The sequence below is a fragment of the Gastrolobium bilobum genome, unplaced genomic scaffold (genome assembly GCF_033153095.1).
Source record: "Gastrolobium bilobum isolate Gb01-03AN ecotype WA unplaced genomic scaffold, APGP_CSIRO_Gbil_v1 utg3268, whole genome shotgun sequence".
Classification (NCBI taxonomy): Eukaryota; Viridiplantae; Streptophyta; class Magnoliopsida; order Fabales; family Fabaceae; genus Gastrolobium; species Gastrolobium bilobum.
This window is the reverse complement of record NW_026899992.1, coordinates 923,850-1,057,860: the sequence shown is the minus strand read 5'-3', so window position 1 is coordinate 1,057,860 and position 134,011 is coordinate 923,850. Positions and strand designations below refer to the sequence as shown.

General features: G+C 35.1%; 17 protein-coding genes, 1 non-coding gene and 1 pseudogene across 21 annotated transcripts; 10 read left to right on the top strand and 9 right to left on the bottom strand.

The window, feature by feature from the left end:
* Window positions 1-5,540: 5,540 nt before the first annotated feature.
* On the top strand, window positions 5,541-9,711 carry LOC133294702 (vesicle-associated protein 2-2-like). Of its 2 annotated transcripts, none has more exons than XM_061493445.1 (8): window positions 5,541-5,823; window positions 5,927-5,997; window positions 6,085-6,166; window positions 6,589-6,704; window positions 6,802-6,972; window positions 7,366-7,890; window positions 8,636-8,713; window positions 9,255-9,711. In XM_061493445.1, the coding sequence occupies exons 1-8, from the start codon at window positions 5,772-5,774 to the stop codon at window positions 9,363-9,365; spliced, it is 1,206 nt and encodes a 401-aa protein (XP_061349429.1). In that variant the 5' UTR covers window positions 5,541-5,771; the 3' UTR covers window positions 9,366-9,711. The 2 variants fall into 2 exon arrangements, with proteins under 2 accessions (XP_061349429.1, XP_061349430.1); XM_061493446.1 differs by having other exon boundaries at window positions 8,821-9,711.
* A 3,580-nt stretch (window positions 9,712-13,291) lies between these two features.
* LOC133294743 (bifunctional 3-dehydroquinate dehydratase/shikimate dehydrogenase, chloroplastic-like) lies at window positions 13,292-17,114 on the top strand. Its single transcript, XM_061493487.1, has 12 exons — window positions 13,292-13,330; window positions 13,439-13,495; window positions 13,668-13,900; window positions 14,001-14,106; window positions 14,619-14,837; window positions 15,088-15,434; window positions 15,686-15,749; window positions 15,834-15,942; window positions 16,035-16,175; window positions 16,269-16,417; window positions 16,813-16,975; window positions 17,071-17,114. Exons 1-12 carry the CDS (start codon window positions 13,292-13,294, stop codon window positions 17,112-17,114), a joined length of 1,671 nt encoding a protein of 556 aa, XP_061349471.1.
* A 2,487-nt stretch (window positions 17,115-19,601) lies between these two features.
* On the bottom strand, window positions 19,602-22,446 carry LOC133294767 (cyclin-L1-1-like; annotated as a pseudogene).
* A 5,665-nt stretch (window positions 22,447-28,111) lies between these two features.
* LOC133294686 (gibberellin receptor GID1C) lies at window positions 28,112-30,691 on the top strand. Of its 2 annotated transcripts, XM_061493414.1 has the most exons (3): window positions 28,112-28,422; window positions 28,991-30,025; window positions 30,186-30,691. In XM_061493414.1, the coding sequence occupies exons 1-2, from the start codon at window positions 28,384-28,386 to the stop codon at window positions 29,978-29,980; spliced, it is 1,029 nt and encodes a 342-aa protein (XP_061349398.1). In that variant the 5' UTR covers window positions 28,112-28,383; the 3' UTR covers window positions 29,981-30,025; window positions 30,186-30,691. The 2 variants fall into 2 exon arrangements, with proteins under 2 accessions (XP_061349398.1, XP_061349397.1); XM_061493413.1 differs by having other exon boundaries at window positions 28,991-30,691.
* Window positions 30,692-31,457: 766 nt separating this feature from the next.
* LOC133294704 (uncharacterized) lies at window positions 31,458-33,677 on the bottom strand. The gene has a single exon (XM_061493448.1). It carries the CDS (start codon window positions 33,543-33,545, stop codon window positions 31,845-31,847), a length of 1,701 nt encoding a protein of 566 aa, XP_061349432.1. The 5' UTR covers window positions 33,546-33,677; the 3' UTR covers window positions 31,458-31,844.
* A 2,384-nt stretch (window positions 33,678-36,061) lies between these two features.
* Window positions 36,062-37,491, bottom strand: LOC133294754 (histidine-containing phosphotransfer protein 1-like). Its single transcript, XM_061493503.1, has 6 exons — window positions 37,407-37,491; window positions 37,110-37,240; window positions 36,949-37,017; window positions 36,462-36,533; window positions 36,231-36,303; window positions 36,062-36,149 (listed from the first exon to the last, which is right to left on the bottom strand). Exons 1-6 carry the CDS (start codon window positions 37,467-37,469, stop codon window positions 36,105-36,107), a joined length of 453 nt encoding a protein of 150 aa, XP_061349487.1. The 5' UTR covers window positions 37,470-37,491; the 3' UTR covers window positions 36,062-36,104.
* A 9,016-nt stretch (window positions 37,492-46,507) lies between these two features.
* LOC133294695 (autophagy-related protein 18h-like) lies at window positions 46,508-53,073 on the bottom strand. The gene is made up of 9 exons (XM_061493428.1): window positions 52,687-53,073; window positions 51,557-52,000; window positions 50,807-51,247; window positions 50,243-50,488; window positions 48,864-49,658; window positions 48,591-48,766; window positions 47,729-47,859; window positions 47,203-47,517; window positions 46,508-47,001 (listed from the first exon to the last, which is right to left on the bottom strand). The coding sequence occupies exons 1-9, from the start codon at window positions 52,849-52,851 to the stop codon at window positions 46,997-46,999; spliced, it is 2,718 nt and encodes a 905-aa protein (XP_061349412.1). The 5' UTR covers window positions 52,852-53,073; the 3' UTR covers window positions 46,508-46,996.
* Window positions 53,074-54,788: 1,715 nt separating this feature from the next.
* On the bottom strand, window positions 54,789-65,276 carry LOC133294742 (receptor-like cytosolic serine/threonine-protein kinase RBK2). Its single transcript, XM_061493486.1, has 10 exons — window positions 65,233-65,276; window positions 64,850-64,956; window positions 64,416-64,763; window positions 63,985-64,236; window positions 63,746-63,903; window positions 63,053-63,132; window positions 62,832-62,967; window positions 62,579-62,728; window positions 54,911-55,066; window positions 54,789-54,821 (listed from the first exon to the last, which is right to left on the bottom strand). Exons 1-10 carry the CDS (start codon window positions 65,274-65,276, stop codon window positions 54,789-54,791), a joined length of 1,464 nt encoding a protein of 487 aa, XP_061349470.1.
* Window positions 65,277-76,347: 11,071 nt separating this feature from the next.
* Window positions 76,348-76,920, top strand: LOC133294741 (protein DMP3). Its single transcript, XM_061493485.1, has one exon. It carries the CDS (start codon window positions 76,348-76,350, stop codon window positions 76,918-76,920), a length of 573 nt encoding a protein of 190 aa, XP_061349469.1.
* Window positions 76,921-82,187: 5,267 nt separating this feature from the next.
* TRNAS-UGA (transfer RNA serine (anticodon UGA)) lies at window positions 82,188-82,269 on the bottom strand. The gene has a single exon. It is a non-coding gene; the product is annotated as a tRNA-Ser (tRNA).
* A 360-nt stretch (window positions 82,270-82,629) lies between these two features.
* LOC133294761 (phosphoglycerate mutase-like protein AT74) lies at window positions 82,630-84,042 on the top strand. Its single transcript, XM_061493511.1, has 2 exons — window positions 82,630-83,207; window positions 83,304-84,042. The coding sequence occupies exons 1-2, from the start codon at window positions 82,769-82,771 to the stop codon at window positions 83,732-83,734; spliced, it is 870 nt and encodes a 289-aa protein (XP_061349495.1). The 5' UTR covers window positions 82,630-82,768; the 3' UTR covers window positions 83,735-84,042.
* Window positions 84,043-86,044: 2,002 nt separating this feature from the next.
* Window positions 86,045-92,063, bottom strand: LOC133294758 (uncharacterized). Of its 2 annotated transcripts, XM_061493507.1 has the most exons (12): window positions 91,892-92,063; window positions 91,696-91,736; window positions 91,432-91,532; window positions 91,252-91,332; window positions 90,535-90,614; window positions 90,136-90,187; window positions 89,260-89,349; window positions 87,842-87,910; window positions 87,602-87,703; window positions 86,901-86,969; window positions 86,730-86,786; window positions 86,045-86,329 (listed from the first exon to the last, which is right to left on the bottom strand). In XM_061493507.1, the coding sequence occupies exons 1-12, from the start codon at window positions 91,966-91,968 to the stop codon at window positions 86,234-86,236; spliced, it is 915 nt and encodes a 304-aa protein (XP_061349491.1). In that variant the 5' UTR covers window positions 91,969-92,063; the 3' UTR covers window positions 86,045-86,233. The 2 variants fall into 2 exon arrangements, with proteins under 2 accessions (XP_061349491.1, XP_061349492.1); XM_061493508.1 differs by lacking the exon at window positions 89,260-89,349.
* A 2,702-nt stretch (window positions 92,064-94,765) lies between these two features.
* LOC133294765 (GDSL esterase/lipase At1g54790-like) lies at window positions 94,766-97,501 on the top strand. Its single transcript, XM_061493518.1, has 5 exons — window positions 94,766-95,000; window positions 95,880-96,083; window positions 96,193-96,359; window positions 96,501-96,771; window positions 97,242-97,501. Exons 1-5 carry the CDS (start codon window positions 94,766-94,768, stop codon window positions 97,499-97,501), a joined length of 1,137 nt encoding a protein of 378 aa, XP_061349502.1.
* Window positions 97,502-102,933: 5,432 nt separating this feature from the next.
* On the top strand, window positions 102,934-107,757 carry LOC133294769 (GDSL esterase/lipase At1g54790-like). The gene is made up of 5 exons (XM_061493521.1): window positions 102,934-103,168; window positions 105,700-105,903; window positions 106,012-106,178; window positions 106,320-106,590; window positions 107,594-107,757. Exons 1-5 carry the CDS (start codon window positions 102,934-102,936, stop codon window positions 107,755-107,757), a joined length of 1,041 nt encoding a protein of 346 aa, XP_061349505.1.
* A 1,060-nt stretch (window positions 107,758-108,817) lies between these two features.
* LOC133294687 (UPF0603 protein At1g54780, chloroplastic) lies at window positions 108,818-111,709 on the bottom strand. Its single transcript, XM_061493415.1, has 3 exons — window positions 111,172-111,709; window positions 110,742-110,934; window positions 108,818-109,264 (listed from the first exon to the last, which is right to left on the bottom strand). The coding sequence occupies exons 1-3, from the start codon at window positions 111,616-111,618 to the stop codon at window positions 109,017-109,019; spliced, it is 888 nt and encodes a 295-aa protein (XP_061349399.1). The 5' UTR covers window positions 111,619-111,709; the 3' UTR covers window positions 108,818-109,016.
* Window positions 111,710-112,355: 646 nt separating this feature from the next.
* On the top strand, window positions 112,356-115,948 carry LOC133294688 (uncharacterized). The gene is made up of 8 exons (XM_061493416.1): window positions 112,356-112,726; window positions 113,056-113,135; window positions 113,233-113,293; window positions 114,079-114,136; window positions 114,518-114,575; window positions 114,881-114,953; window positions 115,173-115,290; window positions 115,764-115,948. The coding sequence occupies exons 1-7, from the start codon at window positions 112,412-112,414 to the stop codon at window positions 115,263-115,265; spliced, it is 738 nt and encodes a 245-aa protein (XP_061349400.1). The 5' UTR covers window positions 112,356-112,411; the 3' UTR covers window positions 115,266-115,290; window positions 115,764-115,948.
* Window positions 115,949-117,647: 1,699 nt separating this feature from the next.
* Window positions 117,648-121,693, top strand: LOC133294768 (sodium/hydrogen exchanger 1-like). Its single transcript, XM_061493520.1, has 14 exons — window positions 117,648-117,893; window positions 118,004-118,122; window positions 118,226-118,323; window positions 118,495-118,554; window positions 118,660-118,706; window positions 118,790-118,984; window positions 119,332-119,378; window positions 119,500-119,566; window positions 119,921-120,021; window positions 120,246-120,347; window positions 120,563-120,701; window positions 120,787-120,849; window positions 120,945-121,028; window positions 121,105-121,693. The coding sequence occupies exons 1-14, from the start codon at window positions 117,720-117,722 to the stop codon at window positions 121,429-121,431; spliced, it is 1,623 nt and encodes a 540-aa protein (XP_061349504.1). The 5' UTR covers window positions 117,648-117,719; the 3' UTR covers window positions 121,432-121,693.
* Window positions 121,694-121,838: 145 nt separating this feature from the next.
* Window positions 121,839-125,641, bottom strand: LOC133294706 (phosphoribosylamine--glycine ligase). Its single transcript, XM_061493450.1, has 4 exons — window positions 125,149-125,641; window positions 124,210-124,580; window positions 123,152-123,682; window positions 121,839-122,513 (listed from the first exon to the last, which is right to left on the bottom strand). Exons 1-4 carry the CDS (start codon window positions 125,417-125,419, stop codon window positions 122,097-122,099), a joined length of 1,590 nt encoding a protein of 529 aa, XP_061349434.1. The 5' UTR covers window positions 125,420-125,641; the 3' UTR covers window positions 121,839-122,096.
* A 480-nt stretch (window positions 125,642-126,121) lies between these two features.
* On the top strand, window positions 126,122-126,713 carry LOC133294740 (uncharacterized protein At4g04775-like). The gene is made up of 2 exons (XM_061493483.1): window positions 126,122-126,286; window positions 126,360-126,713. The coding sequence occupies exons 1-2, from the start codon at window positions 126,122-126,124 to the stop codon at window positions 126,711-126,713; spliced, it is 519 nt and encodes a 172-aa protein (XP_061349467.1).
* Window positions 126,714-134,011: the final 7,298 nt, after the last annotated feature.

Below are 134,011 nucleotides of genomic sequence, written 5' to 3'. Positions count from 1 at the left end.
CTACTTCTTCTCCCTTTTTCTCTGCAAAGATTGATCGGGACATTATTGGTGACAGAATATCCGGAGTATTCTTTGAACCGGCGGGTCACCAGTTTTAGTAAAACTCGGTTGGATCACACCTTGTTAAACTGGTTCACACCGGTTCATTTGCAAGTCCGATCCAATATGCTACCTAGACCAGTCTCATGATCGGTTCATCGGTTTTCGGGTTAAATCGGTCGGTCTGGTTTGGTCCGATTTTTACAACTCTGTATATAATTATATAACATTGGTGCCTGTAGTGCCATTTTACATTCAATGGGGTACTACACGTGCCATCTCCAAAGTGGCCTGGCGTAAAATGCACCCTAAAATAAAATATATAAAATATTGAATAATGCAACACTTAAAGTGTCGCTATGTGTCTAGGGGGCGCTACAAGAGCCATATATATAAATTCGGTTGGCACTGAAAGCCCTAATTTGTGTGAGAAAATGCACTAAAAGCGCCATATTTTATAAAATTGGCGTCATGCCGTGAGAAGGAAAGGCGCCAGTAGCGCTATGGTAATAAAATAATAATAATAGAAGTACAAAGTGGAAGCATTTGAGAGATAAAAGTCTTTGATTTTTATTAGATTTGGATAAGTTTGAGTTACATATTTTTAAGAGAAATCAGCATGTGACTATTATACATCTATAAACACCCCCATCGTGGAAGTGGAGAAATAGAGAAAGGAAACCGAGGAAGAGAAAAAAGTAACAGTGAGAGAGAAAAAACGTGTAACAATGAAGAGAAAAATAAAAGGAACCGAGAGAAAACAAAGAAGAAGTGAGAACAGGGAGAGAGGAAAGAAAAGAAAGGAGAAAAGGAAGAACAAAGTGGGGAAAATAAATTAGGAAAGTAATATTGGGTGAAAACCTCTTTATCTTAATTATATTCTTTTCAATACTATATTTAAAGTTGGTATTCTGATGTTGTTTCTTTAAAAATTGTGAAGGTGTCGTTATTCTAACAACCTATTTCTTTTTCTCTCTTATTTTATTTTATATCCTTGATATTATCCGCTACTCTTTTGATTTTATATTCGAAACTTTGGTGGTTGTGTACTTGTTGGATATACATATATTGATTATAAGAATGATGAGAATCAAGACTATGGAGCTAAAGAATTCTTTTGGTACCAAATAAATATTAACGGAATATATAATCTTTAACTGAATGATTCTGATGTGAGTTGACCCACAAAGATTTGGGATCAGACGGTTATATGGCAAGAGACTCTTTATTTGGCTTGAGCTTCGCCAATCATAACATTTTACATACAGAATCCACAAAGTTTTGGGCGTTCACAAATGTTTGGGCTTTAGTTATTTTAGTTAAAGAATACACATTCTCATTGTATGCAGAACTCACAAAGGTTTGGGCTTTAGTACGTTGTATGTAAAAACTCACAAAGGTTTGGTCTTTAGTAATTTCAAGATTTCATGTTCTTTTATATGATTGACATTTAAGTAATTATTTTCTCATTATAAACATGTTATGTGAGAATGATATTTTTTGCTAGAGGGGCTGTATTGGTTATAATTCGAAAACCATAATATTATTAAAATTTACCTCATGTGTATTTATGTTTATGCTAATATTTTCAGAAAAATAAAGATGCTTAGTATGTGTATTCCTGGAGAGGGACTGAGCACCATGATTAAAGACTTTGGGATCCGTACAGAATTCGGAGTGATTTTGTGTACCTTGAAGTGACTAATAAAGGAAATATTTAATATGGTCCAGGCTCATTTATGATTCAGTGGTCCAAACCAATGAAAAATAGATATTTTCTGACTTGCTTACATGGAAGAGAGAGAAATTATTTTTTTCTCCAAGTAACAGCTTCTCAATGGAAGGAGTAGGTATGCCAGGACTACTATAAATAATCTCACTAATAGAGTAGTAAATTTTCTTTTCAGTTTAAATCATGATGATAATATATATAGTCTATTTCAGATCTAATTGTGAACTTGACTTCTGATGTATAGTTAGTTTTTAAGAGTGTTTTTTTTTGTAATTAAGAGTGTTTTATTATATTTCTTATTCTTTTTTTTTTTGAAAAGCAAACAGGAAACATAAAAACAAAAAAAGAAACTAGGAACACCTCCTAGACCAAACTACTCCTACATAGTCCCTTTCAAGTTTGTCACGACAACCAGAAGGAGGCGAGTCAAACTCTTGTAAAGACCAATCAAAGGAGTAGGCAAAAGAGGCCATCCAATCGGCAACCCCATTCCCTTCCCTATGAATATGGGAAATTCTAACCCTCCAATTCCAATCCAGCATATTCCTTATGCGCAAGACCAAGTTAGAGGCTGGATGATGAGAGCTGCACCCTTCTCTTATGAAAAACTGGGCTACTAAGGAATCACCTTCAAGCCAGACAAAACGGAAACCTTTCCTCCATGCAATCTCAAGCCCAAGGAGACAACCCCAAAGTTCTGCTAACAAAACATTACCACAGCCAAGATTTTTACAAAAGCCAACAAGCCACCTTCCACTAGCATTCCTAAATACACCCCCACAAGCAGAAGCTTCTCCATTATTCATACTTGACCCATCCACATTGAGCTTAACCCAAGGGTCCGAAGGAAAAACCCAAGAAACTAATTTCTCTTTATTCGAGTTAGTCTCAAGACCAGCAACCCGAAGCGTGTTTTCTGACCAAGAAAAATCTTCACCATAGACCATAGCAGCTCTAAAAGTGCCATAAGCAGGAACAGAAGATCCCTGAAAAATTTTCTTATTCCTAGCTTGCCAAATGAAACAGGAAATGATACCAAACAGAAGAGGCCATGATGGCAAATTGGACCAATTACGATCCTCAGAGATATTGGACAACACCCATTGCTGAAGATTAAGAGAGAAAAAATCCTCCCAAGCCTCTCGCTTAACTGCAATCTCCCACACTTTTTTTGCTGCAATACAATCTCTAACCGCATGTAAGGAAGTTTCCGTAAAACAATTGCACAGATGACATATATCTGAACCCGCCATGTGCCGTCTGCAACGCCTTTCACTTGTCAAAATTTTATCTCCTAACAACAGCCAAAGGAACGTACGAATCCGTTCAGGTCCATGCCACTGCCAAACGCGATTCCAAGGTAAATTGGTAGATTCCTCGTTACCCCTGGATATGGCCATATAAGCGGACTTCAGCGAAAAACTCCCATCAGATGTCCTTGTCCACAAAATTCGGTCATGACCATTAACATCCGAAGGAGGAAGGATGTTATTAATACGAGCATTGACGTGATCGGGAAGACTATGCTGGAAAGCCCCCCACATCCAACTTCCGGAGGATGAGACAAGATCAGAGACCATTAGCTGATGATTTATCTGAGAGGGATCAGAAATAGCAGCATAGGATGAGAGTGCACCACAACCCGGAACCCACGGGTCATCCCAAAAATGAGTAGAATTTCCATTACCTAGCAAAATTCTGGAATGCTGTAATATCACAGGCCAAGACGAAACAATTGCTTTCCAAAGAGAGGAGCTATTCCGAGTAGCAGAAATATTAGGAACCAAATCAGACTGAACTTTATACTTGCTCTTTAAAACTCTAGCCCAAAGCGCGTCTGGATTAGAAAGGATCCCATAACCAATTTTCATAATAAAAGCCCTGTTAACTTCCTTCATTTTCCTCAGACCCAGCCCTCCATGATCTTTATCCATGCACAACTGATCCCACGCAACCAGATGAGGACGAGTAGATGCTCTATTGGAACCCCACAAAAACCTCCTAATATGTTTCTCAATATCATTGCAGATTCCGAGAGGAACAACAGAAACTTGCATTGTGTAGGCTGGAATAGCTGAGAGAACAGCTTTCGAAAGTGTAATTCTTCCTGCTAGAGAAAGACTGGTGTGGTTCCAGGCATTAATCCTAGATTGAACTCGATCGAGGATATGACTGAAAGCCGCCCTCCCAACTCTGCGATGATGAAGAGGAATACCCAAATACTTTCCAAGATCCACCGTCCTTGAGAAGCCCAACTCACCACTAAGTTCCTCTGCCAAAATATGATTCACATTGTGGGAGAAGAGAATTTTTGTTTTTTCATGGTTAACCTTTTGCCCAGAAGAAAGACAAAAATCATCTAGCACCTTGGAAATGGTTTGGGCCTGATCAAAGGATGCATCCGCACAAAGAATAAGATCATCCGCAAAAAAGAGGTGAGAAATGGGAGGAGCATTTCTCCTTAACATGATCGGCTTCCAGCACTTTTGCCTAACTGCATGGGAAATGAGATGACCAAGTCGCTCCATACAAAGAATAAATAAATATGGGGACAAAGGGTCACCCTGTCTAAGCCCCCTGGATGGGAAAAACTCCTGAGTTGTAGAACCATTCCAAAGAACATTCATCGAACATTAAAATAAGAATCTTACAGGGGATATTACACCCCGAGACAGGAAGGTGTACCCTGTCTATATCCACTACGTCAGAATCTTATATTCTTTAATTTAAAATAAGAATTAAGAAATAATATAATATCCCCTATATCAGTCGATTATAGGGGATATTACACCCCGAGACAGGAAGGTGTATCCTGCAATTTATCTTTATATACAAGCTTTTGTTTATTGTACACATGAGGAGTCCAAGTCCATAAATATACAAAAAAAGGAATATTGTTTTTAGTTGTGAGATTAATATTATAAAAAATAAATTTTATTTTCTATCTTGATAAAAGTATATCTATCAGAAACATTAATCTATTTAGGTCTTGCAATATTCAGGTTATAGCGCGTTTGGCTTGATGTGGGTGCGCCGAGCCATGCAAAGGAAACGAACAAAACCGGCTCCGTGTCGGTAAAAGCCAATACTACAATACAATCTATTTAAGTCCCTTTCTCTAGCGATGCAACGTGCTTCTCACTAGAAAAAGGTGTAAAAATAGAAATAGAAATATAAACAAAGATATTAAAATAAAATAAAAAAGAGAATTCAGACTTCAGATACTCGAAATATTTATTTACAATATTTGAATAAAAAAACGTTTCTCTTTGTCATTTCCCTTCTTTCTTTTTTCAGCATTAATCGCTCTGCCTTAGAGGACCACGAGATTCACACGCTTATTCTCATTAGTCGCATCCACTTCCATTATGATGGTGCATGAAATAAAAATAAAATTTCCTACTACCATTACCATATACAGATAATTTCATTATTATTATTATTATTTTTTAAAATATTCCAATCGGTTCATTGTTTCGCAACTAATCCGATTCGGAGCGAGTCTAGGATTAAGACTTTAAATCCCTCCCAAAGCTGATACTAGAGAGATTCGAAAACACATGCTCTCACCCCCACCTGCTTAGCTCCCATGCGCCAACTGAACTACTACCATTTACTCCATTATTATTATTTTTTCCCCATCTATCTTTGGACTTTGGGATTCTTCGCTGAAAAGTTCTACCTTGTTTAAACGCTGCCGTTTGTTCTGCTTTCCCACTTATTCGCGTCTGTAAAAGCGACTCATGCTCTATAGTATTATTGCTATGTGGTATGTTCCCGCTGAATTTTCGGACTTCATGTCCATAAAAAGATCTAATGCTTGATTTGTCTTTTTTTCTTTTCTTTTTCGTTTTCCAGAGTACGAGTTCAGTTGAGTTGACTCGTTGAGCTAGGACGACTTGACTCGTTCCCCTCTTCTTCTTCGAATCGAACGACTTCACTCAAACACTGTCGTTTTAGGTGTTGATCTCGATTTCGGATTGATGCCCCAGGAGTAATCATGAACAAAGAGCCGATTCTCGAAATTGAACCCAAGGAGCTCAGATTTACGTGTAAGTGTATTCTAAATACTTGTATGCATGCCGTTGAATCTATTATAACTTGTGTGTGAGTATGATCAATTGACTAATATGTCGCGATTTTTCGCCTTTATAGTTGAATTGATGAAGCAAAGTTCATGCTCAGTTCAGTTGAGTAATAACACCTACCACCGTGTCGCTTTCAAGGTCCTAGCATCTTTATTTTTATCCCTATTCGTTGGTTTAGGTATAGAATGCTGGAGAGGTTAATCTTTTTTGGTATGGCATTTGCAGGTCAAGACGACGTCGCCTAGGAAATATTCAGTGCGACCTAATGTTGGAATTCTCGCCCCAAAATCTACTTGTGAATTCATAGGTATTTCTTCGTATTTTGTGTGTTTGTGATTTTTCTTTTGACACTTGACTTGTTATTCTCTACTTGTAATAAAGTCAGTTTAAAATGAATTTTTTATGATTGGATGGGAAGAGTCAATTATATTTATTGTTCTGATTGGATAATTTTGAGATTAAGTTTAGGCATTGTAGTGGATAATTTATGGATAGACGCTAAAGGGACCTGAATTTCAATTAAATATTTGTACTTCATACTTAACCTAGCCTTGCAGCCAGCAGATTTTCAACGGAAAGGAAATTTTTAAGGAATATCTGTTTTCCAATAACAACAGTTGAAGATGAATCCACACATTTGGGAATTTATTCTAGGATCTCAGTTTTTTTTTTTTTTTTTTTTTTTGCAGATATCTAATCTTTATTGTTTTTTACTTTTGCATCAAACAGTTACAATGCAAGCTCCACGGGTAGCACCTGAAGATATGGTGTGCAAGGACAAGTTCTTAATCCAGAGCACATTGGTTACTGTTGAAACAAACAGTGAAGATGTTACTTCGAGCTTGGTATGGATATTCATTAGGCTGTGATTTTGTACTCTGGCAGCTTTTGTTATTAATTTCTATTTTTTAATATATATGTCTCTGTTTTTGTTAATTGCAGTTTGCCAAAGATGGAAGCAGATATATTGAAGAAAATAAGCTGAAGGTGGTCCTAATTAGCCAACCTGATTCACCAGAACTCTCTTCTATTAATGGAGACTTAAAGAATGGGCTTGATCACGAAGAATTTCGGATATATAGTAAAGATGAAATCCAATCCCCAGACCCCATGGTTAGAGAAAACTTCACTGATGTTTGGGTCTAAATTCTTTTCTTTCCTCCACCTCTTTCTCTTCCATAGATATTTCAAATCCCTGAGAAATATAATGGAATTTCTTACATATTTTTAGGGTTTGTCGGTTATTATTTGTGGATTGCTATTTTCATAATTTGATTAGTACATTGTTATGGAGTTGCAGACCTGTCTTCAGCTTCCCTGTTTCCTTGAGTACCCTTGGGAAGGCATTCTTTGAACACATTTTGAATTCCCCTTCTTTTTGGCTTTGTCATCTTAGCTGATGTTGTTAATCTTTGTGCATGTGTGTGGATGTCAATTTCACAAGTTCAAGTCATACTTATTAAATATGCCATTCAAATGTTTTATTCTGTTCCTGTAATATGTTAGGTTCCTAGAAATTCAGGATTTAACATGTTTCACGAGGTATTAAAGCTTGAAGAGGATATGGAGTTGAAGCCAGAACATGTTATGGGCCTGAATGCTATGAAGCACGTGGAGGAGCAAAAAGAAGAACCAGGGTTAAAAGTGTCAAAAGATGAGGTGTTGAATACAGTAAAGGATGTGGAGGAACTTGAGCCACGAAAAAAATTAGAGTTAAAAGTTTCAAAAGATCTGGATTTGAACACAGAAGAGAATTCAGAGGAACCGAAGCCAGAAAAAGAAGCAGAGTTAAAAATGTTAAAAGATCTGGATTTGAACACGGTAAATAATGTAGAGGAACTGAAGACAGAAAAAGTTGCATTAAAAGTTCCAAAAGATCTGGAGTTGAGAACAGTAAAGAATGTTGAGGAATTGAAGCAAGAAAAAGAAGCAGAGTTAAGAGTTTCAAGGGGTACAGATGAGCTGAAATTAATGGAAGCTATTGAAGAGATGAAGTTAAAACTAGATGGACTTGAGTCAAAACTAAATGAGGTTAGGCATTCCACCATTCTGCTGTGAAATTTGTTATCTGCTTGCATATGTGACATGCTTCGTATCAAGTTGCATGTTGAAGAAAATCTCTATGTCAACTTTTCCTGCAATCAGATCTAGAGTTTGGTTGTTAATGCCTTGTATTAGCACTCTTTTTGGGTTTAAATTATCATTTGAGAGGTTTGAAATGTTATTTAGACCCTTTCCAGCTTATTGTAGTGTTTATTGTTACATTTGTTTAAATTATATGGCTTCACAGACTTTTGCGTGATTGTGATAAGGAATGAACATGTTTGATCCTTATGTACATCATTCTCCCCTTCCCTTCATTTGATTATATGGCATTCACATGATTGGAGATCCACTGCACCATGTTTGACAAAATATAAGTTGGAATTAGAAAAGCCTCAGAGGAGACAGCAAAGACTGGTCTTTTACTTGTCTCTTTGGATGTATGGCATGTAATGTGTGTGTTCTGTGGCATGCGCATGATTAAGGCCCACAATATAGTATAACTGTATTAACAGGCTTCAGACTTGATTAGTTGAAAGCTCCTGACATTCCTATGTGCTCAATCATATGTGAAAATATTTCATTTTAATGCGAATGTTATAACATTGGCGATGAAGCAATGGAGCATATGGGTTTCCACATATTAGAATGGGGCAGATGTTGGTCACAGTGGTTCTTGAGTTGTATGCTAGTCTGTATTTATTTAACGATCAAGTTTCTGCTTCCCTTGCAGTCTGGAGTAACAATATCAAAGTTAACAGAGGAGAGGAGGCTAAGCAATCAAGAGGCAAAAATCTTGCAAGACAAATTAGTAAGCCTGTGAATTACTGTATAGTTCTAAGATAATGTTTTTGCTTCTTTTAATCTTGTGATAATCCCTGAGATGGTATGCTTAATGCAAATTGTCTATCATTCTAGAAATTAAAGACTTAAAGTACAATCAATATAAATGGTACCACAGAGGGGGGTCAGGTATCTGGTCTTTCTAGTATTTGCTTTGTATTTATTTTTTATAAGATAGTCATTAGTTGTTCTAGAGTGTGTGAACTAATAATTGTTATATGACCGCAGGAGAAGAGAAAGGGGAGGGGAGGTTTGGGGTAATCATTTTGATATTGGATTGCAAAGTCGAGAAAGTGTTCATCAAAATTGTAATTTAGATTGGCAATTTCACTTTTTGCTTGTTGGAAGTCGGTACAGATATTACATGCTACTACATAATTCTTCGCCATATACTTGCTTGAACTTGTGCAATTTTCTATGTTTCCTCTTTTTGGGTGTCTCCTTTTCATCGTGTAAATTTGAGTGGACTTCATTTCTTAAACTAAGGCTGGCTTGTATTGTATTTGCAGGAAACTCTTATTAATAAAGGTCCAAAAAAAGTTCAAGTTGGGTTCCCGCTACTATATGTCTGTATGGTGGCACTTATATGTGTTTTCTTGGGATACCATTTACACTCTTGATGCATGGGTGATCGATCATCTGCAGGAAGCTACTGACGTTGTGAATTGCTTCAAGTTTGTTAATAGCAGAAGTTTAGGCAAAAATCCACTTTTGAAATGTAATAGGGGATATCTATACTTGAGGATCACTGATGTTCGATCTGATCTCTGTAGCCAATAATCATGCACGTCCCCACTTTTGTATATGCAAAATTACCCACTTGTAAAGGTACAAATAATATGAGATATATAGAAGTCAGGTAGATGACTTCTGTGATTAGTTGAAAACTAGAACTGTTGTGTATGATAGTTGAGATTGTTCTTTTCTCTGTGAACTCAACTTTGATCAGTGTATAACTGGAGTGGTGGCATGAGTCAATGTTGAGAAAAAAATAATTGCACTTATTTTTGGATTTTTTATTTTTTTTTAATCATTTTAAGGGACATGACTTTGTGTCAATTTAGATGAAACAATGCAGTTTTAGTGCATAATTGGTAAATTTTTATATTTTATTTTTCCATTTTCTTTCTATTTTTAGAGGAGAAAGAATATAAAAAATTATTAATTATACATTAAAATAATATGGTTTTATCTAAAATGACATAAAGTTGTGTTTTTTAGAATGATAAATATTTTTTCTTTTATTTTATTTTTAAAAGCTGGCAAAATATCCCTGAAGTCGGGATTTTCCCTGGAATTGTCTCATTTTGAATTTGAATTCCGGGAATAAAAAAAATTAAATACTCGTATAATTTACTTTAGCATTGTATTTCAACTTTTTTATTTTTTTTTATTTTTTTTTACTGGTGATAGGAATTCGTAAAAAAAATAAAAGATTTTTTTTTTAAGAGAATTGTTATTATTATGCACTGTGGTTGAGAAATTTATTTATTTTAAAATAAATTGAAATTTATCTAAAAAATAATAATAAAATTTAAAGTGCAAAAAATAAATAAGATTTTAATATCTAAAATCTTTTATATAAGGCCGCTCCGTAGGTAACTTAATCAGCAATTGAGCCAAAAAAATTTAAGAAGCAAACGGAAAAGGAAATTTGTGGTGAAAAGGAGTGCCGCGTTTGGTTTTATTCCAATTAATGGTACCATTTCTCGTGAGAGGGGGAGGTTGTAATTATTAGGAGGAAGATATTCGAGAAGGAGAAAATTTTAAAAAAATTGACGGAAGAGATTACTTTTACTTTTATTCAATATTCTTTTTTTTGTTTTTTGAATTGATATTGAATGGTGGAAAATATATTTATCTATACTAATGACACCTCCTTAACTTAATGGTTAGGATTATATCAACACATTTCTTGTCTAAAGGTTGCAAATGCTTTCTAGAATTTACCATAATCTCATAATCTAAATTTTAATTATGGTAGATGAAACAAATTTCTAGAACTCTCATGTAATAGTCTAGAATAAACTATTTTATTTTTTGGTGAAAGAATAAACTATTTTAGAAATTGGGTTATACAATTCCTAAATATATTTGGATCAAATAACTACCAAGCACGAAGTGCAATTGGTCCAAAACGAATTTATTATCCGATTTGTTGGTAAATTTATTGGTGCGACTTAAAAATATGTTGTAAGTACTAGATATCTAGTGACAATATTTGTTAATTTACAATAACTTCAAACAATATTGATTGTCATCCACATATGGACATCAAAATTGAGGTTAGCTTGGCCGTGTTTCTATGTCTATATCAACTAAAGTGTCTCAGTTAGCTGGTTTTGCTTTCGAAAATAAAGTTCTAGGTATATCCATTAGACACTGAACTTGAGTCACTATTGGAGGCATATGTATCGGCATGCCCTTGATTTTAGCACCATTTATTTAATTGGCCTCTATCTGGAATGCACGATGCTGTCATATATTGGCATAACGGTGAAGCATTTTTCATTCTAGTTAACTATGAGAAACTACTATCATAATAGTAGTATGCTGACTCCTTTCGTTTGTGTCGAAGATGTGGTTCTTTCTGCTTGATGTGAACTAATATGTATTTGTTTGTAACTGAAAGTTGCCTAGTTTGCATTGTTTGTTCTATTTATTCTTGTTAGAAAATAATATAAATCATTAAAAAATTCTTATTTAACAACTTAAATTTTTGGGATGAATTGATTTTTATAATTCTCCTTTCGTACATCATTGAGCTGGTTCATTTGTTGTCCGCATAAAAACTTGATTAGGTCACGATTGTACTACTAGCTGAAGTGGAAACTTTAGCCCATTATTGTTATTATTGTTTTTGGTAATGTCCACTCCAGCCCATTATTTTTCGAAAAGAAGGAAAGATGATGCAAAATTGGAATGCACAAGGCAAGCAAATAATTTAGTGCTCACGTGACTATCCGCCTTCAACAAACTGTGGACATGAATTTCCAGTGGCCAAAGCAAGAATTTCCAGTGTGTTTTGGAAATGAGAGTCCCACTTGTTAAGTTCATTCTTTTTTAAAAAAGTTAAAATAAACATCACTAACCGTATACCAAAAACAAGAATACCACTAGAATTGTATGCAAGGGCTAGAAAATACTTAGTCATAGTTTGAACATCAAAGCACTATCTAACAGTCATCCTCGAAAGTTTAGTCAGAACAGATAGCAGAGATAGCGTGTGTGTGTGTATATATATATATATATATATATATATATATATATATATGTATAGGGCAGGATATTCTTACAACAGTGTAAGAGTTAGAAGTCTTACATATGATCCTGACCCATATATATATATATATATATTAGGGCAGGATATTCTTACAACAGTGTAAGAATTAGAAATCTTACACCAAATCTGAATCATTGATTTACTTGAATCTAACGGTTCAAATATCTAATAAATTAGAACCATTAGATAGAAATAGGATCAACGATCAAGATTAAGAGTGTAACTTACACTGGTGTAAAATGATTCTGACCACATATATATATATATATATATATATTTCTCAAGTAGCTTGATATTTTATCTCCGTTCATCCAAAATTACGTTGTTTTGTTTATTTATTTTCTTATATTATTTGATTTATTTTTAAATGGTTATGATTCCCTATTTCTTTCTCTTCCTTTATCATAATTGATTTATCTTTATGCGGTTATGATTTAGTAGCAGGAGATAAAGTTATCTCAAAAAATTTGAGAAATGATAAGCTTATATATATATTGAAAAAATATTTCTCAAGTCACTTGAGATAATTTTATCTTTGGCCATCCCAAAACTACATTATTTTGGGTGTTAGAAGAATTAATGAAGAATATTTTCATAAAATTCATATATAAATAAATAAACAAAAATACCAAAACACACCACAAACATAGGGACAAGTGTCACGCTTGGACAAAAAAATTACCAGACTGTCACGCCAATAGTAAATTTTGCCAAAATACCACGCGGCGTAATTCGCTACACAGTATAGCGAATTATGCATGCAAGTAATGAGCTACACAGTATAGCAAAATATGTCACGTCAGAAAGCAGAGAACCAAAAATGCCACATGTCAAATTTTGAGAAATTCGCTACATAGGGTAGCGAATTTCTCAAAATTTGACATGTGACATTTTTGGTTCTGACGTGGCATATTTCGCTACACTGTGTAGCGAATTATGCCGCGTGGCATTTTGGCAAAATTTACTATTGACGTGGCAGTCTGATAATTTTTTGTCCAAACGTGACAAAATGATCACTGTTCCCACAAACATATGGGTTCCCTTAAATTTTTTTAAGAGAAAAAAAATTCATTGGACCCACATATTTATTGTGTGTAAAAAAAAATTATTTAAAACTACACACACAAATATAACGTTGATGATACCCCACCAACTATTTCCCATTTTCCCATTTTCCTAGACAAACACGTTTTATCTTAATTTTATTTTCTCTGCAGCATAGCTAGCTCGTACTCTTTCATCCTCAACTCCTTTCCGCTAGAAATGACTATCAGCAGCGTTGTTTTTCCAACTCTGTTTCTTGTTTTCTTTCCTTAGATAACATGTTTGGTTCCTGGGAAAAAAAAAAAAAAAAAACAGAATATTGCACATACTAATTTGACTATTTTGAATTTAAAAAATGCATTGCAGATAAAAGGATGGGTGAAATCATTGCGTGAAATAGTTCATGACTACTTGAAGGATCATGTAACTGATATAGTCTCATGTTCTTTTATGTTCATGCATCTTAGTTAGCTCCCATAGCATGTCAACTTAGAAAGTTCTAATAGGATTTTCTTTTATTCTGAAGCTTTTGCTCTTCTCACATTACTATATATATATATATCTTAACAAACAATAACATGCTTTGCTAATCCAGAGGGCTACCGCGGATCTTGGAGTTCAAGGTGGAGGCAGAAGAAACTCAACATTAATTTGTGCTCCAATCATAGCAAACTCAGTGGAACAAATGGTGTCTCAGATAAGCAAGGCAAAAGAATTAGGTGCCGACCTAGTGGAGGCTCGGTTGGACTTCTTGAAGAACTTCAATCCTTCACAACATCTTCAAACCATAATAGAAAACCGTCCTTTGCCCATTTTAATCACTTACAGGTAAATAATTCCACAATATCAATATGTGTTCATCATTACTGCTTTAAGTTTTCTTTAGAATCCATATATGTGAGTGTGTGTTTTGATCCTTTCGTTTCAGACCTATATGGGAAGGAGGGAAGTATAATGGAGATGAAAACAAGAGACAATCTGCTCTACGTCTAGCCATTGAATTGGGATCTGAGTTTGTTGACATTGAGTTAAAGGTAATCTTAAGTAACTGGCATACCGTATACCTGGCATGCAAAAGATGGCAATAAATGTAATTATATTATATATACACATTTTTTTTTTTTACCAATTAAAAATGGGATAGGTTATTCTATTTATATATATATTTTTTTTTCTGACTATCACTTTTCAATATAATTATATCAGAATCTTAATAGAAAAGAGAGATGATAAATTTAATTGATACTCTGATATTAAAGAGTGGTAAACAAAAATAAACAAAAAAAAAGATAAAATAACTTATCCTAATAAAAATAGTTAGGGGCGAACATCAAAGTTCTAATAATAATATTTATGTTAGGGGCAGGTTATATGTAAAATTTTTGTTTACAAACTCTTACAAACTATATTAAGTACGACAGGTCCTACTTTAATCATGCAGTGTGTGACCGGTCGTACGTAGTGTAATTTACATAAAAAGTCTGTTTAACGGATACTATCCCTTTATGTTATATATACATATTCTTTCTTATATTGTCTATTGAAGGTAGCTCATGACTTTTACAAGTCCATTGGAGGGAAGAAGCCAGACAATGTGAAGATCATTGTCTCTTCACACAACTTCGAAAATACTCCCTCTGTGGAGGAGATAGGTAATCTTGCTGCAAGAATTCAGGCTTCTGGGGCTGATGTAGTGAAGGTTGCAACCACTGCATTGGACATCACAGACTCTGCACGTGTTTTTCAAGTCCTTGTGCATTCTCAGGTAATTAGTTAGCACTTAGCACGGATCAACACAATTTGGTTGTTCAATGTGTTTTGCTCTACATTAACATTAGTTTTCTTTCCTGTTTCTTTAATGAAAGACAAGTAGTCACATCAAATATTATCAATTATTATAGAGCATACATACATACTATCTTCAATCAGTATCTTATGACTTGTACAGTTATGGGTTCAAAAATTTCGGCAGAATGTAAATGACATGCTGAGTTTAATAAAATGAATAATTGTAGGTCCCAATGATAGGAATTGCAATGGGTGAGAAGGGATTTATGTCACGTGTACTCTGTGCAAAGTTTGGAGGATTTCTCACGTTTGGTTCAATTGAGGCTGGAGCTATATCAGCTCCTGGGCAACCAACTATTAAAGACTTGTTGGATTTATACAATTTTAGACAGATTGGGGTTGCCACCAAAGTACATGGTGTTATAGGAAATCCTGTTGGTCATAGCAAAAGTCCTCATCTTTATAATGCAGCTTTCAAGGCTGTGGGATTTGATGGAGTTTACTTGCCTTTGTTGGTTGATAATGTCTCAGATTTTCTCAACACTTACTCATCTCCAGATTTTGTTGGATACAGGTATAGTAACATCCTCGTAGAATCTTCCTTTGTGTAACATATATTTATAGTTGAATTGAATGCCCTCTTCAGTTTTTCTATATTTTTCTTAAAATGTGGTGTTGACCCATTTGGGCATTCTTCATATATAGACTTAAGGGCAGGATTTTAAGATATATATATATATATATATATATATATATATGTATATATATATATTTGATTTTGTGGAGTCATGCAATTACAATAACTCTTTTTTCTTTATATAACAGTTATACGATTCCTCACAAGGAGGATGGACTTAGATGCTGTGATGAGGTCGATCCAATTGCCAAGGTATTTAGCCTGAAAACCTCTGTCCCATCTTTTTATTTTTATCATTTGAAATTAATATAGCTTCCTAATCAAACATTTTTGCAGGCAATAGGAGCTATCAGTTGCATGATTAAGAGGCCACACGATGGAAAACTAATAGGTTATAACGTTGACTATCTTGGGGCCATTGCAGCTATTGAGGAAGGAATACTAGGTTTCGTTGTTTTCTTTGCGGCTATTGAGAAAAGACTATACGAGGTTTTTATTTATTTATTTAAAGGCTTCTTTCATTACCACTCTATGCAGGTTTAAACGGAAGATCTATATCTGGTTCACCTTTATATGGTAAACTGTTTGTCGTTATGGGAGCTGGTGGGGCAGGAAAAGCACTAGCTTACGGTGGAAAAGAAAAGGGTGCAAGAGTAGTTGTTGCCAATCGTACTTATGGTGAGAAAATCTTGTTTGGTTTAGTTTGATTATTATTTCTAGTGAGGAATGATGATGCATGCATGATCTGTTTCTTTTCTTTTTGACTATCAGCCAAAGCCAAAGAACTTGCTAGTAAAGTTGAAGGAGAGGCTATTACTCTATCTGAATTAGAGAACTTCCACCCACAAGAAGGGATGATTCTCGCAAATACTACATCTGTTGGAATGAAACCGAACATTGATGAGACACCCTTACCAAAGGTTTGGAGTTAGTGTTCCATGTTCTGTTATCAACTTTTATTGATGTAAAAGGTCTATCTATATTTAGAAGTGGCAAAGTGGGCGGCTCGCTCTGTCCCGCCATTAACCTGCCAAAAAAATGAGTTACCCCGCTCTGCCCCGTTTGGCGGGTTGACCTACTAGCTCTAGTCTATTTTACACTGACCCGCCTCGGTCCGCTTATGCCCGTCATCAACCCGCTAAAAAATGAGCTCGGCCCGCCCCGCTCCGCTTTTAAGATGGGTTGAAAAACTCAGTCACTCCTGTCCCGTTTGGCGGGTTAGCCCGCCGAGCCGAGTCCGTTTTGCCGGCTCTAGATATTCATCGTCAAAATATTCTAAGATGTCACGTCACTTCCTGTTTTTATGTTTTAACAGGAAGCCCTGAAACACTATTCATTGGTGTTTGATGCCATTTACACACCAAAATTGACAAGACTCCTTCGAGAAGCACAAGAAGCTGGAGCAGCCATAGTCTATGGTACAGAAATGTTCATCAATCAAGCATTCGTGCAGTTTCAAAAGTTCACAAAGTTGCCAGGTTAGACAAAAAGAAAATAACATCAATTTTTGTACTTTTCTTTTTTCGCACTCCCACCATCTACTGAAATTCACTTCATATATTTCCTGTCACAGCACCGAGACAACTAATTAGGGATGTGCTGGGAAGAAATACATGAGAATAGGTTCCCATTAGACTGCAGCTGTGTTTATTTTTATTTTCTTTTAAGGTTTGGTGCGCAGTGTTTGTCGATATTCCCAAGAGACACCTGTGTTTGTAAGTATATATTACCTATAAATTTAAGCAGCTGACTTGGCTCCCCTCAAATTTATTAAAGGAGAAAATGAGGCACGTGTGAATTTTTTATTATGAATTTATGCACATTTCTCTGTTGATTGTATTATTATTATTTTATTGGTTAGAGCTTTGTGTGAATGCGGGCAATGCATTATGGGTTTGTGTCCATTTGATATGGACAAATAATACGGGTTCAAAATATAATTAGAAGCCCACTTTCATGATGGATCAAATCCAAAAATATCCTTAACACGTAAGAAACATAATCCAATTACCGAATGGCATAAATAAGCTTCTAGCTAAGCTTCAACCATGTATCCCACCATGAGGTATATCTAGCAATCACAAATAAGATGTAAAGCCCACACAAATCAACCAATCAAAAGATGTATCAACAAAATCATCATATAAAGGCGGTTAGCTGAATTTGCAAGTTGGTCATGTCGTACGCTATAAATACAGGGGTAAAGATCTAGGAATATTCATCTTTCTCATATAAAGAATACTTATTCACTCAAATACTTGAACGTCATAGTGCCTTATAAATATCGACTTCCTTTAGTTCCATCCAAATTATCCAAACTTGTGTCATACTATCTTCACATCGAATTCCCTCATATAAGATGACTGGTAATGAAAGGGAAGGTGTTCCAAGTGGAACTTTTTAACTTGATCCTGCAGCTCTGCATGTTAATCTGTTGAAGGTTGGTGATTGTGGTGATGTGAAGATGGAGAATGGAATGTTAAACACTGGAGTGGAATAGGTGATGGCTAATGAGAGTACTGACAAAGCAATCCTTGGAAGATTACCAAGGGGACAGAAAAAGTATGGATAATGGTAAAGAAACATGAGGGATTGTCGCTGTATGTTAGGCTAATGAGGGGGTAAAAACACCAAAGAAACATGAAAAAAAAGTGGACAACTGGTTTCCTCATTGTATTTTGATTTATTACATTCCTTGAAGGTGATGTATTCTCTTGTGGGTGTCTTTTTTTTTTGGATACAGAGGAAAAGAAAAAACACAACAACTAACTAAGCATTGTGGGTATCTTTTTAATCTAACACACCTTCTCTGATCATCTTCTGACTTGACGTTCCTTAATTGTGTCTACTCATTATAGTTTCATGATTTGCCATTGGGGATGACCTCGTTACCCAAGTTCATTTGCCCCCTGGGGTATCGTTCTCTTGATAGAAGGTGACTTTGTCACAAAGAGTGACTTGATTTATTATTGGCTTAAAGGGTTGGTTTTTTTTATAGTTTCTTCAACCGTCAACAGCAGAAAACTAATCCTTTCGAGACATACAGATCACCGAAGTGAGTCAGAAATTGAACCCCTATCAACATGTTTAAATGGCCCAACTATCTACTAACTGTACCGGATTTTTTTTTACTGCCTAGAAAAATGTGCTTTTAAAAAAAAAGTTACCTAATATTTTGTCAAGTAAATCCAACAATTAAATAATAACGAATTAATAGGCCACGTACATTTTATTTATTTTTTATTTTGCTTCAAATCACATATTTTGGAAAATTGGAATGCTACCTTGGAATAAAAGTAAAAAACAGATATGAAAGAAGTCATATGTAATTTTTAAACTCTTTCTTCATAAGATTCAACTACCATTACACCCATTCAGTTAGTTCAATTTAAATAATTACTTAATTGGGCATGAATTACATAATATTTTTTGTCAAATCAACCATTGGTTAGTAAAACGTTATCTTGTACGTATTCTACTTATTTATGACGAGGAAAAGAAAAGATTAATCGTATTAACAAAATATTTTGGCTTAATAGAAAATTTATGCTGATGTTTATGAGGGGGGATATTCTTACTACCAAAAATATCCACTACCAACCTACTACCTCCACAATTACCATTGGATCAAAGAGAGAGAATGTTTAAAAGTTTTTGAAGAAAGAGAAAATGTTGATCCAATGGTGATTATGGAGGTAGTGGGTTGGTAGTGAATTTTTCTAGTAGTAAGAATATCCCCACTCGATGTTTATTACTTAATGAGTATGCACTTATAAATTATTCCTAAATCATAATAACAAATAAAGAAAAATATTATAAACTAAACCAGTTAACATACATAAATTTATTTCTATAGCTTTTATCCACTATCATACCAGAAGGGATACAGTCAGGGATAATTGTTAGTTGAAATATGAATGACAAGCTTGAATGTGATGGTGAATGCAACTAATACAACAAGGCATTCCTATTGTTTATAATTTTAACAACACTTGCCCTAACAGGTAGTAGTACATGATTATAGATCAGAAGTTATGCAATTCTCAATTACTTGGCGAACTATGGACAAAATTGCGGTAGACCTTGAAAGCTCTTTTAGTAATGTCAATAATGTCTATGTCGATCTTTCTCCCTTGACGAGTAAGAGGAACCGGGGTAGTCACGATCTGAAATCAAAATGTGTTAGAAGAGGGAATACCGAAAGGAAAACAATGCCAAACTCATGAATTCAGATTCATACCACGCGATGAATGGTGTTTTAATTTCTCTGAATGTCCTGCATCCAACAGAAAAACTTAATTTCATCCAAAATACCCAACGAAAAAAAATTACCAGACAATAAATATATAAAAATACCTGAATCTTTTGCTCTTTCCCTGGAACGGTGAACCAGATCCTTGAGTTTGTCCCTCTCAGCTTCCTCTCGTTCACGTTCTTTGTCAGAATCCCTCCCACGATCCCGATCCCTGGATTTTGTTCTGTCCCTGTCCCTATCCCTGTCTCTGTCCCTATCCTTATCCTTGTCCCTGTCCCTGCGTGTCTCCCCACTGGCATCCCTTTTACGGTCAGACTTGGACATCATCGTGAGTTCATCTCTTGCCTCTCCCTCGGCAGCCATGCCTTTGGATTCATCATCAGACTTCTTGGAATCTTTCAGCTTATCAGTGGCTAGCTTTACCAATGCACCCTTGCCACCAATGGATTCAACATTAGCTTCCCCAGGAATGCCCTTTGGGGCTGATGTCTCAGTATCAGCTTGGGGGCTACTTTGTGGAACATCCTACAAATTAGAAATGATTTCAGGCATGTCAAATCGAAACCATATAGTTGATTGCTAATAATACAGGTTTACAAAAGCAAACATTTGTCTTATAACAGTCCACTGTGTTGATATTGCATTGCATCTCTAGGGCAAGTTTAAAATAAATTGGGGAAAATTGGCCATCACACTCGATGTTGACTGATGCTTTGATTCCAAAGATTTGTTGGAGAATGTAAACAATCCAAATCTTATAGTTGATTGCCAACAATACAGGTTTACAAAAGCAAACATTTATCTTATAACAGCCAATTCTGTGCTGATATTGCATCCCTAAGGCAAGTACAAAATAAATAGGGGAAAATAGGACATCACCTTTGGTGTTGACTGATGCTTTGATTCCAATGATTTGTTGGAGAATGTAAATGAGTCCCCGTCCTTGCAGACTGGTATATATTGCGCCTTTGGAAGGCTATAAAGGTGAGCCAGAACCCTGCAGACTTCATCAATCCCAGACTTCTCTGCATCAAATGCCTTCCACCATGGTGGGTTCTCAGGAAGGGGTAGTTGAAACCTACGAGCAGCATCATATACAATACAACTCCACAAGCCACAACCTCACTCTTAAATCGAACACACAATGTAGTGCGCAAACTGCATCAAGAAGAGAGTTAGTGAAGCATATAACTATAAAACAACAAGCATTTAGCTCAACTGAAAGACGTTGAATACAAGCCATAACCAAAAATACTAGCACATTGCAGTACGGCAATTGGATGAGTAAATAGATTTTTTACTCCATTGCGGATTATGCTTTGGTTTGGATCAAAAGTATGTCACACATGATTTACAAAAGTTCAACAGGTCCAACAACATAATAAGGTAGATACCCTTTAAAACATCTATCCATTTAACAACAAGCACAAGATGAACAGGTTCAACAATTTAATAAGAATCTCAAAACTTTATACGATATTACCGTCATATTTTCAGCCAAATCTTCTGCCTAGACAGTACAATATTCTTTAAAACATCTATTCATATTTATAGTAACTTCTGTTTTCATTTTACACTGCACAAATTAAATCCTCTAAGAATATAATTACAACACTAGGTTGTTCAAAAAGCTGTCATGGACAACTTTGTCAAGATTTTGTTCTTCTACTTCATTAAATGTGTTATGAGGATTACTACATCTCTTTAAATTGTTTACTTAATCCAAGCAAACCTTCCAATGTTTAAAAGAATAGAAAATACAGTCTAATTCAAGAATCTTGTGAGTAGTAAATCGTGGTGTACAATGTGGAGTGGAACATATGTACATGTGTAGACATACAACAACGACATAATAATAATATCTGCAATTATGTACCTGTCATTAGCCAGATTCCAAGCTTCTTGCCTCAATTCTGGCCTCAATTCTGGAGCTGTTTCAAGTGTAGCAAGGTAATTTGATATAAATTTATGAGGATGTTCAACATGGAAAATGAATCCCATCTCTTTCAAAATATGTCTCTCTGTTCTGCTCAACTCCATTTTCAAATCAAAATATTTCTGTTCATGAAAAAAGAAAACAAAAACATTCAAAAAACTAAAATTTATTGAAAGATTGTACTCAAGGCATAAAGAAAGGGAGAGTGACCTTGGAATACAAGTCTAAATGCTCCATGGGCAAGTTCTCCCTCCTGCATTCCATCCTGTGAAAAACAATGATTACTTGTCTGGCTTTTCTAGGGTTTTCCTCTAGTTTCGAAGCAAGCCATACCCAGCTTGTAGCAACTTTCTGCAAAAAGAGATGCTTTGAGGATTTTGATTCATGAAGAAAAGAGACAGTAAGAGGAGCAAACAATACATATAACAAAAAGAAAAATGACCTTGACATTGAACCGTGCAAATGACTTCTTACAATAGAAAAGATGAAACAGAACCTGCCCAGTGGCCATGACCGCTTGTGGTCTGCCAGACAATTAAGGTAACAATCTGAACCGAACGTACAAAGATTAAAATGAAAAATAATAATAATATGAAAAAAGGATACAAACGAAGTAAGATGCCACTTTCTTGGATGAGATCACAGCCATAGATTCTAAGTGTGGTCTTGGTGGCTTCATCTATGCCATCTTTTCTAGAGGGTGAATTTGTTAGCTGCTCGTCTGTGAGGTAGAACGTGTCAATTGCTGTGTGGATCATCCCTTTTATCCTTTATCCTAAAACAATCATGCATGAAATTTCAAAAGAAAAAGCAGAGGAACTAGGAACTTTGTTTGCAAAAAATAATCGTAATCAAAATAAATTAAAATCAGCCTTCTTTGTGGAAGAGAATGATTTTAATTATTCTATTGTGATGCACCTCGAAGTAGTTAATCAATAATCAAAATAACTGAATTAAAAAAAGAAGAAAAAAAAACAAAACATAACAAAACAAAATAAAATTTCATATGGCTCCACCAAATGTCAAACGCGAAATTCTCCACTACACAGATTCTGAATTGTAGGGTATTTGCAAAGGAAAATGGCTAAACAAGAAGAACCTCAATGGCAGAGGAATTATCAGACTCAATATCGTGCCAAAGCTTCTAAAAGAGCTCGTGGCTGCGGTAACGGGAACCCGGAAGAGGAGTATGGTCAATGAGAGCGGAGAAGGGGCCCACACACATCAACAGACCAGAGATGTAAAGAACCGGCAGCACGAAGAAGTACCAGACACTCCGCCGTGCCATGATCCCGGCGGCTTAGCTTCCTAGGCTGCTCCTCGTCTCCGACAACGCTTTGGCGTGGCACATCCGCCTGCGGCAACGCGAAATTCATGGCGGCGGGCTTGGCGAGCTGCTGCTTCCGCCTCCGCCGGGTTAACTTGCGTGGCCGTTACCGTTTTAGACGTGCGTTTTGGATTTCATCGCAAGGCTCCACTGTATCTGCAGTGCGGAGCAGAGTCGAGTACAGAAAATGCACACAAACCAAGGTGTAGTTTATATATACTCATTTCGTAAACAAAATGAAATTTAGTGATAATACCCAGGTAAGGTATCCAAAAGATGGAAACATAGTAGACACAAAAATTGGTATTCCCCCGGATCCCAAAATACACGAGATTGAACACCCAGTTCTACAAAATTTGAGCGACAAAGAGAATGCAATACCATAAACATAAAGGGGAACATAATTCCAAATAGTATAAGTATTTAAACATCAAAAGGAATATCCAGGGCGTACCTTTTGTTTGTTCCCCAATTACCCAAACAAAACTAGGAAGAGGAACTGTTATATAGTTGAATGCATTAAAAAAATTCAGAGATGGAACGCATAGTGATTGTCAATAAACGAAGAAACCCTAACATACGGAGGCAGTGGCGGACCTACCTATGCGCCAATGTCCGCAAGTGCGGACATAAACTTCTTGAAGAATTTTTTTTACAAAATTGACGAAGAAGAATGGGGGAAGAAGAAACGAAGAAGAAGAAGAAATGACGGCGGCTTACAAACTCTTTAGTGTATAGAAATGTTAATGAGAATATTAGGGATGATAAATGAGGAACTATCAGCCTCAATTGCACTTGTTCAAGACAGGATCATCCATTATTATGGATTCAAAGTTTCACATAAAAATGCATGGTATGCATAGCAGAAATCAATTGCAATGATCTATGGTGATTAAGAGGAATCCTATGCATTTTTGCCCAGGTGGGGTGAATATATGCTTCGCTTTTCACCAAGTTGTGTTTATCACCTTCAAACAAACGATTATTTTGTAACTCATCGACAAATTCCTGGAAAATGCGTATTTCATTGCATTTTATGGACATCTAGATAGTATTGCGAGGCTTTCAATTTTTGTAAACCAGTAATTCAGATTTATGTTATTTATTTATATGGCAAGTACAAAGAAAAATTGTTGATTGCCATAACTGAGGATGGAAATAACAAATATTTGCCAGTTGCAATTGCCATCGTTGAGGGCGAGACCTTGGAAGATTGGTCATACTTTCTCGCTAAAATCTGTATGCATGTTACGCAGAGGTCAAATCTATGTCTCATTTCGGCACCAAAGCATACTATTTGCTATGGAGAATCACCTTGGTTGGCAGCCACCGCATGCGGACCACATGTTTTGCCTTCATCATATTGCTAGCAATTTTAATCAAAAGTTCAGAAAAGAAAAATCGAAGAAGGCGGTAATAAATTTATGTATGGTGAACAACTTCTATCTCCAAATATAACATGTATTAATGAATTTTAATTTCCTATATTATTATTTTAACGTAAAAAATTATCGTTGTGTGTAGGTTATACTCATTTTGTGGTGGATTTTGAGATATCCTTGGCAAGGTTTCATGATACCAGTCCTGAAGTTGGAAACTGGAATGATAGCATCCCTAAGGAAAAGACCCTTTGTCTGGATTGACAATCACAGTTGCGGAGGAACCACCTGAAGAAAAAATCAGGATACCCATGGACTTATTAGCCGGGATGCCCTTGGTATTCTCCACTGCAATAATGCCTTTTGCAGCTTTCGCATCACAAATCTTGCGTATTTTTCCCTTCGATTCAAGAGCGAAGGTAGATTCCCCTTGGCTCAAGGTAGCAATGAAGCTGGGTTGACCACTCATATTTGGAACTACAATGTCAAAGTAAATAAAATCACCCATTATAGGCAAAAGAATTCGGCAAATAAATGAAAGGCGTCTAGCTCAGACTACAACGAAATAAATAAAGCATACTCAGTTCTTAATCGAACTCGGCTTGAGACTTAAAAATAAATGAAGCTGGGCTAACATGACTGTGTTGGTTCACGTAGGCAAGTAATGATACAGTCGCGAGACTTTCGGCATAGGAGAGCTCAGTTTCCTCGAGAAGATAGCTCGACGAAGCAAACTCATGATGATCATGCGACCAATAAAAGAGGAAATTCTCCCTCTACTCCTTCAGCTGAAAAAAGAGGAACCCGAGGCATTTCCTAACTTTGGCCACTACTTTGAAGAATTGATCCTTGAAATTTTTAAAATAGTCGTAAAAACATTAAAAAGTTTCCTTAAAGGACGACCATAGATGTTAACCCAACCCTTTCTTTCTGGCGAATCACGCTCGATGCGGTAAGTAAGAACAGAGAAAAAATAGAAGAAAAGTGGAACCGTGTAGGGTAAAGCTAAATAGGCACAAAAACATTCAAAGGCCTTAACAAAACCCCACTCGCTGGGATGAAGCTGACTAGGAGCGATATGGAGATGATTCAACACACCCACTTGAAACTCGGTTAATAGAAATTGAAGACTGATCTTCACGATCAAATCCCGGTAGAAAAAGAAAAAAAAAAGGAAGGCTCATCTGAATTCCTCCCAGAGCAAACTTGATCATTCTGACCAGGAGGAATAATGTCGTAACCTTCCATCTTGCCGACAGAAAGCTCAGAAATGTCTTCCGAACTCATATCGTACAGTGTGGTTAGAACCTCGTAAGTAACCCAAGAATGCTTTACTATCAAATCAGAGGAGGGCAACTCGGAACCCGACTCTGCAGAATGTGACTCTGCTACTAGTTCTGCAGAAGATAACTCTATAAATACTTAGAATAAGGAAAGTCGAGATTAGAAAAATGACATGCATACTTGAATCAAAATAACTACTACTGGACGAGCCGGACGACTCGCCCGATCTCGTAACTGGATGAATCACTTCACCAGGAGATGAATTAAACTTCGAAAAACTGTTATTATGAAAGCAAATCATCAAAGTATACTCAACAAAAGAGTTCAAGCGTTGCTTTACAAGCTTATAACTCAAATAAACATAAGAAAAATAATGGTCAGCCTTAGTTCCCTTGTTGAATTTTTGCGATATCATATTAATAATAGCTGTAGACGAGGTCCCTCCATCCACGAATTGATGGGTAGATGCCTTCAACAGATTTTGTCCCATTGTCCTCTCCGGCAGACTTTCAGGGACATCTGTGGTGGTCAGATTAGCTAACCTTGGTGGAATCCGAACAATTGAATCCGAGGAATGCGGAACTATAGATCTTGGAGAATGGCCACGACCTCGGCTATTAGGGTGATGCGACCTAGATCTTTTGTGCTACCCCCGCTACGATAACCTTGAAGCATCGCTTCTTGTTTCTCCTCTTCCGTCCGATCTATGCCCCAAAACCAATATCTAGGTTCAGGAGAAAGATTTCGAATAAATCTGGCCTTATCTGCCTTCACTCTATCACCACAGCCAAAGATTCATGGACAACTTGAATTACCTTTCCCTCTTATCGTTAGCAGAAACCCAAATGTAACAACTCCCCAAGTATTTCAAAATTTGGGAGGGAAGGAGAGTATGAGCTATTAACCCAGAAATCCAAAGGGTGCCCAAGAACCCAGAACAAAGCGTTGGGTAAGGGATATCAGGAGATTCAGGACTAAAGGCTTTAAACGGTACTGTTATTTCTAAGAAGTAGAGTACCTGGAATACGAAATACAGTATCAAAAATACACAAAGCAAGCTAAAAATTAAAATACATATGAGAATCAATGTTTAAGGATGTGAGAAGGTACATATTTAGGGAATGCTAAGGGCCGTAAAACGTTTTGAACAAAAGAAACGGAGCGATGAGACCTGCAAACTTCAAAGATTCGATGAAGGAAGAAGAAAAACTTCAAGAAAATTTAGTGTAAAGATAAGGAGATGAAAAATGAAAGGGGGGGGGGGTAAAATGAAGTATAACAGTGGAAGGCGCGAAGTGCAAAAGACGTGGGCAAAAAAGTAAATTTGCTATAGATATAATGATTTTTAAATTGATGGGACAAGCGCATTAAATGCGCACGAAGCGTGACGACGACATATGACTGTCTTAGCACGTCCCACCAATTGAAAACACCATATGTAAAGGTGTCATCATCATATAGAAAATATAAAGGCACAATTTTATACCTCGGTTCCAAGATCTTGGGTGGAAGTGAAGTATGATAATATATTACAATGAGTTATTCACCCAACATGTATTCAGGTCAGGGAGTCAGGGTCTAAAGTTTGTTTAAACTCGAATCTAAGAAAGACCAAGCTTCATTTATACATTCGATCGAGTCCCATATGAGGCTAATAATAAATTTGATGAGACAAAGCCAATCATATAGTGTGATGTAACCCGGTAGCCCGGACCCCCAGTTTACCGGGTTGAGGGGCAAATAAATTAATTCTCAATGACAGAATTAGCATTGCCGAAATAAAGCCAAAAGAACAGAAAATTGGCAAAGTTGAAACAAGAAAACTAAGCTGATAATGCAACCAATAGCAGGCAATGAAGACACAGATACTTAGCCAGATTGAGCTATAGCTCGGCACCAATCTGGGATCCTATAGGTATGGAAACCTTATTCTCTTTATTGTTATGCTGTCATTGTGTACACACATCACTCTTTTGGCTAAAGCCATTATTATCAGTACATAATGATTTGCCGTTATTATCAATACACAGTGATCTGCTACACTCAAAAATATCTAATTCATAAATATATGAGAAATCATCTAAATCCAAGATCAACTTAGTAATCTCTTCACTAGACATCCATCTCCACAATAGCTTCCATTTGGTAGCTGACACTTGACACAAATGTTATGCCAAAATTGTGAAGGTGGAATTCCAAACGGGGATGTCTGTCTTGACGTGCCGTCACATCCCATGCCGCATATCAAACTCTCTTTTTTTGTTTCCTCCGTTCCCCGTTCGTTCAAACTTTTCCATTTTCGTGGCACTGATTTTTTATTTTTTTATTACCAAAAAAATAAATAAATTAAAAAAACCAGCAACTGATTCGAAGAGTGAGTGAGATTCACGAGTGGGTCCCACGCAACAGTTTTATCTGGGCCGTTTCCTCACTCTGTGATTGGCCCTTTCCCTTCCCTGCATTCCCTGTCCTGTTCCACTTTAGCATTTTCTACAGTGCGCACCGATTCTTATCCTTCACCACCACTACCACTTCCCACTATCTCTTCCTTTTTTTTCTCTCTCTCTCTGGCACTGAACTGATCTCCAAGGTCTTCGGGTCTTGCGTTACACGATATTGAAGTGGTTGTTTGTTACTTTATGGATTCGTGTCGCTTGCGATTTTGAAAGTTTGTCTTACGGATCTGTAATCAAAAGGATCGTTCTATGGCTGGGAGTAACCAACTTAACCCCAACGACTCTAAGGTACGGAGACTCCATACCGTTACTTGCTATTTTTGGATTTGATTGAATATAATATGTTTTGTTCATGGAAAATTCTAGAACTGTAACCGTGCTGTATTTGATGCTTGCCTTCTTCCAGTTTTGATTACTTGTTGTTTGGTTTTGGGTATAGTATAACCTGTTTTTGTGATTTTTATTCTGTTTGGTATTGCACACGATGACAATAATCCCCTTTGTTTTTATTTTATTTATCGTCATCGTTTTGGGCTTTGAATTTGAATATTTTTGTTTTCATGGAAGAATAGGTCGAACTTCGGTCTGGTCGTGTAATAGTATTGGTTGGATGACTGGATCAATTCCTGGTTCCACCTTAAACAGCTTCCGTTCTTAGGGTTTGGCACTTAATTTGCTGATTTTGGGGTTTAAAATTTACTTCCCGAAAGCTTAAGCTTTCATTTTAGATTTAGTTATAATATTTTATAAATAAATAAAAAAATGCTAATCATCCATTTTTTGTTTTGTTTTTTGTTCTAGGTTTTTCTGATCATGCTCTATTATTATTATTTTTTAAAAATTAAATTTGTTGCAGATGGTGGTTCCACTAAATATGTGGGTTCTGATTTCTAATTTCAAGTTGGCTTACAATCTTCTTCGTCGTCCTGATGGCACTTTCAATCGGGATTTAGCAGAGTTTCTTGATCGGAAAGTTCCAGCAAATGCCAACCATGTGGAGGGAGTGTTCTCTTTTGATGTGATTATTGAGCGCGAAACGAATCTGCTGACACGGATCTATAGGCCTGCTGAGGGAGAAGTGAACATTGTTGACCTTGAGAAGCCTGTAAGCTGTGAGGTTTGTCCTGTCATTGTATTCTTTCATGGTGGAAGCTTTGCACATTCATCGGCTAATAGTGCTATATATGACACGCTATGTCGTCGCCTGGTAGGAATCTGTAAGGCAGTTGTGGTGTCAGTGAATTATAGGCGTGCACCTGAGAACAGGTTTCCTTGTGCATATGATGATGGGTGGACAGCTCTTAAATGGGTTAATTCTAGAACTTGGCTTCAGAGTAGGAAGGACAAGAAAGTTCACATCTACATGGCTGGGGATAGCTCGGGTGGGAACATTGTGCACCATGTTGCCTTGAGAGCTGTGGAATCTGGAATTGAAGTATTGGGGAATATTCTGCTCAACCCATTGTTTGGTGGGGAAGGAAGAACTGAGTCTGAAAAGCGTCTAGATGGAAGATATTTTGTTAGGGTTAAAGATAGAGACTGGTACTGGAGAGCTTTTCTTCCAGAAGGGGAAGATAGGGACCATCCTGCATGTAATCCCTTTGGCCCCAAAGGCCGAAGCCTTGAAGGGATTGCCTTTCCCAAGAGCCTTGTTGTGGTTGCTGGTTTAGACCTTGTTCAGGACTGGCAGTTGGCTTATGCCAAAGGGCTTGAAAAGGCTGGCCAAGATGTGAAATTGCTATTCCTGGAGCAAGCAACGATTGGGTTTTACTTGCTGCCAAATAATGAGCACTTTTCTATTGTCATGGATGAGATAAAACATTTTGTGGGCTCTGACTGTTCATAGGCTTAACTTTTGCTATACATAAGGGGACGTTAGAAGATTGTGTAGGTAATAGGTATTCTTCCACTTCTTAACTTCTTTACATTTTGGCTCCTGTACTGTAGGACTTTGCTCCCGTGATTTGGTACTTCTCTGATATTATTCAATGTGTCATGAGATTGGTGTAATCAGCTTATAGCTGTATGATTTTTCCGGTGCACATCATCAGGAAATTGGGTGTTGCGGATAGGTGAAAGCTTTTTAGGATAAGGGGAGCTATGGCCATGTTTATGGGAACCACCAAAGTTGTGATTACCCAGTCTGACTTACAGCCAAAAAGGAGAGGAAGATATTATTCTATTTCTGGGCTTGACCTTGATGGCCAATCAGTGGGGCTTGGCTTTGTCTGGCAAGTGTTATATATATAACTAATTTTGGAACTCGGATAGGGAAAGTATCAACGATATGTTGGCGCTGTTTGATTATATACGTCTATGCTATCTTCATATAAGTGTTTAAGACTGTTCACCTTTTCTCTATATATCTAATTTTACGTTTTATGTCTTGGGTTGTCCTCGTTTGACGTTGGACAGTCTTCGCAAATGTAAATGTTTTTTATTTTTTATTTTAATTTTTGGTGTAATGTTAGGGCTTGTATTATGTTTGCTTCTGTATGTATTATAGATATTTTTCAAGAGTATTCTTACGCCAGAGGTTGAATTTTTGCTCCAATGTACTCTAACTAATCCGTTTAAAATCGTTTACTGCAAGTGCAACTGATATTTTGACTGTCAATGAGGATAAGTGCTCTCAAACTTCGGTCACCTTAAATGCCTATCGTGAGTAATTTGGAAGTATTGATAGCAGAAGATGCTATAATTGTCTCTTTTGAAAAAGTTAAAAAGCCCAGAGAGACGTGTTGCCACTCAAGCGTCTTTTTTCTGAGTACCCCACAGATACAGGCCCCCGGGGTTTTCATATTTGCACCCGTGGTCCTTGTGTACAGGGAGTAGCATGCTTGAACTTTCCCCAGATATCGCGCAACAGGCACTGCTTCTGGTTTACCTATGCTAAATTGCTAATTTTAAAACACCTCGTACTATTGCCGCTTAAACGTGTTTCTCAGCTTACATCCCGCTTGATGATTTTATCTAATTGAATGCACACTTGTTCTGCAGTTGCACAGTTCTTTGGCAGTGGAAGCGCGAACATAGCAACTTAATTATCCTTCGGGTCACTTTTATGTTAAAAAAAATTTAATTTAGGTGTCCATTTGGTCAATTCTTATGAATCATGATACAAGCATGCATTCAAGATCAAGCAGTAAATATCCCACATATAAATATATAGTTTTTAAATAATAACATTGATATATATATATATTAACAGAATTGAAAGATCTGCAACACCACATAAGTTACATTTACCATTCCGTTCCAATTATATATACCGGTTCTAATTGTTACCACTTAAAAGGGAAAACAAGAATGCCAGAAAATATTTTAGCCACAGTAAAAACTATCAAGAACTTCTATTCAACTGAAAGAGACTGGCCCATTGAATATTCCTGTAATTCCTAATAATAGCATTTCTCTTCGTCGTAAGTGGTCGAACACAGTTGTCGTCTTAGCGAAGTATTATTTCTTACCGCTTGCTATCAATTATCTTGAAACACAGAAATATCACAGATGTTAACACAAAACAGCATATTGTTCTTTCTATGATAAGTAGCTGACATATTTCCTCAAGTTTTTGGCTCAATACGGATTAAAATGTTATTCTCTAACAAAGATCAAGATATATAGCTCAACTATTACATAGTATAAAAGGTAAATCTTGATCCTATTACCAAAGTAACTCTTCCGAGAAGGAAAAAGGACACAACCGTTCAGCGTCCTCTAGCAACATAGGCAGCGATTGCAGCAGCAAAAATTGTAGTTGCAGATGATATCAAAGTCCACAAGCTCTTAGTCTTATGTGCCTTGGCCACAGACTTCTGCAGTGACACAACCTGTTGCTTCATGTCATCCACCATCTCATCCTTACTTTTGAATGCATTCCTTATTGCATCCAGTTCCTTGGCATATGGCTGAATTTCTTCCTCAAGCTTCCTCTCATTGGATACCACAACCTCTGCACCCTCCTTATACTGACACACAAGTGCAGCAGTACTCTTCAACATTGCCAGTGCCCTGTTGGAAAATTCATTCTTAGCTCTCAAATCATCAGACTCTCTTTGAGTCTCCACAAGGCTACCCTGCAATTCATGCACATGGCTTTCCAGCATCTTGTTTTTCTCAGTTAGCTTCTCTTTCTCGCTTCTCATCTGCCCCAACTCAACTGCAGTTTGTTCAATCTTATCCTTCATTCCTGCAACTTGCAACTCCAACTTCTCCACTTTATTTTTCTCCTCATCAAATCCCTTTCTGATGCTATCCTTCTCGAGCATCACTTGATCAACAGAATCTTTATAATGTTCAACTTGAGAGAGTAATTGCTTATTTTTCTCTTCAAACTCCCTGCAGGACTCTTTCAGCTTATCCACAACATCCTTGAGTCGATACACTTCACCTTGCAACTCAACAATTTCATTCTCGCGAATAACTTTGACCTGCTCAATCTCATCTCTCACTCTAATAGTCTCATCAATCTCATGCTGCTTATTCTCCAATTCCTTCTGAACCATATCCAGAACCTTGCTAACACCATCACTTCTCTCAGTTAACATCTGAATACTCTTCTCCATTTCCTTCTTATCTTTCATCAAGGCCCTAATCTCCATTGCCATCTCCTGTTCCTTCTCAACGGCAAGACCAATACTCCCTTCCAGTTGGAGAATCTTTGAACGCATCAAAGCCTCTTCATTGCGCGAATTCTTCAAAGACTCATGGAGTTGCTTCAACTCATTTTCAAGGCCAATGATTTTCAGGACTTGAGATTTGTTAAGCTTCTCAATCTCATTCTTCTCCCTCATGATCCCTTCAGTCTCCACCTTCAGCATCTCAATCACCATAGCTGACTCTTGGGAACTCCTCAAAGCCAAATCCTTATCCTCCTCGAGTTGTCGAATCACTCTTTCTCTCTCCCATCGTTGCTCCAATAACCTCTCACCTTCCAACCTCAGCTTCTCCACCTCATCTCTAACCATTCTCTCTCTGTCCTCAGCCTCCATCAACCGCTTCCCCCCAGCAACGAGCTCGTCCTTTAACTGCTCCCTCTCGTTTTCGAGGCCATTCAGTTCCCCCTTGAGAGCAGCAACCTCGTACCCTCTCTCGTTCCCCTCTCCGACAACCTCGTCGAATCGAAACCCCATTTCCCTCATCCGGGCCTCGAGGAAAGCGAGAAGCACGGCGTTTTCCAGCTCGAGGGCGAGGTTTGTGTCGCCGACGTGGAGCAAGGACTCGAGCTGCTGTCTGCGCTGAGTGGTCTCCGTGAGAAGAACGGAGTTGAGTTTCTTGAGATTCTGAATCTGAACTGAAGGGTCATCCATGGCTTCAGCAGTTGGGTGGTGTTGTTTGAGGTCAAGAGATTGAGGTTGAGATGGATGAGGATGAGGGTGAGGGTGAGGTGTACCTTTCTTTTTGGCCATATTTGAATTGAGAGGATGAAGGTTTTTCTAGGGTTTTTATTTTTTATGGCTAATAGAAATGAATGAGGTTGGTGTTGTGTTGTGTTGGGATAAAATAAACACACACTATAGAGCATAGATGGGAGGTAAAGAGACGAATACTGTGAGTGTGTGTGTAGCTTTTCAAATTCAAATTTTGGGGCCCAAACCCGAATTATTTTTATATTAATAAACCGAAAACGAAACGGAACGATTGGTATGAGTATTTGCTTAGGTTTTGTTGGGCACGTGTGGCTGCAGCTTGAATCTAGAACCTTCTTGCCTTTTCGTTTTCCTAGAAGATCATACACTCCTCTCATGCACATGAATTCGTCTTCTTGGATGATTCACACTTTCATTTTATTTGAATATTGATATAATTATTGTACCAAAAAAATAATATTGATATGATTAATACCTAATAATTTATTTATTTATTTTCTTAAATTATTTATTTACTTATTATTTAAACTACTTTTTTTTTGTTTTACATATGACATTTTCTAAAATTTTTAAAATTTAATCTCTCTCTCTATATATATATATATATATATATATATATATATATATATATATATAATTTTTAAAACTTTATTCTTACGGTATGTTTGTAAGATTTAATAACGTAACGGTAAAATAGCTAATATTCTTATGGTATATTGGGATTAACGTTATAAAATTATTTCCTGTTATCCTAGAATAACATTATTTTGGGTTTAGAATAAAAAAAATAAAGAGTATTTTAGTAAAATATATGTTACATAGAAAAGTAAATTTTTTAAATTATGTTTTATTTTTAAAATGTTATTTTGGAATGACAGGAAATAACTTTATCTCTTATGACACGAAAAACATTTTCTCATAAATTTTATATGAAAATATGTTCCCATGTTTCATAAGACAATTTTGTTCTATGCATACATAAAAAGGGGATGAGACATACTTTTTCTCTTTTTCTTTCTTCTTTCTAGTGAGTCTAATTTATTTATTTTTGTATTGCATGAGACAAGTTTATCTTATACAACATGAGAAAAATATTCCCTAATATAAAATCATGTATAAATCTAAAAATATAAAATTTACTACATCCGTGACACTTAATTTTAAATTAATAAATAGTATTATAAATATAACTAATAATAAGGACTAAATTAAAAATAATGATTCATATAAAAAATAAACTGAAAGTATTTTTGTAAGAAGTAAAATAAAAATAAAGGTCATGTATAAAAAATATATTTTACCCTTGTATATTTGTTCGAATTGTTTTAGATTAGAAAATAAAATATAACTCCGATCTCCAACCAATTTTGTTTCATTGACCAGAAATCAACAAATAACAAAAGCTTTAAAATTATGTATATATAAAAAAAGGGAAGGATATTGTGACAACCAAGTTATGTTACTATCAAGTGATTACCAATCAATCTCACCGTTAGATCGATTATATTGATCCAACGGTTATATTTATTTCCATCTTTGTATGGTCATGATTCTCCATGTTTAAAGTGAAGGCATTAAATATGGAAAATCATAACCATACAAAGGTGAAAATAAATATAAAGTATTAAATTTGAAGAATCATGACCATACAAAGATAGAAATAAATATAACCGTTGGATCAACATAATCGATCTAACGGTGAGATTGATTAGTAATCACTTGATAGTAACACAACTTGGTTCTCACAGTATCCTTTAAAAAAAAAAAGCTTTAAAATCAGAATCGTTTCAATGTTATTAATCAATTTCACATAATTTTCTCCTTGGAGTGAACGGATACGTGCCACTGCCATAAAGTTAATTTAAAATCTGAATCGTTTCAATGTTAAAATTAGCAAATCACAAACTTCTTGTTCTGAATTTTGAAAGCATAATTAAATTCTTCACTTCTCCATAAAGTTCATGAGTTAGTAAAAGAAAATTCTTCGAGATTGACAACTTCTATGATCAACATTTATTGCATGCACACATGATCTATGAACCTGATTTTTCTTCCTATTTTATTTATTTTTTATCTTTATTTTAGGTGGCTTATACTTATACATGAATCAATCTTCAATCTACATTGCCTATGAAGATAACATGTTTGAAAGAAATCCATGATGCAGCGATTATGGTTGCACCATGGTTTAATTTGAGTCTAAGCCACTGAAGGCCTTCAAATAATTAAAGTTTGCAATATGTTGAAAACAACTTACAGATCGAGCAAATTGATTTTAACCATGTTGGTAGCAAAAGGAATTCTAATGATCCATTAGAGGAAGCATGAAGTTTTAATTTTTAAGCCCCAATATTCACTATCAGGCATATCCCAACCTTGTTGCGAATCATACGGTTCTATGTGTTCTAGACATTATGATCCTAAGAACGCAGAAAAAGGCACAAACTCAAGTGATCTGAAGGAAAATAAAATATATGGAAAACATAATCATAAACAAAGGGAAACATACAAACATAGAAACCGATTGGACATGATTTCTTCCTAGTGTTGTTTGCAAATTGCATTTGCAACAAACTTATATCTCTGCCTCGAATCACACTACCTAGAAACCGATCCTCCTAAGGCCAAAACCTGTTGCTCCATCTACAATCAGATAAGTAAAAAGATGAGAGATTTAAAAGGAGATATAAAAAGCACTAGACAAGATTATCATCATCCCCTTACCTTGAAGAGAGTCTCAAGCTTGCTTTTCACCAAGGAATACTCCACTTTTACTTGTTGCAAGCTTTTAAGACACCTGAATACCAAGCCTTTTTTTTCATATCAGCATTTGGAGATTTTTCTCTTAGGAAAATATATATCAAACCATACACACAACTAGGACATATGATGTTTTGACAAGATTCATAACCATAGGATATAAGAATTTTGATATGGAATTTTCAAGAAGCTTACCCTTCAACATTTTGCTCCTCACAAGAGTTTCGGAAGGAAATGCAGACTGTGTGAACTCTCTGTGCACCAATGCTGCATTTCCCAATAACAACAACCACTTCATCAAAATTATAATAGTTGTAGAAACACCATATACAGATCACCAAGAAGTATTATATTATGTGTGCCAAAAGGTTTCATAAAGCTCCATTCATTAATATTTGTGTCGGTGGGTGTTTTGCAATCTATCTACCCAAACCATGCCTTTGTGTTACGTGATTGACACAGTGACAAGTCCTGTCAATAGTAATTGACAACACTTGTTAAGAATGTGCTATTTTGTGGATACAATTTCACCAACTTAAGAAAGCAAGACCAACATTCCCAAGCTCCCAACAATTTATACAAGTTAACATGCATCTGGGAACTATTTTTAACCCTTTAACTTGTTTGAGTTGGATTCTATATTAGGTTTCAGGCATGGAGAAACTAGTTATGAAGAAATTACCTGGAGCTACTACCCTTCAACTGGTGAACATGAGCATCCAACCTTTTAAAATCAATGTTTGCCTGGCCTCTGATTGAAATGAATCAACATTGAAATTTGAGGTTTGAAAAGAGATTCCCAAAGATATATAATATAAAACAAGGGAATTATTTTGCACTTACAGTGCTTTTGTCAGCTCATTAAGAAGCCTCTCTGCATCTTCAAAAAAGAGAGTTACCACTTCAACCACAAAATCTGGGTTGCTTTCATCTTGAAGTTGCTGAAGCTGGTTAAATTGATCATCTAGAAAGCCCTTTTCAAATAGAACAAGAAAGACATCACCAAAACTAGGCTTAACAGTGAGAGATAGAGAGGGAAAGCAGAAAACAGATGCAGTGAGTAATACAAGAAACATGGTTTATGAGGCTTTCACTTCTACTTCACTGTAATGTATAATGACAATTGTATAGCATGCTTACCTCTTGGAAAAGGGATGCAGTATAATCAAAGAGTTGCCTCTGTAGCTGAACCAAGCCATCCATTATTAGTCTCAAGTTTAACCACTCACTCAAGATCTTAGGTACTCATTTCTTCTGCTGCCGGCTTTATATAATGTCATTTTTGTTCTCAACTGGAACCAACTATCATTTATGTTTTATACTCATTTTTTTAATATGGAAACAGTATTCAAAGTACAGTCACTAAATTCTCCTCATAAAATAAGGAATGAGTCACTTATTATGTTTCTGTTCTTTGATTCCCCATCAACCTATCATTTATGGGCAGCTTAACTTCTAGTAGTTTAGATTAATAGGATCACTTGATCTAAAACTCATTCATCTTTCCATCTTTTTCATTCAGTAATCATTGCCTCCCTCTTATTTTATTTTATTTATTGGAGTGTTTATCTCTTCTGTGTTACATTATTTTCTTGAAATCTAGCTTATTTTCTCTTTTTCTTTTTCTTTCTTTTTTTAATTTCCATTCCTCAACCCAAGGTGGTGACTTGCCCCTTGGGGTAATGGCAATTTTTTCAAAGTTTAGACTTAGGACCTCTCATTCTTGCTAAAAATAAACGTAGCTTGCTATTTTTTGAACTACAAAGTAAAAGCAATAAAGCGAACCTGAAGATATGGATATACACGAAGGTTAAATGGATATTATAAGAGAAATGTTATGTTTATAAAATTTTTGTTTATAAACTCTTATAAATTACATTAAGTATCATTGGTCATACTTCAATTAAGAGTGTATGATCGGTCATACTTAGTGTAATTTGTAAAAAAAAATTGTAAACAGATCCTTATATGACTCTGACTTCGGTTACAAATTGGAGGGATCAATTACGGGGTAATATTTTTTTTCTTGGCAGCACAATCAACTTGCTTCACACCTCAGTATCATTGAAGAGAAGGAAAAATAAAGTTTAGAGGGTATCCTAGATATTTTTGGTGGTTTTTGTCTTTTCCAAACGACACATGAAAATCTAGTAACATAATGAAAATTTAACTTATCTGTGAATTAACACTTATTTGGTAGGATAGATATAGGATTAGACTTGTAGTTATTCCATAGCATATCTAATTTTATCCACCTACTGTCCCTCCCTTCTTTTATCCCTATCACTTTAAGAAATTCTAAAGTATGTTTTTTCTGATCCTAAGAGACTTAATTATATCTTTAATATAAGTTGCTGCTGTTCTCGCATTGGTTGTAAATTCTTATGCTGTCGATTTTTTATTTGATGATATTTTCCATGAAATTCATTAATTCGAAAAGCGACAATTTACCACAGAATATGGCACATGCCCACAATTTTCATTTTTCTCTTTAATGTTAAGGCAGGAAAATGTTGCTCTGTTTAATTTTAGAGTAATGACGGTTCTACAATTACACTTTTTTATAAATTTCTTATATTTATTTTTACGATCAAAATATATTTATCTTACAAAAGTTATATTAATTTTCATAAATAAATTCAATAACTTCAAATAAAATGTACTTTTTTTTCAACTGTGACTTAATTTCAATTAGATATTCATTATTAATAGAAAATATCTAATTTTATTGTGAATCATCACTGAAATTAGTGGTTTGTATTGATTTTAAAATAAGAAAAGTCTTCCTCAATCTAAATTATCATGCACAAAAAACATACTTAATTTTTTTTTTTTTGTTGAAAAAAGGAGTCATTTTTCTTTTACTCGTGAGAAAATTTTATTTATATGAAAGATGTTTAAGATTTAGTTTTGGGGGAAAGATATTGTAACAACCAATTAGTGTTACTACTAATCAATTTCACCGTTAAATTGATATATTGATCCAACAATTATATTTATTTTCATCTTTGTATGATTATGATTCTCCATATTTAATATTTTATATTTATTTTCACATTTGTATGATTATGATTTATCATGTTTAATGTTTTTACATTAAATATGAAGAATCATAACCACACAAATATGAAAATAAATATAACCATTGGATCAACATAATCAATCTAACGATGAAATTAATTGATAATAACATTAGTAATAACACTAGTTGGTTGTTACAATATCCTATCATTTAGTTTGGAGTAAAAAAGATAGACTTAAGCAATTAGGGTGAAACAGTGTGGATGGAGTATCTACTTAAGTACAAAGTACTTAACATTGATTATTCTTCACTTAATTCCTTAAGTTTGCTATCCTCCTAATTGTGGCCGCAATATGTTACAACCTTTTGCGTGTGAAAGTCCAAGTTAAATAATTAGAAAAAGAGTAAATACACAATTTTACCTCTTAAAAATAACTTTTTTTGTGTTTTTAATTTCAAATTTTTAATTGTTCATAAAATAATCTTTGAATTTCTAGAAGTACTAATAAATAAGTTCTTTCGTCATTTTATTTTTAAAATCTGTAATGATTGTAACGTTTCATTTCTGATAAGATTTTTAAAAACTGATAAGATTTTTAAAAACTAATTAGTAAAAGATTAACATTTTGATACGCTCAAAAATTCAGAAATTATTTTATAAATATTGATTTATAAAAAAGAATGACTATGGAAAGCAGACACGTGTGTGAAGCTGAGGTGAGTCCTCGAGCAGGGGGCAATCTTTGAACAGTAAGTATGCACGAGTTGTCCGTTTAAACATCCAACCGGTGGGGTCGCCTAAACATGTTAGGATTAGGAACAAGATTCTGCGTGTTTGGGAGAAGTTTTTGTTAGGATTTTCGATAAATTGAAGTTGGTAATTTTATTTACCAAAGTTTGGTATGAGATTTCTAATTTTTTTTCAAAAATCTATTTTTTCTGAAATTTTATTTTGTCTGTAAATTTTTTTGAAAAGATCATCCAACAATACTACCCAGGAGTGGTATTTTAAGATTTTCATTATAAGAAAAAATTTAACACAACTAAACATAACATCAAGAAAATTAACCTAATATTTTTAGAATATTTTGGCCTATCAAATAACTTTTTAATAATATTCTCAAAAAATTCATTTTTTCATCATATTCCTCGAAATCATGATTCTGACGTAAAAAAGAGTCTCCTCTATCAAATGGCCCCTTAGAGTTAACCTTAGTATATTTTCTTAATTGATTTTTTAATAATTTTTATAATGCTTACTTTTTTTTCTATAACAAGATCCCATAATCTTTGCCCCTTTAAGATTCTAAATCAAGTAATTATATTTTCTTTTATAAGAAATAAAACATTCTCTAAAATTCTTACATTTCAAATTTTAAAATGGTTTTTATAAATCAAAGATAATTTCAAATATGAGAATTTTTTTAAATAATTAAGGATATTATTAAAAAGATCAATTCCAATGATTTTTAACTACAAAATAATAAAATGTTAAATATTTCTCGGATAGAAGAAAACTTTATCACGGGTTTGATATTTCTCATATTGTAAGAGATAAAATTATTGTTACACACACATTAAAGTATGTAGACACATATGAAAGGAAGAGAGAAAAAAAATATGAACCTCTCACACTTCTATATATGTATAAAAGATAATTTTATCTTATATAACATGGAAAACATTAAATTTGTAAATAAATGAAATCCACTTTTTCTTTTCTTTTTCTCTTCTTCTCATAATACCCCATCCACTTGCATATATTCTCTTGTTCAATTTTCTTTTCCAGTGGCAGTAATACATTGAGTTGGGCTAGCTAGGGAGTGCAAAACGATTATTAATTGTGTAATTTCTTCCACAATCAACAAGCCGAAAGTGAGTTTGGCGCTAGTGGAACACAAACTGTATACCTAGATGTTGGTGAATAATTGGAGGTTGAACACTTGGAAGGGACCACCATTGTTTTTGTCTTGATAGGGAACAGCCACCTCTCGAATGCCCAGAGAGTATAAATTAATTTGTAACGACTTATTGCTATTTTGTTTTGCCTTCATATTTTTATCTTTTGGTATGGAACCAATTATTGAGGAGACATGCCTCCCCCTAAATTAGTTGGTTTTTTTTTCCAGCCGAGATCATTGTTATCAAAATTGAGTTTTTACAATAATCAGAAACGTAAATCAGAGAAATAATCCGATCGTAAAGTTTTTATTTCTTACGGTCAAGATACAAAATTATTAATATATGCATGTAAAAAGATTATATAAGTCACTACTCAAAATTCAATAAACAACTTCATATTTAAAAAATATAAATCACGTAACTATATAAGACATAACTTCAAAAACACAAAAAGAGTTTAATAACTCTTACAACCAAGTTCTAAGACATCAAAAGAATAAAGTTTAACAACTCTTAAATTATACCAATTAATTCAAATCAAAGAGATCATCTTGCATCAGTAGTTGCATGTCCTCAACGTATGCTTCTTTTCCTCTTCTAACAAGTTCATTTACAAAACTTGAAATGTATTCGGTTCAATTTTTTTGGTTCAAGTAAAAAGGTAAAAATTTATGTTTTTACTGTTTTTACATGACCTTTTTATCAGTTTTTACTAAGGAGTATTTTTACTTACATTTTTTTTTTTTGATAACATTAAGGGGCGAAGCCCCTTTTACTTACATTTTAACATGTATCACTTTAGTAAAAAAGTAAAAACTTACATTTTATATTTTTACACTAATTTTTAACAACAATAACTCAGGTTGTATAATTTCCTCGTTGGATAGTTCTTTTGTGTCGCAATATATACCACATCTGACAAACCATTTGATAAATCATGTCTAGCTGAGATGCAGGGCCTAAGCAACACCTTAAGGGAGCGTTTGGTAGAGGATAAGTTTTTTTTACTAGGTAAAAAGAATTACTGGGAAATTATAAGAAAGTGAGTTTTCTAGTAAAGTTGGAAAAAAGTTATCTGGTTAGACAAAATATTACCAGATAAATTAATTAAAGTTTTGTAAATCTATGTTGTTTTTTATCCATTTCCCCATCCATCTAAGAATACCACATTAGAGGTGGCATTTCTCCTTTGTGTTTGTCACCCATTTTTGCTCACAATTGATAAATGATGGGCATTCAAGTTTGCTTGCTAAATTTTTAAAAAACTTCAACCAAACGTGGAGAAGACAAAATGCTACTTACAATTGCATAAGTATCTCATGAGAATCCTTGAACCAAACACCCCCTAACTTCTTTTTCTTTTATTGGATTTCTTCCCCGATAATTCCATAGATCTTTTATGTGTTAATTCGGAGTTCAAGGTGAGTCAGAATTAAGATTTTAAACCCCTCCCAAAAATAGTACTGGAGAGGATCAAACATATACTCTTATCCTCACCTGCTCAACTCTCATGCACCAACTGAGTTATTATCATTTGGTACTCCTTAACTTCGATCCCCCAAACCCCATCCATTTATGGGACAACGATCAAAATGCAACATTATTCACAAAAAATTACTTAAATGCCACATATCGGAATTTTTTCTCTCCAAAATATCACGTCACCTAACTTGCTACAACACCTGTCAAGTTAGGTGTGGACACGTGGCAGCAGGTTCATGGCCACGTAAGTCAGTGCAGCGAGATTACGTAGTAGACAACGTGTCAAACTCGCTATGCTACATAGCATGTTACGTGGCAGCTTGGCGTGTTATGTGTCTGACACGTGTCAAACTCGCTATGCTGCGTAGCATGTTACATGTCAGCTTTTCTGACACATGACCATACATGTTGTGCTGCATAACATATTATGTGTAAGTAGCCCAGCAATCCAGCATTTTTGGTTGAATAAATTCACCATTTTCCTTTCCATTTCTTGCATCATTGTGGTCTAATAAATTATAAGATAATTTAAATTATTGAATTTTGTATTTTGAAATAAAATGATTTAAGGAAAATTAATATTGGTTTGAATATTTTAGTTTTAAATAACTATTGTTAAAATAATTTAATGTAGAAGTGTTAATTAATTTAATTTAATTTATATTAAGTTAAATTATTTTTAACTGTTAAGTAATTTAATTTAATTTAAGAGTGTTAATGAATTAAATTAAATTTATGTTTGTTGATTAATTTAGTTTAATTTTGTCTATATTAATTTAAATTATTTTAGAACTGTTAATTAATTACTTTTAGGATTGTTAATTAATTTTATTTAATTTTATTTATGTTAAGTTAAATTTTTTTTGAACTGTAAAGTAATTTAATTCAATTTAGGAGTGTTAATGAATTAAATTAAATTTATATTTTTTAATTAATTTAGTTTAATTTTGTCTATATTAATTTAAAATATTTTATAACTGTTAATTAATTTCATTTAAGTTAGTTTATGTTAAGTTAAATTTTTTTTGAACTATTAAGTAATTTAATTTAGGCGTGTTAATGAATTAAATTAAATTTATGTCTGTTAATTAATTTATTTTACATTAATTTAGATTATTTTAGAACTATTAATTAATTATTTTATGAGTGTTAATTAATTTAATTTAATTTAATTTATGTTAAGTGTAACGCCTGGCAACTTGCAAGGATCAACGACTGTCCCCATACACTAACACGATACTTTTCAGCGTGCTTTGTCCTCACTCGCACACTTTTCGGGAAAACTTCCCAGGAGGTCACCCATCCCAGAATTGCTCCAAGTCAAGCACGCTTAACTATGGAGTTCTTCCGTTCCGGGCTACCGAAAAGTAGATGCATCTTGTTAGTATAGGTAGTACCAATTAATTCTTATAAGTCATTCTCAACTATACCGTCTCATACCAGCACAGTCTCTGGAATCCCTCTCTTTCGGGTGTTGATTCGATTCATTCATGTACCTCAGTTCCTAGAAGCCTGGCAGGAGCCGCTCCTTGTTTGTGCCCTTTTGCACCATGCTCTTTCGCACCAGCGATCACTCCCCGCCCTTGTCAGCGCCCGGGATGTTACATTAAGTAAAAATTGTTTTGAACTGTTAAGTGATTTAATTTAGAAGTGTTAATGAATTAAATTAAATTTATGTTTGTTGATTAATTTAGTTTAATTTACTTATATTAATTTAAATTATTTTAGAACTGTTAATTAAATATTTTTAGGAGTAGTAAATTTATTAAACTAAAAATGCTGGACTATTTGGCTACTCACACATAATATGCTATGCAGCACAATATGTATAGCCACGTGTCAGAAAAGCTGACACGTAACATGCTATGCAGTATAGCGAGTTTGACACGTAACACGTCAAGCTGATAAGTAACATGCTATACAGCATAGCGAGTTTGACATACTGTCTGTCGCGTAATCTCGCTATACTATGCAGCGGCTTACGTGGTCATGAACCAGCTGCCACGTGTCCACACCTTATTCTCCAGGTGTTGTAGCGAGTTAGGTGACATGACATTTTGAAAAAATAAATTTGATCTGTGACATTCAGGTAATTTTTTGTGAATAGTGTAGCATTTTGATCGTTGTGCCTCCATTTCTCCCTCGCCTATTCATTCGAGCTTCGCAAGATGAGTATAATCCGGGAACTCATATCGGAATAAAAAGTAATATTTTTTAATTTTATCTTTTGATAAGTCGTTTTGTGAAAATACACAGACATATCATTTAACACTTTTGTAATTGTGGGGAGATATTTTTACTGTAAAAAAAATTCATTACTAACCACTACTTATTTAATTACCAATGAATCATCATTTTTTATATTTTCTTAAATTTTTCAGCATTCTCTCTCTATTATCCAATGATGATTGAATAGGTAGTGAAGTGATAGTGAATTTTTTTGGTAATAAAAATATACATTCTCTTTGTAATTAGTATTTGGGATTAATGTTTTTCGTGTTGTAGGAGATATTTTTGTTTCCTACAAACACATAAAAGTGTATGGGGCGGCTATGTGAGGAGAAGAGAGAGAAAAAGAAAATATGAGTTCCACATACTTTTATATGTGTGTAATAAAAAAAAATGTATTTTCAACAGTAAGAGAAACATTATCACGTAATTATACGGTTTCTAATTTATATTTTTAATCTACTTGTTCACTATATGGTTCCAAAATGGAGGTCTTCAGATATGCAAATAAGAGGAAGTTGAGTCTATTTTGGATTTTTTTTTTTTTTTCACAAGAAGTTGGTTTTTTCTTGAAGTAAAAGTATTTTTCACTTGATATATGTATTTGGATATAACTTTAAAAAATAAAAAATAAAATGAAATATTTTTTAAGCAAGATTCTCGAGTTTTATAAAATGATTAATATTTCTTATATTGTAAAAGATAAAATTTTTTCCTACACATACATAAAAATATGTGGATCCATATAAAAAGAAGAGAGAGAGAAATATAAATCTCATGCACTCTTATATGTGTATAGAAAATAAAATTATTAATCTCATATGTAAACTCAAGTTCATTGTATACTGTTCGAAATTTTCGAACTTCAGAATTCGGTACTTTTCAAAGTTGATTATGAACGTTCTTTTGTCATTGGGTTAATAATTACAGCCCTTGATTTGTTATGCTTCCCCAGTTCACGTTATTAATGTTATACTTCAAAATATGTTCTAACTTTTTCCCGATCACTATAAAAAGTATAAAGGCTTACGTGAAAAACAACAAAGTGAACATTTAGCCACAATTGGAAAAAATAATAATAAGAAAAAACAACTTACAGGGCTATTTTTGAGTTTAAATTGATTTGCTATTAGTTTTGCACTTTCACTAAACATAAAAATGACAAATCATAGATAATAATAATAAAAAAAAAATGTTATTCGGACCTTGTAAATTACTCGCTTGAAATTAGTTTCCCACTTTTTTTTCCACCTTATAAAGTAACAAGCTATGATTAGCTAAATATAACACCTTACTGGGTGGACTTCTAGATAAACTTCCGCTTACACTTAGATATCCCAAACATGTCACTAGTTCCCTAACTGATATTATTTGGATTAACCTACAATTAGTACTATTTCTTATCACACAAAAATTGTAACACCTTCCCTCGTTTTTTTTTTTTTTTTTGGGAAAGTTAATTGAATTCAAAATTCTATTCTCTTGGATGCCAATATGCTAGTTATACGTATTCTGCTCTCAAGTTATACAGGAGACAAGAATATAATAGGAAATAGCATTATTTTGAAGTCCATACCTTTCAAAATCAAATTACTATTTTCCGATGGACAAATGAATCTCTTGAACCCACCAAGAGCGTCATGAGAAATATAAATAATCCTGCATGAATGAGTACATAAGCGAACAGAATAACAAGCTACTTCATAAGGCATGGTTCCATTCCTTCTTCCTTTCTGTTTCCCTTTCTCTCTCTTCCCTGCCCCCTTTCCGTCTTTTTGATTTGTTCCCTTTCCATCAAAAGCTAGGAACTATGAAAAAATTAATATAATACAAACATAAAAAACCCACCCAATGGCTGCACAAATAATTTGAAGTTATGAATTTCAATATACAACTTTTACATGAAAATTAGAAGGTCAGAAGAATCATTGGAATGGGAAGGAATATTGTGAGTGAAGAACTTTAAATTCCTTGAATCAATGGTCAGCAGCATTTAGCTTGTTGCGAGGAAATCACCTGCATTTGTCAATTAATTCCTTTACACCACCAATTTACAACAATTCGACGAGGGAGGCAAGCATAAAAAAAGCAGTTATCAACCTGCAACACAAACATTTTGTAGTTTTCAGGACAACTATTCAGTTTACCAAAAAAAAAAGGACAACTATTCTCAATACTTTTTGTTTTTTTCATACACATCTTCATGTGCTATACAAAACCACATACATGCACACACCGAAAGCAACCATAACTAAGCTAAATCTAAATGAAACCAAAAGGTTTACTCTTTCAGATTCATACCTTCCTCAGAGAAGTCAAATACATCACCAAGCATGTCATCGTTATCACCATCTCCATCAGATTTCTCCCTGCCACAGGGACTGCTACAACCCACATCAGTAGCAACTTCTGTTGATTCATGACAGTCAACTGATGCTTTACAACAACCCTCTTGAAAAAATTGCTCATAGTCTGGTGAGTCACGAATTGACTCCTCACAAGTAAAATTCATATTCAAATCACAACCACTAAAACTTGAATTGGAACTGTCACTGGCTTTTCCATGTTTTGACGATTTAACCTTTGTAGTTATATTATCAGCAAAATTTGTGGTACCTGCTAAAACATTACGTGTTAACTTTCCAGGCCTAAAAAGAGGTGATCCCAACAGAACTACTTCTCTGTTCTTGCAATTAATCTCATTACTAGAAGAGTCAAAATATAAAGAAAAATATGCTGACAAGCCTTAAAGAATGGTGGAGAACAAAGAGTTACAGAGGTCATCCAAAATATAATAGAAGATTTCACACTGAATTGCTTATCTTACCAGCATCTGCCTTTCCAGCTAACCCATGTAGCATCAACTTAGAATGGGAAATTGCAGCATTTTCTGACAACTTCTCTTCAGTTCCGTGTGAATCAGAAGAAGAGCTAGAGCATCTTCCCAGAACCATACCTCTGGCAGAAAGTTTAGAAGTCGTCAGAATGTGGATGGATAGTTATGCAGATGTTTTTAAATTTATATCACAAGAAAAAAGACGATCAAGCAACCCTCCAAACCTAAACTCAAACAAATACATAATAAAACAGTGCTCCCCTAAAAATCACACTCAATGTCATTGAGCAGTAAACAGAGAAACAAGGATAAGTCAAACTTCAAAATTTAAACCCTCACTACACAACCATCCATACCTAGACTCCATACATCAACCATGTAAATGCAAGATGGAAGTGCACAGGCAAAATAGTATAATAAAAATAGTTCCTCGACACAAAACATGATATCTCAAACTCCCATGACTTCCTAATTATATCATTTAAACTCAAAGCATCTCCATCTAGAACTTAGAGAAGAGCTGCACAATTTGATGATAGATTTAAATTAAACAAAGCTATAGCAAAAAAAGAAGGCAAGTGTAAACTGGAAGCTGCATCTCAACAAGAAATTGCAAGGATGCAAGAAAAACTGAGCAGTAGAAAGTAAGGCCACGTGCAAACCGTAACCTAAAAAATAACCCTTGACAACTCCGAAAGAGGTGGTTCAAATCTATTCATCAGTGCAGAAAATTTGAAAGCCTATTATTTAAATTGAAGGCATTCCCCACATCTGGAATGAAAATTATCTGAATGGATAGTTATTACAAGGCTTCTCTACTGGACCAACAAAAAGGCAGATAAGTGATTATTACCTGTCCCCCCAAGTAGACTGAATTCTACGGAAATGGTTAAAGACGGGCAACAAATCCTTCTGTCTTATTTCCACCTCATTGACGGAAATATTCTCTATTTCAATCTCTCCGCCGGTACTAAGCTCACATAAATTCAGCTCTCCAGCCTCCAAAGGACTCATCACAAAGAAAGACACCTAAAAATTTGAGGGAGAAATAGTTTGACTGAAAGAACATAATCATGTTGAGAAAAGTAACAAGCAGGAGTATTCAGCACAGAAACCAAATTAATACCTCAGACTCCTGCCAGATTGGTATCCTCCCAGAGCTTAACTGTACCTCTGCATTTGAGAAGTGACATTGCTTATTAAGATTTATAACATTATTGTTCCCAGCACTATTATCTTCATAATCTGAACTATCCAAGATAATTTCTGCAGCTTCCAGTCCACCAAGAGTATTCCCCAATATATATACCTCTCTTTCTGGCCAATCATATCTCCTACAGATATCCCACCATTGAACAGGTTCAACCTTCACTCGCAAATCCTCTTCTTGTATTTGCGCTGAAGGAACTGAGGCTGTTCTTGAAGCAGTTTCACTTGACTCTGCCACCAATGATGGTAATAGTTTATATTGAATTAAATGACCAGAAGGGGTGTAAACCAGTAAGTGCTCCATAGCATGAATTTTTGAGTATCCATTGGCTGAATCATGAGGTATAGAACTATGAAAGACCGCAGAAACAGCACCAGATGGAATTGAGACTTTCCTAGCTGCAGAGGAAGCAGCATTACCAACTGTATTGAGCCATCCGACATTACTATTTTTTATTCTGCTAACAACAGAAAGAACAACAGGAGATGGGGGTGCCAGGCAAAGCTGCTGCTGGTTTACTGTGAAATGCGGAGTGAACCACCATGGTAGAGAAAAATTTGGCAAAAGAACAGGCCCTTCTGTGTCCTGATTGTGTATCTTAAGAACTGTCTCACCACCAAAAGGGGCAAGAACAAAAATATGACAAGTTCCCTTGGAGGAAATGATGGCAACCCACTGACTGTAATGGCTAAAACAAATATCTTGTATTACCTGTATAATATGCAAAATGATGAAAAAACCTTAACAACTTGTTAGAGAAATATAAAAAAAATTAATATAACCTCACCCAACAGCTTAAGTTTTTGGGCTGAAATAATTCTTTACATGGTATAAGAGCCGGCATGACTAAGTGGTTATGAGTTCGATCTCCACTGCCCCCATTCCATTAAAATAAATAAATAATTAATATAACCTCACCCATTGGGCTTGATACATCATCCACCCTTCAAGCCCAATAGGCTCTTGTGTGAGGGGATGTGTTAGAGAAATATAAAAACCATTAATGTAGCCTCACCCATCAGCTTAAAGTTTTGAGTTGAAATGGTTCTTTACACAAGTAAATAAACATAAGGATTTAATCTTGATCCCCTACTCTTTGCACTATCATCCAATCATATATTGCCAAATCAATAAAGAAGTTCAACTACCAAAACCACTACCTTGGAAGTTCAATTCTTTTAATAATGGGTCAACACATCATTAGATGATAATGTAAAAAACTTTACACTAACAATTGATCAAATTTAAGCTCCAAACATAAAGGCCTTAACGAAACACTGAGAATAGAAGCATACAGCAGATGTCATGCCACGATGGAGCTTGTAAAGGTGCACATGAGAACAGCTCCAATCACTGCTTTGAGAACTTGATCCATTCCTTGAGCAGGAAGGCATGATTCGAAATATATTAATGTTGTTACCATGAATTGAAGCAGTAACTACAAGTGTCCCACTTGGGTCAAAACATAATGCAGATATAGGACTAGCATGGGCCCTAAATTGTGCCACAACAACTCTAGAAACAAAGTCTTTGACAACAACCTGCAATAGATCAGTAATACTAGTCAACAAGCATATAGAATGATTACTTTCCAGTTTCTACCAACATGAAACAAGTCAAACAACCATTAAAAGAAGGGGGAGGAAAGTGAAGAGACTTCAGCAAAATACTCAGTGCTATTAACTACCTTAGAAAATCCTTCTTCTACGGCTAAGCTGAACCAATAGATGATCTCATGTAAATTGTAATACAGATGCCAATATTACTTTAAGAAAGAAAATATCTAGTTAGCAGTCCAGCACATTGCAAAAGAAAATCAGATTATAACGTGCTAACTTGTCACCAAATAGAATACTCACCACCCCAGCCGTATCTGCTTCTGTAGAATTTGATGTAAATCGACCAACTTTCCTGCTTGAACTTGATGATAGAGGAGAACAGGATCCATCAGGTATAAGATCTTGATAGTATTTAGACAATGTTTTGTACCCCATATCGCTAAGGTTGATCAGCCCAGCAGCCAAGTGCTTGCTAGATTCCATGGCATATCGGGCTACCAGGTTTCCACTGCTGGGTGATGTTGATGGGCTGACAGCAGGAGGAGTAAGACTCTGAGGACTTAAGCAACCTGTGTTTGACACCAATGGGTTATTGGAGGCATAAGCCAACCACCGGGGCCCTACAGCCATAGGACCATAGCCAATATTAACCCCAACCATTCCTTGGCCTCCCAACTGAGGCACAGGGTAAGTGAGTACACTGAATTTATTCTCAAGAGTTAAAGCATCAAAACAGTATATCTGCCAGAAAAATAGAAACAAAGAAAACAAATTAGGCAGGTTCTAGTGATGGCAATATCAAACTAAGTCACTGTATATTATATTACGTTCATTAAAAAAAAGACGCAAGTGATCCATTAGGTGACATGATAAATTATCAGTATCCTGCAACCTTGCAATATGTAAAAATAAATTGGTAAAACCTATCAATAATCTAGCAAAAACCGTATTAAAACTCAATTTCTTCAATAAGGTAACATGAATATTTCCAAATATAAGTGGTAAAAAGAAAATTGAAAAAAAAAAAAAAAAATAGTCTCAAAAACTTACTTGAGTAGCAAGACCCACAGCCACTATTTGAGGACTGCATCTAACCATGTAGACAGTTGAACGGAATCTCAGAGCATGAACATAAGTTTGGGAACTTAGTGAGTAGAATCGAACGGCTGTAGCGGAGCTGGCAATATTTTCAGCTTGAACTTCACTATGTCCATCTCTGACGTTTTGCATTGTACCAGGGATCTTTGATTTATCACATGCAACAACCAAGAGTAAAGGATGTGATGTTCTGAATCCTTCACAGCCCTCCGATTTTGCAGGGACAGGCTGCATCTGTAAAAATGAAACTGGATCATCACGCTTTGAGACAAGTTCCCTGACTTTAGAGGCATCTTCCACATCAAGAACTTGAAAGCCATTGGAATAACCGAGTAAAAGGACATGTTTGAAAGAAGATGTGCCAAGTTCTAGCCTGTCAAAGCAAGCCCAAAGCACCTGCTTGACAAATAAAGAGGTGAATAATTCTGACTCCTTGGTTCATAAATTATAAGTGAACAGCTGACAAGTAATTATAAAGTTTGCCATAGCATTGTGCGGATCAAAATACAAGCCCATTGCTACAAATTGGGGTCAGTAAATTATTTGGTAGTACCACAACACAACCAATGCTTCTTAAGACTGGCACGTATCTAATACTCTATTCTACATTCCTGCTTTAGCATATCCACCTTTGTAAGGAAGAAATCAATATTTTTAATCTAAACATTCCATGCCACTTAACTTTGCCCATACAAAAAAATAACAAGAAATAAAAAAACCGATTGGAATTACGTATGAAAAGAATGGGACATAGTCATGCGGGTTAAGTCCTTACTTAAATCAATCATCCAGTATAAATTTAATTTAATTTAACTTAAATGTTTGAGGCAAAACATAAGAAATAACAATAAGCAGTTCAGGACAGTTTCTCAGCAATAAGAATAGCATTTTCATAAAGGCATTCAGTTATTGTAGCAACCGATCATCAGCAAGTTTTCGCGGAACTAAATTTCCCTCAATGAACAATGATCAAAACTCATACGCATATTTTACTTCTCGTTTCTGAAGAGCATTAACAAATCACAACTTCACAAGGCAACAACTAACAACTTTAGAAGAGTAGCACCCGCACAAAATGCTACCTGGTCTTTGTGGTCGTTTCCTTCGCCGGAGATGGAGGCGGCGACGGAGGCGCCGGCAGAACGGACGCCGGAGGAGGCGGTCTTAAGGCAAGACGATATGAACTTGAAAGAATAAGGAACGAATCCATTTCTCTTGCAACCGTTGTCCTTTCCCTGGTTCTTCATAATAATCAACGAGACGATTTCCTACGGGCCACCGGTGAGTCACCGGGAATTCCGTGCCCGCCGACGAGAGTCGCGGAACGCAGGCGATCGAATATAGCATAAGAATTAGAGGCGTCGGGAATCGCCGTGCACGGCGGCGGAGAGCTCCTTCGTTCGGTGTTTTAGTTGGTGGTTTGAGGAAATTTGACCTTTAACAGAGACGGTTCCCACTTTCTCCCTCTATCTTCCGTTTAGAGTTTAGACACACCGCGACTCTGCCTGTGCTTTGTGCTAATCACAAAGCTAATTTCCCTAATGTCATTTAGATCCCATGACATTTTCAATTATGTCCTCTATGTCCCCTTCACATATTTTCAAACTTCCATTTCCGCTCCCAAATTACCATCAACCCCACGCATATCCTTCTCTCTCTTTTCAATTCACCTTTCAACTCATTATCAAATGACTCACTTAATTATAAAACTAAAATTACTAAATATCAATGAACCCAAAAGTAAAATAATGATAATAAGTGATTTATCCAAGGAATTGGTATGATGGTATGTGATTTGAAGAATTGTTTGGTAGGTGAATTTTATGCTTGGAAGCGAATAATTGGTGGATGAGTGTGGGGGGCAAGTTGGAGATTACACATGGTGGACATTGAATATTGATGGGCACGTGGGTATCGTGTGGGTATTTTGGCATAAAAATTGGGGGGCGTAATCGAGTTATGAGCAAAGTGTAGGGTAGAATTCTGATACGCTAGTATTTAGGGAACGAAAAATAAAAACACAGTCCACACGGCATTTGATTAGGAAACGACAAGCAACGGGAATATCTTAAACTAGATGCCGAACCAAATTAAAATATTTTCTGTTGCCTTTCCAACTTGTACTTCTTTACCCACTTAATAATCATTGAATCGTAATTGTACATAGAGTTACAGTAAACGCTACTTGTGAATCCTTTTTCATTTATTTTTACTTTTCAAAATATTTTGTATAAAAGGAGATTGCGAACGGCAGTGGAAGATTAATTCAATAATTTTTATTGTTAGATAATACGAAAATTTTATTGCTTACATCATCTCAAAATGAAAGAAAAAATTATGATATATGCAGTATATTAAAAATATATATTTTACGAATTTACAAATACTTATTATGATCCGCGTCCTTGCTACCGTTTATAAAACAGGTACCCTTATCCTGACGGGGGCAATTTTGGTGGATTCCTATAGATGTTAGGATTTTTATCATCCCTAGCTATGTTGATGAATATCTACTGAGTAAAATTATCAAGGAAATAACTTATTTATTGTTAATTTTAATTGATATTTAAAATGTTTCTTAATCTTTAACTTTAAGGCTATACTTAAACATTTAATTATGAGTAAATAGAAATAAAATTACCATATTATTATTTAAGTATTTTTTGGTTAGACGTAATAAATTTTTTATTATATAAAATACTCTTTCATTTCATATCCTCCAAGCTGTCCGGAAGAAAAATATAAGTATTAAGATAGAATGGCCTACTTTACATAATACAAACAAATGAAACAATGACAACTAATCTCATGTGATCATTCTATTCCGTTTGATTTCAACTTTTTCCAAAAATCCAAACATAATCTCAAAAAAGTATGTATTTATAAAATAAAAAAATGAAAAACTTAATGCAGGGAAAACAATTTCATCGAAGAGTAAAAATGAAGTCACCCCGTTGTTACTCATCAATACAAACAAATGGGCAGTCAAGAACAAGAAGTTGGATGCTCACTTCTGACAATTTGATAAAAACAAGAGAAACAGCCCTTTTAAAAAACATGAAATAACTGTGTATTAATAAGTAACGCTGCCATCACAGCTACACAAGTAGCTCCATGTAAATTTAGGTAGCCTTCAAAATTTGCAAGTAAAATCTAATGTCGTGCAAATTTGTGAACGCAATAGTCATTTCCATGGACTTCCAAGTTCCAAACCAATCTATATGCATCTTTTTAGCACTAAAAACTAATAACAACATCATAGGTTTTAAATATGATGTGTCCTTAGATCTCAAGAGTAGCCAAGGCAATCTGCCTATGTCGTTTGAGATCTCTTAGATATTTTGTTGAGTTGTATTCTTGCGCATCCAGTAGCTCTTCTGAGTATGTTCTTAGGAGAGGCTTCTTTCGGCGTGCTTTTGCAGATTCCAGGATACAGTCATCTCCTCTTAGCAGTGTTACAACCTGCAGCCATCAAAGAAAAATATGATCAATCTTCTATGAAATTACATGGTTTCTGCAACCTCACTATCTTTCTCTTTTCAGTAGGTTCTTCTCTCTCTCATTCTCTTCCTTCTTGTTAGCATCTCTAAATAGTATGCAACCTAGTCCTTGCCAAACATATGTGTCAAATAAGCTAAGACCTCTAAAATGTAATTCTCGTATATTCATTTACCTCAACAAAGGAGTATATTTATACATCAGTAACAAACTACCTTCTATTTTCCAGCTCATATTAACAGATAGACTAGGAGCCAATATTAACAAAATAATCCCTACAAACAAGCTATACAGTTTCAACAACTCAAACAGCTAAAGAATAATTTAAATTTTATATTTTAAAATCTTCCTTTCAACACTCCCCCTCAAGTTGGTGCATGTATGTCAATCATACCCAACTTGTTGATTGCTGCTTCGAATGCCTTTCCAGACACTGCCTTTGTCAAGACATCTGCTAACTGCTCTTCGGACTTTATATGTGGGACATAAATAATTTTCTGATCTAATTTTTCTTTAATAAAATGTCTATCCACTTCAACATGTTTGGTCCTATCATGTTGGACAGGATTATGGGCAATTTCTATTGTTGCCTTGTTGTCACAATGAAGGGTCATTGGATGCTCATGACTGATTTTCAAGTCCTCCAGCACTCTTTTAACCCATATCAACTCACATACTCCATGTGCCATTCCTCTAAATTCTGCTTCAGCACTGGACCTTGCTACCACCTTTTGTTTCTTGCTTTTCCAAGTTACTAAATTTCCCCCTACAAATGTAAAGTACCCTGAGGTAGACTATCTACTAGATCTGTCCCCTGCCCAGTCAGAGTCTGTATACCCTTCAATGGTGTAATTATTCCCTTTTGAGAACAGTAAGCCTTTACCTGGTGACCCTTTGAGATATCTCAAGATTCTATATACCGCATTCATATGATCTTCACTGGGAGCATGCATGAATCTATTGACTACACTTACTGCATAAGCAATATCCGGTCTTGTATGTGACAAATAAATCAGTCTTCCCACCAATCTCTGATATTTGTTGATATCTGTTTCAATCTGATCCGGATACACTCCTAGTGTATGATTCATCTCAATTGGCGTATCAACCGGTTTGCAAGCAAGCATGCCAGTTTCAGCAAGCAAATCTAAAGTGTATTTCTTTTGTGATAAGGAAATTCCTTTGTTGGATCTAGCAAATTCAATTCCAAGGAAGTACTTCAGATTTCCAAGGTCTTTCATTTCAAATTCAGTCTTAAGATATTTCTCTAATAAATTCATTTCACATTCATCATCCCCTATTAGAATCATATCATCAACATATACTATTAAAACTGTCACCTTCTTCTCTTTGTGTTTGATGAACATAGTGTGATCTGAGTTGCTCTGAGTGTATCCAGACCTCCTCATTGCCATAGTGAACCTTCCAAACCATGCCCTAGGTGATTGCTTAAGGCCATACAGTGCCTTTTTTAGTTTGCAAACCTTGTTATTTTCTGGCAGACTTCCTTTAATTCCAGGTGGTATGTCCATGTAAACCTCATCTTCTAAATCTCCATTCAAGAATGCATTCTTCACATCAAACTGTTTCAAAGGCCAGTCTTTGTTGACTGCAATAGAAAGTAAGATCCGGATTGTGTTTAACTTAGCTACCGGTGCAAAAGTTTCTTGGTAGTCAATCCCATATTTTTGAGTGAACCCCTTAGCAACCAACCGAGCTTTATACTTGTCTATACTCCCATCTGCTCTCAATTTGATTGTAAACACCCATTTACATCCTATGGTTTTCTTTCCCGGTGGTAGATTCACGAGCTCCCATGTGGAGTTTTTTTGTAATGCTTCCATCTCCACATTCATTGCTTCTTTCCATTTTGGGTTGTCCAAAGCCTCCTGCACACAGTTGGGAATAGGTATACTGGACAATAGATCAGTAGTCAAGGCATATGATTCGGATAATCTATGGGTAGACACATAATTATTTATGGGATATCTCACTTTAGACCTGGGGTCAGGTTCATAAAGGGTTTTTGGGATGCCCTTGGTGCATCTTTGTGATTTTCTGGGTTGAGGATTAGAAGGGGACGCAGATGCAGATATATCTGTAGGAGCAGAGTTAGGAATTACCTCTGCATGTGAGCTAAATTGTGGTTCAGAAACCTCCACTGATGAATCCTCGGTTATAGGTGTTTGTGTGGGTGATGTAGCCACTTGTGATGGGTCTGATTCTGCATCAAGGACAGCAGGTAGTGTAGATTCTGTTGCTGGTTCAGCAGGGGCAGCAAGTTCAGCAGGTGAGATATAGGAGAAAAACTCTTCTTCTCCATGATTATGCATATGTTTCTCCCCCTGAGAAGAAGAGGGAGACACTTCCCCTGAGTAGTAAGGGATAGATTCCCTAAAAGAGGCTTCCAAGGTGACATAAATCTTATAATTCACTGGATCAAAACATCTATACCCTTTTTGGGTGTCAGAATAGCCCACAAAAATACACCTATTTGCACATGGATCCAATTTATTTCTTAAAGGCTTAGGGATGTGCACATAGACACTACAACCAAACACACGTGGCTCAAGATTTGAAAGATGAGGGCTGGAAAAAAATGATTGAAGTTTCTGGTAAGGTGTTTGGAAGTCTAAAATGCTAGAAAGTGTTCTGTTTATTAAATAAGCTGCAGAAGTAACAGCCTCCCCCCAGTATGAGCGAGGGACATTCATATCCAAGAGAGAAGCCCTCACAACCTCCAACAAGTGTCGATTTTTCCGCTCAGCTAATCCATTTTGTTGGGGTGTGTATGGGCAGGAAGTTTGATGCCTAATCCCATTAGTTTGGAGGAAGGAAAGGAAAGAGGAATTCAAGTATTCAGTGCCATTATCTGATTGAAGGGTTTGAATTGATGTTTGATACTGTGTGTGAACCATTTGGTAAAATTTTTGGAAGGCAGGAAACACTTCATTTTTGTGTTTCAAAAGAGCTACCCAAGTCATACGGGTACATTCGTCAATGAATGACACATAATAAAGGGATTTAGAGAAAGAAGGAACTTGGGCAGGGCCCCATAAATCAGAATGCACAACTTGAAAAGGAACAACACTTTTATTTATACTTGGAGAAAAGGAAATTCGGTGGCTCTTGGCCAGTTCACAGATGTTGCATTGGAAGACATCTTTATTTAAAGCAATAAATAAACTGGGAAACAACTTCCTAAGATAATTAAAAGAAACATGACCTAGACGCCTATGCCATAGCCAGACAGAATCTTCAGCCTTCTGCGAAGTAGTTGTGGCAGAAACACATTCCAATTGATGTTCACCTTGCGGAGTAGCTTCTAGCACATATAGCTTTCCTTGTTTAACACCATAACCAAGTATCATCTTTGTGGAGATGTCCTGAAATACACATAAAGTTGGCCAAAAAGTGACTGTGCAATTTAAGGTAGCAGTAATTTGACTCACAGACAACAGATTAAATTCGAGGGAAGGGACAATGAGGACAGAATTTAGAGATAGGTTATTGGATAAAAAAATGGAACCTTGACTAGTGATGGGGGAGGTACCACCATTAGCCGTGGAGATCACAGATTGCGAGGAGGGGCCAAAATTGGTGAGCTGACCGGAATCTCGAACCATATGATCTGAGGCTCCTGTGTCTATGATCCAGTTGGATTTCCCAGAAAGTGTGGAGAGGGCTTGTGGCTTACCAAAGATGCTGGCGGAAGCTACATTTGCAGTGGGATTGGGTGCATCGGATCCTCGCCCAATTGTCTTTTTTTTGGGTCGCTTGGTGTAATCCCACCAATCTGGGTAGCCAACTAATTCATAACAGCGTTGTTGAGAGTGGCCCTTCTCACCACAATGAGAGCATACATAAGAAGGTTTCTCTAGTTTGTTGCGATGGGTAGGAGCATGAGGTTCTGGGCGAGGGGAAAGGGTGGTCAGAGCAGAACTCTCAGGATATTTATGGTGCCCCATGGTGAGCCGTTGTTGAGCCTCTCTTCGTACGCATACGTAGGTACCTTCAAGGTCCAATTTTGGATCCTTGCGCAAAATTTCCCCTCTGACCTGATCGAATTCAGAATCTAATCCACTCAAAAAAATATGAACTCAAAGTCGAGTCATTGCAGAGTGCAAATGAAGAACGCCATCAACCGTGTTTGTCTGGGTATGGAGGCGGTGATCAATCTCTTGGAAGATGGAAAGAAGCTCATTGTAATACGTGGACAGAGGGCGACCCATTTGCTTCGTGTGAAAGGAGCATTGGTTAAGCTCGAAGAGACATGTTTCGTCTGAATCGTCGTAGAATGTTCGCTTGGCCGCATCCCAAATTTCTCTTGCAGTGTCGAGTCGAAGAAATCGCTGCATGAGTGGGGGGCTCGTGGAATCAATGAGCCAAGCCTTCACCTTCTTGTTGTCAGTAACCCAAGCAGCATAGCCTGGGTCATCAGTACGCGGTTTGGGAGTTTCACCGGTAAAGAAGCCACCCTTATTGCGGGCACCAATGCGCATATCCAGCAGTTGTGACCAGAGATGGTAGTTGGTTTCATCTAGAACTATGGTGATAGGGAGGGAAGAGTTATCCTGTTGAAGAATTATATTCGGGGAAGAGGAAGGAGGCACCGGCGTGGGAGAAGACGTAATGGGGTTATTAGGGATTTCTGTTTCGTTTTCCATTGAGGAAGAGGGATAAGGGATTTAGGAGGATGATTTTGGGGAAAGTAGGAAGGATACAGACACGTGTATGAGAAGAAGAATATGGGGCGTACGCGTGGAAAGGTGAAAGTGACGTGATGGAGAGAAGGAGAAATAAAGAAGAAAAGAAAATTGGGTGGGCGGTGGGAAAAAATTGTGACCAATATGAGACACAAGGAACAAGATCAGAACACTGCTCTTGATACCATGTCAAATAAGCTAAGACCTCTAAAATGTAATTCTCGTATATTCATTTACCTCAACAGAGGAGTATATTTATACATCAGTAACAAACTACCTTCTATTTTCCAGCTCATATTAACAGATAGACTAGGAGCCAATATTAACAAAATAATCCCTACAAACAAGCTATACAATTTCAACAACTCAAACAGCTAAAGAATATTTTAAATTTTAAATTTTAAAATCTTCCTTTCAACAATATGATTAACGAATTCATCAAACTTAAGTTTTTATCATCTCAAGAGTCGAGCGAAGCAAATAAACTATGGGCAATCATTTTCCCCTTTTAAAGGAAAATTGTTTTCTCCTGCTGGTGACTCATGACATATGGGATCTACAAAATAGTGGAGAAAAAGAAAATTCAAGGTGGGACCCACTTATGCCATGAATCATGAGTCACTAATAAGAGAAAAAATTTCTCCTTTAAAAGAAGAAAATGTTTTCCCATAAACAATAGGTAAGAGAGAAAGGAAGCGCAAAGAACTGAAGCAAGTTAATTAGTGACTATCACCATGTTGACACACTCCATTGAAGGGAAAATCTTCTTTGAAGTTTTCTCTTTGATTGTTACACATAATGCCTGCATAGCTCATTCTCGTCTCAGTGAAATTTACTTCTCGTAGCAATTAAGATTTATCATTATCCCCTTATCCTAGTGGTTTGTTATTAATAGTTATCTTAGGAGTGTTATTAGCTTTTAATTTAAATTAGGATTTCCTTATGCTTGTTGAAGTTGTAATTCTATAAATTATTAGCTCATTAAGCACAAAAAAGAGAAAAGAAGAAAAAAGTAATTCAGGTATCCCTCCTAATGTCTAATATCCTCCCTAATGTTCACTCTCCCCAAAATCTCTTTATACCCAATCTTCTCTCTATCTTTAAAATTTTTGTTCCCTTCATTGGTGCTTTCATATGATCTCATCCTCCTATGGCGGACAACACCCACCATAGGAATCTGAACCAGAACGTGAAGAACACGAAGCAATAACTCCATGCTGCGGAAATAGTGCACGAACAACAATATTGAGTATGCAAAAATCCTATACACAGCTTCTAGAATCTCAGAATCAGCAATTTGCCTTGCTCCAGCAAGACATGGCCTGACTCATAGATCAACAAACGGGATCTCCCAACCACAACACATCAAATGTCGGCGTTTTAAGAGTATGCCCAAATCGAGTTGGGATGTCATCCACAAATCAGCAATGTACACAACAATTAAAAAACAATTATGTTACGATGCGAGAAACATGCCAGATCATTAAGCTCTTGCTCCAAGAATGGATCGAGGAGAATGAAGAAATTGCAGCCATCAAAATTCAAAAGGCATTTTGTGGATATCCATTGAAACGAGCTGTTACAAAAAAGGTGTTCCTGGACAATCTCAGAGTGCTGTCTCCAAAAGCAATGGACCAGCCACTGGTTACCTGATCTGATAATAATATTAACCTCATCTAGGGATTTGAAGATATGCATTTAGTGAATAAAGGATTTCCTGATGTGATGGATAATTTTGAAATTGGATTTCATTCGGGTGTTCTGGTTTGCATGCCCAATGAAAAATTTGGAAGAACATTTAAGGATGACAATACTCTCAATAGGTTCTTAGCATGGCGGCAGCCCATGCAGCTCCGCTTGAAACCTACCCAATGTGTGTTGAAGACACAACGATTTGCCTTTGATCCTGGTGGAGGCACATCTCAACCTCGAGGAAGAGGTTGTTTTGAAGGGCAATTGAATGTAGCAATCAAGATTAATCATTATCCCCTTATCCTAGTTGTTTGTTATTAGATTAGTTTATCATTATCTTAGTTGTTTAATTTATTTTATTAGTGGTTATCTTATGAGTGTTATTAGTTTTAAATTCAAATTAGGATTTCCTAATCTTTGTTGAAGTTGTAATTCTATAAATTGTTAGCTGATTGAGCATACAAAAAAGAAGAAGAAAATAATTCAAGTCTCTTTTTTAATGTCTCAATATTCTCTCCTTAATAATCTTCCCCCAATTTCTCTATCTTTCTTATTTCATTATGATGAATCTTGATTGCTCTATCCTACCTATTAATTTTACCATCAACACCTTTCAAGAAAGAAGTATAGAACAAAAACAACCATATAACCACCAGATACTTGACTATGTGAATCATGATTTTCCATAATTTTCTGAAGAAATTGAAAATTTTGTGAAATGGATTAAGTTGTAAATTTTCATTCCGTGTGGACAACTTATCAAAGAATTGGTTTAGCAAATATACAATACAAGTTTATAAAGATTAAAGAGCCACATTTTTTCTAATGAAAGAACGTGAGCATAATTGGTAAAAAATAGAGATATGGCTCCAAATTTCTCAGTTGGCTGCATTCATAATTCTTTTCAGACTCTACTATCTTGTCAGTTAGCCTAACAAAAATGGTGGTGTCACGTTAGCTATCAGGAAAAATACACAGTTCAGTAACTGAAAACATCTTAGTTTCCTATGATTGTAATGCCATGTGAAATTTCATGAATGAACTAGTGTGCAAATTATTTAGCTCATTGTGTACTTGCCTGACTCATGCGGGGCCGTATTAGAGGAGACTGCTCAACACACATTGATGCAGTCAAAACAACACGACCCATCTGTTCTCGGTCATAATTATCCTCAAGAGAAGGATCAATGAGGTCCTTGATATGATTAGCTTCAAGCAAAGGTTTTGCCTACAATACGTAAGAAATCACAAAGTGCTGAGGCCTCTCATGTAGTGACACTTAGATAAATGTAATGTAATATACTATACCACTTTTTAGGAAAATGATTTACCCATATGACAACACTCTTCTGCAAATGATCCAAAGCCTTACGCCCAGTTATGATCTCCAAAAGTAGGACCCCAAAAGAATAAACATCAGTTTTCTCGTCTACTATGCCATGCATGCAATATTCAGGAGCAAAATACCTGCCAATCAAGTAATTTGGGGAATATATTAAATCATGAGAACCTAAAAAATTCAAGCGTTTGTTGTATCTTTTTATAGGCATACCCAAATGTGCCTTCAAATTTTGATACATTATGGTGAGTCCATTGTTCTGGTAACCACTTTGCAAGCCCAAAATCACAAATCTGGAGAAAATTTCAATTAATAAGGAAGTGATAAATCAGAAGAAAGATTGCATGAAAATTATACCCTACTAACAGGGGATACGAAAAGCCTTAAAAGATATTGTCTGTAGCTTAGCTGATTTACAAGCAAAACATGTATTAACAAGGTATGAAAGAGAACGTTTAGCACAAAACACGACACAGCTTAGTTTATCTATTATGCCTTAGCAAAGATGAAAGATTTTCGGGGAGTAAGAATTATATTCAAAATGCTAAATCGGACAAAGATATACAAAAACAGCAGCTTGATGGTGTTTCTATGTAAGAGACTCTTTATGATACTGTCCATGGAACTCTCAACGGATAAAGCATAGCCATCCAAAGAGTCATTAGTCCCACAACTCAGTCACATGGTTCAAGCCAACCAAAGAAAATATTCTTGTAAATTGTATTTCAGGTGGCCAATATCTCAGAGATGGGCTCATAAATATCACAAAATTAGCAGAAATGTGCATGCTAATCTGTATATATAGCACACAACCACAGAATACGATCATGGAGCCTATGTTTCATGTATCAAAGTAATACTTCAAATAAATTCTATCATTCTCTCTAATGAAGCTTAGTAAAAAACCTGAGGCTCAAAATTCTCGGTGAGCAGAATATTCTCTGCCTTAATATCTCTATGAATTATTCGTCTGTGACAATTCTCATGCAGATAAAGGAGACCTTCAGCTATTCCCAGAGCAATTTTATACCTTTTACTCCAATCTAATTTGTTTTTATCTGGACCTGGAATTCATCATGAGAGAATTAGCAGTAAATACATTTAAAATTTAAAGAGCAAGTTTTCACATACAACTAAGTACAAACCATGAAGAAGAGATCCTAAACTTCCCAGTGGAGATAGCTGAAAGACAAGCTGCATTTCCCTTTCTACACAACATCCAATAAGCTTGGCAGTATTAGGATGGTCAACATGAGCAATAACACCTAGCTCAGTTAGAAAGCCAGCTGTCTTCTCATCAGTGGTTCCTTTAGTCAGTTTCTTCACAGCTATTAGTTGCCCATCTTGGAGAATACCCTGGTAAACCTCAGCAAAACCACCTCTTCCAATTAAATTTTCTGCAATCAAAAGGAACAACAGAAATTAAACAGTCAAACTGACCCCATTTTTAATAAAACAATAATGTTTTCCCTTAGAGCATCCATACATGTAGCAACAAAAATCCAGAATGAGTATTACAATTAAACCATGATAAAATTGAAAGTATTGGCTTGACATAAAGGGTCAGATTACATACCATTGCTAAAATTGTCGGTTGCATTTCTCAGGTCAGAGAGGCTGAAGGTCACCAAAGAAGACCTCAAGTTGTCAAGATTACGTAGAACAGTATTTTCTCTAGTGCTTTTGCTTTTCCACTTTGGTAACTTTGGCACACCAATTGGGGGGATGGACGTTAGGCGCTTAAGTGGTTTTTTTTTCCACAGTTTGAAAATTTTGCTCCAGTGAGACCGAGCCCTGGAATTTGAACAACTGGTCTCCAATTCAGGTTGCAGCTGAGAGTCAAAGTCTCTAACGCAGGCTTCTAAGACTCCTCTTGGAGATGCATCATCTTCTTTCTCTTTCTCCAAGTCCAAATGTCTCAAGTCTAAGAAGCATAAAATGAAAATCACAAACACAGCACAAGGAAAGCCTTTTCAATTGGGATGAAAAATGAGCAATTAGAAAAAGAACCTTGGGCAGAAGCAGAGCAAGAAAATAATCGTCTCATGGGTTTAAGATTAAAAGCATCGACCATTGGGACCTTCTTTGATTTGTCAGCAGAGCTTTTCTTATGGTCCCTACATAGCACATAATCTCAAATATCATTAAATCATAAACAGAAAAGGACATTGCACGTTGCCAACTCAGATGTTTTAAACTTAACCCACATATGATATTGTGACTAGTACTTAACCCACATATGATATTGCAGCTCTAAGTCCATGCTAAAAGAAAATCAAAGATAAAAAAATTTCTACAATGGTGTACCCATCAACATTTGTGAAAATAGGAAGAAGATGAATGTAGGCCCCTGATAACCAAATGTAAGAACATGGAGCTAAATGCGTGCATACCATAAACAATAACCTAGCTGGTTAGGGTCACCTTCATTCGCCATAGAAGCTAACAATGGTGAGTTAGTTACAAACTGAAGTGATGTGATGTGATCCTTAGTAAGAAAACAACCCAGGAACAGATTACAGAAAAGTTCTCATTCATATCCTCACCCTCTTTTTGTCTCTTACACGAGTCCTCGAGGATTAAGGTTTTGGACATGTGGTAAAATATAACTTTTGCTGCGAGTTATGCTCTCCACCAAACAAAAACTGAAGTGAGAACGTTTAAGACACAGACAACCAAAGAACGACTTACGACAAAAGCAGTGGCGGAGACACGTTATGATTAGGTGCGGCCTCGCTCAACCTATATTTCAGTAAATTTTATTTATTATATTATAATTATATAAGTAACTATAATTACGCTATAAGACTTTCTTCTTAATTTTTTATTCTTCTTTTATCTTTTTTTAATTAGTTTTTTTTTTCTAATCTTTTTTTTCTTATTCGCACTCAATACCCGGAGTCGGAACTCAGTTATTCTGCGACAATGTACGATATTTTGTTCCTTTATCAAGATTTTATGGATACATATTCTTAGAATATGCATTGATAATTATATTATCCGATAGAAAAAAAATGATTTGCATTTTTGAACATTGTAAAAGAGAAATTTTTTATCTTTACGGACCATAATAATTTATTGGGTGTTTCAATCATGAGTGAAATTCATGCCTTTTCTTTTATTTACAACTTTTTTGTGTGGTTGTTTTACGTTTACTTTTTTTTGAAAAAAAATAGTTTAATGTAGAGCTACAGTTGCTATTGGTAATGAAATTAAATTGTTTCTTGGTGTTATTTGTATTTCATTTCACAACAGGAATAAAAATTTTGGTGATTAATCAGTGAAAACTGTTAAAGAGAAAATTCAATGAAGATATATGTATATATATGGAGTATGAAAATTTCTTGTACATACCCATTAATAAATTCTTTGTTTTTTTTTGTATTTTTAAATTTTTTAAATATTAAAATATTGATCAAATGATTTATGTGGATCCAATGTCATTTAAATGATTTTAAACATTTATCGCTGATTGTTCCATGTTTCTTTTTAATTGTGAAATTTGCTCTGTCCCTTTATGTTCATGTTCTTCACAGGTTACGACTAGGGCTGTAAATGAGGCAGGTTAGGCCTGCAGGCTTTGGCTTTAATAGCCTAAGCTTATCTAAAATATTTAGAGCTATACTGACCTATTAGTCTATTAAAGGCTTGATTGATCTATTGTTTTGGCCTGATCTATTAAAAAAAACTAAAAAACCTAATGCGGCAATTTGGGGATGCTTTTATCGCAGGGGCAGCTGGTGGTTTGTTACCTATTACTGCAGGGATCATATGGGTGGATTCTCTGATCGGTGGGTCATTACATCTGGGGACGAACTTCGAAAGAGCATATCTTCCTCCACAGAGGTCCGATAGGGACGTGCCATACGCCATTTTGAAGCTTGAGATGTCCCCTACATTGTGTCAAAATGCTTCATATAATTTTTGCATTTTTAATTCACAAATAAAATCTAGTATAGAAATCGGTTTGCACATGAAAACAGTGAGAAGTTTGGTAAAACACATTGTTTGCTGAAATTGTAATTTTTCCAGAAAACCTGCCTGTCTTGCTAAAATCATAAAAAAATCGAGCTTACATGCTTTTGACATAAACTTTAGATAATATGAAACTAGACATCTGGGGCTTTACGTGCATATAAATTATATCCCAATCGGAGGTCTGTAGCCCTAGAAACAGAACTCGCAAAGTGCTCAGACGGGTTTTTCTTGACAAGTATTTCCCCAAGACCATGAGAAGGATGAAGCACATAGAACTACTGGCATTGCGACAGGATAATCTGACCATTAATGAATATATTGCAAAGTTTGGGCAGTTGATGAAGTATGCAAATTTTGATCGGAACATCTGATGAAGAGTGGTAGGTGGAAAAGTTTGAAAGTGGTCTGCATCCAGAGATTCGCAAACTTATGTTGACTACAGCAAATCGTACTCTTCCGAAATTGATTAATCAGAGTCGGCAGACAGAAGAGATCATAAATGAAGCCAAGAATCTATCTAAACAGCCAGTACAATCACAAGGAGGAAGTAAAGTCGGTCGGTTTTTCAGAAAGATTACTGGAATGAATATCATATGAGGTAGAAATTGGTAATTTAAACAAAGATGGGGAAGAGATGAAAGCAAAGCTATCTCATATGAATGTCTGGATTGATGAGATTTCATCAACGCTATGTTCCATGAATTTCTTGATTTCTCAGATGAATTCTCAAGTTTTGCAATTACAAGTCAACTGAAAGATCTGAAGATGATGAAATGGTGTTTACTTAGGATAAGTTTGAGGACCCCAATACATTTTAAAACAATTGATTTCATTACCGAGGCAACCTTACCCTAAGGCCTACCAAGTTGCAAACTAAGAGGGTGTACTGGATTAGGATTTGAGATGATTTTAATGGATTATTTTTGGATAAAAAAATTCATTGGTATTCAATTAGGATTTTAAAGGATTGAAAAAAAGTCATGTGGTATTTGATTAGGATTTTAAAATATTAATTTAGACTCCGTCCAAATTCGTTGGTATTCAATCAGGATTTTAAACAAAGAAAAAATAATATTGCGGTATTCAAAAATCTGACGATTTTAATGAATTTTCTATTGGTGTAGATTTCATGAGACTTTTTAGTAAGAAATGTAAATAAGATGTCTCTCTCACAATCTCACCCTAACTCCTAGGATTTCTTGAGATTTCTCTATTGCTGTGTCTCACAATGTACTTTAGCATTTTCTTAAATCCAAGGTATGTTATTTTTTGACTCTCGTATATTTTCTCAGGTTTGTGTATTCCTCCTTCATGATTAATGATTGTGTTTGTCGTATGTATTTACCAGGTTTTGGTATTTCTCCTTCATGATTAATGATGTGCTTCATATTTTTTTACCAGAGTTGTATAGAGTTGACAATAAACATGTATCTAATCTCTAAAATTGAACTAATAAGCTTACCACATACATTCTTTTTCGACCTTCTTCTTTTGTATATTGTTTGGATAATAATGAGAATAAAATCCTAATATTCTTCGTGCAGTGTTTGGCAATGATACATATTAAAAATCTTAATAATTCGGTGACAAGCTCTATTAAAAATCCTAATAATCCTAATATTCTTCGTGTTCAATTTTCGTCATGCATCATTGAGAAATGTAACTGAGAGGATATTTGGTATATTTAAATCACGGTTCACAATTTTTAAGTCAGCACCTCGATTTCCATTTAAAACACAAGCAGAGCTTGTGCTAGCATACATAACTTTCTTCACAAAGAATGTTGTTCAAATAAATTTTTAATTGAATCAGTAGATGCATCTTCATCTTCAGTATCACCAGTTAAGGAATAAGATAATTTTTAACTCATTGGTCAAACCCAAGAGCAGGAATAAGAAGATGCTGATGCATGAAGGACAGTATAGCTTTAGATATGTAAAGAGCTGATGCTTAGTAATTTTGAATGTTTGTTAAAAATTATATTAAGTTTTACTGATTGAAAAAATTATATTAAGTTTTACTTTTTTATTAATATCATTGCATTTCTTTATTATTATTTTTATTGACTCTTGTAATTTTGAATGTTTGTTAAAAGTTCATATGATTTTTAAAATCGTATAAATCTATATTGTCCTTTCAAATCTTATAAATTCTATTAAAATTTATAAGATTTTTTATCTAAAAAAAAAATCTTTTAAAATCATAATTTAATACACCCCTGAAGTTTATAGGCCCAAACCAAATTGAAATGTAAAAGATAAAAAAAATTATTCACAAAGATCACATGAAATAAATTTTCATTAACATCACATGAAATAATGTTCATAAAGATCACATGAAAATGTTCATAAAAATCACATTAAAATTTCATATATGTATATGTACATATAATTGCACTTTCTTTACTAATTGAATTTTATATTATATTTTAAATTTTAAATAAATATTTATTATTGTTTAAAATAACATTAATCCTATTACTTTAAAAATTAATGTTGCAAATTATGATCTCAAAATATATTTTTAAATGAATAATATATATCATAAATATATTATATTATTAAAAAATAAAAGATATGTGTAATTATGATAAATATTTTGACATGTCAAATTTTTGACCCCGACTAAAATTAAATTTTGGCTTCGCCACTTTGTTTGGGCTAATCTTTTGGATTATCTTAATCCATGCGTGTCTCACAAATTAACCTTTCAATTTTAGGCTTTTCAAGAATACAATAATTATCTTTGTGTCATGTGAATATTTATTATAATTAGTTTATAATGGAATACCGTGCCCAACAATATCAATTGACGCGTTAAGTTAGAACTTTATTTTGGGTTTAAGTTTGCGTGATCAATCCTATTAGATGGTAATAAAATAAGTGTTTAATATTTCTTATGTTTTAGAAGATAAATTTATTTCTAATATATATATAAAAATATATGAAACTCATAGGTCTCAAATGAGAAGAAGAAAAAGAAAAAAAAAATGGGTCCAACATATTTATATATATATATAAGAAATAAATTTCTTATATATAATATGATAAACATTATATCAAAATAATACATATACCAGGAGGAGTAACAAATATAATAAAAACCATTCATATCCCTTTATTTAAGGGTTGAAATTTTCTGGAGTGTTGGCTGTGTAAGTTAATATCAGAATTTATGACGAAAGTGGTACTTCATTCTTTTACATAAAAAAATTGAATTTAAGCAAGATAAAAATAAAAATAAAAAATCATTCACAATCCTTTCACCAAGGCTATATCATTTTTTAAAATTCAATTAATGATTATAATATTTAAAAAAATATACCATTTTTAAAATTCAGGGAGTGCCAAGAATCAAAGATGTTTTAAACTTAAGTAGCATGATGCCAATTTGAGCTAGTACTTACCCCACATATGATACTGCTGCTCTAAGTACATGCTAAAAGAAAATCAAAGATAAAAAAAAAATTCTACAATGGTGTACCCATCAACATTTGTGAAAATAGGAAGAAGATGAATGTAGGCCCTGATACCCAAAGGTAAGAACATGAAGCTAAATGTGTGCATACCATAAACAATAACCTAGCTGGTTAGGGTCACCTTCATTCACCATGGAAGCTAAAAATGGTGAGTTAGTTACAAACTGGAGTGATGTGATCCTTAGTAAGAAAACAACCCAAAAACAGATTACAGAAAAGTTCTCATTCATATCCTCACCCTCTTTCTGTATCTTACGTGAGTCCTTAAGGATTAAGGTTTTGGATATGTGGTAAAATGTAACCTTTTGCTGCGAGTTATGCTCTCGACCAACAGCGAGTGAACGTTTCAGACACAGAAAACCAAAGGAACGATTTACGAGGAGAAGACAGTTGATTTTGTTTGGGCTAATCTTTTGGATTATCTTAACTCAGGTGTGTCTCACAAGTTAACCTGTCAATTTTAGGCTTTTCAAAAATACAATAATTATCTTTGTATAATGTGAATATATATTATAATTAGTTTATAATGAAATACTGTGCCCAACAACATCATTTGACGGGTAAGTTAGAACTTTGTTTTGAGTTTAACATTGCCTGATCAACCATATTAGATGGTAATAAAATAAGTGTTTAATATTTCCCCAAAAAAAAGAGAAAAAGAAAAAATTTAAATCTAACATATTTTTATATATATAAAAGTATATAGGAGATAAATTTCTCATCTATAATAAGATAAACATTAAATCAATCAAATAATACATATAACATGAGGAGTAATACGGTGGCAAATATAAATATCAGAATTTATGACGAAAGTGGTACTTAATTCTTTTACATAAAAAAAAGTTGAATTTAAGCCAGAGATAAAAAAAGTAAAAAAATAAAAAATAAAAACTGTTCACAATCATTTCACCGTATAGATTAAGCGAGAGTTTATTACGTCATAGTCACTGCAGGTCAAAAAAATCTAATTAGTGCCACGACTATTTTATTTTTAAAACTCAATCAGTGATTATAATACTTTTAAAAAAATATACCATTTTTTAAAAATAAGTGAGTGGCAAGACTCTAACTGGTACCAACATGGCTTTTCCATTGGTCATAGTACTATCAAATACACATCATCAATTTTGCATTTTTTTTACCTACCCTATTTATGGAATTATCACAACTTTTAATTATTTGAATTAGCTAACGATTCATCTAGAGTCCGGGCTTAGTTGAAAGCTAAATTTTGCATTACTTGATGTTCAAGCAACATATTCATGAGGATGAAAAACAAAAAAAATTCAATCTTTGTTAATCGATGCGGAATCCATAACTCTTTATGGTCACCATGAGTTATGCCTTAGAATCTACCTGTTAAGACACATAGGGTTTAGGATTACCTTTGATCACTTGAAAATGTCAAAGTGTATGAAGTTCTCTAACATTGATCCACACGATTGTCTCTTGATCACTTGTGAGAACTTTTTCTCATTGAATCCTCCTTCTACTTGGATGCTTGCTATGCAATGACAAGGTGGATGCTTGCTAGGCAATGACAAGGTGGATGCTTCAAGTGTTTAGGTTTATTTTTCCCGAGACTATGATGGTGTCTTGAGATTAGGAGAGGGGCGCAACAATGGAGGATTGATGAAGATGGAAGGGCGGCCAAGAAAACTAGGGTTCTTGGTCTTGGAGGCTGACCTAATTTCTCATGTGTTTCTATACACTTAGGCGCCAATTTTCATGCTTTGCAATTAGGGTTTTACAATCCTAATTGAACAACACTACTTAGTGCCCGTTTGGATGAGTTTTTGTTTCTAAAAAAGTTGCTTTTTTTTTTAAAAAAAAAGGTCAATTTGAGAAATTTTATATATTTGGATAACAACTTTTTTAAAAAATAAAATTTACAATAAAAGTTAAAATGATGCTTTTTTAGCCAATAATTGGTTGCTTTTAGAAAAATCAGAAATTAAAAGATAATATAAATTTTTAAAATACAAATTTAACCTTATCCTGTGAGCCCATTATCTCTTCCTATCTTATGATCATGCTTTTTTTTTTGTTAGCTAAAACAACCTATCACTTTAGAATCAAATATCTTCCCTCTTTTTTTATTTTCATTACTACGTTTTCTTAAGGTACTATTTTTTTTCCATCTCTCCTCATCCTACAATTGCTATTTTTGGTTCTTCTTTTTTCTTGGTAAAAGGTACAATCCTATGCTTGGTGTTTGGTCCTTGTTTTTTTTTATCTTCTTCCTTCTTTTTTTCAAGCCACAATCACAAAAACAAGAAAATAAACACAGAAACCAAGTCTCACAACAAACAAGAAAATGAATACAACATTGTATCTGTATGCACGTCCATGCATGTAGATTTTGTAATTTAGTATATAAAAAGTGAATACGTTAACGCTCTCCCCCTTAATGTCCTTTTTTGTAATTTTGTATATAAGAGTGCTTTTTTTATTTTAACATCCAAATAATTTTTTATGTAAAAACAATTTTCAGATTATACGTCCAAACGTAAAATAATTTTACCCTTTTATAAAAAGTTAATTTAAAAAAGCAATGCATAAAAAGTTTTTTCTTTAAAAGTCTATCCAAATGGGCTCTTAGGCTCATATCCATTGAGATATTATAGATCTTCTTAGGATATATCTTAATCATAAAGATATCATCATAATTTGCCTTCCAAGAAAGAGCTAGAATTTGAAATTCAAGCCTAATGGATCATATCCATGTAGATTTGATTTAATCATGAGGTCTTGAAGAATCCACAACAAATCTTCTAGCATCTTCATCAAATCCCTTGATTTTGCTACAACAATTTTTTATTTAAATTTATAATTCAAATAAAAAGAATCTTTATCCAATTTTTATTAGATATAGATTTGGATAATTCAAAATTATCCTTAAATAACCTAACCTCTTGGATTTAAATTTAAACTTAAATTTAAATTCAATTTTATCCTAAGTCGTAATTTAAATTCAAAATTTAAAAATTTAAAATTCAAATTTCGAATTGCGTCAAAACTTATTTTGACAAGTCAACTATTTGACTTACTAGGACTCATGGCCCAAGACCCTGTCGGCCTACTAGCACATTTGGGCCTATTAGTGGAGAAATCAATTTCTCACTCAAAGCCCAAATAAAGCGCATGATTAATTGGGCTTGGAGTCCTACTCCAATCCAATTACACGTATAGCCTTGAAAAAGTTCAATGACAATTATTGGCCTAAACTTGCTAGATATAAACAATTAAGAACAACCTTTGTGTGTGACCCATTAGGCTCAATCAGTCACTGACATAAATAAACTTAAACCAATTAAACTCATTTAATGGGCTCAATTTATTTAATGACCACATAAGACACTACCAAAGCTCTGCAGCCCAAAAACTAACTGAGTTTATCAAATGATCTACCTTTCTAATTCGGATACCGTGCCGACATCATCCCTCACATCGTCATTCACATTTAGTCGAGAACAAGGATATAGTATCATCTCTCTTGGTTGACTAAATATAGCTTTTTCACATAACTAAGAATCTTCTTCTATAAACTCTAAGGCAGATACATGACTTTTCATGATCCCTTACTATGCACAACTTCTCAAGTCTAATAGAAGTCATCCAAGCCCTACCGATTTTGTTAACGACCAATCCCTTGTAGGAGATTGTGAGTCCTTTCGGATGTCCATCTATACTAATGTATTCGAGTTATACCCAAGAGTACACCGTTCTTCCCATTTTCAGGAAAATAGAGTTGTACAGTCAAAGTATAACCCTAGAACATAGTGTTCGATAACATCCTCAAGTCTAGGACGATCTGCACCAAACGATGAGACATGACAAATCCAATGATAGCTCTCTATAATGAATTCTTATGGAGTCTCTCAGCAGGTCAGTTTAGTGCCATATGTTCTCCAACAAATGCACCCATGACATTAGCTAGGACATCACCATGCCTGCATTCCATGAGGTCCCTACCTTATATCTTTATACAAGTAGATGATGTTGTACTAGTTAGTCCATCCCTCAAAAATATTTATAATAGTTAATATCTCCTATTATTTTTAATAATATCTATAGTTTTAAAATTTTACTTTTCACCCCTATTATAAAAAATTGTGGGTTCGCCATCAAACGCATGTTTTCTCCCTATTATACTGAATCTTGCATTTATATACGTATAAAAACACACGTCTTGCGATTGTATATTTTTACATCGGTTAGGAATATATTTATTCAGTCTTGTTGCATTTTATTATTTGAAATATTTTTTTAGAGAAAACTTCATTTTCACCCATTGTGATTTTGTGATTTATCATTTGACCTTCCATGATTTTAAATTTATCACTTAGATCCACTGTGCCGAAATAATTTATCATTTAACCCCCTATAGTTTCAAATTTTCACTTAAACCCCTTGTGGTTTAAAAAATAAACATTTTAAAAACATATTTAAAATAAATTTTCTCTCTTTTTTATTTTATATCCTCATGTAATGCATTTAGGGTTTGAAAAATATTTTAATTTATTTATTCTGAAATTAGTTTATAAATTGTCTTAATTTTTTATTTTAAAAATATATTTGAAATTAAAAAGATTATTTAAGATGAAATTAAAAAAATATTATTTATGATAAATTAAATATGTACTATCAAAATAAGATATTTACTTTCTTCAAATAGATAAAATAAAAATATTTGATTTGAATTTATTTTCTTGATAAAAATAAGTTAATTTGTTTAGAATTTATTTTTAAACCTTAAATGCATTAGGTGAGGATATAAAATAAAAAGTAGGGAAAATTTATTTTCCTCTTATTTATTTTTTATAATTTTTATTTTTAAACCACAAGGGGTCTAAGTGAAAATATTTTTAACCACAAGGAGTCTAAGTGAAAATATGAAATCATGGGGGGTTAAATTAATGATAAATTATTTAAGCACAACGAGTCTAAGTGATAAGTTTAAAACTATGAGGGGTCAAATGATAAATTACAAAACCACAATTGGTGAAAATGAAGTTTACCCTATTTTTTATAAGTAGCCTTGTACATAATTAAAGAACACTTTTATCTTATTATATATCATATTTATTAATGAGTTTGATATTTCTCATATTGTAAGAGATAAATTTATCTCCTACATATACGTAAAAACATGTGGAGCTCATAATTTCTTTTTTTCTATCTTCTCTTCATATGAGCTTCACATATTTTTATGTGTATGTAGAAAATATTTTATCTCATACAACATAAGAAAAACTGAACCTTTTATTAATCGGATGTCTTTATATTAATATTCAGGCCAATAGAATTGTTTGTTTCTTAAGAAATGAAAAACTCGTGCAAGGATTGAGGAATAAATTTAATTTTTAGTTGTTACGAATAATTATGTGATCTTGTGAGTTTGAAATTTACAGCGGAACAATAAAATGCAATTAAGTCAGTAACGATTTTCAAATTTGCATAGAGATGGCGATCAAAGGTTTTGTGCAACTTGTTTGTCTTGTTTCCACGTTTATGATGCCAACCAAGACAAGAGTACTTTTTTTAAAACTGCTTGAACCTGCACAATAACAGAAATGAGCCGGTCACGTTTGCATTCGCGCCATTCTGAATGAAAGAAATAGTAGCAGCAACTCTCTTTTCCATTATACGTAGTGCTCCAATGATTAAGCATGCATGAGAGTTGTAAACCAAAGGATTGCTTCTATATTGCATTTCTTGTTAATTTCTTCACCCTAAGATAAACGTGAAACAAATAGAACATGCTGTTATATATGTTACTTATGACAATAAAACTAGGCCATTCCATGAGTCCAGGACGCCAATGCTTCCTTCCACAATTATCCACATGATTAACATGTCCTAAGCTACCTTATTAATCTCCACATTTTAATTAAATCACCTTCCCCATAATTTTCCATATAAATTAATGATAAAACCGGAAATCATATCCAACAGAAAAAAAAAAACAAAAAGAAGCAATTATATCCCATAGCCATAATTTTCTCTCTGAAAACAAAACATGTCCAACTCATCTTTGAAACAAAACATGTCAACCCTTCCTGCAGCAGTTCAAGACCGTGGTTCAGACCATCCTGTTCACAAGACCCTGGCGAGTGCAGCCAACCTTGCTAATCTTCTACCCACTAGCACTGTCCTTGCATTTAATGCTCTCATCCCTCCCTTTTCCAACAATGGGAGCTGCGAACTTTCCAACAAGTTCCTTACTTCATTGGTTATTTTTATTAGTGCTATTATTTGCTTCTTGTCTTCCTTCACTGATAGCTTCATTAGTAGTGATGGGAAGCTATACCATGGGATCGCTACATTCAATGGTTTATACGTCTTCAACTACAGTAATGACGAGGAAACCAAGGAACTATGCAAGTTTAGAATACGTGTGATAGACTTTGTTCATGCCTTTTTGTCACTTTTATTGTTCTTAGTCTTTGCCGTCAGCAACTCAAACGTGCAAAATTGTTTGATTCCCAACGAGGGAACTAATGAACGTGCATTGATCATGAACTTGCCATTGGGAGCGGGGATTTTATCAAGCTTCTTATTCGCTTACTTTCCAACCACACGAAGAGGGATAGGATATGCAGACATGCCAAGTTCATGATGACACACAATACATGCAGTACACTAGCCTTTTCAGGAAAAAGGCATGCAACATCTGTGAATAAAAACTCGATTAATTAGCATTAATATGTAGTTTAGCGTGGCTTGAAAGTAATAAGTTAAAGTAATGAAAAACTAGTTTGGTTAATTGGTGGTGCCTTCAAAATATTTGTTATACAAATTATTTGATTAAATTATTTATCGTCGTTAATTAGTTGTAATTATGCGATATGTTTTGATAATTTGTTTTGTATTTTTTGTACTTTTGAGTGTTTGAAAGTAAAAACTAAAGCATCAATCTGGCTCTCACCCAGATTTTCATGGAAGAGATCTGTTTGAATCATCTAGTAATTAAGGATGTATTTTATAAATAATTAATTTGCTTCCTTTTAAAAAAATAAAAAATAAAAGTAGTTTTACTTAAAAAGTAACTAAATGAATTAGTGTCTTTTATAAATTTTACACCGCTAAATAGAATAAAAAGAAAAGTCTACATATTTAAACATACTAATTTAATTTTATATTTTAGTACGTACAACGCACATATCAAAATGGCTAATTTATTAATATAATTGCACCGAATGATTTGTTTATTTAGAATTTTTTTCTATATTATTTGCCGTTAATGTAAAAATAACATTATCATACTTTTTTTGGTTTGGATAAGTGAACTGTTAATATACTAATTAATGCATGGGAAGATTTTTTTGGATGTCTAAAAATTTGCGTATTTGGATAGAGATGATCTAAAAAGTCTATCGTTTACGATATCTCTTGGGAAACAAAACGAATAGATGACTCTGTAACCTTATGCCAAAAAACAATTAACCAGATAATTGAAAACCATAAACAAAAAAAAATGAAGAAAATACACCACTTATTATTATGTGTGATGAGTAAATACCTCAAAAAAGAAAAGTGAGGATGAGGATGTGCCTTGAAAATGAGGAAGAAAAAAAAGCAATGTGCCAATTTGGGAGAAATAATAGGGCATCTCAGTGGGACCCGGCACCGTTTGCTAATTGCTAAGTTTGCTCTATCACTACAGCTCATGCTTCATATAATTATTTTCACCCTTTCACTCTCTTCACCATAATCCACTTTCTCTCTCTATCTTTGGGGGTGGGGTTATCTTATTAATACCCTCACCCACTTCCCCCCATCACCCCGCTTAGCTTTTTTTCAATATCTACAATCCCACAACACAACAACACACTCTCCTCAATAACCATAAGATCGATCAGTTTAATTTGCAACATGTGGTGATAATGATGAATTTCTCTCTGTATTTTCCTATTCTTCTCTCACTTTCTCTCTCTTTCCTTCTCCATGCCTTCAAGAAGCACATTCACTATTTCTTTGGTCTTGCCACCGCCTTCAAATCTGCAAATAATAATGCAACCGACAACTACGAGATCCATCTAAAATGCAACCATCGTGTTCTGGACTCATCGACGGAGGCGAATCCTGCTCCTCCTCGTCCTCCTCCGCCATCAACGATCGGATTCGTCGATGATATCGGTGGCGGTGAGATCGACGTGTCTTGCACCGAGAGTCTCGGATTCGAGAGCATTGATGAGAGGCGAGTCGATTATCAAATAGATGATGATAATGATAATGATAATGATAATGATGATGATGATGATAAGGATGAGGATGAAGATGAATGTTGGAGGATGACGAGAGCGGCGGAGGGAAGAGGAAATTGGAGGAAGGTGAAGAGTTTTCCGCCGCCGCTTTCGTCGTTGGACGGTAACGGCAAACGGAGCTTCAGTCTGGTAGCGGTGAGGAAGAATGGAAGGTTACAACTGAACATAGTAAGAATAAAGAGACCAGAAATTATGTATGCTTCTCGAGAAGATGGACGGTTGAGATTGTATCTGGTTCCAGATCTAGATGGTGCAGAAGAAGAGGAATACGAAGAGGAAGAAGAAGAAGAAGAGATCGTAGAAGAAGACGTAACGGAAAAAACGGAGGAAGAAATAATAGTAGAATCAGAATCAGAAGAGGAGGACGAAATGGTTGAAGAGATAATTAGGAATGAGCAACAAGATACGGTTGGAGAATGGAAGTTTCCGATTGGGGGTAACGAAGGATTTAGGAGGTGTCACCAAGTGGTGAATCAAATTCACCACCATCATGTTATTCATAGCAGCCATCATCACCACCACCACCTACGTATGTATGGAATCGGCATTGCATGACATCATGTTCAAGGAATATGAATATTTGTCACTAGAAATTTAATTGTGCCTCCTCCATATGTTTGCGTTGAGCGTGAACTATTATTACACTGCTAAAAATTTTCACAACTACAGAGCAGACACAGGTTATGGTTGCACCTTAAGTGTACATAAGGAGAAAAGAAGGATTAGTGTTGATTAGACTAATATTCTTTTTTTTGTTTTACAAAATTATGTATACATTAGCAGCTACTGTACTCTGGGGTTGGGTGAATGTAGCCTTTCATCTTCGTTTAGACCTATCCAAATGGTACTGTACAATTAACAGGTACTGTACTCTATGGGGTTGGGTTAATTTAACCTTTCATGTCCATTTAGACCTATGACAATTCGAAGTTGTGTATAAGATCGAATTCATTCGAATTTGATTTTTCTAATTCTTCGATGATTCCTTCATTAGTGGTTGTGAATTATCGATTTTTCTCAATTTTTAGAGAAGAAATGTAGTGCTCCTGGTCCATAAAATTTGGGGTGCTCCTTCTATCAAAACGAGGGGGGCAAAATGGGAAAAGAAATGAGAGGGGTAAAAATGGAAGAAAAAATTCACTCATGTGAGAGGGACCACCAAATAATAAAATGGACCTGGATCACTTAATTATTTTTACAATTTTTATGACTTGCTCTTGTGAACGGATCGAGGCCGAAAAGATAAAAAAAAAAAAAAAAAAAAAAAACCATTCTGATTTGATTCGTAAGTTTATCAACAGTCACGAGAAAATTATTTAAGGGTGATCATTTTGTTGACAACTGCTCTTATTATACTCGGTCTTTCAATTATGAAAATTATTTATGTAACATTTTCATTGACAATTCAAGTATTGTATGCATTGTTAGTGCGATAGTTTGCATAATTATATATGTATGGTTTTAATTTCTGATGTGTATGAAAAAAAATTTGTTAGTAAAAGTAAAATCTATTTTGATAATCTTTACGTCTCGAAAAATTTAGTCTCTCACTGTTAGTTGGGGGATACACGAGGAAACTCAAAAGATAGCAAACTTACAAAATGATTATGTTTCTGGTATACGAATTTATTCGTCTGCTTCGCCTTATTTATTATTTGAATAAATACAGTTATTTCTTGATCTTATTAAAAATATCATTTCTCATACTTATCCAAACGTTGAATCCAATTAGTTTAAGAGATTAATGTTTTCTTATGTTATAAGAGATAATTTTATCTTTTATATATAAAAGAATGTATGAGCTTCATGTGGGGCCATATAAAGAGGAGAGAGAAATAAAAAACATGAGTCACGTACATTTTTATACGTGTGTAAGAGATACAATTATTTTCTATAATATAAAAAATATTAACCAGCTTGAACCCATGCCTACAATTATTAAGATAACTATTTCTTGAAGGTGAACTATATAGCCAATATCATGGTAGTTAAAATCTCGATTTATTATTACAATTTTATGATTTCTTTTATCCAAACATTTTCACCAATATTCCAAGTGCTTTTACGTTATTACAATTTTTGTTACCTTATGATTTACGTTTTATAATTTTTTATCTCCCTTATGATTTTACGTAAAATTTCATTTTTAACTATTTTGGCCAAGATAACTCATAAAACAGAATAGAAGAGGTTGTTTAACTCATGATTAAATATTTTGTAATATTCTCACTAGACTCAGGGCCATGTTAGGTGTGTGGGGCCTTGACCCTAGTTAAAATTTAAATATTAATCACATTTTCAACGTGGCTAAATAATCTTTCACATTTTTATAGTTGTTATGAGCTAAATTTTTCTCAACCCTAGTTATCTTGATAGACTCGCTCGGCAATTGACTAAACTGTATATTCTTTTTGGACTATCTAGGTAGGAGATAGAGTATAAACTTAAACATTCGAAAGCTACGAACATAATTATTACGGATTTATAATCATTTCCTACGAAGCACCGACACTTCAAAATTTTTGACGTGTCGTGTCCGACACTCTTCGTCACTACGACACTCCCCGACACTCTAACACGCGTTATAGAAATTCAAAAAGAGATTCAAATGTTGCGTTGCGATGAGTTTTTAGTTCCAACTATTAGATTCGTTGGATTACGATTACTATTTTATTAAGTTTAATATAAATATTTGGGATATATTATGTTTATTTGCAAAATTGATGAAGATTATAAGTTTAGTTTTATTTTTTTGTTAAGTTATTGAACATTAAATATAATATACACTATATAAATTAAAAATATTATTTAATATTAAACGTGTCCTAACGTGTCGAAATCTAATATTTTTTAGAATTATCGTATCGCAGTGTCGTGTCGTATCGTGTCACGTGTCCCGTGTCGGTATCGGTGCTACATAGATCATTTCTATACCATCAATATATTTACCTATAAAAAAAAAAATCAGAGTTGAACATATTAAAAATAATAAGTTAAAAGATTTTGTTGAATGGAATCCTATATAAATCAAGGGTTTTATAAGAGTTATGTTGTAGAAAAAGTGAATGTGTAATGTTATAGAGATTTGTTTTGTGTGCCTTAATTTTTATTTTTATTTTTGCTTTAAAAAGTGTGGGCCCCACGAAATGTTGTGTGTAGGTAAATTTTTGGTGTCATGTGACATGATAGATGCAAATCCCATAATCAATTAATAAAAGAGAAAAATATCTATCCTTTTAAGAGATATAAACTTATATCATTTTAGATCTTAACCGTTGATTTCCGTCCATCAACAGTTATAATCTATTGGGTCAAACTTGATGGGCCAAATTTATTATTAATTAATTAATAATTTTGATCCAATAAATTATAACCGTTGATGGACAGAAATCAACGGTTAGGATCTAAAATGATACAAGCTTATATCATTTAAAATGACAGATGTTATTCCCTTAATAAAATAATAGAAATCTCTTTTTATGGTATCCCTTACAAAATCTTGAACTCGAAAATTAAAAATATACATAAATTTTTTTTAAAAAATAATGTAAGAAAGATGAATATAATTATTTCGTTATACATTTGAATTTTTTTTTATTTTTTTTAAAGATTCTAAAAACGTCGACAGCAGGGTTCGAACCTGCGCGGGCGAAGCCCAACAGATTTCAAGTCTGTCTCCTGAACCACTCGGACATATCGACTTGTTGACCTCTTATCCCCATTTAATTTACTATATAATATATTGTATCAAACTTGATCACTATAAAAAAGATGCAATATACTCTTGTCGATTTTCCTTTTTATTTTTTATTTTTTATTTGCACACATAAATCATTGTCCAAAAAATTATAAACGATAAATAAAATAAATTTTAGATGTAAGAATAATTCAATTCAGAGAGTGGCAGAATTCTAGAATAGACAGTCCTTTGAAAATTGGAAAAAAAAAAACTCAAATATTCAAAGATCAATCGTGGCAATGGAATCCAGTTGACATTATACCCACCATTATTCAACGATGGAATTAGTTGTACACACGTTTACGCTTTGCAGCTGGTGTTGTTGCTGCATTTTGACCAGAGTTGGTGCCGTTTCTCAAATCCTCTTCAAAAACAAACCAAAGGTAACGAAAGATGAAAATGAAACAAAAAATCCTAATAGAATAAGAAGAAAAAGAAAGCGAGAAAGAGAGAAAAAAATAATGGTTATGATGCTTCCAAAGAGAATAATACTAATGCGGCATGGTGAGTCACAAGGAAATTTGGACACGTCAGCATACACAACCACACCAGATCACAGCATTCAGTTGACCTCAAATGGCATCGCCCAGGCCCGCCACGCCGGCGTCAACCTCCGCCGCGTCATGGCCGCCGGCGAATGCTCCCCCGATTGGCGTGTCTACTTCTACGTCTCCCCCTACGCCCGCACCCGATCCACCCTCCGCGAGGTTGGTCGATCCTTCTCCAAGAAGAGAATAATCGGCGTTAGAGAAGAGTCGCGGATTCGCGAACAAGACTTCGGGAACTTTCAGGTTAAAGAGAGAATGAAGATCATCAAGCAACAACGCGAACGCTTCGGCAGGTTCTTCTATCGCTTCCCCGAAGGCGAATCTGCCGCCGATGTTTACGATCGCGTTTCAAGTAAACCCTAACCCTAACCGTCTTCTTTTTTGTTGTGTTTTGATTACTGTTATTGTACATTAGGTTAATTTGAGTAAGTATATAATTAATTTTCAGGTTTCTTTGAATCTCTGTGGAGGGATATAGACATGAATAGGCTACATCATGATCCTTCCAATGATCTGAATCTTGTGATTGTGTCTCATGGATTGACATCACGTATTTTCCTCATGAAGTGGTTCAAGTGGACGGCTGAACAGTTTGAGCACCTGAACAATCTTGGAAACTGTGAGTTCCGTGTTATGCAGCTGGGAAGTGGTGGGGAATATAGCTTAGCGGTTCATCATACAGAGGAAGAGATGCTAGAATGGGGTTTGTCTCCTGATATGGTAGCTGACCAAAAATGGCGTGCCACTGCAAGCAGGGGTGCTTGGAATGATAAATGCTCATGGTACCTTGATGGTTTTTTTGATCATCTTGGTGACTCTGATGATGATGACATTGTGGAAAATGAAGGTGAAACTAATTCTTTGACTGTATGTGCATAGTTAGGGATTCTTTTTGAACAGTCCATAGTAGTTTGATTTCTGTTTTTAATGTTAAAAGAAGAAATTTCAATAGAAACAAAAATGGGAAAGTTAAGGGGAAGGAGGAGGAATATAGATAATACGTTGTCAGTTGCCAATTTCAAGTTCTAATGGCCTCATTCATTCATTGACATAAATTTGTCCATTTGGAAGTTCGAATAGTTAACCTTGATTACAGTTATACTAAGCAATTTTATACTTTTTTTAGGGAACGGTTGTTTTTGTATAATTATATTCACGCCTCTTGTGTGTTATTCATTATGATAGCAGAGCCTGCGTAATCATTTTTTTTCCAGAACGATTGGTGATGTTCGATTCTGTACTCAGTATGTACATATCTTGTTTGGTTTCAACTTTCAACAATGTTTGTGTCAAAAAATAATGTGATATTTTCATTACATTTTTATGGTTTTTCTCCTTGTAAAATTTTGGAGACAGAAGCAGAAAAGGAGGATGGGGCAAATTTTTTTGTGGTTTAGTGTCAGCTATTTTGCAATTTGTGAATTCTTTCTATTGAGTATGCGGACACGAAGGATACCACAGGACCATTTAAGATGGACTTTTCGGACATATAACATCTAGACCTTTTAAAGATAGCGCAATTGATTTCCGTTGTGAGAACTCACTGGTTCCCTTTTTGTTTTCACCTCACAAATTTGGATCTTTCTTATTGAGTTTTATTTTTAATAGGACAGCTTATTCTAGAGACATAAAACACAGATTTTGCGCATGGCAAAATTTATGGTGCACAATGCATAGTTTTTTTTTTTTTTTAAATCCATATCTTCATTTGAATTATATCGCATCCTTTTGTGACACTCAGTTGAGAGAAGACGCGTGCATTTAATAAAATACCGATTGCTTTAGAATTTAAGTTTCTTTTGATCAAGTCTCCAAAACAGAGAAAGGATAGACAGATATAAGTCTACAAAATAAAATGAAGAAAGAGGCGAATTGGGGAATTTTCAATGCACAAAGAAACTGTAATGCCACGACATTCACGTTGGGCTGCGGTCTGCTGTTTCATAAAATATATTATTTTTATTTTTGGTTAACCATAAAATATATTAGTAACACTAACATTAGTACAACCGAAACCCGAAATTAACAAATTGAATTGGATTGGTCATAGCGTTCAGAACCCACTTTCAGAATTGATCGCAGAGGCTTCGGTTCTTCTTGTTCTTGATCCAGAGAACTTGATTTTTGGAAGGACCTGCTCTTCTTTTTCTTCTTACTTGGTAAAATCTCCTCCACGTTATCATTTATGCTTACCGTTTTCTTTAGAGATTTCGCTTTTGGTAAACTTGCCGTTGGCAATGACGGTGTCATATTCACTCCCACCATCTCATCAACTTTCAAGCATGGATTATTCTTCTCTTCAGCCTGCTGTGCAGGAGAAGAAATAGGGTCACCTAAGAGACCTTGAGTTGGTGGGAACTCCTTGTCATTATCAGCTTGACATGGTGTCTCTGACCGAATCGCATTGTCTGCTTTAGAGTCAGAACCTCTTAGTTTAGTTGAGCTTGAAGTATAACGTGTACAACGCCCTAAAGTCACTGTCTTCAACGCTTGCGAAGCCAGTGTTTTCGTGATGAAATGATAGAGCCTGTAGCAGATGCCCCGAGGTTTAATATGGAGTTCTCTTTGATCCATATGGTGTGTTAATGGGTAGGGCGCAAGAAGATATTGATTGATTAACCCCACTGTGTGCTAAGAATATAGAAGTTTGAATTAGGACGTAGATATTGAAACTCTTTGGAAGATATTCTTTGCTTTTCTTAGAAGGGATGTTAAACCAAAAAGTTTAGACCCTTTATAAAGTTGCTTTTAAATCTGAAAGTACAAAGCAAGAATATAAGAAGCCATTGCTTAAGACTATCCGCATCTCCCATACTGTGATTATGTTTATTGCGTGGCAAGAGCACACTTGTGCAGTGCAATGAATCAGCGCTAATATAGAAATAAAATTTTAAGCTTGTTTCAGTGAATCTTCCCATATTATCAACAGAGTTGTCAAATTAATACGGAATTGTTAATCTATTTTTGATGATGAATAGTGTGTTTGGAAGAATAGAATCCCATAGCCCATTCCTCCACGTTTACTTTTTTTATTAATTACGCTGATATTAGCGTATTCCTTTACCGCACGGTTTCTTTTGTTCTTTTATTTTCCAGCTTCCCCCCAAAGAAAGTGACTGATAAGGAGAACAAAAGAAGAAAAAAGAAAATCTCCCTAAATGGAATTCATTCAAAGAACAAAATTTGGATAGTTTACACTTATATTTGATTTTATTCCCCAACAAACTCCCCTAACATGAGCTTGTCTTTAGAGTACGAAAGAATAAGGATTTCAGCGACAAATCAAATATAAGAAATTCAGCTCAACAGTTATAAGTTACTACATAGGATCAGCTAGAGAACTTTCACAAACTTTGATCTCTTACTTTAAGGAGAAAGCTATGCTGCTTTTGGTGATATCCGTCCACACAGACGCCAGCAAGCTCCAGGGTGAAACATAGATTTCTCAAATACCCATATATCACGGACAAGAACCTGAAAAACATAGGAAACCAGCAATCGGTGCGAAGAGAAGGAGGCCTTTACCAAAATAAAGAGCAATGCACTGAACTTGGAGTAAACAATTGATATTGGCGGTCAAAAATTCAAAAGGATGCGTCCTAAAAAATGTATGAAGTTCCCTCTGATATGCAGCTTGCCATTTCATAGAAAATGAATGAGTACCCTGCTTCTATATAATTCATGCCACATAAAATTAAATATAAAATGTTCCCTTCTATCCGACCAATGTGCAAGAAAATAAAAGCCAATGACGAAAGCACTGACTATCTTTGCCTTGATGGTATAATGCATTTTTGCAATTGACAGAATGACAAGGGGAATGAATATCCAGGAACACCACAAGAATGGAAGAAAAGAAATTTACTATCATTACCTCCTTGTTTTTATCTCCAGCTACAACAGAACCTTTAGCGTCATATGCTTCAAATTTCTGGAAGTAATATAACATTAATTCACCGCTCTAAGTTCTTGAAATTCCTTTAGTCATGAAACCATGGGTACAAATTTCTGCGATAAGACTAATTCTAATGTATGTAAAGCATACCTGTTTAGCCAAAAACTCAAGAGTAAGCTGAATAAATGCTTTATTTAGGTTGTTTCTATCAACGCCAATCTGTAAATGAAGAAATCAGAAAAATCATTTTATAGAAAAAAAAGATACTAATTTCACAATGTGGGCGCCTGTTTGTCTGTGAGAGTGATGAGTACAATTCAGCATCATGTATAATCTGCTCTTCTGCATAGCACTAGTAGGTTAAAAAGGACATGCATACCAATAGGACCCGGTCAATTTGTATTTATAGAATTGTCATCATGATTAAAGCAAGAAAATACCAATAATATAGATACACAATGCTGTTAAAATATTTAATCCCAGAAAAGGTCTCTGCGGCAGAAAATTTGAAAAAAATCTTCAAAATTAAGTTTTTGCTTATGGTGCTTGGGAGACATAACCCTGGGGAGATGCCCAGGGAATACATTAGAAAGTTGCCCAGAAACCAAAGGGATCAACTTCAAAGTTTTCATCGTAAAATGTTCAGAACACCTCCAAAACACATCCTATCAAGCAAATAATACTTGAACCAATTGGACCAGATTTTGATCAATGATGCCTCACCATTAGCAAGCTAACCCAATGCCAGTAAAGGCAGATGTTCTTTCTCTTATTTCAGATTCATGTTACATTTTGAGTTGCCACATCATCTTGACCAAAATTTAATAAAAACAGTAAAAAAGAATACTAACCAGACGAGCACGCAAAGTTCGTATCTTATCAACAGGCTCAACCAATTCCCAATAAACCTTGCTCCATGCAGTTTCTCGCTGTTTAATTTCATTCTTAAGTGCCTATGGACAAGAAAATGAAATACAGCATCTCAGAAATTCAACTGTACGCTCTTAGAAATTAATGCAAAAATGTACGGAGCTGCATCATAAGCTCATATAATACACTAAATAAGATCACAAAAAGGAAGTGAAGCATACAGAAAACATCTTCTCAGTAACGACTTTCCTTAATGACTTTTTGTCACCATTAGCTATTAGAGTGTTTATCTGGAGAAAAAGAAAAGAAACTTCAGCATTGAGCCAAAAGAAGATATGCCAAGTGAAATCATGGAGCTAAAGAAAAACAAAATAGAATAAAATGCATATTACAAGTCAAAAAGAAGGAAATTGCCAAGAACTAATGATGATAAATTGTCCTAACTGATAAAACTTCAAGGCAGTTTTCTCAAATTTATTCTCCTCAATGCTATAGCTCCCAAGTAACTATATCACTCTGAAATGGCCTTTCTTCAATGTCTTACTTCTTTCCAACAATACACTCTCCTAATCTATTAAATGATATCAATCTTGCAGCTATGTTCTGTCAAAGGAACTGCATGCAGCAAATCCTAGTACTCACAAGGCACGGCAGCAGTGCAGAGCCAAAAAATAGATTAAGTATATTTGTTTCTTAAATAGGCAACCAAATGCCATTGATATATCTGCTTCATCAAGCTGATAATCTGTCCAATTACACTGGTGGATGACAGATGTGAAATTAAGTACTAAAGGATTTCATAATCACATCATCACAATATAACAATAAATCAACAATCAAAGGAGATTTCAAGTTTAATGACTGCATCTTTTAAGCCAAATATTTATCATTTATTATTTATACAAATTATTTTTCCCCAGTATAAAAAAGGGCGAGCCTACAACAGTGGTTTCTGAGAGAAAGGTCATAGGTTCGACTCTGAGAAACAATATCTTTGCAAATATGCACAGGTAAGCCTGCATACAAGAATTGTCCTCACCCCGCTCTCGCTAGTTGGTGTTTAATGGGGAGTGGTTTTATTCTTCCCTAGTGTAAGATTAAATTTTGATTCCTCTAGTTTTGAACAAGTTAGATTCTGGTCCCCTAGTTCTGATTCCAATGATGTTGTCCTCTTTGGTTTTCAAATTGATGCAAAGTACACCCGTAATGGCACTCTTGTTGATTAGGAACTGTACCGCAACCTTTACATGTCAGCAAAGAAACCAGCAAACGAGAGCCAAAAAGTACAGATGTTAGCATGCCAGCCAGTTTTGCGAATGTTACACTATCTTCGATGATCTAGAAATGATGTGGCACTTGGAGGACTAAATTTACTTATTTTTAAATCAATTTGAATTTTGAACAACATGAAGGCGACATTGTTGAAACTCGAAATGGGGGGACCAAAATAGAACTTGTTTGAAGCCACTAACATCAAATGGCAGAATGAGTCATAAGACAGAACACAATGGCGTTATTTGATTCATGTACCCGATTCTAACTAGTGGGATAAGGCTTTTGTTTTTGTTGTTTGTTGTTGGCAGAATGAGTAAAAGAAATAAAACCTTAGTAAAGGCTGCAAAATATAACAGGTACCTACCTCCTTGTACATGTTGACAGCCTCGTTGTAAAAATGACTTTTCGAATATCCTGATTTTCTTAATTTTGCAATGGCATAGGCATTTTTGAGCTGCGGCAGAGCAAAAAACAATGTTAGATTAAGGTGATTGATAACATCCATTAATAGAAATGGTAAATGTCTGCTGTCCAGGATTCAATACTTTCAGTGTCTTTCATTTTCTTTTTCTTTTCTTTTTTCTCATAATAGGAGAACATTTAGTAGAATGAAAGGGAAGAACGAACATAAGAGAGTGGAGAAGAAATCTGATACGGACCCATATAGCTGAAATAGGGCCCAAGCCCAAGCAGGTCTAGTTGTTGAATCAGATAGCTGAGAGTTTGTTAGGAGGGGAAGGATCTGGAAGGGATGTGCAACAGAAAACGGTTAAGGAGGAAGAGGCGGGAAAGTTAGTGGAATAAAAAGGGAAGGCATGGGAAGCATGAGGAATCATCTTGGATCTGAAATAGGCTTGGAACTTGGGAGAGTCTAGGGCCTCTCGAATTGCTCTAGAACTATCTTTCCTTTCTGCATTTACTTCTTTTCTTTGTTGTAATTGAGTCCCTGTGTTATTGTTCTTCCATTGCTGTCATTGTAATTAGGATTACTTGTCTCTGTTATTGTTTTTGTAATTAGTTTCAATATATGTTTCGGGAGTTGTTTCTGTAAATGAATTACTGGTCTATCCTCCTTCAAAGAAAGCAGCAATGTGCCCTAATTCTTCAAGATTAGGGTAAAAAAGTGATGGAATGGGAAAGAATAATTGGGATCACCAGAAATTATTACATAAAAATAGTTAGGCTCCAAAATGGGGAAATAATGCAAACAGAAATTCACATGAGTGATATGCATCATCACCTCCAGAATCATGTCGTTTTTGGTTCTTCTCCAACCACTTTTAGTGAACCATCTGATATATCAAACATCAGAGAGATACTATTATAGAAAATTTAATGATGCATAATGTAATAGTTTATAAGGAAATGTAATGCTATACAAGTTTTAAAGGCACATCAATTTAGTGAAAGAAAATAGCTACAAAAAGATGTAAATAAATCTAACAGATGCAGCATTATTGATACTCTTTTCAAGTAAAATTAAATCCACAAAAAGCGAAGCAAATTCAAATTTTAGAAAGAAAAAAAAAGAAACATATATATTGTGGACTCAACCGCAAGATCTTGCTATGTTTTTTCTTTAGAAAAAGGAAAGTATAACAGAGATCAGAAGTCGAGTATAATGCTATGGAGATCTAACCTCTTCCAAAATGGGATTTTCTCACGAGGTTCATAAGGTTCATAGATAAATCCAGGACTTGATAAGGATATTTGTGCTCCCTGCATCAATGATACGTCAGCAAAGCACCAAAATTATTACCTGATACTGCACATTAGAAGATCACAGACAGCTACCATTGATTAATTTCATTTGTGTTATCCTTTAAGAGTATTATAATGGCAAAGCAATTGTTAAGCAATAGAAATGCTTTAATTCGAATAAGAGGGTTACCTGAAACCCATATACTTATCAACTCTTTGGGTGACTGTTTTAGAGCACAACACACATATATGTTGCACGTAGTTACATATAGCATATCCTCTTTCACAAGGAACATTGAGATAATAAATCCAGTAATTCAATTCAAATAGTAAAATAAATGTCTATGTAATCCAGCATAGAATAAGTGCATAAATAGTAGTGATAGTAACAAATCAATTGAAAACATCCCAGCATCAACGGCTCCATAACTAAAGATTTAAACCTAAAAGATAGACCAGCAAAGGTCTGAATCTGAAGATATACAGGTTCCAAACTCCATACACAAAACCTGTCCCCTAAATTTTATCAATTCATTACGATAAGTATACATTGGATATAACGTATATACTATATAGTATATGCTATATATCATGAAGAATAGCAGAAAATGCTTGATCATCAAAAAATGAAGAGAAGAAATTTAAGAGAGCCTACCACTCGTCGTGTTTGTGCAGGAGCCTTGACTTGAGTAGTTATCATCCTCTTATCGTTCATGAAAACGGATAACTCAGCAGCCTAAGAAAGATATTAAAAAGACACAAGGATGTTAGGAAGTCAAATCCCAAAAAGCTAAAAATCACGGTCTTGATGAGACAGCATGTTCAAGAATATTACCATTGTAGATCGGAGTGTCAAAGTTTTAACACTAGCCAAGGGAAAGCCATCGTAGCCCTTGAACAAATGAGGATGAAGGCTCTTAAAACTACCCTCAGAACCTGATCAAGCAGAGAAATCACTCCAACTTATCAACAAATTGAAGGTTGAAGACCAATTCTGAATTCTTCACACACACACACACACACACACACACACACATATATATATATATATATTATAAATTCCAAATGAAAAAAAAAAAACTGTGTTGAAAGAGATTACCATTTGATAGAGCAGTGGAATAGCTCCTGCAGCAACCAAGCCTGAAAGTTCAAACAAACCTTAATCATAGTAAGCGAAATTTTGCAGAATGACATTCATTTCAAACTGAAAACATCAGGAAATGATGAAATTCAAAGGTGTCAAGAAGAAGAAGATGCATTTTCTCAGAAAGAGCGAGCAAGGCAATGCAACTCACAGATGCGATGAAGATTCTCCAATCTGAGATGAACGATAGAGTGTGCGACCTAAGTGTAAGCGTTTGAAAGGCATCATCTTCAACTTCGACGCAGAAACATTGCAATTACAACTCTCTGATCGATTATTATTGATTCGATTGAACCAAAACAGAGACACAACACAGGTTTCTGGTTTCTGGTTTCCAAGGGTTTAAGCCTTCAACTTCATTAGAAAATAGAAATGCAATCGAGTTCGGCCTGAAAAACATTAGGCCCATTGGTCCTCGGTTTGGGCCTGTCCAGGTCATCTTCAAACGTGAAATATTTTCCACAAAATTATTTGTGAATAAATTAAGGGTTTGTTTTTTCTGATGTTACTTTAGATAACTTTATCTAATGTTCATCAAAATAACGTCGTTTTGGGACGGAAATTATGGTATTTTGGTAATTTTAATTTATTTCAGAGTTATAATAGTCTTTATCACTCTAATTTTTTTAATTTTTCAACCCCAAAACGACGTCGTTTCGATGAACATTAGATAAAGTTATCTAAAGTAACATCGGAAACTTTTTTCCCATAAATTAAACTTATAAATTAAGGATTCACTTTGTTACTTTCTCCAAAAATAAAATAATATCGCACTTTTGTTTTTAAAATTACACATTGAGATTGTGTGATAAAAATTTTATAATTTAGGGTTTAATATTTCTTATGCAAACTGTAAAATGGAGAAAGAAATCATTTTATCTCTTGTATATATATGAAAGTGGATGGAGTCTTTGAGGATAGAAAAAAAAATGAAAAAAATTGTGCCTTACCTACTTCTTTGTAATCACAACAAATAAGGTTATCTCTAATTTGCTGGAATGTAACTTTTATAAATTTATAACTTCTAATATTGAAAACGTTCTCTATTACTATGCATATGAGCCTCTTTGATACATCCAAAATATAATTAATAACCTTCGGTTAAATCTCTTTGACAGTGTAATTGACATTTTATGCTGCTGATTTAGCATATTAAAACTCAATAAACTCACGAGTAGCCAAAACAAATAAATAAAAGGTTCATGTTGTAGCAGCCTTATATGCATGAATCATGATCTGTCTTTTCACTCTCGTGTTGCAGCTGTGCAAGTTAAGATAAATATAGTGATAAAAAACTGGTCATTTCATCAAATATGAGCCCCACCATTATACTTCTCTTTGGGCCCGTTTGGTAGCCGAATTATTTGTGGTTTCATGGAATTCTTTGTTTGGGTAAACTGAAATGCAACGGTTGGTTGAGGAAAAAATGAGTTTATCCCCATAAAGTTGAAATGTTAGGATTTGCAAATTCAACGTAATTTTTTTTGAAATCTCAACCAAAAGATTCCACAGATTACATCGATTTGTTTCTTTCTCGAAGAAATGAAACATTAATCACGAACCAGAAACAAAAATAAGCTTTGTGGCTTTGTACTTGCATTGCAGTATCTGAGGTAAGAACATTGGAGCCTCATTACTCATAAGGGTTACTTTCATAAATTCATCGTATATTTTCAATAATATTTTACCATTAACTAAATATAAATTCAGAAAAATTAAGTTAATATTCTCGATAATATTTTGACCTATCAAATAATTTTTTATTAACATTCTCATAAACTTACTTTTTCATTATATTTTTTAAAATCATAATTTTCGAGTAAAAAAAAATTTCTCAGAGATAACTTCTGTGGAAGCATCTTTTATTGAAGCGTTAGAGTCACATTATGATGAAGAGACATCCTTAAGTGAATCACCATCTCCAAAAGTGATGCAAAAAATAAGTACATCACCATTTGTTATGATCACTGTTATAAAAAATAAGATGAAAAAAATAGAACTCTAGACATTGGAGGAAATGTATTTTTTTTTTTTTTTAAACTCTACCATAACACAAATAAGCCTACAAAATGAAAAAATATAGGAGTAGAATATTATAACAACCAATTAGGGTTACTACCAATATTATTATCAATCAATTTTATCGTTAGATCGATTATATTAATTCAACGATTATATTTATTTCCAGCTTTGTATGATTATAATTTCTTATATTTAATTATAATTTCTTATATTTAATCACATTAAATATGAGAAGTTATAATCATACAAAGGTGAAAATAAATATAAAATATTAAATATGAGAAATCATAATCATACAAAGATGGAAATAAATATAACTGTTGGATCAATATAATTGATCTAACGGTAAAATTGATTGGTAATAAAATTGATAGTAACCCTAATTGGTTGTTACAATATCCTACCCAAAAACATATAACGTATATTACACTAATAAAAAAAAAGGAAAAACTATTGGAAAGTACCTTTATTTTCTATACATCCGTCAATTTCTATATAGCTTAATTTTTATTTTATTATTTTTTATAAATGAATGGCCCCACCTATGATTGTGTTTATAATAAGAGAGAATTACTCTCCAACAATGTGAAATTAATAAAACCTTAAAAAACACCTTTATCAATAAATGACGGAAAAAGTGTGTATCATGATGTAAAATTGTGTCATTTTAAGCGAGAGAAAGAGATAGATAAAAGAGGAGGGAGAGTTGACAAAAAAATAAAAATGTGGATCCCACCTCTTTGTGATAGTGAAAAGATATAAGTTGTGTCGTTTGAAAGAATAAACATTTTTTCAAATGATCCATTATATCATCAATAAAAAACTCTTTAATCCACTCATTACATCACACACGTTAAACAACTATTGACTGACACTAGAAAATTTTAATGCACTCATTGAATCACACGGATTAAACAACTATTTAACTTCATAACTGACACTATTGAGAATGAAAATTCTTCAACTTTATAACCTGCACCATTGAAGACTAGGAATAAGTGTCATGGCTCCTAAGAATGTTGTTGCTTTTCAAGTTGTCTTATTTTGCATCTATTTTGTTGTGGCAAATTCGGTTGGTTTCAGATACCCAGCAGTTTTCAACTTTGGTGATTCAAACTCGGACACAGGTGAACTTGTTGCAGGGATGGGCATTCAACTCGCGCCACCTAATGGCCACAATTACTTCAAAACTCCATCTGGGAGGTCCTGCAATGGCCGTCTCATAGTGGACTTCTTGCGTAAATTTCTAATCCTTTCATGAAATTTTCTGTTAGTATTTTAATTAATTAATATTGCTAGAGGGTGAGCTTGGAACAGCGTTAAGTTTGCTTTTTGTGACCGGAAAATCACTGGTTCAAAATTACGAATTAGTCTATTTGTAAGAAATGTACGAGTAAGGCCGCGTATAATTGAGCTTATTTATGTTAGACATTACCTTCAAACGTTAAGTTTTTGGGTTGAATTAACTCTTTATTTGAATTTGTTAAGATATATAAAACCATTAATGTAGCCTCACACAGTAGCAATAGCTTAAGCTTTTTGGTTGAATTAGTTTTTTATATGGTATCAGAGCCAGGTGTCCAGGGTTCGATCCTCACCGCCCCCACTTTCTTTCTAGTGGAATTTCTTTCTTCGGTAGGTGGGCTTGTGCATTGTCCACCCTTCAAGCTCAGTGGGCTCTCGTGTGAGAGGGCGTATTGTTTTGAGATATATAAAACCATTAATGTAGCCTCACCCAATAGCTTAAGCTTTTGGGTGGTGACCTCAAAGTTCTTAACATGGTATCAGAGCCCCGCCGCCCCCCACTTTCTCTTGTGACGTTTCTTAGCACAGGTAGGATGGGCATGTTGCATTATCCACTCTTCAAGCCCAATGGGCTCTCGTGTGAGGGGACGTGTTGAGATATATAGTCCCTATAGTCCCACATTGGTTGTATGTGCAACTAATGTGAAGTTTATAAGGCTTTGGACACTCTCACCATTTGAGCTAGCTTTTTAGGATGGTGCATCCCAAAGTTCTTTACAGAATTAAATTGGTTATTTACAAATATTCACCAACACATGTATCCATAGCATTCTCTTGATAGTTCCATATGTGATTTTGATTGATTATTGCAGTGGAAGCCATGGACTTGCCATTCTTAAGTGCCTATTTGGATTCATTGGGTTTGCCAAATTTTCAGCAAGGATGCAACTTTGCAGCAGCAGCTTCAACTATCCTTCCAGCCACTGCAACATCCTTCTGCCCATTCAGCTTTGGGGTTCAGGTATCTCAGTTTCTGCGATTCAAAGCTCGGGCTCTTGAATTGCTTGCAGTTGAAGGTATATGATAAATTAATCAAATCTCTTCTCATTAGTTCAGTTTCAAAAAAAAGTTTGCTGTTTTTCTCATTCATTCATGTGAAGGAAAATTATCACAATAATGTTTCAGGCGAGAAATTTGATAAATACGTCCCAAGTGAAGATTATTTCGAGAAGGGGTTATACATGTTTGACATTGGCCAGAACGATCTTGTTGGTGCATTTTATTCAAAAAGTTTGGACCAAATACTTACCTCAATTCCAACAATTCTATTGGAATTGGAATCTGGAATAAACGTAGGTGACATTATGTCTAACAAAATAACAATGAATTGGTACAATTTTTATTCGAAATATTTTATACAAAAATTTCTTGAATTCCAAACTATAAAAGCAGTTTTACTGAAATTAACATAAACTCTTTGATTTGTGTGCTAGAAACTGTATGACCATGGGGCTAGATATTTCTGGATACATAACACAGGTCCATTCGGCTGCTTGGCTAACGTCATTGCCAAATTTGGCACTGATCCATCAAAGCTTGATGAACTAGGATGTGTTAGTTCACATAACCAAGTAGCTAAAACCTTCAATCTACAGCTTCAAGCTTTCTGTAGTAAATTGCAGGGCCAGTATCCAGATGTAAATGTTACATATGTTGACATCTTTACCATAAAATCAGACCTCATTGCAAACTATTCTAAATATGGTGAGTCTAACTTGCAAAAACTTATTTTTGCCTCATTTTAATTCCCCTTATTTTATTGATTTTGCCTTATTTTTCTGGATAAGTACTGTTTCCAAGAGTTTTAGATGTTAATTTCTGTAGATTTTGAATTCCTCAGATCATATGCCTTTGGCATCCAGTGTCCTGCAGATTATGTCGTAGCAACTTGTTTTATTGGTACTTCTTATTACACTCCATTCAGCACTAATCACCTTGACATGATTTGGCAATGGAAGAATATAAAAGAATGACTTCCTCCTATATTGCATCATACTTCAGGGAAATTCATTTTATTTATCTTTCTAGCTTTGTTTTATCTGGAGCCTCCTTTCCCTTTTACCCTGTAATTAAATTATTGTGATTGCAGTAAAACTTTCCAGTTATCCTATACATTTACAATCATAATAATTAAATCATTTTAGCAATAAATTTTAGTGATTATTTGTTTACAGGGTTTGAACAACCTATTATGGCTTGCTGTGGATATGGAGGTTCACCATTGAACTATGACAGTCGAGTTTCTTGTGGGCAAACAAAGATCTTCAATGGGACCACAATTACAGCAAAAGGTTGCAATGACAGCACTGTGTATGTAAACTGGGACGGGATTCATTACACTGAGGCTGCAAATCAATATGTCGCATCACAAATTCTCACTGGAAATTACTCCTCCAATCCTTTCTTAGACAAAATGCCCTTACTCAAGTTCTAAATCCCAGTCTGTTTATTGCTAAAATAATTTGACTCGTTCTGTACTGGTGTAGTGAAAGCAACAGCTGATTGTAACCTTGAATTCAAGTCAAGCTCTTACAAATGAATATGATTTAAGATTGTATAAATTGACTTTGTGACATGGTAAGTGTGATTATGTTCACAGATTTTAATCTGATACATCAGCATGCTTTACCATTAGTTAGACTTTTTCACAAAGGAAGGGTAATCCATCAATAAAAGACTCCATTGGTGACACATGGTTCATTGCATGGGGTATATGGTGTCCAAGTAACAATGTTACAACTTACAAGAGGGCTTTCAGCTATTTAATCATATGGTAAAAGGATATTCCGCAAATTCTTCTGTGATGTTACATTTATATCTTTCTATTGAAAAAGGTTTTCAGTATATTGATTTGAATAATTACATGAGGAATGAGGAGTATTTATACAAGAAAAATAGCTAAGTATGACTCAGCTATGACTCACCAAACCTAATCACAATCATAAGAATGACTTAGTTATGACTCACTAAACCTAATCACAATTAATTCTAATCAATTACAATTAATCCTAATTAATAGGAAATAAAAAACAATCAATCCTAATTAATCTTAATTATTCCTAATTAATAGGAAATAAAAACGGAAAAATATTTGAATTTGAATTCTGATTTTCTACACTCTCCCTCAAGTTGGGAGGTAAATGTTGATCATTCCCAACTTGCCAATCAGGTCTTCAAAGGTTGGCCAGTGTAGGCCCTTAGTGAGAATATCTGCAATCTGCTCTTTGGTAGGAATATACACCATACATACACTTCCATCATCTATTTTTTCTTTGATAAAGTGGCGATCAACCTCCACATATTTTGTTCTGTCATGGTGAACTGGATTTTGAGCAATACTGACAGCAGCCTTATTATCACAATACACTCTGACAGGTAGGGAAAAAGAGATCTTCAATTCCTCAAGGAGTCTTCTTAACCAAATTCCTTCACAAATACCATGGGCTAGAGCCCGAAATTCTGCTTCTGCACTGCTCCGGGCAACAACTGTTTGTTTCTTACTTCTCCAGGTCACAAGATTTCCGCAAATATAGGTGCAATATCCTGAAGTGGATCTTCGGTCCAATGCAGAGCCAGCCCAATCTGCATCTGTATATATTTCAATCATCCTCTTGTGTCCCCTTTTAAAGAACAATCCTCGTCCAGGGGTGTTTTTGAGGTACTTCAGAATTCTATAAACTGCACTCATGTGTTTTTCCTTAGGAGAATGCATGAATTGAATAACCATGCTAATTGCAAATGCAATATCAGGCCGAGTGTGAGATAAGTAGATCAACTTCCCCACCAATCTCTAATACTGCTCTTTGTCAACTTCTTTCCCATCTTCGATTCCTAATTTAATATTGGGTTCAACTGGAGTCTCTGCTGGCTTGCACCCAAGCATTCCTGTTTCTTGTAACAGGTCTAGAATATATTTCTTCTGAGTTAAAGAAATTCCTGCCTTACTTCGAGCAACTTCCATGCCTAGAAAATATTTGAGAGATCCAAGATCCTTCAGTTCAAACTGATTAGATAAATATTTCTTCAAAGAGCTTATCTCCTCACAATCATTACCTGTGACAATTATGTCATTAACATAAACAATGAGAATAGCAATTTTACCACCATTAGAGTGTTTTAAAAATAAAGTGTGATCATTCTGAGCTTGGAGGAATCCTCTTCCCTTAACAGCTTGAGTAAACTTCTCAAACCACTCTCTAGGAGATTGTTTAAGACCATAGAGAGACTTTTTCAACTTGCATACTGAATCGTCTCATTTTTCAAAACCAAGTGGTGGATCCATATAAACTTCTTCATGTAGATCACCATTCAAGAAAGCATTATTTACATCTAATTGTTGCAAGGGCCAACCAAGATTTGCAGCAAGTGATAAAAGAACTCGGATAGTGTTAAGCTTGGCAACAGGGGCAAATGTCTCTTGATAGTCTATCCCATAAGTTTGAGTGAATCCCTTAGCAACCAGTCTGGCCTTATACTTGTTGATGTTGTTATCTGCATTAAACTTTATTGTGAACACCCACTTGCAACCTACTGTTTTCTTTCCTCTGGGTAATGCTACAGACTCCCAAGTTCCATTTTTGTTGAGTGCATCCATTTCTTCAAAGACTGCATTCCTCCATTTTGGATCATCAAGTGCTTCTTGGATATTTTTTGGTATTTTTGTACTGTCTAACATAGTGTTGAAAGCACGAAAACCTGGGGACAACTTTTCATATGTGATATGATGAGAAATAGGATGAGCAGTACAAGATCTAGTACCTTTTCGGAGAGCAATAGGCACATCTAGGTTGGCTGTATCAGTGTTGCTGGAACTAAGACTCGAGTCAGAATCCTGGCAGTCTAGAGGCTCCTGAGGTGATTCTCGCCTGCTGTAAAACTTTCCCCATTTCCCGGGAGGATCTCCATTATCTGACACATTAACTCCCCCTGTCTTTTTCATAATGACTCCCCCTGTCTCCAACGGCAAAGGCAAAACAACAGAATCATTTGGTTTTCAAGACTTATCTTCATCAACCCCAATAGACTCCCCCTGAAGAGAAGTCGAAGGAAAAAAAGATTGTCTCTCATCAAATGTGACATCCATAGAAACAAAGATCTTACGAAGTGAAGATGAGTAACACTTGTAGCCCTTTTGGTTAGGAGGATATCCTATGAAGACACATTTAATGGACTTAGGATCGAGCTTGGACCTTTGATGGGAAGGAACATGTACAAACTCCACACAGCCAAACAACTTGGGAGGAAGGGAAGAATGACCCCGAAAAGAAGGAAAGGTGTGGGTAAGACAAGATAAAGGAGATTGAAAATTTAGGACACGAGAAGGCATCCGATTGATGAGGTATGCTGCAGTCAAGACAGCTTCCCCCCACAAATATTTAGGGACATGCATGGTAAACATAAGAGCTCGAGCAACTTCAAGGAGATGTCTATTTTTTCTTTCAGCCATCCCATTTTGTTGAGGGGTGTTAGGACAAGAACTTTGATGAAGAATACCATGCTGGCTGAGATAGTTTCCAAGAACAGAATTAAAATATTCAGTACCATTGTCAGTTCGAAGAATTTGGATAGAGGTCTGGAACTGAGTTTGAACCATAGCATGAAAGTTTTTAAAAATGGATGCATCGTCAGACTTATCATTTAGAAGGTATACCCAACATACCCTAGAGTGATCATCTATGAAAGTTATAAACCAACGAGCACCAGAGATATTTTTTTCACGGGATGGACCCCATATATCACTATGAATCAAGGTAAATGGAGAAGAATCATGATGGACTCTAGGAGGATAAGAAACACGAGAATGTTTTGCAAGCTGACAAATATCACAAGAAAAAGAACTGGGATTTTTATTGATAAATAAGCTTGGGAACAACTTCTGAAGATAAATGAAATTTGGGTATCCTAACCGACGATGCCACAACAAAACATCATTACAATCACCAGACAAACAAACCGAGTGGTTCACAAATTTTTTTCCTTCACAAGAATCTTTTTCTAAATAATAAAGTCTTTCTTCCTCTCTAGCACTGCCAATCATCAGCCCCGAGTCCTGTTCCTGGAAAACACAAGCATTGACAGAAAACTTGGCAACACAATGTAACTCAGACGTAAGTTTACTGATAGAGATAAGGTTACAAGTAAGAGAGGGAACATGAAGGACTGAGTTCAAAGTAATGTGTTCAGAAAGTTTAATGGATCCTTTTCCAGCAATAGTAGAGAAGCTGCCATCTGCTGTTCTTATTCGTGATTGTTGATAGTAAGGGGTATAAGAACAAAATAAGGTTGCATTACCTGTCATATGATCTGAAGCCCCTGAATCAAGAATCCATCGACTACTATTATCAACATGGAACGCTATACCTTGTTGAGCAACATTGCTGGATGGAAATTTACTTTTAATCAACATGGCTGCGTGTGGTAACGCGTAGGGCGGACGCTCCGTCCTTTCTCTAGCGCGTGGCTCAGCAGAATCCGATGGTCCTTCTTGAAACTTGTAGATCGGCTCCTTCTGTTTCGAATGGTGCGGATCTTGGCCGGAAATGTCGTCGGAAAAATTTTCCGATAGCTGCTGACGGTGGCTGACGGCGATGGAAAGCTGGGATTTTGCCTTCTATAGTGATTGGTAGCCTTACTTTGCTCTTGGGACTTTGTAGGAAGGGAAAATAACCTTAATAATGGTTGGAGGTTGAGATTTCCGGCGTTGTGCCGCCGGTTTGACGGTGGTTGTGGTGGCTGAGTTTTCTCATGACCAATCTGCTCTGATACCATATTGAAAAAGGTTTTCAGTATATTGATTTGAATAATTACATGAGGAATGAGGAGTATTTATACAAGAAAAAATGGAATAGGATATTGTGACACCCAAGTTATGTTACACCCATATGACACCCAGTCAATCTCACCGTTAGATCGTTTATGTTGATCCAACGGTTATATTTATTTTCATCTTTGTATGGTCATGATTTCCCAAATTTAATATTTTATATTTATTTCTACCTTTGTATGGTTATGATTTCCCATATTTAATGCTTTCACTTTAAATTTGGGAAATCATGACCATACAAAGATGGAAATAAATATAACCGTTGGATCAACATAAGTGATCTAACGGTGAGATTGACTGGGTGTCACATGGGTGTAACATAACTTGGGTGTCACAATATCCTATCCCAGAAAAATAGCTAAGCATGACTCAGCTATGACTCACCAAACCTAATCACAATATGACTCACTAAACCTAATCACAATTAATTCTAATCAATTACAATTAATCCTAATTAATAGGAAATAAAAAACAATCAATCCTAATTAATCTTAATTATTCCTAATTAATAGAAAATAAAAACGAAAAAATATTTGAATTTGAATTCTGATTTTCTACACTTTCTTTCTTATTTGTATCTTTTACTATTGGCACAAGAGAATATGTTACAGCTGTTTTCACAGAGAGGGACAGATAACATATATAAAACTTGTTTGTTTTCTCTTCAAAAGAACCACTTAAAACAATTCATGAATCCATTTTTTCTTTGTCTCTAATTGACATTTTATGCTGCTGATTTGGCACATTAGCTCAATAAACTCACGAGTAGCCCAAACAAAAAAATAAAAGGCTCATGTTGTAGCTGTCTTATATGCATATGTCTTTTCACTCTTATGTTTTAGCGGCACAAGTTAGGATTAATATAGTGATAAAAAGCTATACATGGCACGGAGCGGTTTCTTTTGGATTCAGTTGCTTTCCAACTATCATAAGCAAGCTTTTTATTTGTTGCTTGGACTTCACGTTAGCTATTTGAAGCAACCAACTGGATGTGCATGTATAATAGGCACACCATTGCAGACAAGAAGTGTGAGTTAAGTGCCATGGCTTTAAAGAATGTTGTTGCTTTTCAAGTTGTCTTATTTTGCATCTGTTCTGCTGTGGCAAATCCGGTTGACTTCAGTTACCCAGCAGTTTTCAACTTCGGTGATTCAAACTCGGACACAGGTGAACATGTTGCAGGGTTGGGCTTTCAACTTGCCCCACCTTATGGACAGAATTACTTCAAAACTTCATCTGGAAGGTTCTGCAATGGCCGTCTCATAGTCGACTTCCTAAGTAAATTTCTAATCGTTTCATCAAGTTTACTTATAATATTATGATTATTACAGTAGTCAGTACGTTCATTTATAATTTATATCGTACCCTCGATCTAGGTTGACATAATAAGCAAACTTTTGTAGATTAAGCATGACTGTAAATTAATAGTGATTATTAATATTGATTATATAATAAAGTTAGCGTATGGAGTATTGCAAAAAGAGTTATCATGTGATATAATTTACTTTATGTTATGATCCAACCAGTTCAAAACAGGATGGGCCAAACCACACACGATTGAAGGTTGAAGACTATGAGACTTAGAACTATAGCAAGTTAGCTTGAATCTATGGAGGAATGAGCTTCTCCTTGTATTGGCAATGTTGTGATTCTGGCGCAATCGAATTGACTTGGGGGGCGGGGGTACCTGCAAAGACACTCTGACGCTTAAGTCAGTATCAATGTTAGGTATATGTGGTAGTTAATTGGAATAACATGATCGTACCTGGGTTTACTCCCTCTGTATTTATAGTAAGCTTTGTGCCGCCCTTTGTAGGTGGCATTTCTTCTTATTGGTTGTTGTGAGTTGCTGCCCTTCTGTCACAGTTGGTGCCTTTCTGGCTATTTCCTTGATAAACAAGTCTAAACAATAGCCTGTCTTCTTAGAGTAGTGACAAATTGGAGTTGTCTCACCTCTGTTGGCCCTTATGTGCGGTGGACCTCAGCTAGTTACTATGACTTTCCTTAGTCTTTAAGTCATATAGGGCGGCTTTGCATGGTAGTCTGCGCAATGCTCGGTGTGTGCATTCTGCGCAATGCTCGGTGTGTGCATTCTGCGCAATGGTTCATGGGCCTTTTCTAGGCTTTGAACCTTATAGGCCTATATGTTATCCAGATCATTAGCCCTCCAGCTCGCAGCTTGTGCTTACTAGCTTGAGGTGTGAGATGCTAAAAATATATTCTCTGACTTCTTTGCGTGATGCCCTGTTATTTCCCTCTATGTACTGTGTATTTCATCCCGCTTTGATTAATTCTTCAAACATATGTATCATCATTAGCCTACCGCTTAAAAACGGTTGATATGATCTTAACTGTCAGAGACATTAAATGCAACCTCAATTATGTGGGGGTTATGGTTGCCAATGTGGGATGATTTAAGTTTTAATCCTTTTATCTTCTGCACATGTGCCCCACAATTACCGTTTTCACCGACGCTTTTACACAAATATCCCTCAATGATATTTTGTATTTGTACTGCTCTTTATTCGTGGAGGGAAACCGTTTTAGCAAGCGAGAAACCTCCTCTGAACTTCCACTAAATACCAATCTTCATCTTCCTTACTTCAAATCTCCTCCATGCTTTGGCATTCTTTCAAGAGGCACAATATAAATTCCAAGTATGTACATTCAGTTGTTGATTTGTAAAGGAGTGGGATTCGAAATTTATCATTCCCCACAGACGGTGTCAATGATCCGACTAGTCCAAAACAGGATGGGCCAAACCACACACGATTGAAGGTTAAAGACTATGGGCCTTAGAACTATAGAAAGTTAGCTTAAATCTATGGAGGAATGAGCTTCTCCTTGTATTGGCAATGTTGTGATTCTGGCGCAATTGAAGTGACTGGGGGGAGGGGGTACCTGCAAAGACACTCTGACGCTTAAGTCAGTATCAATGTTAGGTATATGTGGTAGTTAATTGGAATAACATGATCGTACCTGAGTTTACTCCCTCTGTATTTATAGTAAGCTTTGTGCTGCCCTTTGTAGGCGGCATTCCTTCTTATTGGTTGTTGTGGGTTGCTGTCCTTCTGTCACAGTTGGTACCTTTCTTGCTATTTCCTTAATGAACAAGTCTAAACAATAGCCTATCTTCTTAGAGTAGTGGCAAGCTAGAGCTGTCTCACCTCTGTTGGCCTTTATGCACGGTGGACCTCAGCTAGTTACTATGACTTTCCTTAGTCTTTAAGTCATATAGGGCGGCTTTACATGGTAGTCTGCGCAATACTCGGTGTGTGCATTCTGTGCAATGGGAGCATTACGCCTTCATGGGCCCTTTTTGGGCTTTTAACCTTATGAGACTATATGTTATTTAGATCATGTTATAAAAAATTTTATTTGAAATGTTGCAAATAATGTGAGGACAAAATTAGGTTGAAGAGAACTGCTAATAAAATATTGTAGTTATAAAGGACCAATTCAACGCAAAAGCTTAAGCTATTAAGTGAAGGCCATCAATGGTTTATATACTTCTCTAACACACCGCCTCACACAAGAGTCCACTGGGTATGAATGGTGGATAATGTACAGGCCCACCTACAGAGAAAGTGGGGGGTGATGAGGATCGAAACCCGACACGAGGCTCTGATATCATGTAAAGAACCAATTCAAACCAAAAGCTTAAGGCTTAAGCTATTAAGTGAAGTTCCATGGTTTATATACTTCTCTAACAGTAATATCAATATCGATGACTCTCGGTGCTCACATTTAGTTAAGACTTTTCCTATTCATTCTCTAAAATTTAGGACTTTACATGAATGTTATTGCAGTGGAAGCCATGGACTTGCCATTCTTAAATGCCTATATGGATTCATTGGGTTTGCCAAATTTTCAGCAAGGATGCAACTTTGCAGCAGCAGGTTCAACTATACTTCCAGCCACTGCAACATCCTTCAGCCCATTTAGCTTTGGGGTGCAGGTATCTCAGTTTCTGCGATTCAAAGCTCGGGTTCTTGAACTGCTTGCAGTTGCAAGTATATGATAAATTAATCAAATCTCTTCTCATTACTTCAGTGTCAAAATCAAGTTTGTTGTTTTCTTATTCATTGGTGTGAAGGAAAATTATCACAGTAAAATTTCAGGCAAGAAGTTTGATAAATACGCTCCAAGTGAAGATTATTTCGAGAAGGGGTTATACATGTTTGACATAGGCCAGAACGATCTTGATCATGCATTTTATTCAAAAAAATTGGACCAAATACTTTCCTCAATTCCAACAATTCTATTGGAATTGGAATCTGGAATAAAGGTAGGTGACATTATGTCTAACAAAATAACAATGAATTGGTACAATTTTTATTCGAAATATTTTATACTAAAATTTCTTGAATTCCAAACTATAAGAGCAGTTTTACTGAAATTAACATAAACTCTCTGATTTGTGTGCTAGAAACTGTATGACCACGGGGCTAGATATTTCTGGATATATAACACAGGTCCTCTCGGATGCTTGGCTCAGGTTGTTGCCAAATTTGGCACTGATCCATCGAAGCTTGATGAATTAGGATGTGTTAGTTCACAAAACCAAGCAGCTAAAACCTTTAATCTACAGCTTCAAGCTTTCTGTAGTAAATTGCAGGGCCAGTATCCAGATGTAAATGTTACGTATGTTGACATCTTTACCATAAAATCAGACCTCATTGCAAACTATTCTAAATATGGTGAGTCTAACTTGCAAAAACTCATTTTTGCCTCATCTTAATTCCCCTTATTTTATTGATTTTGCCTCATTTTTTTTTGGATAATTGCTATTTCCAAGAGTTTTAGATGTTAATTTCCGTAGATTTTGAATTCCTCATATCATATACCTTTGGCAATTGGCATCACCTGTCCTGCAGGTTATGTTCTGTTTTATTTGTTCCTCTCATTACAGTCCATTCATCACCCATCACCTTGACATGATTTGACAATATAAAAGAACGACTTCTTCCTTTATTCATCTTTCTAGCTTTGTTTTCGGTGGAGCCTCCTTTCCCTTCTGTCCTGTAATCAAATCATTTTGATTGCAGCAAAAATTTCCAGTTGTCCTATACATTTACAATCATTGAAATGATAGAAGTGTGTCCAAGTCAGTGGTGAATGTAGGGATCAGGGTTAGCCAAAATAAAGTTAATTTCTTTGTATTTTATTTTTGGGAAGAATACTGTAACAACCAATTAGGGTTACTACCAATGTTACTACTAATCAATTTCACCGTTAGATCGATTTGTTGATCCAACGGTTATATTTATTTTTATCTTTATATGATCATGATTGCTCATATTTAATACTTTATGTTTATTTCCACCTTTGTATGAGAAATCATAACCATATAAAGGGCCGACCCAGTTCAAATACCCACTTCGTGAGTGTCTGGGGAAGGGAATACTCTAGGCATAACCATATAAAGATGGAAATAAATATAACCGTTGGATCAACAAATCGATCTAACGGTGAAATTGATTAGTAGTGGTAATCCTAATTAGTTGTTACAATATCCTTCCCCAAAACTAAAATACCCTGATCCCTACATTTACCACTAACTTGGACACACTTCTATCATTTCAATGATTGTAAATGTGTATAGGACAACTGGAAATTTTTGCTGCAATCAAAATGATTTGATTACAGGACACAAGGGAAAGGAGGCTCCACTTTTAAATTTGTCTGATTATTTGTTTGCAGGGTTTGAACAACCTATTATGACCTGTTGTGGATATGGAGGTCCACCATTGAACTATGACAGCCGAGTTTCTTGTGGACTAACAAAGATCTTGAATGGGACAAAAATTACAGCGAAAGATTGCAATGACAGCACTGTGTATGTAAACTGGGACGGGATTCATTAGACTGAGGCTGCAAATCAATATCTATCACAAATTCTCACCGGAAATTACTCCCACACTCCTCTCTGAGACAAAATGCCCCTCCTTCTCTAGCTCAAGTGCTAAATCCCAATCTGTTTATTTTTACAATAATTTGATTCTTTCTGTGCTGGTGTAGTGAAAGCAATAGCTGATTTTAACCTTGAATTACAGTCAAGCTCCTACAAACGAATATGATCTAAAGATTGGATAAATTGACTTTGGGACATGGGCAGTGTAATTATGTTAAAGGATTTGTAATCTGATACGTGATCAGCACGCTTTACCATTAGTTAGACTTCTTTTTCAAAGGGAGGGTAATCAATCAATAAAAGACTGCACTTGTGATTTCCACCAAATACATCCTAGGAGAGGGGCAAGGAGCTTTAATTATGACTAAGTCCCGACTCGGGATTATTCTCATAACCAACTCAAAGAGTTAACGCTTGTAAGGATATTCAAGGGGTTGACTCACCTAAAGTAGTAATTAGAGTCGGTATAAAAAAAAAAAAGAAGACTACATTGGTTACACGGTTCATTGCATGGGGTATACGATGTCCAAGTAAACAATGTTAAGAGGGCTTTTAGGTATATACATCAATGCAATGTACAAAGCTATAACCTGGAACCCCCCTCCTCTGTTAGATTTATTGATACAGGAAGAGATACTTTGGTAAGAGGAAGACTGGAAGGGAGGCAGGGAACTACAACTCCTTCTATCTGACTTTAAGAATGCTAACTCAACCCTAAAGGTGAAATGTGTAATATATAAAAAGAATTATTAAGGGTTGTAAGTAGTTTTAAGTAACATTTACCAAGCTGTAGAATGTGTAGTTGTTCTTGATGTTTATAAATTCAGTTGGAAATTGTTTAAGTACTGCATTTTGTATAGCATCTTTTCTTATTCCATTTGCAAAACTGCTTTTATTTTCTTCTACTTCGTTTGTTTTATCAAAGTTTTATGCTTGGTTAGAGTTGCATGACACAGAACGGGTTACAACATAACCCTTGTCCTGACAAATGAAATAAATGTGTGCAGAGAGAGTACATTAAAAAAACTGGCATTTAAAAATAGTCCAACGTACATACTTTGGAATTGCATTTACAAGCCAAAACTCTTTATCTTATTCTCCAGTTTTCTCAAACACTCAATTGTATCATGAGTATGGTTACAACTGCACATTATACATCTGAATTTAAAGAGTGAGAATTTGGAAGACGGATCTAATTATATAACCATTTTCTTACTTTTTGGACACATAAGCATAGTATTGTGCCATAGGAACAACGAATGCAATGACCAACAAACCTCCAACTACAAGAGAGAATTGTCCACGTTTCTCTTCTGTCTCTTCCTTGGTTTTGAAGTTAGACTCACGTTTATTGTCTTTAAATTTGGGTCCACCAGGATCTGGAAGCCCATCAATGGCAGCAACTAGCCGTTTAGCAGTGCTAACAATAGCTTCATTGTACTTCTCATCCGTAGCCAATACTGCATATAAAAAACAGACATTGGTAGTTTTTTACTCCTTAAAAAAATAAATGATTACGGCTGCACCTTATTGATTAAAACTTCAGAATATTGACAAGTTTTATAAATAATACAAACTTGCAGACTATCAGTAGTATCCTTGCATTCAAACTAGTAAAAGTATATGTAAGTGGATGATAACTTAATACCGGAATACTATGGGTGTTCATCAACCGATCCAAACCGTAAAAACCGAAGCGAAAAATCGATAACCGAATAAACCGAAAACCGACAAAAAGCCGCAAATTTTAATTGGATTGGATCGGTTTTCGGATGGATTGATGAAAACCGATCCAATATATTAATTTTCCTCTACCTACTTGGTCCTTTCCTCAATCATAGCCCAAAAATTTCTAAACCCAAGACCCATTAACTCATCAACTAATCCCAAGAAAAAATCTAGTCACATGTCATCAACAAAATTTAATCCGTGTAGAACTTCATATCTCATTGCAAAAAAAAAAAAAAAATAACTATAGTATCGTCTACTGATGTATTTGTATTTCAATTTTTTTTTGTTTCCAAAACCAATATATACAAAAGATTTTATGTGCACAATAATCATGAAACTAATTTTAGGATATTCAAAAACCGAAAACCGATCGAATCCAAACAGAAAAAAATTGGATTGGATCGGATCGGATCTGAAAAAAAATTCAAACCGAATGGATGATTACATGATCAATCCGAAGAGATTGGATCAGATGAGTTTTGCTTCCAAAACCGATCCAATCCAGACCGCGAACACCCCTCATTTTTGGCCTAATTCTTCTTCTGATGATCGATTCAACCTCTGATCAAAAAGAGAAATCTTGGTTCTATTTTATCTCTTCAACAAGCTTAGTAATGAGCATAGTGGCCCTATTGTTCCGATGGAGAGAAGAACCTATGATTAGCTTTTCGGGAAATTTCCAAACGAACAATTTCAACGAAATCTTTCAATTTCTTATTGTACTATGTTCAACTCTGTATTCCTCTATCCGTAGAGTACATTGAATGTACAGAAATGGCTATAACAGAGTTTATGTTATTTGTATTAACAGCTACTCTAGGAGGAATGTTTATACAGACTATCCGAAGTGTCCATAATATGTGTGAACGTTTTTAGATCTAGAAACACCCCTGTAGTTAACTTCAGAACTCCAAAAAAGAGGTCTTGTACTGATAGAAAGGTTAACTTGGTGGGGGAATGAATTGGAAATTTGAGCTTCTCCAATGTATATCAAGAAGAATAAGGATTTCTAAGCCAGAAACCTGTTGCCTTAGCTTAATTAAACCCCTATGAGTCACATATAGTTAGCTTCTATCAAAGGTAAGTTATAAACTATGTTGATAATGCGGCTCAACTGATAGGATTGAAATACACTGACATAAAAATTCTATTGTAACGCTAAAGCTTGTGGCATGACATGACTATCAAATAGGGACTAGGAAGTACCTGGAAGGTTCTCTGAGACAGTGGCATCAAGGATATTTTCTCCTACAGCTTGGACAAAAGCTGGTCCACCAGTAACTGCTCCTTCTTTCTGACTCGTGACAAGAACCACAATACCCTTGTTGTTACCATCTTCTACAGAAGGATACCAACGCTCCAAAACTTGGTCAGCATACTCAAAAGCATCAGCTTTGCTCTGCAGCCATATTATACAATCAAAATATTTCATGCTCCATTAGTTGCATTGAAAGGAACACGAAAAAGGGTACTCAAGCCTAGTGATTTTTTCAATGTTAGAAAAACAGCACATTTTAAAACAGGAATTTGTCTATTCCCTCACATTCTTCTAACTTCAAACCAATAGCATATGAAAGCAATAGCGTTGGCATTTAAAAACAGTTTAATTAACAATATATGTAGTTGTGTAACTAACCGTGAGTTTTCTAACTGTAATGAAGTTGATGTGAAAGTTCTTCCTAAATTCCAAATCCGACAATAACTGCTTCAAATTAGACCTTGTCACTCTACTAAGCACTCCAGCATCGTCAACCACATAAGATTCTTTGGGTGGACCCTCGTTAAGTACATCAAACTCAGATGCCAGTGCATTGCCACTGTGCAAGATTGGGCTAAAGTTGAGTGCCAAGGAGATAGCCAAAGCAGCTAGGCCCTGTTGAGCATGATCCAACCAGCTTGTGCATGAAGGCAAGGATGGTTTAAGAGATAAAGTTTGGTTCTTTCTGAGACCGGCAACAATGGGTTTAGAGCAAAAGAGAGAATTTGACTTGGGTTGTAGAGAGGGAGACAAGAGGATTTTTGAAGGTGAGGCTTTGATGTTGAAGAGTGGAGAGAGAGAGTGAGGAGGAAAAATGGTTCCCATGAGGAAGAGTAGCAAGGATTCAAATGCTGAAGGGTTCTTCTTCTCTCCCACATCATTCTCTGTCCTTTGATTAAAGTTCAGATTTTGAGTGGTCTTGATTGGTTGGCTGTGTCTGAAAGTGGATAACGTATATTAGCCATGTAGGTCTTTTAGCCCACAGCACAAGAAATTCTCAATTTTCAGCTATTTATTCATAAATAAATAAAGAGGATAAATGATAAATCTATCTATCAATTTCATATATTATTTTCCATGATTCATAAATAAAATTGGAGAATCTTATATTTGTAAACTTTTTGTTTACAGAATCTTACAAACTACATTAAGTATGATTGGTCATACTCTTCATTAAAGAATATATGATCGATCATACTTAGTATAATTTTATAAAAAAAATTTATAAACAAATCATTCTTCAATAAAATTTACATAGCTATTAGTAGGGAGTTAAGTAGTAAAAAGGAATACGACTCGGTTCGATCTTTATATGTTATTTTTGATAGGAGTTTAAATATCTCCATTTTTTACATGTATTGCATCATCTCATATTAGTTCCATAACGGGTTCAAATAAGCAAAACTTATAATAATATCGGAGGAGCTAACTCCTATCAAATAGGTAATTAGCGTCGAGTAATTTCAAAATAAATAAATAAATAAAATTTACTTGTTGAAATGACTTCAATTGCCCTTCATTTTGCTGAATTCCAAAAACTATTTATTTTACCTGAAATGAAAGCCATTCTTGTTAAAAAAAAGGGGGTCATGATAATTGTATCTATGCTCTTTCTTTCATGGCCATTCTTTTCTCCACTTTTCCCACTCTTGGCATCACCAATACCAAATCCTTGCCTTTCAACTCAAAACCCATAATTTGTGGGACCAACCTCACTTCCAAGAGGAACCTCGTTCTACAAACTTCATTGCTCTGCGTTAGCATTAGCATTGGCCTAACTCCTCAAGTCCCAGTTGCGCAGTCTTCACCTCAAGTGTTGCCGTCCAAACCGCTTCTTTCTAGCATTGAAAATACGAAATCTTGGTTTCAGTTCTATGGCGATGGGTTTGCCATTCGAGTCCCACCAGATTTTCAGGATATCACGGAACCTGAGGTACATTCATTGCTAAGCTAATGAAGAAACTTTACTTACTATATTCTGTATTGGGTAGTTAAAATTTATAATATCTCTTTCAATCTTGATAATTCAAGTTCAAGTTGTAGCATTTCAATAAGCAGAAGGACTGTTAGTTCTCTTATTTTTTTTTATTTTTTTTTTGGGTCAGATATTTTATCCGTTCAAGTTTGTAAATTGTAATTTAGAAATTTACAATTTAAACATAATCAGTGAAAAGTGTAGATAGCAACTTGAAGGGTCTATGATAGCATTAAAAAGTTATGATATTTTCAGTTGTGTGAGCTTGTCATCCATTTGCTTTGTAGGATTTTAATGCTGGACTGTCTCTTTATGGAGATAAGGCAAAGCCAAAGACTTTTGCAGCACGGTTTGCATCTTCTGATGGGTATTTTTATTATCAAACTCCTAACTCCCTATTTCTTTGCTATGCAATTGTACATGTTTAGAGGGAAACATGAGCATTTTGACTGTGAATGAAACAGATCTGAGGTTCTGAGTGTTGTTACTCGGTCAACCAATCAACTTAAAATCACCTTCTTGGAGGTAATCACACAGTCAAGGACATTTTGTTTTTTATATATATTCCCTGTCCATTATATGTCTGTCAGGCATAAATTTATTTACTTATTTTTAGTAACTTCAGGCATAAAATTTTCACCATGGTTGAGTCATGAGTGTTTAATAACTGATAAGCAAGTCGATGCAATGTGTCTGCATTAGCTTGGCCTCTACACTTTGTATTGATTCCTTTCTGTCTTTCTCACTTGTTCTTCATTTGGTTCCTTTCTAGCTTAATATTGAGCAACCATTAGGCTCCTAATTAGGGGCAGGTTATATTTACAAACTTTTTTGTTTACAAACTACACTATCTTCTTCCGGGAAAACACTGGTTGTACTATGTTCTCCCGGGAGAAGATAGTGTAATTTGTAAAAAATTTCTAAAAAAGTTTGTAAACGGATCCTTCCCCTCCTAATTATTGCAAGCTTTTCCTTTTACTGGTTTTCAAGGATTTGGACTAGGATTATGAACTTTTTGTTCCTGGTGATAAATTTCTCACTTATCTAAAGTAAAGGATGAGAAATCCTTATAATTTGTGACAACTGAGAAGAACATTGTATTTAATCAATACTGCTTCACCTCTACATGATTTAAACTTTCGGAAGCTCTCATAATGTCTTCTCTAAGTAGAACATGTGTACTATCAGCCATCAGGTTTTTGTGCCTACATCATAACAAGTAACTGTAATTGAGACCAGATCTAGCCCTATTCTTGATTGTTGATGTAAACTCCTCCAGGAACTTACATACTCTTCACTGATTAGAGCAGGCACAGGATGTAACTGATTTAGGGTCCTTGAAGGAAGGAGCAAAAATATTTGTTCCAGGTGCAGTTTTAGTTAAACTTCTGTATGTTTTTGTAGGTTCTGAAAGAAGTTAATTCTGTTCTAATTTTATCTTTAGGGATTAGTGTTTCTCATGTAGGGATAATTTTATCTCCTATATACACATAAAAATGTGTGGGGCTCATATTTCCTTTTTCTCTCTCTTCTCTTCACATAGATCCACATGGGCCCTACATACTTTTATATATGTGTAGGAGATTTATCTCCTATAATAAGAGAAACATTAATCCCTTACCTTTTATGGTATATATTGTTATTTCCCAATATTTGGTTGCTTAAATGATATGATATACTTGGTTGTTCTTTCTGTTTACTCCTAGTTCTTGGTTTTGGTATCTCATTCTGCCCACAATATACATGCAGGAGGGGCAACAATTTACTCTGCACGATCAATAAAAATAAAGGAAGAAGAAGGTTTTAGGTAAGTTCATTTTCAACTGACTGGAATATTGGCCAAAGGTTCTCCTTTTTGAGGACAAAACACAAAAAATAGTTTTTTTTTTTTTTCTTTAAAAGAAAAAGGATATCTATGAAAAGAAGGGCAATAAACAGCATTTAGGGATATACTTTTTCTAGATGCTTGATTGTATATGCGAAATTTTAGTCAAGAAACTCTGCATGGGAATCTTTAGCATTTTTCATGTCTTCTGGAAGCAACCTTACATGCCACATTGAGTTTTACTATTGTATCAAATTCCAATGCTGTACCGGCTTTTCTAATTTCAGGACTTACTATTTCTATGAATTTGGTAAATATGAACAGCACATAGCATTGGTGGCAGCTGTCAGCGGTGGAAAGGTTTGTTACTATATGCATTTTACTGATATGACTAACCCGTTCAAGTCAACTTGGGTATGCAAGCCAGGAATACATCATAGGTCATCAACTTTTGCTAGTTGGCCAAGTACCAATAGAGCAAATTCTCATTATTTCTGACTTGATACTTGCCAATTATTTCTATATTTTTACCAACATAAATTACAGAGAAGTTAAATATGTGGTCCTTATATTTTATAGGCAATTATAGCTGGAGCAACTGCACCACAGTCCAAGTGGGACAGTGATGGTGTAAAACTTCGTTCTGCTGCTATATCATTGACAATTCTGTAGTCATGTGCTGAAATATTTTAACTGGGTACGTTTACTCATAATTCCAATGCTTCAGTGATATGGTTCTCCATATTTTTTTATAGACTAACATGGTTAGCTATTTTAAGTCAAGATTTTATATATTATAGAGTATTGATTGTTTTGTTTGTAGTGATCAGATTATATATTTTTTAGTGTGTTACTACGGGAATTTTATATTACATTCAAAATGTTTCTTTAGTGCAAAGACAGGAGGACATTTGTTGGCCTGCTTCATACTCTAAATTTGAGTTGGAAGCTGAATCCTGGGGTATAGCAATGTCTAATCCAGCTTATGGGAGGTTGAGAATGTTGTAGTATTATATAGAAAATCACAACTGGTTATGTAGGCCATTGATTTGATAGACAGTTAATCATTCTACGGAAGAACAATGTCTTCTGTACTACTTTTAATTGCTTCTGTAGTATTAATCTTTCTTGTTTTTCCATATTGATTTCTTTCTTTATGATTTGTGGCAGTTCCCTACTTGTAACCTGCATGGTTACAGTAATCTTGACACACGGCTCATCGCGTGCTCAGCAGCTAGTGAAAGCTGAAAAGCAGTTAATAATGAGTTGGACTTTAAATCAATATTCTGTTGAATGTCGTGAATCTCCTGTTTAAATATTATTGATAATTTTTGGTCTAAAGTATTGAAATTTGATTGGATAAAATTCATTTATTCTTTTTGAGTTACTGAGTTATGATTCTCACGTATTGGCCTTCAAATGAGAAGTGCTCTATGTTATTTCTCATCTATGATGCACGGACACGGACACGACACGTCGACACGTTAATTTTAAAAAATGACACGTTGGGACACGTTTTGATATTAAATATAATTTTTAATATATATAATATAATTTATATTTAATATATATAAGAGTCCATAATAAGTCATATAACCAATTAAATATTTAAATTTCATAACATAAATATAAATATAAATAATTTTTCGTATTTTGTTAATTTTTCATGTCAAATTTCATAAGAGAAAAAATTAATTTACAAATTATTTCTTTTATATTTAGTTAACAAAATAAAATTAAGATTTAAAAAAAAAAAAAAAAAAAAACGTGTCCTAGCGTGTCCCAGAGTTGACCGTGTCGAAAAAACGTGTCAGAGAGTTGACCACATGTCTCCAAATGTTGATCGCATGTCGGATGCGTGTTCGTGAAAAGTAACGTGTGCTTTGGAGTTTCCCATTACCAATTCTGTATCATAAGCCATAACTTTTACCCTCCCTCTCTGTATCAAGCACGGCACTCATATGAAAGTGTGTGAGTTTTTCTAGAGATGGCAAAGAACATTGGACAACAATATGTACAGAATACTCAATAGAGAATAATTAACTAACCTGACTAAAATAATATTAATGAACACAGGGCTTAGTCAATGGACTACTTTTTAAAGATGGAATAGTTGTTGGTTACTCCGCATGAAAGATTATTTTTTAAGCTACCCCATCTCTTATTTAGCATAATTGCAGCACAAAATAAAAGTAAGCATCTGTATAATGAGAGTAAAGTTGCTTAATCCTTCCAAGATTACGATAATGGACACAAAGCAGGAATAACTAGCACGAAATTACAGATTTATGGTCTTTGAGTACCGTCATAAATTATCCTTTTGCATCACATCTTGGCATAAGGTAAAAGAGCTTGCTTAGCAATATCATTCACTTGTATGAGTGACCATTAACGTTAATTAAGAAAAGGAAATACAAACACCAAGTTTGTTTTGACCAGTCTGAATGTTAGGTTCTCTCAATATTGAGAAATAATTCAAGAAAAAAAAAAAAAAGACTTGCAGTTTGTTGTCACACTCAACTTGTCAATATCTGCTATCTCCATGTGGTAAGTGGCTATATAGCACGGACACGCAAACAAATTTGAAAGATGAGTGTCGACACGTTTCAACACACGTTTGACACGCGGTCAATTTTTTCTGACACGTAATACTCTAACATGTTTTTTTTTAAGGTCTAAATTTTATTTTATTAACTAAACATAAAAAAATAATATATAAATCAATTTTTTTCTGTTATGAAATTTGATATAAAAAACTAACAAGGTATAAAAAATTATTTTTATTTTTATTTATATTATAAAATTTAAATATTTTATTAGTTATATGACTTATTATGGGTTGTTATATGTATTAAATATAAATTATATTATATATATTAAAAATATTATTTAATATGAAAACGTGTCGTAACACGTTGAAATATGACATTTTTTAGAATTAACTTGTCGTCGTGTCGTGTCGTATCCATTTTCAGTGTTGGTGAGTGGTGACATAACATATATCAAAATTCTTAAACGTATTTGATAGTTATGTTGCTCACTCCAACTACCTTTTCTACCTGAAAAACAACTTGTTTCCTTGCTTATGTAAACAACACCATGAGAAAGGACAGGTACTCAACTTGAATGCCCAAAATGGCTTTGTTACAGTCACCCCTCCATTTTTCAAATTCATTTCTCAGCACAAGCACCATTGTCGCACTCTGCGTATTCTTTTCCCTCCTCTGTGCTTGCATCATCATTGGCCATCTTCTGGAAAAGAACCGGTGGGCCAATGAATCCATCACTGCCCTTCTTCTGGTACAGACTCAACTCGTTCTTCTTATCTCCATGTATAATTCGGTGACTTTATATCTTAATGTATTATTATATTATTGTAAAATTTGCTTGGCTTGGTTAAATATATATAGGGGTTGTGTTCTGGAGTGGTGGTGTTGCTGGTGACCAAGTTCCATAGTACCAAGATTCTAATATTCAGTGAAGACTTGTTCTTCCTTTACTTGCTTCCACCAATCATTTTCAATGCCGGGTAAGCTTGGTTATCATCTTTCTCTATATTTCTTTCTTTTATTTCTGTATTAATTTTGATGTTTGATTTGTTTTTTGTATAATAATTTCAAATGGCATGTCAGTTTCCAAGTCAAGAAGAAACGGTTCTTCAAGAATTTCACAACTATACTGCTGTTTGGAGTCCCTGGAACATTTATTTCATTCCTTCTCATATCTGCTTGTAAGATCTGCATTGTCTGGTAACCCTTATGAGTTTCAAAACGTTTTAATATCATTGTGAACCTTATGTTGAATGCCGATGATAAACAGTTTCTTTTCATTGTCAATTACTCAATTCACATGGAATGAACAGAATAAAGACTCAATATGGTTCTTTCTGCAACTTGTCTAGGTGCCTTTCTGCTCATTAGATGGATTGGCATTACTAACCTGGGCATAAAAGATTACCTAGGTGAGAAACAGTTTTTGTTTAAAGAAGTCTCTCTCTCTTCCCTTCTCTTAAACTAATCATCATTTGTCCTTCTATTCTGATTGTTCCTGCACCGTGCATGTGAAGCCATTGGTGCCATATTGTCAGCAACTGATTCAGTTTGTACATTGCAGGTATATTCTAATCTAAGCTCAAACACAAATTTGTATTTCAAAATATAAAAATTTAATGCCTTCTTTATTCTTTTGCGGTGAAGGTTCTCAGTCAAGATGAAACACCCTTGCTTTACAGTATTGTATTTGGGGAGGGAGTAGTAAATGATGCTACGTCTATTGTGCTTTTCAATTCGGTCCAATCACTTGACTTCAGCAGCATCAATGCTATTACAGCCTTGAAATTGTTGGGGACCTTCCTTTACCTCTTCTGCACTAGTACCGCCCTTGGCATAGCAGTAAGTTTAGCTTGTTTTGCATGTACTGCTTAAAAAAACTTTTCAGACCAGACTTCAGGAAGAAAAACTGAGCCATAGTGAGAAATCCTATGTTTTGGATGCAAGGCAGCGTCATCATAAAGTGCTTCCTATGGTTATATCTTCTCCTTCTGTAGTCACCTATCTTATGTGCTAAATTACAATCTGAACATAAACTTTTCTTCATGAAAGCATTGCACGAATCGATCATCAGAATTATAATCCAATTACTACTTCTATGATTTGCTTTCAAACCAAATTTCCAATCATTGTTTGTTGGGAGTGTAGGTGCAGTTCTATTCTGACTTGCTACATGATGATTTTTTCAGGTTGGCCTTTTAAGTGCTTACATTATTAAAACACTTTACTTTGGAAGGTATGAGTTTCCTTTGCTTGTATAAGTTAATATCAATATACTTGACTGCTTAACCAATCCAAATATGACTTGCATGCCTACTGGACATTGTGCAACCTGACATAGTTCCTTTCATTTGCAGGCACTCTACCGATCGTGAAGTTGCACTTATGATGTTGATGGCATATTTGTCATATATGGTTGCTGAGGTACAAGACTACCATCTACGAAAATGCATTTTATTTTTTTTAATTTTTTAGTTTCATTTTCTCTGAAGAGCAAGTTTATGCTGGACAAAAATGCTTAATAGAGCAATTGGTTACTTCCAAGTTCCAACCCTCCTGCTCTTCACGGCATTCCATAGGGAGTGGCTGAAAAGAATTGAATTAGGACAAGTAAGGCAAAAAGCAATGGAACAAATTGATTTCAAAACAGAGTTCTATGGTATAAAAGGGTTATAAATTCCCTCCACAATGCAAAAAAAATCGTTAGTAGCAAAGATCATAATAAATGCAATTATACACTTTGCAATTTCAAGCTATACATATGTGCGGCTTTTGCAGCTTTTAAATCTCAGTGGGATTTTGACTATTTTCTTCTGCGGCATTGTTATGTCACACTACACATGGCACAACGTTACAGGAAGCTCAAGGACAACAACCAAGTAAGGACATGATCTTTAATTCTCTTTTATCTGGGAAAGATTAGTATATATTAATGTTAATCAGTTAATATGGGAATGCAATGACAAATACAGACATAGTTACGAAACTTAGTGAAATTGAAGTTGACATAAGTTACTATAGAAATAGGAAAAATAAAATAAAATTGATTAAACATGTAAAACTACTTAGAATCTTAATTTGCACTATACTTCTGCGATTTCAGGCACTCCTTTGCAACTATCTCATTCATTGCTGAAACCTTTATATTTCTATATGTTGGCATGGATGCTTTAGACATTGACAAATGGAAAATGAGCAAAGCCAGGTAATTAAAAACTTCTCTATCTCACACCGTAGAGCACGAGTTAATTAGCAGACTGATACATTGTTTTAGATAGGATCTGCATCACCATTGATACTATATTGTGAGTTTGAGTTCATAAAGTTCCAGCTGTTGAGGAAAGCACAAACCAATGGTTTAATATTCTATTTTTAATGTTAATCATTTTCTTAACACATTACCTTGTTCTTTCGGAGCAGCGTAGGAACTTCAGTTGCTGTAAGTTCAACGTTGTTTGCGTTAGTGTTGATTGGAAGAGCAGCTTTTGTGTTCCCTATTGCAAACCTTACCAATTGCATGCAGACAAGAGAGAGCACCAAACTTGAGCTTCGATCGCAGGTGATAATTGTGGGCTTGTAATTCCTCAAGCGTTGACATTTCAGTTGACCTCACTGAATTTCTGCTTAACTGTTAAAAATGTCAGTTTATAATATGGTGGGCAGGCCTAATGAGAGGTGCAGTGACTATTGCCTTGTCTTATAACCAGGCAAGTACATGCTACAATACAAGTTTATTCTTTTTCTGAAAATTGTGTTCTAACTTCTAAGGAAGACTTTTTATCTGTGTTGCTTTCAAATGCAGTTTGCACGATCCGAGGTAACATCAGAGCGAGATTCAGCATTAATGATCACCTCTACTATAGTAGTTGTCTTATTCAGTACTGTGGTGAGTTTCATGGTGTACAATATGAATTGCATCACGATCAAATAAATACTAATATGGTAGCTTTCATTGCAAGCAGGTTTTTGGTTCTATAACAAAACCTCTGATCGAGGCTGTTCAGCTACGGCATTCAAAACCACCTATTTCTGATTCCACTGATAATCTAGAAGATTTGAGATCACTATTCCTTGAAAACAGTGGTCCTATTAACCAAGGCAACAACAATGAACCATGTCACAGGCGGAGTAGCCTACGTTTACTTATATCTCATCCAGCTACAACCGTTCACTACTTTTGGAGGAAATTTGATGACAAGTTTATGAGACCAGTATTTGGTGGAAGGGGTTTTGTTCCACCGGTTCCTGGTTCACCATCACCATCTGGTGAACCAGAGGATACTTCTTGAAACACAAACAAGCATAATGCACTAACAGTGTTCTTTTCTTACTGCAGCATATATTAAAACATTTTCTCTCTACAGTGCCCTAAGTTAAATGGCAGAATTAGATTTGTAGTTTATCATGGCATGGATTTTTGAAGGGATAATTTTTCATTTGAAATAGTTATAGTGGTGTTTGTAAACAATGGATTTATATTCTCTGTTATTTGGAGAGAGATATATGACTGACAATATCTGAGTGTGAAGTCATTACAATACAAAGCATGTAAGTCATTCTAGTCACATTATGATTTAAGAATAATTGGAAAATGCATTTGATTCTTTCTCAAAGTTGTTACTTGTAAAGAAATTATGGTCAAGTTTTTTACACTGGACAGTGCTCTTCCATCTCAATCCAACTTCTCTCTCTGAATAAATAACTTTTTATCTTATAATACGAGGAAATATTATACTCTTAGGGGAGGGAGAGGGGGAACAGTTAGTTCTTGTGTGGTTCCCCATCATGGCTCACGATGTAACCACATTATCCAATCCTGTTACACCAAAAAAAAATTTACAAGATTCATCAACTATGGAAAACCCCTCTTATCTTGGAGATGTTCTTATGTTTGTAAACTGATTTACCACTATTGACTATTGACCAATGTCTATAAGGACGTTGTCACAGTCGTTTATCCCTTTGTAGCATATTGTTTTTGAGGAAGGGCTCTCCAACCAATATCACGACGATAGAAGCCTCCTGGCCAGTTAATATTGTCAACAGCTTGATAAGCTCGATCACGTGCCTCTTCAAGATCATTGCCCTTGGCAGTAACCCCAAGAACACGCCCCCCAGTTGCAATAAATCTTCCTTCAGAGTCAAAAGCAGTTCCAGCGTGGAATATCTTGATACCTGGAGCAACAACCTCAGCTTCTTCAAGGTTTTCAATCAAAGTTCCCTTCTCGTATGATCCAGGATATCCCTTACTGGCCATTACCACAACCATGGCAGACCCTGGAGACCAGTTCAGTGATATCCCATTCAACTCACCTCTGCAAGCTGCCAGCAAAACTTGTACTAAATCAGACTCCAACCGAACCATCAAGACCTGTTTACATTCCAAAAGGAACAATGATGCAGATCAGTTAACAACATGGCTTCAATATTAGTAACATAAAACATAGTGTTAATGTGATTATCTGTTATCACAGGTTGCGACTTTTGCGTTTTGTAAGTAAAATGAGATCGATTGTGTGTTACCCAGATTAGATCTAAGATATCAGTGAACTAGAAAGATGATAAAAAGAAAGATTTGAAACAGTTGGACGCCAATTTCTATCTGCAGAAATATCAATAAACATTAACTTGTGATTTGAAACCAAATGAGAATGACCCCGAACAAACAAAAAAGGACAACCACAGCAAGATAAGAACTACAGAAATACTCGTATCTAAATATATATTTGAAATGAACAAAACGACAAAAGAATTATTATGAAAAATCGCAAATCTTTTAAATTAAAAGCTGCATGTAACACACCATCACATGAGCTCATTAACAATGGACATATCTAAACCATCAACTGTGCTCTGTGCATAAATGAGAATTATGAGATTCCTAAAGCAACTTTTGTCACTAATACCTTCTGATTCTAGCCTGTTATAGTGTATTTCAGGGTTAACCGGTTAAGTACTTATATTAGAAAGTGGATTCATTCCAAACAAGCATCTTATGACTTAACTGACCTGGCACTCTGGATCACCAAATCGCACATTATACTCAATTAACTTAGGCATGCCAGACTTCTTCTCAATCATGAGCCCAGCATACAAAACCCCAACAAACTTGCAACCTTCTGCTGACATTCCTTTTACTGTTGGGATGATAATAGAATCCATAACTATAGACTGAAGTTCCTTAGTTAATATAGGAGCAGGAGAGTAAGCACCCATGCCGCCAGTATTTGGCCCCGTGTCACCATCACCAACTCGTTTATGGTCCTGAGCAGATTCTAGTGGAATTGCATTTTCTCCATCAACCAATGCAAAAAATGACACTTCTTCTCCCTCTAGAAATTCCTCAACAATGACACGACAACCTGCTGAACCGAAATCACCCTTCACCAGCATTGAATCAACAGCTTCATATGCCTCTTCCAGTGTCATGGCAACAGTAACTCCTTTTCCAGCAGCCAATCCATCTGCTTTGATAACAATCGGTGCTCCTTGTTCTTGAATATATTGCTTTGCAGCAGATGGGTCTGTAAACGTTTTGTACTGCACTAATAAAATCCAGGACTAGTAAATACTAAGAAAGAAATTTCTGGAAGAAAAAATGACATAAACGAGGTCAAAAGAAGATACATATATATATATATATATATATATATATATATATATATATATATATATATATCAAGGAGGACAGGGAAGAACACCATATAAATGGAATTAAGATAGAAATATATGAGCACAAAGGCATAAACATGATGACTCCAGTAATTATATACATAATTTCTTAAATATATTCCAACTTGATTAATAACAATCAAGAGACAAATAGACAACTCTCATATTGACTATCAAGGAAACCCTGCCAGCTTAACAAAAATTACATATCCAGAAACCAATGCAATACAGTTTTAACTAATCCTCTTACTACTTTGTATGTTACAAAGTTCAGGGAGAAAGAACATGTGAACTACTTATAACAATACATGAAGGAAAGATGCACGAATATCACTCCAATAGAATAAGGATTAATCATTGATCTGGTTGGTGAGATTCAGAACAAAAAGACAGACCTTGGCAGTTGGAATATCATACTTGTCACATAAATGCTTCATGAAATTCTTAGAACCTTCCAAAGCAGCAGCCTCTGCGGATGGGCCAAAAGTTGGGATTCCTGCCTTAATTAAATAATTTGCAAGACCTGAAACAAGTGGAGCCTCGGGTCCAACAACAACTAGTCCCACCCCCCATTTACGACAAAATGAGACTACTGCTGCTCCATCATAAACATCAAGGTCTGAAATACAAGTAGCATTTCCTGAGCTGGAAATTCCTGCATTGCCTGGGGCACAAAATACAGCATCACAGGATGGTGATCGTTGCAAGGCATAGCAAAGTGCGTGTTCACGTCCCCCTCCACCAATAACCAGAACAACTACCCTTTCTTCTCAGGCATAAGAAACAAAAATGTAAATGAAATAAAGTGAGTAAATAATTCATATATAAGACATTTAATCTTCTTGACTCTGAAATCATAACAACAACAGAAGACAATGAAACTATCAGCAAGATGCATGCACCTTTACCCATTAAATATGTTGTGCCAATCCAGAAAACAATGAAAGAGAATGACAAAAGACATGCAACAGAAACCTTTTAACTCAACGACCCATTCAGTAGAAACAAAAGTTCCTATTGTCAGCAGCTTATCAATTACTCAAAATTCAAAACTTTGTTCCATTCATATACTAAGTGTTTGCTCTAGTTCATTGGGAATAAAGATTGGGTAAAAATAAACCACAATGACCTACACTCAATTAGCATTTACTCCATATTACTGTATATCCTTAATGATTTTCAGAAACACAGTGAAAACAAATAATGATTTCAGATGATAAAGTCTCTTAAAAAATGCAAACCATAAAAAAAGAAAAGGTTGTGGCTGGTTGATGAAAGTATATAATACAACAAAGACAAAGGGAATTAAGAGATTGAGTAAATGCAGCACTTACGAGAATCGTTCTTTGTCTCAAAGCCAACAGAAGCTGATGGATTTGAATTCTGAACAGCACATTTGAAAACACTCTGGAATGAGCGCGAGCGCGTATCCCAACCAAAACTAGGATCAGTAAAGCTCAAATTGAAGGTCTCAAAAGAGAGAGAAGAAAACTTGGGTAAAATACAATTAGAGTGGTGTCTGAAGCCAAATGTATTAGAAACTCCATGCTTAGTGCATCCATGAAGATTCAAAGAAGCTCCAACATTGAAGGTGGCGCAAGACATTCCTACTACCCACTTGGGTTTTAACCACAAAACCTAGTCGGTTAATTTATCAAACAGCTTGTGTGTTATTTAGAACACTAAAAGTTGAAGTCTTTGCCTAGTGGGTGTGCCGTTCAGATTCACATGAGTTTTAGAGTGAAGTGGCGTGAAACACCCAAAAGAAGAGAGTCACAAACTCGTGCAGCCTCCACCGTCTAAACTGCTGCCTCCTCGTATGCTTCAGAAACGAGTCAAAGACAGGATTACCCAATGAACAAAGTGATGCCTCTTATGCTTCGCAAAAGCCTTTGTCGTTTTAAAAATAAGAAAAAGTAAATGTCCAAATTGGTCCCTCACAAAAAAATTTGGTGCTCAAATTAGTCCCTCGTACAAATAAATTCGTTGGATACTCCCCACGTTAGTCCTCCTGTTAGTCCAAAACTCACGGTGTCACTGACGGTGCTGATGTGTCACGTTAAGTGACATGTTGAACGCCACGTTGGATTAGAAACTACGTCGTTTGGAGAGAGCACATCCACGTTGGTCAGAATAAGTTCACTTTCATCCAAGGAACGTCGTCGTCTCAACATTTAGGGTTCTTCCTAAACCAGAAAGCAGAGGATTAAATCGAAGATTGAACCTACGATTGGGGAAAATTGATTTACTGTATAGTGATTGTGGGTTTATACTGATAACTTTAGGGTTCTTCTTAGTTTTTATGTGATGAATAATTCTTCTGGAAAGGGGAGTTCAAGTAGTTCATTTGGGTCCAGAAGTGAAAGAAGGAGAGCTGCTCTATTGTGTAAATGTGGGAGGAACAATGTTGTTTACACCTCCAAGACCATTAGAAACCCTAATAGATCATTTTTTGGGTGCCCCAATTTCAAGGTGAGGTTTATTTTTTCACGTGTTCTTTTTTCTAATTTCAACATTATTAACTGTTTAGTTTAATTTGGTTTAGGAAAAGAAGCCACACTGTAACTTTTTTACATGGGTGGATGATGCTACATCTGATACCATGGAGCTGGAAGATTGGAGAATTAACAAGCTCAAACTGAATGTAGCTGAAATGGAATTCAATTTGAATTTTTTGGACATAAAACTCAATGATGAAATGCAGCTGGAGGTGAACGAGCACAAAAAGAAGATTAATGACCACTATATAAAGATTGAATACCTATCAATGAAGATGCAAGCAGAGATTGAAAGGGTTGAGAAGGAAATTATGCATGTGTGTAGGTGTGCTAGGGTGTTTGTTGGATCCATTGTTGTTGTGTTTGTAATATGTATTTATCTTGCTGGTTGGCTGGAGTGAAATAAAAAATGTGGTTTTGCCGAGAATTGCCTAAACCCTTAACCATTACATGTTGTATTTTTTTGGACTATAAATATTTGTAATGGAAGGATCAATGTTGTGATGTTATGAGATGTTGTTCTTGCAATGTAAATAATATGGTTTATGTTGTTGAAGTTTAGTTTTTTGGCACAATGTATAGTATAAAGTTGAATGACATGAGATGCAACAAAGTTTAATGATACTGTGATGGAGGGAATTATGCAGAAGGGGGTAGACCAGTTGGTCTGCTAACACGTTTTGTGGCATTGGTGTTAGCCCATGGTTAATAGGGACTAAAATGGACCCCGATAAATTTGTTAAGGACTAATATGGTTTAATGATGAAGTAATGAAGGACTAAAATGGTCCTCGATAAAAAATGTTGAGAACTAATAAGGGATATTAACTACTGGTGGAGCTTGTTCAGTTATGCTAAACATGAACCCAAATGTGACACAACAAACAAATTTATGGCATCCTGTATTGACAGAAAAAAGAAAGTGGTCCTACTGCAAGTACTAATCCAAGGATGGTTTGTTTCCCAATTCAAAAATTCAACATCCAAAACAGAGCAATGACAGCAAACAGATAGTTACAAACACAATTCCCATTCATTTCATCACCAGATAGTTACAATTTCAAAAAAACCAACTGACATAATATACCATTAAGACCAACACAATAGTCTTCCAAAAAAACAAAGTTTCCTACTTAATATGGCCATAACCAGAGGCATACAAAAAAAAGCCATCTGACACTTTTGAACAGGGCCAAAACCAAAGTAATTCCAAATAACTGGCCTAATTACAATTCCAAAGAATTCCTATATCAGAGCCATACAAAAAAAGGCCTAATGACAGTGATTACAGAGTATTCCAATCATTTATGTGGGGCTGGCCTAGGTGGGGGGTGACTTGCAATTTGCAAGTGGATCCAGCTCCTCAACAGTTCGCAAGATATTCTCTTACTCTTCCATATTGTTCCTTCTCACAACCTTCAACGGTTCCCTTTGCTTTTTTCAAAGCCTTGCTTACTTTCTTCATATTCAAATGAACATTGTATTCCTTCTTCATGTGCTCAAATGCCTCTGACCTGGACATCTTGGGCTGTGTTAGTATCCTCTTCTCCAATTTCTTGGCCACCCAATCTCGAGTAACACTTTTATTCAGATGTAGCATCATCCACCCATGTAAAAAAGTTACAGTGTGGCTTCTTTTCCTAAATCAAATTAAACTAAACAATTAATAATGTTGAAATTAGAAAAAAGAACGCATGAAAAAATAAACCTCACCTAGAAACTGGGGCACCCAAAAAATGATCTATTAGGGTTTCTAATGGTCTTGGAGGTGTAAATAGCACTCTGCCTCCCACATTTACACAATGGAGCAGCTCTCCTTCTTTCACTTCTGGACCCAAATGAACTACTTGAGCTTCCCCTTCCAGAAGAATTATTCATCGCATAAAAACTAAAAAGAACCCTAAAGTTATCAGTATAAACCCACAATCACTATACCGTAAATCAATTTTCCCCAAATTCATAGGTTCAATCTTCGATTTAATCCCTTGCTTTCTGGTTTAGGAAGAACCATAAATGTTGAGACGACGACGTTCCTTGGATGAAAGTGAACTTATTCTGACCAACGTGAATGTGCTCTCTCCAAACGACGTAGTTTCCGATCCAACGTGGCGTTCAGCATGTCACTTAACGTGACACATCAGCACCGTTAGTGACACCGTGAGTTTTGGACTAACAGAAGGACTGACGTGGGTCTTGTTTCTCTTTGTTGGGGACTATCCAACGAATTTATTTTTGTGAGGGACTAATTTGGGCACCGAGTTTTTTGTCAGGGACCAATTTGAGAATTTACTCTAAGAAAAATATTTCTATTGCAGATAAGTTATATGCATTTACTTCCAAAACGATGAAAGATTAAAAAATTATAATTATAAAGACTATAATAACTCTGAAATAAATTAAAATTATAAAAACACCATGATTTCCGCCTCAAAACGACATCATATTGAGTTTATTGCAGATAACTTATCTGCAGTAGCCGCAGAAAAAGAGAACCCTTTAAAAATGTAATTTTTGGGGAAAAATTTAAGAGAGAATATATTTATAACACTTTTTTCACTTATGAAATTTTATAATCAAATTTTAACCGTTAATTTTTTGTCAATTTAACGGTTATAATTTATTATAAATTAATAATTAATTAATAAGTGTGACTGATAAGTGTCAAAAGACACTATGTTTTTAATTTTAAGATTACTTTAAATAATGATTAATATGATTATTAATATAGTGTTAATTAATAAATCTAAAAGATATTAAAATACCAACAACTAGATAAGATTCTAATCACTTTTCATATTGTTTCAGGTTCAATATAACAAATCTCTAATCTGATGGAAAAGGACAGTTGGGATCAGTTGCAAAGGATAAGGATCAAGAAAAATAAAGAATTAATCAAAATTAATTCTCAGTAAGCCTAATCCAAATTAAAAAGCCCATTTTTATTTCTATAAAAATGCACTTAGGGTCTATTCCATTCATTCGGAATTCGAAGGAGGAGGCAAATGAGCGATTCAGAAAGCTGCAGAAGGCAGAGACAGAGAGGATAGTCTCAGAAGATGATGTTAGGGCGAGACGGAATCAATGGGTTCTTGAACGCTGTTTATCCTTTCTTGCAATTTATATTCATGATCTAAGTTATGCAATTAATATATTTTAAATTCCTAGTCTCGTTTATAATCTGGTCAATCTTAAATAGGCATTAGAATTTTGCATGACAATAGAGATGTTGGTGTATTGATTCCGATTGATTAATTGCTAGAGTTTGTATGATCTAGGAATGTGCTTACAAATTAACTTTATAGTTCTTGCGTTAATGTTTGTTTTAGGAAAAGGTACTAAGGGATTAGGCTTTTGAATAAAGTAAAGGATCAAATTACTAAGGGGTTGAGATTTAATCAATTTTAGAAAGAATCGTTAATAGCTTAATCTTGAATTTTGATTGTAAGAAGGGGTAGATTTGTTAGGAAAACATTGGAAAAGTCGAGTTCCTAACTACATATTTTATTAAAAGTTAAAAACCAATTTTCTAGCGTTATTAATTTTTTTCCTTAAATATTGAAAATTAAAATAAATTGTTTAAAAATATGTTTTTATAATTAAAATAGTTCTCTCAACAAAATCATTTTAGGATAGATCTAACTTTAATCGCGTAGATAAATTAGTGATTGATAATCAGTCCTCGTGGGATCGACAACCTTACTTTGTCACTTTATTACTTGTACGACCGGTGCACTTGCCAAAGTCGCAATAAGTTTTTGGCACCGTTGCTAGAGACTAATTTAATCAAGGGTGCCAAAAACTTGTTGCGACTTTGGCAAGTGCACCGGTCATACAAGTAATAAAGTGACAAAGTAAGGTTGTCGATCCCACAAGGACTGATTATCAATCAATAATTTATCTACGCGATTAAAGTTGGATCTATCATAAAATGATTTTGTTGAGAAAATTAATTTAATTATAAAAAAAATAAACAATTTATCTTTAATTTTCAATATTTAAGAAAAAGAATTAAGAACGCGAGAAAATTGGTTTTTAACTTTTAATAAAAGACGTAGTTAGGAACTCTACTTCCCCAATGTTTTCCTAACAAATCTATTCTTACAATCAAGATTCAAGATTAAGTTATTAACGATTATTTCTAAAATTGATTACATCTCAATTCCTTGGTAATTTGATCATTTACTTTATTCAAAAGCCAAATCCCTTAGTACCTATTCTTAAAGAAATCATCAACCCTATAACTATAAAGTTATAGAATTTGTAAGTCTATCCCTAGATCATACAAACTCTAGCAATTAATCACTCGAAATCAATACACCAACGTCCCTATTGTCATGCAAGATTCTAATGCCCATTCAAGATTGGCCAGATCGTAAAAGAGATTAGGAATTTAAAATAGATTAATTGCATAACTTAAATCATGAATGTAAATTGCAAGAAAGGATAATTGGTTTCTGTAACGACCCTCACCGTTAATTTAAGAAATTAATTAAATAAATATGAGAATTGGAAAATAAATCCATAATTGACCCTAATAATTATGAGAAGGCTTAAATAATTATAGTAAGTGATTCAGAATGCTGAAAGTCACTTTTCTCACGAAAAGTGCAGATACCGGTTCTGCTCCTCGGTACCAATGCGTACCGATGAAGTATTTCGGAAAATTATGAAAAGTATGTATATGTCACTAGAAAAATATATAGGACTGGCATAATAATTTTCAAGTCAAAATAATGAGAACTGGTGCCAGAACTGATACTGGCTATGTAAAAGCGCGTACCGAAAAGGTGCTGCGAAAAATAAAATAAAAATATGAAAAACCTTAGAAAAATGAGTAGGTTCAGAATCCTAAGTTTGGGATTAAATTGCTAAGCGTAGCAATTAGCGCTAATACTGTGCGACTAAAATTTAAGTGGCCTATATAAGGCCTTCGCACATGATCCTAGGCCATTGTTTAGTGCCTTCTATGTGGGAGACCTTCAGCTGAGAAGCCTCCACCACTTCATTGTCTTCTCTTCTCCATTTTGTGACCAAGGAGCCACCTTTCTCCATGGAACCTTCTCCAAAACACCATTGTTGAGTAAGAGTTGGTCTAGTGAGGGGGAGTGGGAGCCTTTTCTGGTTGTTCAACCACTGTGTGTAGGGGTTGTGGGGCTCACTTCATTGTTTGAGTTGTTTGAGAGCTTGTGTCTTGTTGGTGTTGGTCCAAGAAGCCATTTTTGGTGAGGAGGAACCTTGGTGGTGTGCCATTTTCGTACACTTGCAAGTCAAAACCTTTGGGGCTGAAGGGAGAGCTCAAAGAGCACCTTCTTGCTCTGTTTTAAGCTTGGGTAAGTGTCATCAACCTTGAGCATGAGTTTTCTTAGTTAAAAATGAAGCCTTGATGCATGTAACTAGCTAAAGTTAATAACTTGAGGTTGGGTAAGGTTAAACAAACCTAAAAATGCATGTTTAAGCTTCTGGAACCGTGAAAAGAATCACCTTTTGGAAGGATATCTCGCGAAATGCAGAACTGCATTCTGTCTCGAAATATCCGGATATGATATTCGGATATTGATATCCGGATATGCGGTCTTGTGATATCCAAATATGGATATCCGGATATGATATCCGGAATATCCGGATATGCATATCTGGATATTGATATCCGGATATGGCCCCGACATATATCCGGATATTCTGGGTTTCCGAGAATAGTAACGGTACTGTTCATACAAAACTGTATTTGGGGTTTGTGGACCCTAGATTGATGAAGTTGAACTTCTGTAATGAATGTTTAAGTCAGAATCTAAGTGATTAAGGGCTTATGGTTTTGTGAGAAGCCTAAAGACATGAAACGTAAGAGGAAGGCGTTGTCTATATGTCTTATGCTTGTAGAGTATAAATATTGATATGAATGTTGCTCTAAAACAGATTGTGATCTTGCTGTTTGTGGACTTGAGCTTGTGTGGACTCTTGGCTTGGATAGTTAGCTTGCAAGGTAAGCTTTCGTGTCCTCGGTTTAGCCATTGTTGGCACCATATCCCATGGGGGAATGGTTTATATGCATGATGTGTTTTCATGTATTGTTTTATTGAAATTCTATTGAGCTGTTAAATGCAAATGCCTTATGATATGTATGTGGTGTTCGCCTAGACAGGATTAAGTTCATATGGGCAGATACGACATTGGCGTGTACTGTGTGGGTAATAGACGTATTTCGGCACCTCTGGCCAGTAGATTAGTTATAACACACATGACATGATTATCTGCTGCATTGCACTGGTTTTGGAACTCATATTGAATTACTGCTTTTAGAACTTATATTGCACATGTAAGTGAGCTTGTGGTGGAAGATCCTTGAGGACCCCTTGTCTTACTGAGATTTCTATTTAGCGATCTCACCCCACGTTTGAGGCGCATATTTCAGGTTCAGGTAACCCAGGGGTTGAGACCTCAGGCGGCAGGAGGCCGAAACTGAGTTAGATATCTGTTGTTATGATGATTATGCTTGGGTTATGTTTGGATGCTGATATGCTTCACTATCTTTATGATTATGTTGGTATTGTTGAGACTCTGTTGGGCTTGTTGCCTTATTTGGTGAGTATGGGGATTGTCCATACCACATTGACTTGACTTTATGCTTTTAGATTCAAGTTGTATAATTGTATCAGGATTATGTCTGGTCTACATGTTGTAGTTCCGTGACCTAGATACTCACTTATATATATATATATATATATATATATATATATATATATATGAGGTTATTCAGTGTAGATAGTTGTCTTTTGCAATTTACATACAAGCGATGTTTTTATGAAAATTATTAAGTAATCAACTTGGCTAAGTATAATGACTTCATAATTGAAAGTAAAAAGTTATTCCGCAAATTTAATTAAGCGTGGCTTAATAGAATGGCATGTTAACAAACCGGATATACACGGGGTGTTACATTTTATGGTATCAGAGCACTTTCTAGGAAAAAGCCTGTATGTATTGCAATAACTTAGGATGTTTGGTTGCGAGTCTGTCTTGTGTGTTCCTCTGATAAGTTTTGCTATGATGATGCATGTGTGACCACATTGCGTGGGCCTGATCAACTCATTCTTTGTGTAACTGGTGCAGAGTCATGGTAATGCTTATGAGAAACCGCGAGACCACTGAGGATCAGCCGGATCTTGTCCTGACTACATTAGCTGAGATGCAGGCAGCTAGACTAGCCGATCAGGAGGCTACTAGATTGGCCAACTTGGCAATGATGGACGCCATTCGAGAGGCAAACCGGAAGGCCACAGAAGATGTTCTTGAGACAAACAGGCTGGCGAACATGACCATGATGAGGGTCATGTTGGAGGAGATGAGGGCTGGCCGCACTGAGGGTCAATTTCCTCCACCACCACCTCCGCCACCACCGCCTCCACTAGTCTTCATGATAAGAGCTTTAGTCACGTTGAGGGTGTCACTCCTCTTACTGAGGTGATGGAACCCTACTTGGAGCCTGCTGAGGACCGTGACGTGATAGACCATCAGCTTAATGCTTTCCGTAAGCATAAGCCACCTTCCTTTAATGGATTGTATGATCCTATTGCTGCTGCGAGGTGGCTTCAGGCGTTGGAGAAGATCTTTCAGGTTATGCAGTGTACCGACCCGCAGAAGTTGATGTTCGCCACATATATGCTGAGGGCAATGCTCATGAGTGATGGATGAACACCTCTCAC

Coding starts and splice junctions, on each gene's coding strand:
- LOC133294702 (XM_061493445.1), top strand. CDS start 5,772: ATGAACAAAGAGCCGATTCTCGAAATTGAACCCAAGGAGCTCAGATTT. Junction 6,167..6,588: donor ATCTACTTGTGAATTCATAG/GTATTTCTTCGT, acceptor TGCATCAAACAG/TTACAATGCAAGCTCCACGG. Junction 7,891..8,635: donor TTGAGTCAAAACTAAATGAG/GTTAGGCATTCC, acceptor CTTCCCTTGCAG/TCTGGAGTAACAATATCAAA.
- LOC133294743 (XM_061493487.1), top strand. CDS start 13,292: ATGACTATCAGCAGCGTTGTTTTTCCAACTCTGTTTCTT. Junction 13,496..13,667: donor ATGACTACTTGAAGGATCAT/GTAACTGATATA, acceptor TTGCTAATCCAG/AGGGCTACCGCGGATCTTGG. Junction 15,435..15,685: donor CCAGATTTTGTTGGATACAG/GTATAGTAACAT, acceptor TTTATATAACAG/TTATACGATTCCTCACAAGG.
- LOC133294686 (XM_061493414.1), top strand. CDS start 28,384: ATGGCTGGGAGTAACCAACTTAACCCCAACGACTCTAAG. Junction 28,423..28,990: donor TTAACCCCAACGACTCTAAG/GTACGGAGACTC, acceptor AATTTGTTGCAG/ATGGTGGTTCCACTAAATAT.
- LOC133294704 (XM_061493448.1), bottom strand. CDS start 33,545: ATGGCCAAAAAGAAAGGTACACCTCACCCTCACCCTCATCCTCATCCA.
- LOC133294754 (XM_061493503.1), bottom strand. CDS start 37,469: ATGGATGGCTTGGTTCAGCTACAGAGGCAACTCTTTGATTATACTGCA. Junction 36,534..36,948: donor TTGAAGGGTAGTAGCTCCAG/GTAATTTCTTCA, acceptor TGGGAAATGCAG/CATTGGTGCACAGAGAGTTC. Junction 36,304..36,461: donor GAGGAGCAAAATGTTGAAGG/GTAAGCTTCTTG, acceptor CTTGGTATTCAG/GTGTCTTAAAAGCTTGCAAC.
- LOC133294695 (XM_061493428.1), bottom strand. CDS start 52,851: ATGAAGAACCAGGGAAAGGACAACGGTTGCAAGAGAAATGGATTCGTT. Junction 49,659..50,242: donor ATCGTGGCATGACATCTGCT/GTATGCTTCTAT, acceptor CATATTATACAG/GTAATACAAGATATTTGTTT. Junction 47,860..48,590: donor CAGTCTACTTGGGGGGACAG/GTAATAATCACT, acceptor ACTTTCTGCCAG/AGGTATGGTTCTGGGAAGAT.
- LOC133294742 (XM_061493486.1), bottom strand. CDS start 65,276: ATGGCGAATGAAGGTGACCCTAACCAGCTAGGTTATTGTTTATG. Junction 64,764..64,849: donor TTGCTCTGCTTCTGCCCAAG/GTTCTTTTTCTA, acceptor TATGCTTCTTAG/ACTTGAGACATTTGGACTTG. Junction 63,904..63,984: donor TTTAGGATCTCTTCTTCATG/GTTTGTACTTAG, acceptor GATGAATTCCAG/GTCCAGATAAAAACAAATTA.
- LOC133294741 (XM_061493485.1), top strand. CDS start 76,348: ATGTCAACCCTTCCTGCAGCAGTTCAAGACCGTGGTTCAGACCATCCT.
- LOC133294761 (XM_061493511.1), top strand. CDS start 82,769: ATGGTTATGATGCTTCCAAAGAGAATAATACTAATGCGGCATGGTGAG. Junction 83,208..83,303: donor TGTTTACGATCGCGTTTCAA/GTAAACCCTAAC, acceptor ATTAATTTTCAG/GTTTCTTTGAATCTCTGTGG.
- LOC133294758 (XM_061493507.1), bottom strand. CDS start 91,968: ATGATGCCTTTCAAACGCTTACACTTAGGTCGCACACTCTATCGTTCA. Junction 91,737..91,891: donor GGAGAATCTTCATCGCATCT/GTGAGTTGCATT, acceptor TTGAACTTTCAG/GCTTGGTTGCTGCAGGAGCT. Junction 87,704..87,841: donor TTACTGAGAAGATGTTTTCT/GTATGCTTCACT, acceptor TCTTGTCCATAG/GCACTTAAGAATGAAATTAA.
- LOC133294765 (XM_061493518.1), top strand. CDS start 94,766: ATGGCTCCTAAGAATGTTGTTGCTTTTCAAGTTGTCTTATTTTGCATC. Junction 96,360..96,500: donor AATTGGAATCTGGAATAAAC/GTAGGTGACATT, acceptor TTTGTGTGCTAG/AAACTGTATGACCATGGGGC. Junction 96,772..97,241: donor TGCAAACTATTCTAAATATG/GTGAGTCTAACT, acceptor ATTTGTTTACAG/GGTTTGAACAACCTATTATG.
- LOC133294769 (XM_061493521.1), top strand. CDS start 102,934: ATGGCTTTAAAGAATGTTGTTGCTTTTCAAGTTGTCTTATTTTGCATC. Junction 106,179..106,319: donor AATTGGAATCTGGAATAAAG/GTAGGTGACATT, acceptor TTTGTGTGCTAG/AAACTGTATGACCACGGGGC. Junction 106,591..107,593: donor TGCAAACTATTCTAAATATG/GTGAGTCTAACT, acceptor ATTTGTTTGCAG/GGTTTGAACAACCTATTATG.
- LOC133294687 (XM_061493415.1), bottom strand. CDS start 111,618: ATGGGAACCATTTTTCCTCCTCACTCTCTCTCTCCACTCTTCAACATC. Junction 110,935..111,171: donor TTACAGTTAGAAAACTCACG/GTTAGTTACACA, acceptor ATATGGCTGCAG/AGCAAAGCTGATGCTTTTGA. Junction 109,265..110,741: donor TGTCTCAGAGAACCTTCCAG/GTACTTCCTAGT, acceptor TTTTATATGCAG/TATTGGCTACGGATGAGAAG.
- LOC133294688 (XM_061493416.1), top strand. CDS start 112,412: ATGGCCATTCTTTTCTCCACTTTTCCCACTCTTGGCATCACCAATACC. Junction 113,136..113,232: donor CGGTTTGCATCTTCTGATGG/GTATTTTTATTA, acceptor TGAATGAAACAG/ATCTGAGGTTCTGAGTGTTG. Junction 114,137..114,517: donor AGCAAAAATATTTGTTCCAG/GTGCAGTTTTAG, acceptor ATATACATGCAG/GAGGGGCAACAATTTACTCT.
- LOC133294768 (XM_061493520.1), top strand. CDS start 117,720: ATGCCCAAAATGGCTTTGTTACAGTCACCCCTCCATTTTTCAAATTCA. Junction 118,555..118,659: donor GGGCATAAAAGATTACCTAG/GTGAGAAACAGT, acceptor GTGCATGTGAAG/CCATTGGTGCCATATTGTCA. Junction 121,029..121,104: donor TTGTCTTATTCAGTACTGTG/GTGAGTTTCATG, acceptor CATTGCAAGCAG/GTTTTTGGTTCTATAACAAA.
- LOC133294706 (XM_061493450.1), bottom strand. CDS start 125,419: ATGTCTTGCGCCACCTTCAATGTTGGAGCTTCTTTGAATCTTCATGGA. Junction 123,683..124,209: donor ATGATATTCCAACTGCCAAG/GTCTGTCTTTTT, acceptor TTATTAGTGCAG/TACAAAACGTTTACAGACCC. Junction 122,514..123,151: donor TTGGTGATCCAGAGTGCCAG/GTCAGTTAAGTC, acceptor GAATGTAAACAG/GTCTTGATGGTTCGGTTGGA.
- LOC133294740 (XM_061493483.1), top strand. CDS start 126,122: ATGAATAATTCTTCTGGAAAGGGGAGTTCAAGTAGTTCATTTGGGTCC. Junction 126,287..126,359: donor TTGGGTGCCCCAATTTCAAG/GTGAGGTTTATT, acceptor AATTTGGTTTAG/GAAAAGAAGCCACACTGTAA.